Below are 123231 nucleotides of genomic sequence, written 5' to 3' on the forward strand. Positions count from 1 at the left end.
TTCTTCCTAGGATCCTGAGGCTGCATCTGGGATGGGGACGGAGAGTGGGGCCAGTTAGACGTCCCACGGGCCTCCTAGCTCTAGGGCCCCTTTTGGGCAGCAGTGGGCTGTGGAAGGAGGCAGCAGCTGGAGACCAGCCCCGGGGCATGGGGGGAGTGAGCCCTAAGAGGAGGACAAGCCAGCCCTTCCAGCCCCTGGGGGCCTGGTCTCCAGCAGGGAGGAGAGTTAATTCCCGTGTGGCCCCCTTGCTCAGGTTCTCACTTAGCTGTAGGGCGGAGGTCTCCGGTGGGGCCTGACTGAACCCAGATAGATTGCTTCTGCTGGCCCCTGTCGGGCTCAGGAAGCTCCATACCCGTCCACTCTCCAGCTCCAGTGGGGCAACCCCCCCCCTCCCCCGCCAGGCTCCCCTCGGGACAAGACCCCCGCCCCCCTCTCTGGGCTAGGGGAGTGGTTTCACCAGGACCCGTGCGCCCAAAAGGAGGCCTCTCCTCGGGGATATTTACTTGGAAATTTTATTCAAATGGAGGCTGGCGCCTGAACTCTCCTTGGGGAATCCGATGGGGTGGGGAGGCCCGGCCCAGGCCTCCCCCTTCCCCTCTGGGCCGCCCTGGCCGCGTGCCAGGCCCCCACCGCGCACCGGCCGCTTCCCCGGGCTCCCGGGCGCTGCCCAGGCCCCGAGGGCGCCGGCAGGCGGCTCTCCGCGGCCATTCTTCCCCGGCCCCCTCCTCCCTTCCGTTTCCGCGGCCGCAGTGGCGCGCTGGGCAGGGGGGCCGGCAGGCGTCGGGGGCGCCGGCCCTCCCGCCCGCCCCTTCCCCTCGCGGGCCCGCCCCGGCCGGCCGACTGAAACCGCGGCAGGAGGAAGCCGAATCAGGAACTGGCCAGGGTCGCCCGGGCCCGGAGTCGTCCCCCTGAGGCGTCCTCGGCAGCCCCGGAGCAGCTGCCCGCGCGGTAACTCCTGCCCTGAGGCTCGGGGGGGGGGGGGGGGGGGGTGCTGGGCGGGTGCCGGCGCGGGCGCGCGGTGGGGGGGGGGGGGGGGCAGGGCCCAGCCAGGGGTTCGGGGACGGGGGACGCTGGACCGGGTGGGACTTGGCGGAGGGGCAGGGGTACCGGCAGGGCTCAGACCGTGGCTGCCTGAAGCTCCTCCACCCCCACCCCTGATGCCCCCCTCCCCCAGCTCACCGAGCCCCTGGGAAGGGCGCTGGGTAGAAGGGCCTGGGGAGGGAGGGGACCCCTGGCGCCAGGCCTTGGCCCGAGACACAGGAAGCAATGAGGGCCGGTCTCAGGCCAAGTTGCCATTTTGTACCTATGGCTGCATTTCAGCCGGAGAGCACCCCACCTCCTGTGTGTCTGCAGCTCCTCTTCCCCCAGCAGCCCCCAGCCCCTCCGCCCCACCCCTCCATCTCCAGCCGCTGCCTTACCCCGTGGTGGGCCCTCTCCTCTCTCTGTCCCCAGGACGGCACTATGGGCTTCTCTTCCGAGCTGTGCAGCCCCCAGGGCCATGGGGCAGTACAGCAGATGCAGGAGGCTGAGCTGCGGTTGCTGGAGGGCATGAGGAAGTGGATGGCCCAGCGGGTCAAGAGTGACAGGGAATATGCAGGGCTGCTGCACCACATGTCGCTGCAGGACGGCGGAGGCCGGGGCACGGGCCCCTACAGCCCCATCAGCCAGGTGGGGTTCCGTGGGACCCTAGTTCTCCTCACCCCCTTCCTGCCTTCGACGGAGAAATCCCCACGCGTGTCCCTTACGTCTGCCCGCCCCCTTCCTTTCCCGGAGCCCACTGGGGAGGGTTGGAGAATCGGGCAGGCCCAGGCTTGGGAGCCACTGTCCCCTTGCTCCCTGTCTCGCCCATCCCGTGTCCTAGTCCTGGGCAGAGATCACCAGCCAGACGGAGGGCCTGAGCCGGTTGCTGAGGCAGCACGCGGAGGATCTGAACTCGGGGCCCCTGAGCAAGCTGGGCCTGCTGATCCGGGAGCGGCAGCAGCTGCGCAAGACCTACAGCGAGCAGTGGCAGCAGCTCCAGCAGGAGCTCACCAAGGTGCGTGCGTGGCCCTGAGCGTGCACCGCCCAGAGTTTGAGGCTACAGGGGCCGGTTTTGCACACAGGACGCCCTGGATTCACGGGGGAAGTGGAAGTCCCTGACCACAGGCCTACCCCAGCTTCCGTCCCTCCTCCGTGCATTTGGGCTGGCCTGCAACAAGGCCTCTCTGTGCATTTTCTGCTACCTGACCACATGCCCGAGCGAAGGGCCGGGAGTAAGGGTGGGCCATCCAGCCACCACCTCCCAGGCACACGGGATCTGTGACCCACCTCTTGCCCTGCGCCGGCTGGCTCTGGGGTCTGAGAGACAGCAAGGGGAATCAGGGCTAATCTGTCTGCCCTTGGCCTAGGTGGGCTCCTCCCAAGGCACCAGAGACACCACGGGGAGCAGGGTGGCCCCCTGACACAGCGGTTAAAGACCAGGGCCGCAGAGTCGGCCTGTCAGCATTTGAACCCTGCGCAGCTCCTGGTCTGGAGGCTGTGTGACTGCAGCTATTTGTGTGGGTGCTTCAGCCTCCTGATTCAGTGTGCTGGTCAGCACTGCGGTGCCACACCCCTTCCACCTGCGCCAAACTCAGCCTTACCATGGACCCACAGCGGCCCCTGGTGGCCAGTGTCCACCTCCCGTCTCCCCAGAAGCACACTGAATTCAGCAATTGTGTAGGTACTTTTACTGGAACACAGCCGTGCCCGATTGTTTGTTTTCACATTACCTGTGGCTGTTACAGGGCTATAGTGGCAGAGCTGAGTGATTTCAACAGAGACTGCTTAAAGACAAAGGTTCATCTGGTCTTGACCTTAAGCTGTTACAGGCCGGGAAACTAAGGTTTAGAGGAAAGGGATAGAACTTACCCAGAGGATCCCAGCGCGTACACAGGGGAGCTGGGGATAAGAACTTTGGTCTTGGCCATCCGTTGTTCCTGCCACCAGGAACGTGATTTATTGGACTCGGTGCAAAATGAAAATGAAACGCGGGGCTTCTTGTCGAAAAATCAGTAAGAATTTCGAGATAGCATCAACAGGGCATCAGACCCAGCACAGGGCCCTTCTGAGGGTGGAGTTCTGTGCCGTGACTCCTCAGGCCACACGTGCCCACAGCCGGGTCCTGCCTGCCCCCAGACACGCCTCCAGGTCAAGGAGGGACAGGTGGAATCTGCCAGGCCCACCTCTCTGCCTCCCCCGGGGGCCTGTCCTTAACCCAGCTGCTCTCATCCTAATGTCAGCGGCAGAGGCCGGGCTCCAGAAGCTTCCCGGCCCCTCCCAGAGGAAGGACTTGGATGTGCTGCAGGGCCCATGCGGGGCTTCACCTCCAGCAGGAATCTCCTGCGCCCTGGGGACCTGCCACCCCACACCGGCCTCTCCTCTCTCCCCAGACCCACAACCAGGACATCGAGAAGCTGAAGAGCCAGTACCGAGCCCTGGCACGGGACAGCGCCCAGGCCCGGCGCAAGTACCAGGAGGCCAGCAAAGGTGCGCGGCTTCCCCTCCCGGAAGAGAGGGATCCCCGAGCCAGCCCCGACCTATCCACAGGTGCCCAGGGAGTGGGGCGTCCCCAGGCCTCTGGGCCGTCACCCACAACCCCTCTCCTCACCCGGCAGACAAAGACCGCGACAAGGCCAAGGACAAGTATGTGCGCAGCCTGTGGAAGCTCTTTGCTCACCACAACCGCTACGTGCTGGGCGTGCGGGCCGCGCAGCTGCACCACCACCACCACCACCAGCTCATGCTCCCCGGCCTGCTGCAGTCGCTACAGGACCTGCACCAGGAGATGGCATGCATCCTGTAAGCCCACACCCCAGCCCGCCCGCCCCCTTCACAGCCCGAAAGCCCTGCCGCCAGGCCCGGAGGCAGGGTCCGGAAACGCGTCCGGTGACAGTGGCCGCGTCACCACGGGAGAGTGGGCCCTGGGCTGAGGTTTGGAGCCCGTCAGCTCGTATCCGGATGCCGTTATTCCAGGATCCCTTATTGCAAGGTTTGGTTAAATTTATGGAGCCCTGCTCTGGGCTCTGGGGTACAGCAGAGACCAACGGAGACCAAAAACGTCTGTCCTCTGGGATCATTCATGTTACCGGAGAGAGAAAAGAAAGTCACTACAACGGATGGTGTGTGGAGGCAACAAGTGCTGTGGAGAAAAATAAAACAAGGAGAGGAGTTTGGGGGGCTGGGAGGACGGACAGCTTTCAATAGAGTGCTTTGGAAAAGCCTCGGGTACTGGAGTGAACCAGGGGGTTGTTTGGAGAAAGACCGTTCCAGAAAGAGGGAAGAGCAGGTGCATAGGCCCTGAGGTGGGAGAGTGCCTGGAATCCAGGAACAGCAAGGAAGCCAGCGCATCCTAGGCAGAGTGAGGGGAGGGCAGAGCCGGACGCCAGCCCAGATGGGTCCAGGGGTTGGGGGGCTACTGGGTGACACGGGGTCCGGCAGGCCGTTTTGAGCACTTTGGCTCTGCTGTCTTAAGGATAGGCTTTGGGGCGCCTGAACGGGGCCAGGGCGATGAGACGGAGGCTGCTGTGGTCTTGCAGACCACAGACTGTGGCCGCTGGGCCAGGGCAGTAGTGATGGAAGGGAGAAGCCCTAAGTTCCCGGGTGCACCCTGAAGGTGGCCTGGAAGCGAGGCATAAGTCGAGGGTGACTGCAGGATGACCCTTGGAAGATGGAGTTTCCGCCACCTTACATGGACAGGGAGGGGAGAAACAGGTTCAGGAGATAAGAATAGGAGTTCGTGTTTCAACTCACGGAGTTTGGGTGTCTAAGAGATGTCCAACGAGACGTTCGAGCAGGTGGATGGCTGTGTGCGGCTAGAGCCCTGGGGAGGTCCCGGAACTAGACACGGAGATGTCGGGTCAGCCGCACATCAACGGCCTGTGCATGTACCGGAGCCCCAGAGCCGCAGCTGTTGGGCTGGCTGCCCAGGACAGACATGATTGTGCTCGCATTCACTGAGCGCTTCGGTATACCGCCCGCTGTGCACACGCGCTCTCTTTGGGTCACAACGCCCAGCGTCCCCAGTGTCCACATCGGGAGGCGAAGATAAGAGAGACGTTGAGTAATTTGTGTGGGGTCATTTGGCTGGTAAATGATGGAGGGAGGGGTCAACCCCAGGGCTGACTACTCTAAACCCAGTGTCGCAGGGGAGCTTTCTGGCCTCGCCCAGGCTGAGGCCGCACTGACCAGCGCTCCTGTTTGGGGACAGGAAGGAAATCCTGCAGGAGTACCTGGAGATCAGCAGCCTGGTGCAGGACGAGGTGGTGGCCATTCACCTGGAGATGGCTGCAGCTGTCGCCCGCATCCAGCCCGAGGCCGAGTACCAAGGCTTCCTGCGACAGTATGGGTAAGCCCCTCCTTCCTTCCGCCGGGCACCAGGGCCGCCGGCCCGTTCACTGACGGGGCACTGTCCCCCTGCAGGTCCACACCTGACGTCCCACCCTGCGTCACCTTTGATGAGTCACTTCTCGAGGAGGGAGAACCGCTGGAGCCCGGGGAGCTGCAGCTGAACGAGCTGACCGTGGAGAGCGTGCAGCACACGTGCGTGGTGGCCCGGCACCGGGCCGGGCTGGCCGGGGTGGCCAGGGGCGGACGCCGTCTCCGCGGAGCCGCAGCCAGGCTCGCTTGGCTCTGCGGGGACGCCTCCGCGGGGCACGGGGCACGGCTCTCACGCGGCCCTTCCTCCGGGCACAGGCTGACCTCGGTGACGGATGAGCTGGCCGTGGCCACCCAGACGGTGCTCAGCCGGCAGGAAGCGGTCGCTCAGCTGCAGCGCGAGCTCCAGAACGAGGAGCAGAACACCCACCCCCGGGAGCGGTGAGTGGGTTCGCCCACGCAGCCTCCCCACCCCCGCCTCCACCCCCCCTGTCCTTGGGCTACAGGCTGAGCCCCGCCCCCTCTCTCCCGCCTCCCACCCGGCCCCGCCCACAGGGTGCAGCTGCTGGCCAAGAAGCAGGTGTTGCAAGAGGCGCTGCAGGCGCTGCAGGTGGCGTTGTGCAGCCAGGCCAAGCTGCAGGCCCAGCGGGAGCTGCTGCAGGCCAAGCTGGAGCAGCTGGGCCCTGGCGAGCCCCCGCCCGTCCTGCTCCTGCAGGATGACCGCCACTCCACGTCGTCCTCGGTGAGCCGCCCGCCGCCATCCGCCGCCGCCAGCCACGCCGGCCCGCCCGGGGCGCGCTCCTCATGTTTGCCCTCCCCCTCCCCAAGCCCGGCCACCCGCTGACGTCTGTCCCTGGCCCCAGGAGCAGGAGCGAGAAGGGGGAAGGACACCCACCTTGGAGATCCTTAAGAGCCACATCTCAGGAATCTTCCGCCCCAAGTTCTCGGTGAGTGGAGCCTCTGCCCCTCCCCACGGGGCGGGGCGGGCCGGGCCGGGCCAGGGGGCTCAGGCATGTACTTCCTAAGTCCCTTCCACCAGGGTGTTTGGGGTTAGTCGCTGGGTTGCCCTAGAGAGGAGGCTCTGCCCAGAGGAGGCTGCTTTTTTTTTTTTTTTTTTTTTTTTTAACGTTATTTGTTTTTGAGAGAAAGAGAGCATGAGGGGGAGAGGGACAGAGAGAGAGGGAGACACAGAATCGGAAACAGCCCCAGGCTCGGAGCCGTCAGCACAGAGCCGGCCGCGGGGCTTGAACCCACAAACGGCGAGATCATGACCTGAACTAAAGTCGGACGCTCAACCGACTGAGCCATCCAGGCGCCCCAAGAGGAGGCTGCTTTTATCGGGGAGTCCCTGTCTTCCCCGAGAATCTGGGCTGCATACGTCCCCAGATCTTGCCGGCCTGCACCTCCTTCTCCTCCACCCCCCTGTGTGCTTCAGCCTTGTGTCCTGTCCCCCCCGCCCCCCTGGCTCTCCCTGCACTGGGACAAGTTCAGCAGCTGGGGCCCAGAGGAAAAGGCAGAAGCCTGCTTTGAGATCAGCCAGCGTGGGCATCCCCTCCCGGCTCTGCCTCCAAAGTCATTTGCTTGCTTCGGGGGCTCTAATGCCAACAGGTGGTTCATGAGGATGAGGGGCATATACGAGAGAGAGACCCCCCCAACCCCCGGCTGACCCCTGTCTGTCCTGGCGGCCTCCCCTGACACTCTGGCTGAGTGACCCTTCCTCGTTCCTCCCCTGCCTCTGCCAGCTCCCTCCACCCCTGCAGCTCGTACCAGAGGTGCAGAAGCCCCTGCACGAGCAGCTGTGGTACCACGGGGCCCTCCCACGGGCAGAGGTGGCTGAGCTGTTGACGCACTCTGGGGACTTTCTGGTGCGCGAGAGCCAGGGCAAGCAGGAATATGTGCTGTCGGTGCTGTGGGACGGCCAGCCCCGCCACTTCATCATCCAGTCCGCTGACGTGAGTGGGGCCTAGACTCCAGCCTTCCCCGCCTCGCTACCCCTCTCCGCCCCCCCCCCACCCCCGCCGACTGCACCCAGTCCCTGCGAGAAGCCAGACACATAAATCCTCTAAGGAGGGGCTGCGGGCCTGTGGCGCAGCATCAGAGAGCACCTTTTCTGGCGGCCCTGCCTCCCGTCCCTCCTCTCCCAGGGCTCAGGCCCCCTCAGCAGTGGGAGCTGTTGACCTTGCCGCCCCCCCCCCCCCCCCCCCGCCCCGCAGAACCTCTACCGACTGGAAGGAGACGGCTTTGCGAGCATCCCCTTGCTCGTCGACCACCTGCTGCGCTCCCAGCAGCCCCTCACCAAGAAGAGCGGTATCGTCCTCAACAGGGCTGTGCCCAAGGTGAGCCCGTGCCACCAGCGTCAGAGCACGAAGGGCTCCCTGGGGTCCTGTCTGCAGACACGGTGCCAAGTGATTCCGCACTCGCCAGGGGGCCAGCCGCCCTCTAGGCTTGGAATCTCAAGGTCCCTTCCTTTCCATGGGGGGACACACACAGCTGACGTTCCCCTAGTCAGAGCACCCGCTTCATCTCCCGAGTCATCTGAGTGTGGTCCTAATACCACCCAGCCCCCATTTTTCAGACCAACAAACCGAGGCGCCAAGAAACGAAAGACATTGTGTTGGTGGGGGATGATGTCCGGTCCCTTGCAGGGCCCAGCACGCATTCCCCTCACTGACTTCGGCCCCCCCCCCCAACTCCTCCCTCCCCCAGGACAAGTGGGTGCTAAACCACGAGGACCTGGTGTTGGGTGAGCAGATCGGGCGGGTGAGTTGAGTGTTCTACCAGCTTCCTGTTGTCTGGTGTCTCCCTCCTCTAGCATCGCTTTCTCCCGGACCTCGGGCCAGGTCAGCCCTAAACCCTGGCCTCAGAGAACCTTTCTGTCTTCCTGCCTCAGTCTGAGTGCCAGCTTGGACCCCTGATTCTCCACCTGGCCATCGCCACACACCATCCCACAGGAAACAGAGGGAAAAGTACCTACCCTGGAAACTTCCCTGGGGGGTGGGGGTGGGGGTCCTTCCACCAGAACCCTCCAACCCTCGACTCCTCCCACCACCCCCAGGCCCTTGTCTCTTCGGCTCGCTCTTATGTGCACGGGGAGACATACTTTGTTTACGTGGGCGGTAAAATACACGCTAAGGAAAAAAGTCACTTTCTTAAAACTCAGAATGTTTTTTCAACCCAAGCGGGAAGTGATTTTTGGGTTTTCTGGGTCACTGCTAGGTGAATGTGGCGAGTCAGAGGTAACCTTCTCTGCCTGTCCCCTGTGTGCCATCTGGGTTCCCCACCCAGGCAGAGAACTCCTAGAGAGCACGACTGAGCGGTCTTCAGCATGGGGACAGTGAGTGCAGGGTGGGTGGGGACGAGGTGAGGACAGGTCCCCGGGAGTGAGGAAAAGGAAGACTGATGGTCCAGGGAAGACTGATAGGAACTCGAGACCCTTTCAGGGGAACTTTGGAGAAGTGTTCAGTGGACGCCTGAGGGCCGACAACACTCTGGTGGCCGTGAAATCTTGTCGCGAGACGCTCCCACCTGACATCAAGGCCAAGTTTCTTCAGGAAGCAAAGTAGGTGGTAAAAGAATGATCCCATAATTCCGCACGCAGTGGGTTCGTCTGGGCATGGCACGGGGTAAACTTGGACTTCCATGGGAGTGTTTAATCCTCACACCCCCATGCAGATGGGACACCCCCCCTCCCCCCCCCCCCCCCACACACACACAGTGTCCGTGACCACCCGAGGTCACATCTCCAGGTCTGCTGGTCTCAGCGGCCAAGCTCTCCAATTCCGCTGCCCTCTCCCGCCCTGCCTCAGTCTCCCTGGGGCTCGGGGGCTCCCGCGGTCGGGGAAGTGAACGTGCCAGCCCCCGAGGCGGGCTCCTAAGCGGCAGTGCCCTCCAGGATCCTGAAGCAGTACAACCACCCCAACATCGTGCGTCTCATCGGCGTCTGCACCCAGAAGCAGCCCATCTACATCGTCATGGAGCTCGTGCAGGGTGAGCCGAGGAAGCCGGGGTGGAGGCGCAAGGAGGGGGGCTGCCCGAGGCTCACCCAGGCTTCCCCTGCCCACCGCCAGGGGGCGACTTCCTGACCTTCCTGAGGACGGAGGGAGCCCGCCTGCGGATGAAGACGCTGCTGCAGATGGTGGGCGACGCGGCCGCGGGCATGGAGTACCTGGAGAGCAAGTGCTGCATCCACCGGTGGGTGAGGGGCGCCCCCCGCAGCCCCCCGCCTGGCGCAGGCCGTGCTGTCCCCCTGCCGCTCCCCTCACGGCAGGCCCCTGCCCCAGGCGTGGAGTCGGCTCGTCCTCGTGGAGCAGGAGCCGCGGGGCGAGGAGCAGCTTTGTTCACGGCTGTGCCTAGCGCGGGGCCGGGCACGGGGGCAGGTGCCGCCGGGGCCCCGGCTCAGTGGCCCTGCCCTGCCTCGCCCAGGGACCTAGCTGCCCGGAACTGCCTGGTGACGGAGAAGAACGTCCTGAAGATCAGTGACTTCGGGATGTCCCGGGAGGAAGCCGATGGGGTCTACGCGGCCTCAGGGGGCCTCAGACAAGTTCCGGTGAAGTGGACGGCACCCGAGGCTCTTAACTACGGTATCTGGGCCTTACTCCCTCCGGCCGGGGGCAGGGGGCCAGGCTGGAGGGGGCCCCACTCTGGCGAGCAGACGTGGCCGGCCCACCCACGCCTCGCCTCCCCACAGGCCGCTACTCCTCTGAGAGCGACGTGTGGAGCTTCGGCATCTTGCTGTGGGAGACCTTCAGCCTGGGCGCCTCCCCCTACCCCAACCTCAGCAATCAGCAGACCCGCGAGTTTGTGGAAAAGGGTAAGACGTCCCTGCGGGATGGCAGCTCCGGAGCCACGCCCTCTTCTCCGGGCTGCGGCTGGGTTCCTCCAGGTCCCCGGGCCACCCACTGGGGCAGAGCGAGAATCACCCTGTGGCTGCCACCCAGCGAGCACCCGTGTGTGCGAGACCAGCACTGTCTAATTTACTCTTCATAACATGGGAGGGAGGGCTTAATGTGTCCCTCTTACAGACAAAAAAAACAGGCTTGCAGGGGCGCCTGGGTGGCTCAGTCAGTTAAGCACCTCTCAGTTTTGGCCCAGGTCATGATGTCATGGTTTCCTGGGTTCCAGCCCGGCGTCGGGCTCTGCACCGACAGTGCGGAGCCTGCTGGGGATACTGTCTCCCTCTCTCTCTCCCCCTTCCCCACTCGCACGGTCTGTCTCTCAAAATAAATGAATAAAACTTAAAAAATAAATAAGTAAAAAGAAAAAAAAAGAAAACTGGCTTGCAGAGGTCACACAACTGGCACACGGTGGGACTGAGGTTAGACCCTCTGTCCTTGGAGCCTTTGAAGAGTGGAAACTCGAGAACAGTGCATCTTTTTATTTTTTATTTTTTTAAATTTATTTTTGAGAGAGAGAGCATGAGTGGGGGAGGGACAGCGAGAGAGGGGGACAGAGGATCAGAACTGGGTTCTGCGCTCACAGCAGTGAGCTCCATGCGGGGCTCGAACTCACGAATCGTGAGATCATGATCCGAGCCAACTGAGCCTCCCAGGTGCCTCGAGAACCGTGGGTCTTAGGCCACTCCCATTGCTCAAGGTGTGTCCCCGGGGGGCTGCCGGGGTCCTCACGCCTGTTCCTCGCACCCCGTGTGCTGTGCCTGCCCCCACAGGTGGCCGCCTGCCCTGCCCCGAGCTGTGCCCCGATGCTGTGTTCAGGCTCATGGAGCAGTGCTGGGCCTACGAGCCCGGGCAGCGGCCCAGCTTCAGCGCCATCTACCAGGAGCTGCAGAGCATCCGAAAGCGGCATCGGTGAGGCCGGCCCTGCTTCTCAAGCCGGCGGCCTCGACAGGCAAGATCGTACCTCCTCCCCAGTCCAGCCCACACTGCCGGATGGCTCCTCGCAGCCCTGGACCGAGCCACTGGCGTCCATGCCGCGGGCATGCATGTAGTTCGCTGGGCTGTGCAGTCCCGCTCCTGCCCTGGGCTCCCTCTCCAGATGGAAATAATAAAACCACTTGTGCCCATTGAATGCTCTCGGCACGTGCGCTCCTCTGGAGGGCAGGTCTTAGGAGTAGCTGGCCTCTGCTGTGGCCGCGGGGAAGCCAGAGGACCGGCAGGGTTGACGGGGCAGAACTGACGTGGTCTGGTCGCCACTGGGTGTGAGACACAGGGAACGGGGAGAGAGATCAGGTGATGCACAGGCTTCTGGCACAGGGCAGCGTCTTGCCTGAAACAGAGTCACAGACAGAGGAGCAGAGCTGCGGAAAGAATGGGTAGTTTGGAGACGTTGCATTTGCGGGGCCTGTGGGGATGATGAAGTTTTGGGGTGATGGGGTTCATGGGGTCCGGAGCCGACGGCCAACAAGGAACTCCTGAAGATGTCTTTGGTGCAAAAAGGTGATTTTATTAAAGCACAGGGACAGGACCCGTGAGCAGGAGGAGCTGCACTGGTTGGGAGGGGGTCAGGGATAGAGTAAGTCCTAGGAATTTTGGAAGCAAGGTTTCCAGGGCCTTGAGGGGCTAGCTGTTGCTAGGGAAACGCCATTTATTATCATTTAATAAAACCTGAGTCCTGAGACCCTTCAGATGTATATTGGGGGCCTTAAGCTTGGAGTAGGATTGCCAGCGTATATCCTGGGGCGGTTGAGATAAAGGAAGTAGACTTAACAGGATCCTTGACTGAGGTTGAATGTTAAACTCACATTCTCTTTTGCCCCCAGCAAAGTGTCATCATCGAGACAGCTGAGCTTCTAGAGGGAGGTCACTCTGCCGGTTTCAAGGACTTGTCAATGGGCTGTAGGCAGTAAGGGAATTTCGTTTTTCATTTGCCTTAGTTTCCCACATCGCCATGGCAAGCACTTAAACCCCTTTCCTTTGGTCTTGGGTAGCTGGGAGTGTTTGAGGAATATCACATACTCCACCCTCCACCTGGCGGGGGACGAGTGCCAGCCCGTATTTTGCCCTCAGCTTGCCTCATGCTCCCTCCTCAGGGATGTGGGTGTGACATAGAAGTCTAGAAGCCCAGATGGCAGCAGAGGCTGGCAACTGACGTTTGAAAGTCATCAGCTGATGTTAGGAAGGAGCTGACACTGTGATGCGTGCAGGGGAGTCAGGCAAAGTGAATTTCCCTGAAAGGAGACTGGGGTGACTGAAGAGAAAGAAAATGCTTCCCAGGGAGTTCATCTACTAAGACGACTCTACTGAGCGACGAGGTAGCAGAGTGGGAGCCCTCACCTCCTCCTCTAATGCTAGAAAGTCCCCCGTGAAATCTATAAAATCATCTGAAACTTCCTGAGCCCCGTGTCGGGCTCTGTGCTGACAGCTCGGAGCCTGGAGCCTGCTTCACATTCTGTGTCTCCCTCTCTCTCTGCCCCTCACCTGCTCACACTCTGTCTCTGTCTCTCTCAAAAATAAACATTAAAAGAATTTTTTTAATAGTAATTAAAAAAAAAAAAAAAAAGACAAAAAAGTACAAACTGAAAACCAGTAACCAGGTCTCTAGCACCAAAGAACAAAGCAACAAGAACTTTGAGGTAAAACGGCCAACCCTCCAGAAAGTGAGAAAGGCGTTGACCTCGGTTTTCAAAGGTGAGAAAAGCACGGTAACTTGTGTAAACCAGAGGAAATCAAGGGAGGATGTGATTACGAAAAATACTAAGAAGTCAAACTCTATCCATTGGAAGCGGTAGAAAGCAGAACCGAGGCATTTCTGCTCCTGGGTAGGATGTGGTGGGTCTCCGCAGGCCGCTGTTCCCGTTGCAACAGCTAGGAGGAAGTGAGATGAGAATCATCACCCGTGGGAGACTGAGGCGTGGTGGAAGGAATAAGAACCACATGAGCAAAATATCAAGGACGAAAGAGCCCCTCCAGGGGGAAGTGATGATGGCGGTCGCTTTCTTCCCCGAGGGCCTCGTTGATGTGGGGCCTCTCTGAGGATCAGCATTGCCCTGAACAGGGAGACTCTACTGGGGAAAGAGGAACGAACCGTTTCTGGTACTTGTAAGGACTGTGCCCTGGGTTGGGCGCTGGAAGAGCCTGGAATGCAGAGTCAGTTTTCCCCCACGGAACGTTTGCTGAGGTCTGGAGCACTTCGGGCAGCTGAGAGGGGCCTGGGGGGCTGGAAAGGCAGGCCCCACAGTCTCGCGGTGCTTAGAGGGAGGGGGGGCTGAAATATTAACCGCCTCCCTGCTCAAGACTGGCCAGATTGTGAGCCTGGGTGGTTTGGAAGGCTGAAGAGCTAACCTCAAAATCTCTGAAGAGAATTCAAGGGACTAGAGAGATACGGGCTGGCCAGGCTTTCAACGCCAGATCCAAGAGGACAACTCCTAAGGGACAGGGACAGCCCAGAGGAGGATTGAGTTTTACCAGAACTGTAGCTGTGCCCTAACTCCGCTCAATGCTTGATTCCATCAAGGGGACTGACTCCCCTGGGGCGGGGGAGAGGAATAACATAGTCTGAAGTCCCTACTCTTTTTTTATTTTTTTAAGGTTATTATGTATTTTTTATTTTAATTCCAGTATAGGGACACCTGGGTGGCTCAGTTGCTTGGGTATCTGATTTTGGTATGCTTGGGTATCTGATCAGGTCATGATCTCACAGTTCGTGAGTTCGAGCCCCACATCGGGCTCTGTGCTGACAGCTTGGAGCCTGGAGCCTGCTTCGGATTCTATGTCTCCATCTCTCTCTGCCCCACCCCTGCTTGTGCTCACTCTGTCTCTCAAAAATGAATAAACATTAAAAAAAAATTAATTCCAGTATAGTTAACATGCAGCATTAGTTTCAGGTGTACAATATACTGATTCAACAATTCTATATATTACTCAGTGTTCATCAGTCTACCCTTCTTTTATACCCAACATGTAACGTACAATCAAAAAGTATGAAACATGCAAAAAAGGGGGTAGAAAATGGGACCAATAAACAGGAGAAAAAGTAAACAATAGAAGCAGACCCACAGATGATCCAGATACTGGATTTGGCAGATGAGAATTTAAAAACAATTATGATTAATATGTTAATTGGATAAAGAGGCAAATAGCCACAAATATAAAGAATTTTAGCAGGGTTGAATCTATTCAAGAGGGGCGCCTGGCTGGCTCAGTCGGTTAAGTGTCTGAATTCGGCTCAGGTCATGATCTCACGGTTTGTGAGTTTGAGCCCCATATCAGACTCTGTACTGACAGCTCAGAGCCTGGAGCCTGCTTCAGATTCTGTGTCTCCCTTTCTCTGCCCCTGCCCCACTCGTGCTCTGTCTCTATGTCTCTGTCTCTGTCTCTCTCTCTCTCTCTCAACATAAACTTTAAAAAAAAAAAAAGAATTGAAGGACGGGCGCCTTGGTGGCTCAGTCAGTTAAGCATGTGACTCTTGATCTCAGTTCAGGTCTGATCTCAGGGTCATGATTTCAAGCCCCAGCATTGGCCTCCATGCTTGGTGTGGAGGTGTGGAGCCTACTTTAAAAAAAAAAAAAAAAGAATTGGGGTGCCTGGGTGGCTCGGTCAGTTAAGCATCTGACTCTTGGTTTTGGCTCAGGTCATGATGTCACAGTTCAGATTCTCTCTGCTTGGGATTCTCTCTCTCCCTCTCTGCCCCTCCCCTGCTCGCTCTCTGCCTCTCTCTCTCTCTCTCTTTCTCTCTGTTTCTTTCAAAATAAATAAACTCTAAAAAAAATTTTTTTTAATTAAAAAAAAAAGAACCCAAGGACCAGGTAGAACCAAATACTGTCATCTCTGAGATCACATGCTCCTTGGATGGGTTTCATAGAGACTCAGGACTGCAGGATAAAATCACAACCATAGGGATTGGACACACCAGAAGACAGAATTCATGAACTCAAAGATCGATTAATAGAAGGTGTCTAAACTGAGATATATAGAGAAAAACAGAATGGAGAAAACAGGCTAAGAAACATGAGATTCCAGTATATGAGTGATGGAAGTTACAGAAGGAGAGACCGGTTAGGACCAGAATAAACTGGAAATGACCCAGATGTGTCTCTAGCAATAAAAGCAGACCACTGATGCATGTACCAACATTGATAAATCTCAAAGGCCTGTTGAGTAAAGAAGGCAGATGTGAAAGGGTGCATTCTTAGGATTCCATTTTATCAAGTCCAAGAAGAGGCAAAACTAAGCTAGAGAGCAGTCAGACTCAAGCTCATGTCTGAGGGGTACTGACAAGAAGGGGCGGGAGTGTAGGGGAACAGCCCCACCCTGGTAGCCCTTACAACTTTACACATCTCCATGTTAAGTTTTGTAGGTGAAACATGAGGAGTTTGACTCGAGTCAAACTTGAGCCCGATTCCTCCTGGAGCAGGGGGACAGAAGCAGCCGGGCGAGGAACCTCCCCAGCTCCCGTGTGGGGGGCTACCATGAGGCTATTCCCCTTCCCATCTTTCTAGTTTCAGTCGAGTACAGGGCTTGCCACCGGGCCCCCTCCTCCCGTAGAGTGTAGGCCGCACAACTGCTTGGCTGGAGAAGCACCTGGGTGGCTCGGTCGGTTAAGCAGTTAAGCGTCCGACTTAGGCTCAGGTCGTGATCTCACAGCTCGTGAGTTCGAGCCCCATGTCGGGCTCTGTGCTGACAGCTCGGAGGCTGGAGCCTGCTTTGGATTCTGTGTCTCCCACCGCCCCCCCCATCCCTCCCCCACTCACGCCCTGTCTTTCTCTCTCTCTCTTTCTCAAAAATAAATGAACATTTTTAAGAAGTATTTAAAAACAACTGTTTGGCTGTAGTTTAGAGTTGGCTCCTTAGCCCAGAGTGACCTACCACCATACTGCGTGTCCCGGTGCCGTTCTGTGGAACTAGGGATGTGAGAAGCTGGCACCATGCTGGTCTTTCCTTTATTGTGTGAGTAAAAAGCTGTCTGGATCCCTTGGAGCTTGTCATTTCCTTACTGTGTGAGTCTATGGAAGTGTGGTGGTCTTTGAGCCATGTGGCTGCAGTAGTGGCCCTTGTGGCCCTGCACTTACGGACTGCATGACCACTTGGCCAATTTGGCACTTAATGTGGGGCTGATAAGGTCACAGTCTCTCTTTAGAGAAGAGACAGGCCTCCGTGGACTGTCGGGTCAAGTATGGGAGAAGAATTATGGTGGACCTAGGGTCCACTTCGTGCTGAGGTGTTTGGTGACACCAGAGACAAGTGGTCTTTGACCATCATCCCTGATCCCAGATAAGCTCCATTGGTGTTTAGAGTTTGAAACCAAAGAGAAAGTTCTTTGCAGAGCTGAAGGAAGCACACGGTGGTTCTGGCTCCCCCTCTTACTGTGACTACAGATGGAACACTACCAGGAATCAAGGGCGGTCACTCAGAAATGCGCCGAGATCCACTCTGACAATGAGTGAGAAAGGAGGGAAATCAGAGATTTGGGCGAAGTCCAGGGAAACCATAGTAGCATGACTCATCTGACTAGCAAATGAGGGTGCTGTAAGTTCCACAGGCTTATAAGGAACGGAAGTCATTTGGGTGCTTAACAACTGACCCCACGCTCCAAGCCACCCTGGCCACAACCGTTGAGGCCAAAGCTATGGATGTGGAGAAGGAAAATATAAAGATAAGTCAGGGCTTGCTGCAATGGGCCTTTACAGCGACGACAAAATGGTGGCCTATCCAAAATGAATTCCTGTCACCGGATAAACACCCTCAGACAGTGTCGGGAGAGGCTATCCCTTCCTTTTAGTCCACCGTACCCTTGGCCTGGATTCATAATGGAGATTGTGAATGGTCAGATAACAAAAAAGTCACCCAAAGTCAGACTGAACACTTGCGTGACTCCCACCAGGCTACAGGAGAAATGGGGTCTTCTCTCTCTGGAGATGTCTCCAGGAAACTAGTCAGCTACTGTGCAACCATTTTTCTAGAATGGAAGCCTTGGCAAAAGCCAAGAGGATGCACCTTAGGCCAAGGTAGGAGAAGGAAAGACCAGGCCATTTGGACCTGGTTACTGTGCCAGGAGGTCCCTGAAGAGGAAGGTGATAATCTTCCTGTGACAAAAAATTCTCTCTCATGATTAGGCTCTGGGATGGCCATGGGACTTAAAGATTTGGGCCAGCTTTTTTCACTGAGCCAGCTTTGGTGTTTCCTGTAGGCAGACAGGAGGAATACCAAGAAAGCCTCGACCTCCCCACTGAGGTTTTGGCTATTTGGACTACAGTTTGACCCAACACTTTCAGCACTATCCCTGACCCCCATCACAGACAAACTGGACTAGGTTGGGGGGGCCAAGGTCCTTTCATCCGCAGGGGAGACCAGAGGCCCTATGCAGGTCAAGGTGAGTTGGAGAACTGACAGCAACTAAAATCCCCAAAGCTGCCCGGCCCTCCTGGACACTGTGGCCCGGCCATGGTGATATCAGGACATTCCTGCAGGCATGGCTGAAAAGCTTACCCTTACTAGGTTTGGAAACAGCTCTCCAGTTGGACAGGGGGTCGACATCGTTTTGGAGTCGGCCCTTTTGAGCCAACACACACCCAAGTGGTTGTAACTAACCCTGTTGAATGTATTGTGGGGGTAGAGGTTTCGGGTATGTGTGTGACTTCTCTTGATCGTAAGATATGGTCCAGGTGGGAAATGTCACACTTAGGATGGTGGTAATAGGGCAGGGACAAGTGGTCACCACTTCTAATGTGGCCAAGTGGTTACCATGAAGCAGAGCAGAGTAGGGGGATGAGGAGGGGCACTAGTAGATTTAAGGATGCTCAAGGAAATGATATCTCCTTCTAACAGCCCTACGTGGCCACTAAAAAGGGCCACTTGCTGTGGTGACTCACAGATTATTACATGTCACGGAGCTCACTGCACAGATTGAAGACCCCTGTCATGGGGGTGGTGGACGTTGCTTGCTAATGCCTTTTTAGCATTCCATTACATCCGGAGGATGAAAATCATCTTGCCTTCATTGGCTGGGGTTACAATACGCCCTAACAGCGATGCCACAGGACTACCTGAGTGGCCCTGTGATTCACCACCAGTCCCAACTCCTGTCGGGGGAGCGTTATGGCCACAGGCCCAGCCACGGTGCCCAAATACATGGTCAAACATTATTCTGGATGTTTCTATGAAGGCTTTTTTGTTTGCGGTTAACATTTAAATGGATGGACTCTGAGTAAAAGCAAATTTCCCATTTCCCTCCATAATGTGGGTAGACGTCATCCAATCAGCCGAAAGAGAACAAAAGACTGACCTCCCCCATGCAAGAGAGAATTCTGTAGCACATGGCCTTTGGACTTGAACCGCAACTTTGGCTCTTCCCTGGGTCTCCAGCCTGCTGGTCTACCTTCGAGATTTTTTTTTTTTTTTTTTTTTTTTTTTTTTTGGACCTGCCAGCTTCCATTATCACAGGAGCTCATTTCTTTAAATAAATAAATAAACAAACAAATACACACACATGCACACACACGTCCATACATCCTGTTGCTTCTTCTTTGGAGAATCTTGACTAACTCAGGCTATCTATGGGAAAGGACCCTTTGATCATGAACAGCAGTGGAACCAACAAGCTGTTTCGAACTGTACCACCCAGGTAAGAACTATAGTCAACTGGATCCATTATCGCACAGGACATGGCAGGCCATCTGTGACCCACGGCCTGGCTTATATGCCCGGACTAATATGCCTGGACTGCTAGCTACCCAGGAGAGTGAAAGAACTCTGGGGCATGTATTCTGGGGCACCAAACCTGCCTGGTCATGACAGATAGACTAGATGGGTCTCCTACTTTCTGCTCAGTGGTATTGTTGGGCATTGACTGCCATAGGCAGCTTTTCCCTGGTTGGGCACAGCAATTCCCGTCTGCCCGCTAGGTGTGGGCCATACTGTTTAAGGACTCCTAAATGGACTGTGTTGTGTATTTGGGTTCTCCAAACACATCCAATTAGACAGTGGTGCTGCCTTTATAGCCAAGAGCACTCAGCGGCGGGTAACTGCCCGAGGCGTTTGACAACATTTCATGCCCTGTATCGCCAACAGGTGGCAGGTGCCAGTGAAAGATGGAATGTACTCTTCAAGGAGAAACTAAAAAAGATAAGTGGACAACCAAAGCTCAGCTCCCTCTGGAGCACACCCTTGAGACAAGGCAGTGTGGAATCTAAATGTGACAATTCCAGGAAAGGGTTGTTCTCATTCAAATCGTGTTTATAAGCTTGAGAGGGAGAAGAGGAGGTCTCAACTGGTTATAAGAGACCATATTTAGTTCCGCCGTATTCTTTCTTTTTCCCTCTCATGCCTACCTCCAGGAAACCAGACTACTGGAATCTACACCTGCAAAAAGAGCTGGGGGTGGGAGATTGTAACCTGATGATGCTTCTCCTACTGCTGTGGTTATGCCTGTGGACATTAGGCCTATACTTACCTACCAAACACTAACCAGTAGTCTAAGTGGTGATGGACAATTCTATTACCCTGGGCTTTGTGCTGGCCAGTCAAGGCAACATATTCATGGTTGCCAACACCTCTTGCTGCACTTGGATTAAGGAATAAGGGAAGGTGACGTGGGGGCCCGTGGGTGGCTCAGTTGGTTTAACAATTCGGCTCTCGATTTCGGCCCAGGTCGTGATCTCATGGTTCATGGATTCAAGCCCTGCGTTAGGCTCTGGATCGATGGTGTGGAGTCTGCTTGGGATTCTCTCCCTCTCTCTCTGCCCCTCCACCCCTCAAAAATTAAATAAATTAATTTTTAAAAAAGTGCACTGATCTACTTCTCAACTTATAAACAGAGTGGTTCTAAGGTTGATCCCCAGGGGCATCTGGGACATGGTGGTTTGGCTCCGAGTAGGGAGCCTGGCTGTGGTCTATCCCCCAAGTGAGCCTGACCATCCTACTGGGAGGCAAAGCTGGGTCGTGCTCATCGAATGTTATCAAATAGAAAGGACTTGGTCCAAACTCCCGTCAGTACAGTTAGCTCTCTGATGGAGTGGCTATGCTCCTGAAAATAATTCTTAACTGGACACATGAAAGGCTGGGGTGGCAGGAAGCCTTGTTGTAGGGAACAGCTCTGACACAGTGTCCCAATGACTTGCATAGTTCCCTATAGGCCACGAAAGTCAGGCTTGACCACAGCCCCACCCAAGTCGTGGCAGAATGCATTAGGAGTCCTCCTGCAACATGCAGCCTTCGATTCCCCCTGTAGCACGAGGACATAAGCAGCCTGGTGAGGAGCCACCCTGCCTTGTGGGGACACTGCCACAAGGCCATCTCTCGTCCCTCCTCCTAGGTGCATCCTTCAGTTGGTCCCTCCCTCCATTAGGGGGCAGCTGCAGGCCACGAAAGTGTCTGCTTGGCTCCTTAGCCACAGAGAGTCCTACCACCACATCGCCTATCATCTGGTCCCTCCAGTTCCCTTTGTCCTCTGACCTGGGAAAGTGACACCATGTTGGTCTTGCTTTTGCTGCCTGTATGAGTAAAAAGCTGGGTTTGCATCCATTGGAGCTTGTGGTCTCCTTACTGGCTGAGTCTATGGAAATGTGGCAGGCCAACCTAGTGGCTTCAGTAGTAACTCTTGTGCCCCTGTTATAACGCCACCATGCTGTGCTTAGGGACTGCTTGACCTCTTGACAGAGGGGAACATTTTGAGGATGATGGGAATTTTTTTTCTTTAATGTTTATTTTTGAGAGAGAGACAGAGACAGAGGACGAGTGGGTGAAGGGGAGAGAGAGAGAGAGAGAGAGAGAGAGAGAGAGAGAGAGAAGGAGACCCAGAATCTGAAACAGGCTCCAGGCTCTGAGCTGTCAGTACGGAGCCCGACCTGGGGTTCAGACCCAGAACGGCAAGATCATGACCTAGGCCAAAGTCGGATGCTTAACCTGCTGAGCCACCTAGGCACCCCGGGGAATGTTTTGTTTTGATCTGGGTAGTGATTATACTAGTGTATACAATTATCAAAACTTATCCAGCTGTAGACTGAAGACTTGTGCCAGAAACTATAAATTATACATCAATTTTTAAAAAACTCAAAAAAAATCATTAGAGAACAAACGAACTCTTGAAAGTTATGATTGCCAAAATGAAAAATTCAGTAGTAAGGTTGGGAGAGAAATTTCCCAGAACACAGGGCAAATCACAGAAACACAGGGAATGATGAACCTAGCCTAAGTCTAACACCTGAGAACCAGGGATTCCGGTTCCTAAATAAATCTAGAAAAATGTCTGTGGTAATAAAAGAGACAGGAGTGAAAACAACAAGATGACAGTGTAAATCTGGCTAATCAAACAAAAAATTGTGTAAGCAATATTCACCAGTTTGTAATTGACAGCACAATCCTTTGGGGGAGCAAAAGAATGCCAAGTATCATCAGTCACATGGGTCTTTACCTTTTGCCCAGGAAACCTCACTGCTGGGACTCTGTCCTAAGACAGTTAACATAAAAAGAGAGCAAATGTGGAATTAATGGAGATATTCACTGCGGTAGGGGTTTTGATGCTGCAAAAGTATGACCCACCCAGATGCCAGGTAAAAGGAGAAACACCACGAAAATGATGTCTTTCTCAAGGGGTGGCAAGTACGCATAGGTATCGTGATCGCACCCACGGGCGGCAGCACCCCTTGGCCTGAGAAGCGTAACTGCATCGGATTAAGGGGACGTGGAGCAGAACAGGCGAGTCCGGAGACCGGGCTTCACTGCTCGGCGGATGAAATGGAGGAAGAATGTTTCTACTACTGCTTGGCAATGCGCTTACGCTAGTGAGATCCGGAAAAATGAAGTTACTCGCCCCTCGCGAAGCTGTCGCAGCGAGTCGAGGCCCGGCCCGGGCTGCGGCTGCGCACTGAGGCTCCGCTGCCGGCGCCCGGGGCCGGAGGCGGGGACCGCGCTGGAGGGGCCGGCCGGCGGGCGGGGCCGGCGCGGAGGAGGCGGGGCGGGGTCGGCGCAGCTGTCCCCGCCCCGCGCGCTAGTCGGCGGGAGGCGAGGGGGGCCGGCGCGGGGCGGGCGCAGCAGAGCTCGCGGGCGGCCCCGGCCCCGCGGGAGCGCGGCTACGGCGCGCGGAGCCGGCGGCGACGGCTGGGCGGACGCCCGCCTTCGCCTGCGTCGCTGCCTCCGCGCGGGCCGCCGCCCCCGGGGATGTGAGGGGCGCAGCTCGGCCGGCGGGGCTCGGAGGCCGGCTGCGGACGGTAACGCGCCGGGCGGACCCGTGGTGGAGGAGGGGTTTCCGTCTGACCCCGGGCCGCGGCCGGGGTGGGAGGCAGGAGCGCGAGCGGCGCTTGGGCTCGGAGGCGGCCCGGGGTCCCGCACCCGGCCGTCGTCGTTGCGGTCCCGGGGCTGGGAGGGTCGGAGAGGGCCTCGGCCGGGAGGGCCGGGAGGGGGCTGGGCCGGCGGGACCCGGCGGCAGGTGCCTACCCACCCTGTGACCCAACTCCCTCCCCGCAGCTCCACCCACTCTGGCCTAGACCCAGCCTCCAAGGGCTAAAAATATTGCCCGGAGGCTCCTGTGCGGAATCAGATCGCGCTAAGTAGGGCAGACGGCGCAGAGGCGACAGAGCTCCTCGGCCCCGGGGCCGGAGCAAGTCTCCGGGGCGGCGGTTCCGCCCACGCTCGGCCCAGCAGCTAGCGGCCTCCCTCCACCCAGCAGGCAAGTAGGCTTCCGCGGGCGTTGGTAGCGGGCACTGGTCTCCCGAAGTTGACCCACAGCGGGGCAGCTGTGCCCAGCCTCCCCATAGCCAGGGGACATTCGGCACCAATCACTGCTGGCTTCCCAGGGGGTGCCCCGAGTGCTGTATAAGCAAAGGCCGAAAGTTACCCACTGCAGGAATCCGAACTGGCCGGGAGAAGATGCAGGGCCCTCTTTATGTTAGAAAGACAAGCCACTGCTGCTGCCTTTTAAGCTCATTATGTTTTTCTTAATGAGAGAGGTGCTGTGCCAGGCACTCTTTCTGGTGAGTATCAGTCTGATCCAAGAGGGCAGGGAGAAAGGCTTCCCTGTCCGTTTCTTTAACTGGATGCCAGTTTCTTCCTCGGAAACTAGAAGCACGTGGCCAAGGAACCTGGACACTCACCTCCTTTGATTGGCTGTATCTTTCTTGTAGGCAAGCGATGCAGAAAGCCGGTTAGAATCAGGAGGTTGTGAGGTGAACTCTGGAGGCAGAGCTGGGAAGTTTGTTATCCGGTCGTGTTTTTTATGGCATTAGCCTGGGAGACAGCATCCTCTGTACCCTAGGGGCAGAGCTCCCACCAGGACCAGGCAGGACCAGCTTTACATACTCGTGCTTTCTGTGTCTCAGCTAAGAGAGTAGGATCCCGGTTGGGTCACGATCCGCAGCCGGTGTTGGGATTTGGGGCTTAGAAACTTGCTTTTCTTTGGAGTCAGGCAAATAGGTGTTCCTTGAGAGTAACACTCAGGCACTCACTGGGGCATTTGGTGGAAAGACCAACAAAGGGATTTTGTCTGCTGGAGCTGCATATGGTGTTCCTCCTGCCAGGTGTGTGTGGAGGCCAGTATGAAGCTGAAAAAGCAGGTGACAGTGTGTGGGGCTGCTATCTTCTGTGTGGCCGTCTTCTCGCTCTACCTCATGTTGGACCGAGTGCAGCATGATCCCACCCGTCACCAGAATGGTGGGAACTTCCCCCGGGTGAGTCACGCCTGGTTGCTAATCTCTTCGTGTACCAGTCCCTGAGCTCAGGCTGAGAGTCCGGGTCAGCCCAGGACAGGAGGGTTTCTTCCCAAAGGGCAGATTTTCCAGAAGCCCAGAGATCAAAAACAGTGATGGCAAAAAGAAAGAAGGAAGGGAAAAGACGAACTGCCGGCTTGTCCTCCTGAATTCTTGGCAGACATTGCTAATGGATTGCAGCATTCGTTCCCACTAAGCCCGGATGCAGTCCTTGTCAGCACAGCGCTCCTGACAGGCCACACTGGTTGTCGAGAAGAGGCACGCAAGATGAAATCTTTGCCGTCCACGAGCCAGGGAGTGGGGGCACTCCCAACCCAAGCGGATCGCAGTTCTCTGTAGTGATTTGCACATCTTTCCTCACCGGACCAGAGCCATCCAGCCCCATAGGCTCGTGGTTCCGCCTTCAGTTGGGGAGGGAAGGACCACAGGCCCTGGGTGGTGGGCCCCACGCAGAGATCCTTCCTGTGGCACAAGGGGCCGTGGGTGATTGCTTTCTGGTCTTTCGGCAGAGCCAGATTTCTGTGCTGCAGAACCGCATTGAGCAGCTGGAACAGCTGTTGGAGGAGAACCATGAGATCATCAGCCACATCAAGGACTCTGTGCTGGAGCTGACGGCCAATGCGGAGGGCCCGCCCGCCATGCTGCCCTACTACACGGCCAACGGCTCCTGGGTGGTGCCGCCAGAGCCCCGGCCCAGCTTCTTCTCTGTCTCCCCCCAAGACTGCCAGTTTGCTCTGGGGGGCCGGGGCCAGAAGCCAGAGCTGCAGGTAGGGGTCAGAGCCGGCAGGGACCTCTGGTGGCTGTGGATGGGCACTGAGCTACTCTCTGGCCTGGCAGATGCTGACTATATCGGAGGAGTTGCCGTTTGACAACGTGGATGGCGGCGTGTGGAAGCAAGGCTTCGACATCTCCTACAGCCCGCACGACTGGGACGCCGAAGACTTGCAGGTGTTCGTGGTGCCACACTCTCACAATGACCCAGGTGAGGACCCAGCAGGGCCCCGGGGGCCGGGCTGTGCGGAGAGCTTTGTGATGGCAGAGGTAAGGGAGGGGCAGAAGATGCCGGCATCCTCAGGGTATCCTGTGCTGGTGCCCTAGGCTGGATCAAGACCTTTGACAAGTACTACACTGAGCAGACCCAGCACATCCTCAACAGCATGGTGTCCAAGCTGCAGGAGGACCCCCGGCGGCGCTTCCTCTGGGCGGAAGTCTCCTTCTTTGCCAAGTGGTGGGACAACATCAACGCGCAAAAGAAAGCAGCCGTGCGAAGGCCAGTGCCCGCCGGGGAGGCATGGGAAGGCTGGCCTCTGGGCCCTGGACTGGGTGCCAGAGCAGCTGGGTGCCACACTGTGGGTGGCAGGGGGAGGCAAGGGGAAGCAGGGCCGAGGGGAAAGGGCATGGTGGAGGGGCCGAGAATGAGAAGGCAGGGACTGGTGTGATGGCCACTGGGTCACCGGTGTCGGGAGAAATCAGAGTTAGGTGCAGTCGTACGCACAAGCCAAGAGGGAGCGTGGGGCCTGGTCCGGAGAGAGGCAGGGCCGGGACAGCATGGAGGCTGTATGGAGGGAAAGGAGAGTGCCTGTTTGTTCTGTTGGTCCCGGGTGTGGGTGAGCGGGCTCAGTAAGGCCTGTGCGCACAGGTCCCCGCATCTTCTGGTTGGCGGGACTGGGCAGAGCATCCCTGCCCCACGCTGAGTGTGAGTCCTTCACTCCAGGCTGGTGGGAAACGGGCAGCTGGAGATTGTGACAGGAGGCTGGGTGATGCCGGACGAGGCCAACTCCCATTACTTTGCCCTGATTGACCAGCTCATTGAAGGACACCAATGGCTGGAGAAAAACCTCGGTGAGTCTGGGCTCAGGAAGGAGAGTCTGCCCCTGTAGCTGGACCAGGGAACAGCAGGGGCTGGGCACAGGGATTGGCAGGGGGGTGGTTCCTCTCTAGGCCGATTCCACCAGGCATGGGCTCAGTATGATGGCAGGAAAGGAGCTGGGTCCCCAGGACCTGAACCCCTCAGGACCTCTGGCTTCCGTGCCCTCTCAGGAGCAACCCCACGCTCTGGCTGGGCCGTGGACCCCTTTGGACACAGCCCCACCATTCCTTACCTGCTGCGCCGTGCCAACCTGACCAGCATGCTGATTCAGAGAGTGCACTACGCCATCAAGAAGCACTTTGCTTCCACCCACAGTCTGGAGTTCATGTGGAGACAGAACTGGGGTAAGACCAGGTAGGGTGGAGGGTCACAGGAGTAGTGCTCACTGCGGAAGGGAAGGGCAGGGTATGAGGGTAAGACCCACGTCTTTCAGAGCAGACCAGCAAGCACTTACACAGACCGCCAGAAGTACTGTCCTCCTTCCGGTTACACTGGGGATCGATCACATTGACCTCTGGCCTCTACAGAGCCCTCGTCTATACTGAGGGTCTGTCCCAGGAACTGTGGGCTCCAGATCCCTCCCTGTGCCCCTTGGCCTGCCCGTCTTCTGCAGCCTTAAGTCTGGTCCAGGCCTCACCTTCTGTCAGAGCTGCACGTGGCTGGAGCAGATCCCCAGTCTCCTGGCATCTCCGTGACCCGCTCCGGAGGCTGCCTGCTGGTGGCCGACTGCCCGGTGTGTCTTCTACAGACTCGGACTCCAGCACAGACCTCTTCTGCCACATGATGCCCTTCTACAGCTACGATGTGCCCCATACCTGTGGCCCGGATCCCAAGATCTGCTGCCAGTTTGATTTCAAACGCTTGCCTGGTGGGCGCATAAACTGCCCCTGGAAGGTGCCGCCCCGGGCGATCACAGAGGCAAACGTGGCTGAGAGGTATTTGCTCCCGGCCTAGGCTGGGCCATTTTCACTCCACAGGGGAGCCAGGAGACCTGGCCTTGGTGTGGGCTCTGCTGCACGGGGGTGCTTCTGGTTGTACGTCTGTAAAATGGCAGGCGGGGGCAGTGGGGCTCAGGTGGTGAGTTCAGGTCCACAGCCGCTAAGGTGGCGGCTCCTTCACTGAGCCTCCCTAGAAAGCTGGAGCAGCTCTAAGGAACCACCTTTTCCAGAATGGTTTTATTTCCCCAAATGAGTGTGTTTCCCAGCGTCCTAACAAACTGCCAGAGCCGGCTGACCGACTCAGAAGTGAATAATTCTCAAAAAAGGTAGTTTCTTGTACCATGTGGCCTAATATGCCTTTGGTTACTGCAGGCGTCTTGCCTTAGCTTGATGCAGGCCAGGACCCCCCAGTGCTTGTGGACCATTCACAAGCACGTTCAGTCCTGCCCAACAGCCCCCAGCATCAGAGAAAGCACACCTGTCCCCCTGGGGGGTTGTTAGGGACCCCTAAAGATGTCCCTGTGGCTGAAGTCTGCCCCCGCCTCCGCCCACTCTGGAAAGAACAGATTACCAGTGACCTGAACCGTGGGTTAGCTGGAACCCACTAGCCTTGACAATATAACAAGTTGAGCTGGTTTTCATGAGGCAATACTCTGATTTCCATGATGTCCACGAGGTGCAGCATGTGACCAAAAGGGAAAGAAAGTGGTCTTTTGTTTCTGAAAGCCAGAAATCTAAATGCAGATTCCAAGCAAGAATCCAGGACTATTAAGGGGTGATTTTTCTTAAAGCAGCAGCTGTGATCAGATGCCAGCCCAGCTTTGCAGAGAGCAAGTCATGAGAGTAACTTCGTTTTCTCCTTTGAAAGGCTTACAAGGCTGATAAATTAGAGGGAAGTGGTATTCTAGGAGTCCTCTCTTGAGAACAAAGTAGGAAAGTACAAGCTGGATCAGCACAGTTAAGTAGCTTAGTGGCAGGCTGACCTACAATACCTATAACACGCCGACGACTGGGTTGGTCTAAATGGAGAAAAAGCTTTAACGATACGCTACAAGGTTTTGGTTTCCTATTGATTTGACCAGTAACTTCGATGAAAAAGAAAGTGATAAACGTGTGTATATAGTTCCTACTGTGTACCAGGCGCTAGTCTGAATTTTATTTATTTATTTATGTTTTTGTTTGTTTTTTTTGAGAGCAAGAGAGAGCACAAGTCGGGGCGGTGCATAGAGAGAGGGAGACACAGAATCCAAAACAGACGTCAGGCTCTGAGCTGTCAGCACAGAACCCGACTTAGGGCTCAAACTCACGGACCGTGAGATCATGACCTGAGCCAAAGTTGGATGCTTACCCCACTGAGCCACTCAGGCGCCCCTACCAGGTGCTGTCCTAAGTATGTAGCAAATAGTAATTTATTTAGTTCATTTTAGCTTTCACAACATTATGATGGTAGGTATTGATGCTATTCTGATAAAAAACCGAGGCCTAGCAAGGTTAAGTAGCTCAACCAGGGTCACTCAGCCAGTACACGTAGAGCTGGTATAGTATGGTTCTGCTTTTAGGTCTTCAGAGCTGTGCTAACTTGTGGGCAAAGTGAAGCTGGGGTGTCAGAATGAGGACCCCCCCCCCCCCCAACCAAAAGATCTCAGTAGGTTGTGTGCGACGTGGGTCGAATCCAACCAGATAGGATTTATCGGATGTAAATGTAAAGTTCCATCCTTAGTCTCAGGAACGAGAACAGGAAAGGGTCGGGATGGGGAGAAAGGCCCTTGCTGAACCACACGTGTGGGAAACCCGCGTGGTGGCCGAGGTCGGCACTGGTGTGACCGTGGGGCTGCCGGAGACGCCCCCGTACACGCACGCGGCACACCGGGCTGGCCGAGGTGTGTGTCCTGCCTTCTGTTTGCCGGTCGGCCCACCCCGGAGTCCCGCATCAGCGCCAGGCCCCTCACCCTGAGGGACGTGGGCAGAAGGGCGGCTGGAGAACCGCTGGTGATGCAAGGGTGGGGGGGTGGGGTGCCGGGCCTGTAGAGCCTGAAGGGAGGCACAGGGGAATGCGGCACGTCTGTGGTGTGTGTGAAGGACCCCGGGGCAGGGGTGTGCTGTCGTGCATGGTGTCGGCCTGGAGTCCGGGAACTGCAGCCGAGCATAGGAAGACCTGGGCCCGCCCCGCTCCCTTCCTCTGCGCCGAGCCTCTGTGTCGGGCCCGCGCCCTTCCGCCCGCAGGGCAGCGCTGCTCCTGGACCAGTACCGGAAGAAGTCCCGCCTGTTCCGAAGCAACGTCCTCCTGGTGCCGCTGGGGGATGACTTCCGATACGACAAGCCCCAGGAGTGGGACGCCCAGTTCTTCAACTACCAGCGGCTCTTTGACTTTCTCAACAGCAAACCTGACCTCCACGTGCAGGTGTGGGGGGGCGGGAGGGGGGACGCTGAGCTGGGGAGGGGGGAGGCCCACGGTGCTGCAGCCTGGCCCTTCCCGAAGGCGCCGTGCTCCCCGTTCCCGACTCTTGGGCGGGGTCTCCCTTTGGTGTGAGAATTCCTTGCCGGCCCCCCGGGCTTGGCGTGCGGTGGGAAAGAGTGGGATATAGTGATCGCAGGTGGGGCGCGTAAGCAGAATCCTTGCCCCTGGCACTGGGCTGCAGCATGGTGGCGGGGGAGGGGGGGTTGACAGGTCCCAGAAGACTCCGGAACTGATGGAAGCGGGTTTTTGGGGTCCCTACAGGCCCAGTTTGGCACCCTCTCTGACTATTTTGACGCTCTGTACAAGAGGACAGGGGTAGAGCCAGGGGCACGGCCCCCAGGGTTTCCCGTGCTGAGCGGGGATTTCTTCTCCTATGCCGACCGAGAGGACCATTACTGGACAGGCTATTACACTTCCCGGCCTTTCTACAAGAGCTTGGACCGGGTCCTGGAAGCCCACCTGCGGTGAGACTCCCACCTTCCGCCTTCCTGGCTGGAAGGAGTAGAATCGGCTGTGGGATTTAAGGAAGGGCTGGATTGGCTCAGAAGGCCCTAGAAAGGCTTGGAGACCAAGGCAGGCAGAGATGTGGTGGAAAGGAGGGAATGGGGCTTGCTGAGCGAGGGCGGGCCTGGGAGTCGTGTGGGCAGGAGGCTGACCTCTGTCTCTGGGCAGGGGCGCGGAGATCCTGTACAGCCTGGCTGTAGCTCACGCGCGCCGCTCTGGACTGGCTAGCCAGTACCCGCTCTCCAACTTCGCCCTTCTGACGGAAGCTCGGCGCACCCTGGGCCTCTTCCAGCACCACGATGCCATCACCGGCACTGCGAAGGAGGCGGTCGTGGCAGACTATGGCGTCAGGTGGGGGCCCTCTCCTGCTCCCCGTCGGCTCCACACCCTTGCCCGCTGTCCCAAAGAAAGGCCGTGTTGGCGGTCAGGGGGCAGGCCTGCCGGTGAGGTGCACAGTCTGTGGCCATCTTCTCCATGGTCCCTCTCCCACCCCCTGTCCCTCGCAGGCTCCTGCGCTCCCTCGTCAGCCTGAAGCAGGTTATCATCAACGCGGCACACTATCTGGTGCTGGGGGACAAGGAGGCTTACCACTTTGACCCTGAGGCTCCCTTCCTCCAAATGGTGAGCCCCCTCCTCCATCTGCTCTGGGCGCCCTCGGGCGTGTGCGGTCCCATCCAAGAGCAGTGGTGTGAGGGTGTCGCTCTTCTTTTCCTTCCCTGCCCTGGGGTGAAGGATCTGTGCCCAGGGAAGCTGGTGGTCCACATCCGGGACAGGTAGGGGAGGAGGCAAGACTCCGAGCCAGGCCAAGGCCCGTGACGGTTCTTCCCTTCCCACCCCCTTAACTCCAGGATGACACCCGCTTAAATCACGATGCCCTGCCGGAGCGCACAGTAATCCAACTGGATTCCTCGCCCAGGTGAGCCAGACCGGGCCAGGCACAGAGGCGAAGCCACTCTGGCTCCCGACACCGTCTCGCCCCCTCGCCTGCCCAGATACTCTTGGCCTCTGTTTCTGCCTCCGTTGCCCAGGAAAAGCCTGCCTGGGTGAGCCTGCCTCTGCCTGCAGGTACGTGGTGCTGTTCAACCCGCTGGAACAGGAGCGGTTCAGTGTGGTGTCCCTGCTGGTCAGCTCACCCCGGGTGCGTGTCCTTTCTGAGGAGGGTCAGCCCCTGGCCGTGCAGATCAGCGCACACTGGAGCTCTGCCACTGACGTGGTCCCTGATGTCTACCAGGTAAGGTGGGGGCCCGGGAGGTGGGCCCCAGCCCTCCGTGCTCATCCTCGGCCTCTCCCCGGGGCCTCCCTCTGCCTTGTGACACCCGCCTCCCGCCCTCCTGCTTACGCCCCAGGTTGGGGACAGCCGTCTTGGGGAGAGGGGTTGCCCAGAGGACAAGCACTGTTGGCATTTGGGTCTGTCCTCGAAAGGCAGGTGAAGTTTGATAAACTATGATAATAGTGAGAATGGGGGCCAGGGTGTCGTGCTATTCCTTCGTTCATCAAGTGTGGAGAGTTAATGTGCGATTGCCATTTCCTAGTTTCTCAAATAGCATTTGAGACTCCTAAAAGTCTGACCCGAAGCAAGTAATGTCACTTCCACCTTCAGAGGAGGGGACAGAGGCCCCAGCAGGTACAGGGATCTGCTCAGACTTTATCAGTTAGTAAGAAAGCCCCAGGACTAGAATCCCGGGCCTGCATCCAGAACCGGTGCCCGTGCCGTGGGCCGCGCTTCCTCACCCTTCCTGTGCCAGCAGGTGTCTGTGCCCATCCGCCTGCCGGCCCTTGGCCTCGGCGTGCTGCAGCTGCAGCTGGGCCTGGACGGGCACCGCACCCTGCCCTCCTCTGTGCGCATCTACCTGCACGGCCGGCAGCTGTCCGTCAGCAGACAGGACGCCTTCCCTCTCCGTGTCATTGACTCTGGCACCGGTGACTTCGCCCTCAGCAACCGCTACATGCAGGTCTGGTTCTCAGGCCTTACCGGGCTCCTCAAGGTAAAGGGCCAGGGCGGGGAGCCGAGGAGGGTGTGCGTGGCGGTGGGGCGGTGCTGAGCCAACACCCGACTGACGGCGGGCCTCGGAGCGGGCCGTCTTGGCTCCGGGCTGACGGCACGGGGAAGCTGGGCTGGCTCCTTGGGGAAGTTCGTCCGTGCCCTCCCAGGGGGCAGGCCTGACATGCTGGTGTGGGGCCAGGGGTCAGGGCTGTGTTTCTTGGCAGAGCATCCGAAGGGTGGACGAGGAGCAGGAGCGGCGGGTGGACGTGGAGTTCCTCGTCTATGGCACCCGCACGTCCAAAGACAAGAGCGGAGCCTACCTCTTCCTGCCTGACGGGGAGGCCCAGGTACCCTAAAGACTCCTCAGAACCCCCGCAGGCCTCGGGAGGCCCCGCCAGCGGAGGGCACGAGGAGCCACGTGACCCGAGGCGGTGAGGCGGAGGGGCACGGGCCTTCCTCCAGGACGGTGCCTGCTGCCAGGGCCCTCGTGGGGGCCGCCTCCGGGAGGCGGGGTGGCCGAGGAACGGCCGCGGGGGCTTGGGCCGGCCCAGCCAGGGGTTTCGGGCGGAGGCCTGCTGGCAGAAGTACTTCCGCCGAGGCCGGGCCGGTGCCCCCAGGCTTTGCCTTCCGTGCTGCGGCTTCAGCTGCCGCCTGCTCTTTCCCCAGCCCTACGTCCCCAGGGACCCCCCCGTGCTGCGTGTCACCGAAGGCCCTTTCTTCTCAGAGGTGGTTGCGTACTACGAGCACGTTCGCCAGGTGGTCCGGCTCTATAACCTGCCAGGTGAGCCCTGCCGCTCGGAAGGTCCGAGGGGAGGCGGGGGCTGCAGGGGTGTGCGCTGCTCTTCCTTTTGCTCACGGCTCATGCGTCTGTTCCCAACAGAGGTATCGTTTGCAATGGGGTCACGGTAATTCTCTGAGAGAGAAGGTCCTCCAGAAATGCGGGGCGTCGCCGGGGGTCTGGGCACAGCCTCTCCCTGCCCAGTCTCTCCGGCCTCTCCATGCTCGCCCTTTGTCTTTGTGCCCAGGGGTGGAGGGGCTGTCTCTGGACATGTCGTCCCTGGTGGACATCCGGGACTACGTCAACAAGGAGCTGGCCCTGCGCATCCACACAGACATTGACAGCCAGGGTGCCTTCTTCACGGACCTCAATGGCTTTCAGGTGATTTTCGGGGCCCCGGAGAGCGCACGCAGCAGGCACTGGGAGCGGTCTGCCCTGAGGGGGGAGGAGGAATCAGAGACGAGAGTGATCAGGGACTCCTTCAGACTGGGGACCCGTTGGTCCCACATGGTGCCCGGATGTCCGTGACCTGCTGGCCTTCCCCTCCCAGGTGCAGCCCCGGCGCTATCTGAAGAAGCTACCCCTGCAGGCCAACTTCTACCCGATGCCGGTCATGGCCTACATCCAGGACGCCCAGAACCGCCTCACCCTGCACACTGCTCAGGCCCTGGGTGTCTCCAGCCTGCACGATGGTGAGCGGGGCAGGAGCTGGTGCACAGAGTGATGGGCGGGGTGGAAGCCCATCTGTGCCCCCCGCCTCTCCCCTCAGCGGTCCCCACCCCTCCCCGGTCCACATCACCTCCATGCCTGTAGAACCATCAACAGCAAGCCGTTAACTCCCGCCAGTCACACACGGGCATGGCAGGAGGGCAGGCCGCTGCCGTCACCCTCGCCCCTAGCGGAGGCAGCCTTGGAGGTGACGTGGGGTGGGGGGGTGGTGGGTGCCCTATTGGAACCCTTTAAGAAGCATCATGGTATTGAACAGTTACTCTCCTGGTCAGGGATGGGAGTAGGGACAGTTGAAAAAGTGCATATGATGTTATAACAGCAAAGAAGAAAAACATAGGCTGTTTTTAAAAGAGAGAATGGCATTTTTAAGAATTCAAACAAGGGCATGAGGAGTGCTGGCCTGGGGCTGGGCACGCCGGGCCAGCTGATGTGGCTCCTGCGTCCTCAGAGTAAAATGAACACTTTGCTCTTGGTGGCCTCTGAGGCCTTCAGATGGTTCGTGTTAGGGACAGAGCCTTTATGCAGGGCTGAGCCGAGAGGCTTCGCCCGGGGGTTGGTGGCTGGGGCAGTGGAGGCCTGACCCCCTGCTGCAGGAGTGTGGCTCTGATCGCCCCGCTATCAGGCTCTGCCACGGTTCTGTCTACGCTGTCAACTGCTAGCTGAACCCCACGGGATTCTCTCTGCTTTTCTGGAAAATAGCGTGCTGAGAGATTATTGTTATATACGCACGGGTCCGTTTTAGGACTTTCGGATATCTTTCCAAAAAAAGATTGCTCAAGATACAAATACGTAGGAACTACAGAAGTCAGAATGTCAGGCTGGGGAGATGGTTAGGGCCATCTGAGTGGACGCTCTCAAGAGATTCTTAGAAAAACAGGTGCTGGGAAAAATCCTCACCCCAACATATGTCTGCTTTGCGGCCAGCCCTTCCCCAAGCTTATTTTACGAAGAAAGCACAGGCGGTCATCCGCCATCCCTTTTCCCCAGGGTGACCACAAACGACACCTGATTGGAGCTTCTGTCTGATTTGCCATCTGCCTGTTCTCTCCGCACTCTCCTTGTGACGGATGAGGCGGCAGAGCTGGAGTCTTTCCCAGCCTAGGAGGAGGGTGGGAGGGCGCGGGTTCTAGTCCCAGCAAGCTCTGCCCCAGCTGCCTGGACCGGGGCCGCTGCAGCAAGCGCTGCTGGCTGGCGATGGCAGTTTTGTGTTCGCTGGTTTACTCTGTTCAAGTGGCCAGTGCAGCTAGCGATCGCCGCCCGAGCTCCCAGGTCTGTGCCCCCTCCTCAGGCACGGAGCGTGGGCGGTAAACTGCCAGGGCCTGCTTGCTCCCTCCGGCCTCTTTTGTTTCCTCTTCTGTGATACCGGCCCTTCGCTCGGTCCCCTTCCAGCTCCAGGCCCCCGCTCTTCCTCTCTTGAGTGACTCCGCGTGAGGCTGTAGCTCCCCGGGCTTTTCCCTCGGGGCCTGTGGTTGGGATTCTTCCAAAGCCCAGTATCTGCTTGGGGCTCACGGTGAACTTCCCCAGGCCAGCTGGAGGTGATCCTGGACCGTCGGCTGATGCAGGACGACAACCGGGGTCTGGGCCAAGGGCTCAAGGACAACAAAAGAACCTGCAACCATTTCCGCCTGCTGTTGGAACGGCGAACCCTGGGCAGTGAGGTAAATTCTGGACCTCCCTCCCGGGGAGCCAGGTCAGGCTGGTCCCTTGGGCGGCAGAGCTAGAGGCGGGCGAGGGGTAGCGAGAGTAGTGCTTCTCCTGGGGTGCGGGGGGTCAGTCTGACGCTCTGCTTCTCCATCTCCGGCAGCCTGGCGCCTCCCTTCTCCCACAGCGTCCTGTCGCCCATGCCCCCGAGCCATCTCCCGCCTTCCTCTGTGCCCCCTCCCCGCCGCCATGTTCTCTAACCCTCTCTGCTCCAGCCCCGTTCATCTCATGGCTTTCTTTGCCCCCACCAGCCTGGCTTTTTCTCCAAACTGGCAGCCATGTTTAGGGGCTTGATCTTTCACAGCAGCAGGAGCGATAACCGAGAGGTAAGGGCCAGCCACGGGGGGTCGAATTAGTACTAGCCACCGGTAGCTGGACTCGGAGCCTGCGGAGGATGGAGCCTGCCACCCAGCCTCCCTGTCTGTGGCTCGGTCCTCACCCACCAAGGAACTACTGATCACCCGCTGTGCTTTAGGGCCTGAGAGGGACACAGACTCTGACACTGACCCTGCTCTCCAGGACTTCCCTCGGGAGTAGGGGTGGGGGGTAGGCAGAAGTAGCTTGGCTGGTAGTAGTGGGAGAACGTTGTGAGCCAAGGGGATCGAGGACAGTTTCTGGGGGACATGTTGACCAGGTACAGCTGTGATGGATGGGGTCTGATGTAAACACAAGAACTGGGGCGCCTGGGTGGCTCAGTCGGTTAAGCGTCCGACTTCGGCTCAGGTCATGATCTCACAGTCTGTGAGTTTGAGCCCCGCGTCGGGCTCTGTGCTGACAGCTCGGAGCCCGGAGCCTGCTTCGGTTCTGTGTCTCCCTTTCTCTTTGTCCCTCCCCCACTCATGCTCTGTTTGTCTTTAAAAAATGAAGAAACCTTTAGAAATTTTTTTTTTAAAAGCACAAACTAAGGCAGAGGGAGACCACGTAAACAGGGAAGAGCAGTGAGTTCACTCAGCTAGGCCACAGCTGCTAGTCCAGCGTGGTAGCTTCTAGACACATGTGGTTATTTAAGTTAATTAAAATTAAATACAGGGGCACCTGGGTAGCTCAGTGGGTGAAGGATCCTACTTGATTTCAGCTCAGGTCATGATCTCAACGTTTTTAATTTATTTTTGGGACAGAGAGAGACAGAGCATGAACGGGGGAGGGTCAGAGAGAGAGGGAGACACAGAATCGGAAACAGGCTCCAGGCTCCGAGCCATCGGCCCAGAGCCCGACGCGGGGCTCGAACTCACGGACCGCGAGATCGTGACCTGGCTGAAGTTGGACGCTCAACCGACTGCGCCACCCAGGCGCCCCTCAGGTCATGATCTCAAAATTGTTGAGTCTGAGCCCTGTGTTGGGCCCCCCTGTGACAGCATGGAGCCTGCTTGGGATTCTCTCTCCCCCCCTCTCTGCTCCTTCACCGCTCACATTCTGTCTCCTTCTCAAAATAGACTTAAAAGAACTAAATAAGTTCAGTTCTTCAGTCATACCGGCCACATTTAAGTGCCCAGTGGCCACAAGTGGCTAGCAGCTACTCTGTTAGTGCAGGTATAGCTTATTTCTATCTCTGCAGAAAGTTCTAGTGGCCGTTGCTGGGCTAGCACGGGGTCAGGGTTCGGTTGGGGCAGACTAGTGGGCCCAGAACGGCTGGCTGTGGGGCCTGGACTTTATGTTGGAGGCCAGTGCAGGATCTGAGCACGGAGGGATGCTGTCGGACTCTGCCCTGAGCTTGTCCATCTAACAGTAGGAATAGGGCGGATCTCCAGGGAGCCTGGAGGCAGGTGAGACTTTGCAGGCTGTTCAAGCGGGAAGTGTTGGTGGCTTGAACTGAGCCGCGGGAGGGAAAGGTTGGGGGTGGGTGTGAGGACACTGCCGAGATGGGGAGAGATTCTGGGTGATTGGAAGGAAGGTGGCACTAGGGACAGAAGTCCAGAGTACAGAAAAGTGGCCGCCTTGGGGGAAGTGCAGCTTAGGCCTGTGAGTGTGGCATACAGGGCAGTCAGCCAAGCGGCCGCCCCCGGTCGGAACAGCTTGGGGAGCACTGGGCCCGAGGATCGGGGCCGGCGCTATGGGTGTGGGGCTGGACCCGGAACCGCAGGATCACTCAGGGTACTTGCTCCGTCCGTTACGGGCACACATCTGTCTGTCACCCGTTCTCCCGCACTGAGGATCTGCGATGGGAGATGGATGGCGCTCACAGGGCGTGTGCTCACATTAGTGTGAAAGCAGAAACCCCCAAGGTAGAGGAGACGTGTCCCTTACAGGTTGTGGGAGATGGGGAGTGACCACACATGGAGGGTGCTGGAGCCTTCCAGACGCTTCGGGGAAAGCTCTCTTCCCCTTCGCCCACATCTCGGCCGACCTTGCAGGTCCAGGATGGCCACACTACCAGCTACCCATCCCTCCTCAGCCACCTGACCTCCACGTACCTGAATACCCCAGTGCTTGCCCTGCCTGTAGCCAAGAGGCAGCTCCCGGGCCCCGGTCTGCGCTCGTTTCATCCCCTGGCCTCCTCCCTGCCCTGCGATTTCCACCTGCTTAACCTGCGGACGCTGCAGGCTGAGGTGAGTACCCCGCCCCGCTCTGTACCTCCAGGACTGGATTCTGGCCTTTCCTCACCCACACTCCTCCTGGTCCTGGTCCTGGTGCTGGTGCTGCCTCGAGGGCAGTGCTGTTGCACCCACGAGCGCTGAGCAGCACCCGCCCCCACCACCCCTTATGTGTCTGTCACCCAGGACGATGCCCTGCCCTCGGCAGAAACCGCACTCATCTTACACCGCAAGGGTTTTGACTGCGGCCTTGAGGCCAAGAACTTGGGCTTCAACTGCACCACGAGCCAAGGCAAGGTGAGAGGGGCCTGGTACAAGCAGGAACACGGTGCACCGGGGCATAGCAGGCATGGGGCTTGGGAGACTGCGGTGAGGTGAGCAGCGGAGAGAAAAGGGAGAAGCCGTTGATGAGTGATTTCAAAGCAACTGAGGCCTGGCCAGGGCACATTCTGTACAAGGCATGTGCTCCGTGAGTAGGGGCCACAGCCAGATGCAGTGGAAAACATCAGATATAAAAATCCAGGGGCGCCTGGGTGGCTCAGTCGGTTGAGCGACCGTCTTCGGCTCAGGTCATGATCTCGCGGTCCGTGAGTTCGAGCCCCACGTTGGGCTCTGTGCTGACAGCTCAGAGCTTGGAGCCTGTTTCGGATTCTGTGTCTCCCTTTCTCTCTGAACCTCCCCCGTTCGTGCTCTCTCTCTCTGTCTCAAAAATCAATAAAGGTTAAAAAAGTAAAAAAAAAAAATCCAAAGCCGTCATGCTGCGACTCTGAAAGCTCTGGTCATGGTTCAGGCAGGTGCTGACAGGTGCCCCCACGTGCCACAGCCCATGCTGGGCACTGGCGATTCCGGAGTGGACCTAACACAGTCCCTGTCTTCAAGGAGTTCGCTGCTCAGTGCAGTGGTTCCTACACTGAGGTCTGTGGATGGGCTTTGGGGTTGAGCAGAGTGAGCCCCTGGCCCGAACACAAGCTCTCGTGCACAGCTGGGCACCATGTTGCCCAGAGGGGCCAGAGCCTCTGTGAGGTTCTTAAAGAGGCAGCAAGTCATACAGAGAAAAGAGCTGTGTCACATAACGTGTGAACACCCAGCACAGCCTGTGCCATGTTTTCTCTCCACAGGTGGCCCTGGGGAGCCTTTTCCACGGCCTGGATGTGGGTTTCCTGCAGCCAACCTCCTTGACATTACTGTACCCTCTGGCCTCCCCCTCCAACAGCACTGACATCTATTTGGAGCCCATGGAGATTGCCACCTTCCGCCTCCGCTTGAGCTAGCGCTTCCTGTGGCCTGAAGAGAAAGTTCATCCACAGAGACTGCCTCTTACATAAGGTCGGGTTGGACAAACCAGATGGGTATCCTGTCCCGATCTACCTCTCAGAACTGTGACAGACTGGGCTCTGCCCTCATTTTCTGTTTCTCGTTGCTTCTGTGTTCGGTGGCAACCCCAAACCCGGTGTCGGGTAGACAGGGCAGATGCTAGTGAGATCTTGGCCAGAGGGTCCTTGGTCAGAGTGGGCGGTGCCAGCCTCTGCTTTGGGTAGTGAGCGGCACCCATTGGGCACAGGCTCAAGCACCCACCTTTCTCCCAAAATGGGATGGAGGAGAAGCAGGGTCAGGAAAGATAGGGGAGGCTGAGTGGGTAGGAGCCCAGCGCCAGGGTCACTGGAGGTGGGAGCTGGTTCTGGGTGGGGGGCGTCCTCTGGTTACGTAGGGACTGGATGTCCCGATGTGAGCGGGAACTGAGTGATGGCTGGGAGGAGGGGGTGGGGACCCAGAGTTAGCAGAGTGGAGGAAGAGGAATCTCCACTTTCTGTGATGACTCCACTGGGAGGACTCCACGCGTCGGCTAGCGGCTGTGGTGCGGCAGGAAGAGACCATGCGTCCCTAGAGACCATGTCATGGCTAGAGGTCATAGCACGCTTCAGGTACCAAAACCCCCATCTGGCCCCGGGCGCCTGGTCCGTGTGTTGATGTATGAGATGGTGGCAGGGACGTGGGGGCGTCTTCCGTCCTCGCTGACGCCTCTTCTGTTCCTGTACTCTGTACACCACTGTCCTCGAGCTCCTTCCCACCCTGGGGGCATCTGGTCTGGCATACTTCCTTTCCCTGGAAGGAAAATGAAGCCTCCAGTCCACCTCCCCTCCCCATGAGCGTGAGCAATTTGAGAAGGCTTTCTGCTCCGTCCCTACGGTCAGGCCATGGAGCTTCAGCTGTGGTACATGCTTCTACAGAGGGATTTGGATCCTGGCACAGGGACTAGGGTTATGTAGAGTGAATTAGGAGGCAGTATGTCTGTTCAGCAGCCTTCATTCCACTTCGATTAATAGAGCAAAGGTTTTGACGGTCTCTATAGCTGCCGAAGCAATATTTGGTAAAGTTTAAAATCTATCCCTTGTTAAAAATCTTAGTAAGTTAAGACTACAAAGAAACTCCTAATCTAGATTAAAAATCTCTATCAGAAACCAGCAGTTAATGACATTCGAAAGAGTCAGACACCACAGGCATTCCTATAAAAGAAATTAGCCAAGGACATACTATTATTTAGCAGGGTCCTGGCACCATAATCCCCACAGTAGAGCAGGCGAAGGAGAGGAAGTTACTACTGTCGTTATTTGGAGACAACAGAATGGCAACCTATAAAATCTACGAGAATCAGCTGGAGACCTAAGACCATTCTGTAAGTGGACATAAATGATAGACATCATGCTCCTGTAAGGATTTCGGTTCTCTCCAAATCAGCCCATAAATTCAGTGTGTTCCAGTGTGATTGAATACTTTTGGAATTTTGATGAGTTCTAAACTTCATTTGGAAGAGTAAATACATGAGAATACTAACAAATTCTGAATGGTGGTGAGTTGGGGGTGGGGGGGCGCCGAGGGGAGGAAAGGGCACATGTCCCGTGGCATTGCCCCAGGGACTCTCAGGCAACCACACATGGTCCGTGTGACCTGGTGTGGGATCGGAAAGACAGACTGATGGAACCAAAGTCAGAGTCCAGAAGCAGACCCAGGTAGATGGGAATTTAGTGGGATAAAAGGATTATTTGAAGTGGGAAAAAGATGGATTGCTTTAAATAGTACTTTAAGTCACTGGGTATCAAAGTAAGAGATCTGTAGCTCACAGTTTCCACAAAAATTAGTCCCAGAGAAAGGAACAAAAAAATTAAACTACAAAATTACTGAAGAAAATACAGGGTATTATTATACCTCTGGTGTGGAGAGCTGTTCTAAACATAACACAAAACCTGAAAGATGTAATAAGGGAAAAGATTAAACAGATTTTATTACCAAAAAATATTGAAAAGTTTTATGTATGGCGGAAAACATCAAGGTTTAAATACAAATGACAACCTGGGAGAAGATGTTTGCAACACCTCAAAAACCGGTGAGTTAATCATTTTGGGTGAAAGCTTGCTTTGGGGTCCTCAGAGAAGGTCCCCTGGGCCTGCTGGGCCCCTACCTGAATATCAAGAGTCCTTCCAGATCATCCAGGGCTGTTGGCAGCTTCAGGCCAGGGCACACAGAATCCTTTCTGTATCACTGTGGAAGAAATAAGATTATTGATGTGAGGTGCTCAGCAGAGTGTCTGATGCATAGAGGAGCTCAATAAATAGGAGCTATGATCTTACTAGTAAAGGATGCTAAACAGTTATATTATAGCAGGTGTCAATTACTCGTATAAGATGGCTTATAATCACATGATAAGGGAGACTGTGCCTCCTAGGAAATGAGCAAAATAAAGGCTGTTTATCTTTGGATATCTTAGATGTACCATGAAATCATTTATCTGCCAGGAACAACGTTTAATGCTACACACTGGCCTTTTAAAACGACCTAGCGTTGTTCAAGGTGTGGTCCGGGATCACCAGAAATACTTGTTTCAAGTCCGGCTTTTTGGCCTCTCCTCACTAGGGCTGCTCCTTCAGCCTGGACGTAGGACTGAGGGCCTGTGGAGCAGAGACTAAGACTCGCTAAGACAGATCTGTAACAGGAACAAGAAACAAACGTTCCTGTAGAACGTCGAAGAAAGTAGAAGGAAAAAGCCGATTCCTGGGCACAATCTACCGAACCAATTTCTGGGATGGCAGTCAAAGGATCTTTTTTAACAAGCTTCCAGGTGATTCTTTTGCACACATAATTTAGAAATGGGCCTGTGATTTTAAGGCATGCAGCCATCCTTTACCACCACGTGCTGGCACTGAGGCCTCAGTTCTGAGGGTTGTAATCATCGTTAGAATCCGGATGTGACACAGAAGCAACTCAACCACCGGAAATAGCATTCTGTTCCTCCCGGGAACCCTCCATGCACTTAGAACTTAAAATACAAAGTTCTAGCCCATTTCCACGAAGAGAGGACTATATGGCCAGTTGGAACCATGGAAGGGAGACTGAAACTAAGAACCCAGTCCTCCCATGCAGGTTGAGGCAGGTGCAGGTGGTGCTCTGATTCAGCTTGCCTAGGAGGTGGGCACAGAGAAACCTGTAGAAAGAGCGACCTCTCTAACCTCCGAGTTCACCTGCCTACCCCACGGTCACCGAGGTCAGCTAACTGCACTCATGTGCTCACAGAGGGGGGAAATCCCAGTCTGGGTAGCAGGACTGAAGCTTACCATCCAAAATGGAGCACCCTGAAAAACATGTTTGTTTTTCACTGACAAAAATATGTACAAATGACAAATACCTCAAGGGCGAGAACAGGCAATGGAGGAGGAGACCAGATCCTTCAGAGCAAACCAATTTTACATAAAGTCCGCGGGAAATAATTCAGATCTTAACAGTTACCTGGCCCAAGTGGGTCTGCGAAGAGTCTCTGTCCATTATGGGGCCTGACCTTGCACCTTCCTAACCGAGAATAAACCTGATCTGAAAGTCCACTCTGGGCACAGGAAACCCTAGGGGTTGGAGATGAAGGCTTCCCAGCGTTTGGAATGTGACAGAGTTGAAGATTGAAAACACAGCACCGAGTATGGAAGCCTCGAGAAGCTCTCTCAGTGGAGGAGGAAAGATGGGTCTCCCTGTCAGCCTGCCTGGGGACTTGCACTCAAACCAGAGCAGTGAGTGCACCTACATCTGCCTCCTCAACTCCTAATGCCTATGAATGGCAAGTGAGATATTTACAATGCCAAAGCATAGAGTAAAACAAGAGGAACTCTCCTTTGACCAAGAATGGAGAGAACAGCTACAGGCCTGAGCAGATGGGAAGCTCGCAGCTCGAGACAAAGCCCAGCAAAGGGCAGCAGCACTGGCACAGACAGGGCACCAAGACTGACCCAGGAAGGCCAGAACCAGGCTGAGCAAAGAGCAGAGGAAAGCAAAGCAGAGGCTGCCAGCAAAACATGACAAAATAGAAGCAACCCCAAACAATGCTTTATTGAAATACAGTCTACGTATGGGATAAACACTGGATTCTGTGCAAATGGTATGGAGACTTTGTGGATTTGGAAAACAGAACTAAGGAATCTACTTGACCACACCACAGAGATAAAAGGAAAACCTAAAAGAGAGGTTAAGAAAGATGGCAGATAGGGGCGCCTGGGTGGCTCAGTTGCTTAAGCGTCCGACTTCAGCTCAGGTCATGATCTCACGGTTCGTGAGTTTGAGCCCCGCATCAGGCTCTGTGCTGTCAGCTCAGAGCCTGGAGCCTGCTTCAGATCCTCTGTCTCCCTCTCTGCCTCCCCCATTCTCTCTCTCTCTCAAAAACAAATTAAAAAAAAGAAACATGGCAGATAGATTTAGAAGCATTACCATAATGTTTAGTAGCTCTTTTAGGAGAGACTAGTGAATAGGGAAGAGGAAGCCTTCAAAAGGAAAGTGGAGGCACTCTTCAGACACGAAGACAGGTGTGCGTCCTTGTGAAAGTACTCACCCAAGTTCCAAGAAAGGTACATTAAAAAAAACAATCCTCACCTACATATATTGCAAATAAATCCCTAAAAATCAACCAGATTTTTAGGAAAGAAACTCCATAAGGAAAGACTATCAGATGACAGCAGACAGTTAGCAACAGTGAACAGGGTACCTGAAGACCAGGGAATAGTACATTCACACTTAGAGAACATAACCACTAACTCTGGATTTGGTATTAGCTACACTGTCATTCAGAGTGAGGGGGAAATGACATTTCAAACATCCAAAGGCTGAGAGTTTGCAGTGTGCAAAACTTCAGTGGAAGAAAAAAGGTGTACTTGGGAAAAAAATCCAGGGTGCATCAACCAAGGGGGGGGGTATACCTAATAAGCACTGGCTATAAATTATAATATAGCTTAAAAAGAACCAGAATGAGAATTCTAGATAGCAATAATGTTAAGTGTTATTCCAGGGGTCCTTGTTCGGAAGAAATATAAGCACACCTCAAGATTCACACGCACAAGGGAATTTTTGAGGATGAGGATGTTCACTGGAGCATTACATGGTGTAGTGAAAAGCTGAAAACAAAACTTAATTGTCTATCAGAAAGGGGAATGCATAAAAATAAAATACTGTCCATTCATATGGCGAAATACTATAAAGTAGTTCAAAGGAGTGAGCTAAACACTTATGAGCATCAACATGATACATCTCATGAGCATTGCTAAAGGAAAAGAAAGTTACAGGGGTGCCTGGCTGGCTTAGTTGGTAGAGCATGTGACTCTGGGTCTCGGGGTTGTGAGTTCGAGCCTAGCGCTGGGTACAGAGATTGCTTTAAAAAAAAAAAAAAAAAAAGGTTTACAGAGTGATATATACTTAAGATAAAATACTCCAAGTACTCTAAGGACAGTCTTTTCAACAAATGGTGTTGGAAAAATTGGATAGCCACATACCAAAGAATGAAGTTGGAAGCTTATCTTACACCATATACAAAAATTAAAATGGATCAAAGGCCCAAATGTAACAGCTAAAACTATAAAACTCTTAGAAGAAAATAGGAGGAAATCTTAATGAGGAATCTGGCAGTGATTTCTTAGGACACCAAAAGCACAGGCAATAATCCTTCTGGAAAAGATTCACACCACTCTCGATGCCATTAAGAACATGCAAGGTTCATGGGAAGAAACCAAAATATCAACATTAACAGGATTCCAATTGGGAAATACTGATGCCAAACTCTCGGATGACTTTGAGAGGGTCAAGACTTCCGTGGAGGAAGTCACTGCAGACGCGGTGGAAACAACGGCAAAAGAACTAGGATCAGAAGTGGAGCCTGAAGATGGGCCTGAGTCGTCACTGCAATCTCAGGATCAAACGTGACTGGGCGAGGAGGAGTTGTTTCCTGTGGATAAGCAAAGAAAGTGGTTTCTTGAGATGGAATTTACTAGTGCGATGCCGTGACGACTGTTGAAATGACAACAAAGGATTTGCAATATTACTTATTTTTTTTTTTTTAATTTTTTTTTTTTTTAACGTTTATTTTTTATTTTTGAGACAGAGAGAGAGAGCATGAACGGGGGAGGGTCAGAGAGAGAGGGAGACACAGAATCTGAAACAGGCTCCAGGCTCTGAGCTGTCAGCACAGAGCCCGACACGGGGCTCGAACTCACAGACTGCGAGATCATGACCTGAGCCAAAGTCGGCCGCTTAACTGACTGAGCCACCCAGGCGCCCCTGCAATATTACTTAAATCTGGGTTGACTCCCATTTTAAAAGTACTACTGTGGGTAAAATGCTATCACACAGCATTGTCCACTACAGAGAAATCATTAGCAGGGTCAGTCAGTGCGGCAAACTTCACTGTCTTATTTTAAGAAACTGCCGCAGCCACCCCACCTTCAGCAACCAACACCCTGGTCAGCAGCCATCAAGACAGATACTTCACCAGCAAAAAGATTATGACTCACTGAGGGCTCAGATGATGGTTAGCATTTTTTTTGGCAATAAAGTATTTTAAAATTAAGGTACATATACTATTTTCTTAGAGACCTGATGCTGTTGCACACTTAATATGCTGCAGTATAATGTAAACCTAACTTTTATAGGCACTGGGAAACCAGAAAGTACATTTGACTCGCTTTATTGTGATATTCTCTTTATTGTCGTGGTCTGCAACAGAACCCACGATGTCTTCAAGGTATGCCCGTAATCTCAAATGGCTCAGGGGAAAAAGTTCCTTATTCTGTACTTCGAACTTTGAAGTTTCTGGTTGTTTAAAAATACATATTTAACAGATTAAAAAAACAGATACCTACTACATCGGCTCAAATCAAACATCTAGGGAGGCCTTGGACTCATCATCCATCCAGCCCCACTAGCCACTTCAGACCTGATCTTTACCATGTCCAGTAGTTGGAGCTGATCTCAGTGTGGTCACTTTTGTCTGGTTAAAAAGGCCCGGGGTGGGGGTGGGGGGGCGCCTGGGTGGCTTGGTCGGTTAATCGTCCGACTTCGGCTCAGGTCATGATCTCACGGTCCCTGAGTTCGAGCCCCGTGTCGGGCTCTGTGCTGACAGCTCAGAACCTGGAGCCTGTTTCGGATTCTGTGTCTCCCTCTCTCTCTGCTCCTCCCCTGTTCATGCTCTGTCTCTCTCTGTCTCAAAAATAAATAAACGTTAAAAAAAAATTAAAAAAAAGGGGGGGGAGGGGCGTCTGGCTGGCTCAGTCAGCAGAGCAAGACTCTCGATTTTGGCATGGTGAGTTCCAGCCCCATGTTGGGTGTAGGGATTACTTAAAAGTAAATAAGTAAACTTAAAAAAATTTTTTTAAAGGCCCAGTAGTGTGGCAAAAAGAGAGGGGATTGTGGTCTTCTGTTACTGTCTCTTTATTTGATCGTTAACAAGTCTTCTCACCTCCCTGAGCCTTGCATTTTGTCTCTGTGAAAGGAGAACAGTATCCCTACCCTTCACTGTCTCATGTAGTTATTATAAAGAACAGATGAAGTAACACAAGTTAAAAGGTGTTTTTGTAAAACAGCAAGCACCTTGTGACAATTTACCCCTGCATTCAGTAGGGTGATTTTTATTGTCCTGAAGGCTTAATTTTAGGTCACTTAAAAACTGTAGATTTATTACATATGTGTGTGTATGTATGTGTGTGTGTGTGTATATATATATAAAGTTTAAGGGAATAAAATTTTTAAAAATCCTGTAAACCTACCCCCCCAAACTAATTTATTAAAAAAACTAAAACCAAAATTCTCCAAAACATACCACACCCCAGTCTGCCTTAAGAGGATTACATTGAACTCTGCTGATCTGTTTACTTGGGATGGTCCTGAAACTCGATTCCTTTATACTTTTTAAAAAAAATGTTTATTAAAATTTTTTTTTTATTTTTGAGAGAGACAGAGTGCGAGCAGGGGAGGGGCAGAGAGAGGGAGACACAGAATCCGAGTCAGGCTCCAGGCTCTGAGCTGTCGAATTCGGGGCTCGAACTCAAAAACCGTGAGATCATGACCTGAGCGGAAGTGGGAAGCTCGACTGACTGCGCCACCAGGCGCCCCAATAAACTCCTTCCTTTTATAATTTTTTTTTTTTAACATTTATTTTCGAGAAACAGAGTCAGACAAAGTGTGAATGGGGGAGGGGCACAGAGAGTAGGAGACACAGAATCTGAAGCAGGCTCCAGGCTCTGAGCAAGCGGTCAGCACAGAGCCTGATGCGGGGCTCGAACCCACGAACTGTGAGATCATGACCTGAGCCCGACACTCAACCGACTGAGCCACCCAGATGCCCCACTCCTTTCCTTTTAAAGGCCACCTTGTTGCCTTTCACCAATGTCCCCCCGACAGACACCGCGATGGGCGTTCGTTGGGTACGTAACCATCGTGGTCTAGCACGAAATGGCCTTTGACCTAACAACGATTTCCTCACCTCCCAGGCGTACCCTTTCCGAGGGGCCAATAAGCCCCAGCTGCTCAGCAGTGACTAAACACCCTTCACCGGAAGACCTCTGCCCGCGGCGCCACGAAGCGGCCCGCCCCCTACCCTAAACTCCGCCCACCCCAGGGCTCGCGGGCTGGGCCGCCCCGACCACTTCCGGAGGTGCCCGGAAGTCCATGTCACTTAGCAACCCAAGGCACTGGCAGAAGGCTAGCGCTGAGACCTGGGATGGGCTGCGGTCTGGGACCCGCAGTCCCCCACCGGCCCTGTCATATTGCTCCTGGGGTCTCTCCAGGGCTCAGCAAGAGCAGCCAGTAAGCAGGTGGCATTCCTTTCCAAAACGTCAGTCATCCCGTCCCGTTTTCTTAAGGAGGACGACGACTACCATTTTTTGAGCGCCTATGTGTCAGGCTCCATCTGAGACGTCACATAATCTAAGCCTAATAATTACACAGCCTGTCTCACTGTTAAGGAAACCAGGCTCAGAGGGGTTGAGGCGCTCAACCTGAGGAACCTTTCCCCGGGGGACACACAATTGGAACCCTGCCATGCTGAATCCTGCATCCCAGTTCCCCATTCAGGAGGTTGGGGAAGGAGCAGCAAGAACTTAAACCTTTACCCAAAATGTTTTATTTTCCATAATGACTTATGAACGAGTGTTTATATAAGCCCAAGTCCCTGGGGGGGCGGGGAGGGGGGCAGGGTTTTGGCCCGTGCAAAATAGCAAAGAGACCCAAGGAGAAGGGGCAGTAAATGCGTTAGAAATGGATGAGCTGCATCTGATTTCCTCAATCCAGGGCTCAGCTTAGTTGGCAGGAAACCTTGAGAGATATCTGGGCTGAATAAATCAGGGAGTGAGATCCAGAGGCACCAAAAGGTTGGAATATGATTCCTTTCTGGCCGGAGGAGGCTGAAGTCTGGGCCACCTGGTGGCTGCAAGCACTGCTCAGAGTGTCAGCCCCCGCTCCTTAAACAGCTGCTTTAGAGCCTCTTCCAGCTGTCGGTTTGTTCCCTGAAGCCCCTTCACCACTTGCGCTGCCCACTCGAAGTATTCCTGGACTCGATGTTCAGACCATCCTGCATGAGAACGGACAGAAAACTGCTCATAGGACATCCAGGACAGTATTGGATTTTGCCCACTTCCTGGAGGGCGTGGTGCACAGCCATGAGATGAGTGCCTGATGGGATCTGTCCAGAACACTTGCCCTGGGCCCAGTTACTGTTATTTCTACGGTGTGAGAGGAGACCAGAGTGGTCTAGTATTAGCTTGGGGAGTCAACAAGAAAGCCCAGGCTCTTTTCTTTCCAGGGGAACTGACCAACCTGTGCCTGGGGAAGGTGGGCGTCCCTCCCCTTCCCCTCAGGGCAGGTGGGGGGAGCGTACCCTCTGGGGTGCAGCGATTCAGGTCCCTCAGATTGTACAGCTTGTCTGCCAGCTTCACCAGTTTAGCCCCGGGACTGCTGTGGGGAGCCTGCTCCACCTGCAGCCGCTTTCTCTCCAGCTTGGGCAGAGTCTTGTCATCTGTTACCTCCTCCACCAGGCGTCGCACTTGTGCCCCGAAGTGCAGCTCCACCTCATCCAGGGTGGTGTCTGTGTCCTCCACCGTGTCATGGAGCAGCGCTGCCTGGGGACAGGCTTCCACTTAGCCCTGCGGCTCCAGCCAAGGGGTGCTCAGGGCTGAATGGGGCCCCCGATCCCCACCCTAGCTCCTAGTGGAGGAACGACGAGAGTTACCTGTAACACCACAATGTCAGTGACTCCCGCCTCATGGGTCAGGATCCGAGCCACACCTGACGGGGCAAAGCAGGAAGTCAGAACTGAAGGAGTCCCAGGCTGCGTGTTGTGGATTCTGTAGAGCCAGATGTGGCTTCTCACTAGCCAGATGATCTTGGGCAAGTCCTTTACTCTCTTTGGGTGTCAACTGTGCAGAGGAACAGTGATGCCTACCGCCCCGGGTTGTTGTGAGGCTTAAACACGAAAGGTGCCTGGCACAGAGCAGGTGCTCAATGAGGTGTAGGCCCTCCGCGTTCCCGTCCCGGTCCCCACCCCCTAGACGCCGCTGCGGCTGCTCCCGAGGCGGTGCGCCCACCGATAGGGTGGTTGATGTAGGGTGTCCCTTCGGGGTCCTTCCGCCGCTGCAGTCGGTGCTTGCGAGCTGCGAAGTCGGCAGCCTCCACTAGCTGCGTGGCCTCGGAGCCCATCGCCGGGGTGGGGCAGGCGACTGAGGTCCCCAGAGCCCCTGGAGCCCGGGACGGAGCGTTCACAGCGCCCCCTGGCGCCTCGGAGGCCGGGGGGGGGGGGCGGGTTCTGGCTCAGACTGGTTCTCTGCAGCTGATATCCTGGCGGAGAGAGTAAGGGAGTTTGGGAGCTGCTCTCAGCATCGCAGCCCCTGGCGCGGGCGCTCTCCGGAAGGTGCAGGAAGAACATGGCGGGGCTCCCTGGGAGGCCACAGTCTCGGGGAAGGAGGAAGACAAACAAGAAATAAGACAGTGTCCTCACAGTGTGCCACATCCAGGGCTGGAAGATATAGGGGGCTATGGTACCTTGGAGGAAGGGCGGTTCACCTAGCCTCTGGGGTCAAAGACAGCCTCTCCCAGGAGGATCCTCTCCTCCCATGAAAAGACAACCTTCAATCTGTCAATGCTCTGAAAATTCTCAAAGTGGTCCAAAAGTGGTTTTCCCTGCAGGGATGGGACTGGTTGCTATGGGCATGGGAGCCTCACCTTTGGGCCTGATCTTCTGGAAATTAGAGCCTACACTAGAAGCCTGCCCAGTAGACTCACAGGCGGCAGTGATGTTTCTGCAAGAACTGTCTTCTTTGTTCTCAGGTGCCTGGACAAAATGTTTGCATTTCTTTCTTGTGCCATAAGTGTTCCTGCTTCAGTCCCCAGGCACCTGCTGTGGGCCCCTCGGGTGCTAACTGTTGTCTTGTTGTTCTGGGAGCGTGGCATTGTCAGGCCTCAGTAGGCCCTAGGATAACAACACTGCTGGCTGGTGGCCATCAGCCTCCGAGAGAAATCCCCTGACACAGCAGATGGTATCTATGAGGTTTAAGGGGCAAGAGAGACCCGGAGACCCTGGAAGAGCTTCTCCTGTGCACTGGGACTGGCTAGTTGTGAGGTACAGCTCTCCAATCAGACTGGTAGCTTTTGTGCTTTTGGCTGGTAGCTGGGGCAGATGAGGGCTCAAGGGAAAAGTTAATGGAAGGACTTGCCCTTGTTTTTCAGCTAGTCTTGGTGGTTGTCATGATGCAGAAGTTAGGGAGGAAAGCTCCAGAGCTGTCACTGAGGTCCCTGGGGCCTGAAATGGAACGATCAGAATTCCCAAGGCTTCCACAACAGCCTGGAAGGTGAGAGTGCGTAGACAGAAACGCTTGTCTGTTCGTCAGGCTCATGGCTCAGCTTCTCTCTCATGCTTGCTTCTGCCCTCTGGTCTTCTGAGGCTTTCCCCCTTCAGCTCAGAAAACCTTAGGCAGCTTGGAGACACAGTCCCCATGTTTTCCATCAGAAGATAGAAACTCAGTCCCTTTCATCTCTCTCTAGAGGTTGGTGACAGAGAAGCTTCAGGTTTGTATTAATGGTGCCCAGGGGCCTTGTGGTTTTGATTTTTATTTCCTTACTGTCTGCAGCCATGGCTTAGAAAGAGAGATGTCGGGGTTCCCACGGCTAGGACCGAGGTGGAGGTGACCGCGCATGGACTTTCAGAGGAGGCTGGGCCTTTTGCTCACAGCCCTCAGCGCGGGGCTACTGCTGCTTTTCAGCTGGGTGACGCTTGCTCAGCCCATCTCTCTTTCAGGTACAGCGCTCTCCTCTCCACTCTGCGCGGTCCCCTCTTCGGATCCCCTGTCATTTCAGCAGGGGATGATGGGCTGCTCTGGGGAGCTTGTGGGGAGAAAGGAGTCTGCCCTTTTGAGAACGGTCCTTTTCACTCTCCAGAGCGGTCGAAGTGGGGTGTGGGCAGACCATGCTTGCCCGTCTCCATCCCCCTTGCTCCTCCTCCCTTCAGCACTGGCCCACCACCCCCACTTGTGCCAGACTAGCTGGGATGCTGATGGCCGCCACTACCCCGGTTTTTTCTGTCCTCGGCTGTCGGATACCCCGGAGGAAGCTTACTGCTGTCACCTGCAGGCTGCAGGGGGCTCCTGCTGCACCCGGGCTGAATTTGAGGCCTTGTACCAGGTCAACCTGTCCGCCCTTCCGCCCCCACCCCTCCTCAGGTGAGAACACCAGCCCCAGAGCCACTGGGATCCTGACAGGTGTTCCAGCATCCGGGGCTCTGTTTTTAAATTCTGGGGCGAAAGGCTTAGTACAGACTAGTGGAGGGGCCGACTTCGAACAGAAAATCGCGTGAATGCATGATTACAAACAGTTTTGTGGAGGAAGTTCAGGAGGCTGTGTAAGCGGATAACAGGGAGCCACTGCATGCATCGTGGGGCTGGGGCGGGGTGGGACGGGTGTCTAGACTAAGAGGATTTTGTAGTCCGCGGATTACACCCGTTATGGGTGGGGTTTCCAATCCTGAATCCGTCCATGAATGGTTTCACCGCACCTGCGAGCCCCCTGAATTTCTAGTTAGGAATTCTACATTTATCTGGGGAGAGGGGTGTCCCGAGCTTTCTCCGGACTCTAAGGGGCTCAGTAACCCAAAGGCTGCAGCAGTGAGCGCGCGGCTGGGGCCAGCACCTTGATACTCTCGCCTCTCCCACAGGGGCCGGGGTCCGCTCCTAGCGCTGGGCCTCTATACCCTGCTGCTCGTGGCCCTGATGACCGCCGACCTCGTGCACTTCTGCCGCAGTCGGGCAGGGGGTCGGCGCCCAGGCAGCCTCGGGCCTCCCTCTGGGTCCTCTGCCGCGCGCCCCCTGCGGATCTCTGCTGGAACACACTAGGCGCGCCCACGGCTACTCTGCGCCGCGGACCCGAGCCCCGCCCCCTCGCCCGGCGCGCTCTCGCGTTGGCCCCGCCCCTTCCCTGACACGCGCTCTGACGCAGGACCGGGGCGGGGCCGCCGACGCCAGATTCCGGAGCCTGATCCCACCCCGCCCCAGAGACTGCGCTTGCGCGCGCCTCGGACTCTGGCTCCGCGATGACTGTGAGTGGTCCAGGCACCCCCGAGCCCCGGCCGGCTGCCCCCGGGGTGCGTACCCGTCCCGCCCGCGCCATGGCTACTTCCCACCTGTTCTGACCGTTCCCGACCCTCCTTCTCCCCAAGTCTTGGCCCTCCATGGGATTTGCCCCTGACCCCCAGTCTCCTCTCTCCCAGCTCCCCGGCCCTGGCTGGAGCCCACCCCCAGTGTTTCCACCCATTCCCTCCACAGGCCAGCTCAGTGGAGCAGCTGCGGAAGGAGGGCAACGAGTTGTTCAAATGCGGGGACTACGAGGGCGCCCTGACGGCCTACACTCAGGCCCTGGGTCTGGGTGCGACGCCTCAGGACCAGGCGATCCTGCATCGAAACCGGGCCGCCTGCCACCTGAAGCTGGTGAGGGAGCCCACTGCTCTTCCTCTGCCCTGCCACGGCCCGGTTTCCCCGTCTCGCTGCTGCTTGGGCCCCGGTTGGGCATTCACCTTCCCAGGCCACCTACACTGGTCTGATGTCTCTTGGGCCTCCGGGTGGTGGTGAATCGAGTGGCTCTAGGGAACTACCCTGCTGCCCTGCTAGTGCTGGGAAAGGGAGATGACCAGCCTCTCAAGCCCCTGAACCTCTTCTTGCAGGAAGATTACGACAAAGCCGAAACCGAAGCATCCAAAGGTGGGGGACTGTGGGCGGTGGTGTGGAGCTGTGGGGCTTCTCCTGGGGGGCAGGGATTCTGGGACCACCGCATGTTCACATTCTCCTTTTCCTTTGGCCCCTGAAACACCTCTGCTTTCTTTCTTTCCCACTTCCTTGGGCATTTCCTTTTCTGCAGCTACCCTCACCTTTTCTGAGGCTGGATTACTGAGTCCCACATCTGTCCCCCCACCTTCCTCTGGCCCTCGAGATCTTTCCCCTACTGCTCTTGCCTGGAGATTGGTGGCCTCATGGGTGCTGACGGAGCTCCCGTTTGTACTCAGCCATTGAAAAGGACGGAGGGGATGTCAAAGCACTTTACCGGCGCAGCCAAGCCCTAGAGAAGTTGGGCCGTCTTGACCAGGCTGTCCTTGACCTGCAGAGATGTGTGAGCCTGGAGCCGAAGAACAAAGTTTTCCAGGAGGCCCTGAGAAACATCGGGGGCCAGATTCAGGAGAAGGTATGTAAATGACATGGGGTGGAGGAGAGAGAGGTGGTAGAGGGACATTGGCCAATGGATCTGGGCAAAGGGTGTAAACACAGAGAGGAGATACTGATGGCAAATGAGCTTATGGAATGAGGCTCAGTCTTGCTAGTATTTAGGGAAAAGCAAACAGAAATAACAGCAACGTGCCGTTTTTTGGTTGTCTCTTTGGCAAGCTTTTTCTTCCTAATGTTTATATATTTTTGAGAGAGAGCGCGCGAGTGAGCGGAGGAGGGGCAGAGAGCGAGCGAGACCCAGAATCTGAAGCAGGCTCTAGGCTCTGAGCTGTCAGCACAGAGCCCGAGGCAGGGCTCGAACTCATGAACCGCGAGATTATGACCTGAGCTGGAGTCAGATGCTTAACCAACTGAACCACCCAGGCACTCATTTGGCAAACTTTTTAAGCTTTTACACTCTGCTAGAATTAGGGAGGCAGACACTTAAGTGGTGGGCTTGCTCACCCACTGCTGGAGTTGGTATAAATTGGTACATCTCCTTAGCATATGTCTTAAAATTTTAAATGAGCATTCTCTGTGATCCAGTATGTTTACTTCTTGTTGCCTTCCCTAGAGAAGCCTTGCCCATGTACGCAAGCAGGCGTGTGTATGTTTATTTCAGACTTGTTTGTAGTAATGAAAAATTAAATTGGAGCTTTGTCTTACCGCCGGCAGTAGGGGAATGGCTAAATAAACTGGGTGCTGCCCTTACTATAGACTCCTATGCCGTCGTCACCAAGAATAGGTAGATCCACGTGTGTAGAGGTGAAAAGAGGCTACTTGTTAAATGAAAAAGCAAAGTGGGCTGTAACACACACTGTATGATACCGTTTATGTTAAAACACTACCCCACATACACTCTCAAAATGATACCATGTTTTTGCTGTGGGTCCGTTTGGGTGTGTAAATATGAAGAAAAATCTTTTTAAAAATATACGTCAGAATGATAACAGCATGACTCCTTGGTAAAGGAGTCGATTGATGTTTTGTTTGAGAGAGTGCGCTCATGCGAGTGGGGGAGGGGCAGAGGGAGTCGGAGTGAGAATCTTAAGCAGGCTCTGTCCACGCTGAGTGTGGAGCCCAAGGTGGGGCTCGATCTCACAACTGTGAGATCATGATCTGGGTCGAAATCAAGAGTCGGACCCTGAAGCGACCGAGCCAGTCAGTTCCCCCCTCCCTCCCGACGGGGTTTTTCAAAGGAGATTTTGCTTCATCCATTACTTTTATGATCTAGGAACAGAATTGTTTGTATAGTACATATGTTTAAAAGTTACCTTAGGAGAAAAAATATCTGAAGACCATCTTGAACAATGTCCAAGCTTGAATTAATCAGATAACGTGATGTTACAACGCTGGCACAGTGAAAGCAGGAAATACCATGGCAGACACCTTACTGAAAGCTTGAGACCTGGGAAGGCACATCGTTTCGTCTCCATGCCAGCTCTGTGTGGTCAGCAGGAGCTGCCTAGGGCCCTGTGTTGAGAAGGATTAGGAAGCAGATGGCCCGGGGCTAGCAGAATGTGCCATGACAGATTTGTCCGTCTGCCCTGAATGCAAAGGGGGAAGCCGGGAGTGGTGCATGGGCTAGGTATGTGCCCCTGTCCGTAACCCTGGGTGGAGGGAGGGCCTAGGATGGTCTTAATCAGATTATTTTATTATTTCATTTATTATTTTTGAGACAGTGAGCAGGGAAGGAGCAGAAAGAGAGAGGGAGACAGAGGATCTGAAGCGGGCTCTGCACTGACAGCAGAGAGCCCGATGCGGGGCTTGAACTCACGAACCTTGAGATCATGACCTGGGCTGAAGCCCGATGCTTAACTGCCTGAGCCATTCAGGTGCCCCAATTTCTGACAAGTTTTTTTAAATAATCTGATTGAGGGGCACCTGGGTGGCTCAGTCGATTAAACATCGGGCTTCAGCCCAGGTCATGATCTCAAGGTTCGTGAGTTCGAGCCCCGCATCGGGCTCTCTGCTGTCAGTGCAGAGCCCGCTTCAGATCCTCTGTCTCCCTCTGTCTCTGTCCCTCACCTGCACCCTCTTTCTCTCAAAAATAAATAAACATTAAAAAAAAAAAGAAAGAAGTTGTCAGAGGAGAGTTCTGGAGCCACAGGGAGCATTAGCAACTACCTCCTGATCTCCTGGCTCCCTTGCAGCAGGCGTCAGTGCCGAGTTCTGTGTCGTGGGCAGAGTACCCATGCTGCCACAGCATAGAGGGTAGCAGTGGGAATGGGTTGCCTCATGGCCAACAGGATGCCCGCCCTTCTGAATGGCACTGCCTTCAGCATTGGCGCCACCTGTCCTGCCCAAGCGGGAAGCCGCTCAGAAAGGAAAACAGCCTCGGGAAGTTTGGGTGAAGCTGCCAGGCGAGTCTCTTCCTGCCCAAGGTAGCTTGGTGCCCGCCCTAAACCCAAATGTCCTAGCTGTGCCTCCCGGAGACCGGAGCCAGGCCGTGGGAGGAGCCGAAGAGAACAAATAGGGAATGTGATGTCTCTGGCTAAGAGAGTGATTTCTTCCATGCCTCGTTGGTTTGTCGTAGGTGCGGTACATGTCCTCGACGGACGCCAAAGTGGAACAGATGTTTCAGATACTCTTGGACCCCCAAGAGAAAGGCACCGAGAAAAAGCAGAAGGTATATCCATGTCTGGACTGAGTGAGTGGGGGCTGAACTCCCACTGGAGCTGCCCCTCCCTGTGTGCTGATGTTGGCCGAGAAGCTGCTGCTGTGCCTCTGGCAGCCGAGCTCCCAGAGCCTGAGCGACAGCTTCAGGGCCTGGGGCCTGGGGCCTGGGTGTGAGGCACGGAGAGGGAACCTGTGTTCATTGAGCGCCTCGTTGCCAGGGGCTAGGGCCATGGAGGTGACTGAGGCGGGCTCTGCCAGGGACTCAGGATTCCGTTTACTGTAACCATCAATCCCGAGAGCAAGCTCTTCCTTCTACTTACAGAGGAGGAAACTGCAGTTCAGAGAGGTTCAGTTTATGGCCAAGGTCACTCAGGTGCTGAGTGGAAGCAGTGAGGCCCAGAGCTCAGGGTCTCTGCTTGCCCTGGCCTGTGCTGCCTGTAGTGTCCGCAGTGTGGCGCACTTCCTTTGACACAGGCTTCCCAGAACCTGGTGGTGCTGGCCCGGGAGGATGCCGGGGCGGAGAAGATCTTCCGGAGCAATGGGGTTCAGCTCTTACAACGCCTGCTGGACACGGGTGAGGCCGACCTCATGCTGGCGGCTCTGCGCACGCTGGTCGGCATTTGCTCCGAGCACCAGTCTCGGGTAGGTGGGGCGGAGGGGCGGGGTTGCTACCTCAGTCAATCTGTCTGTCCCTCCCTCCACCCACCCAGCCACCCACCCCTCATCTTGTTCCCAGAAGAACTGAAGGCAGAGTTCAAGGAGACCTGTAACAAGAGAGGAAAAATTAAAATAGCTTGAAAAAGCCCAATGTGATTTGGGATGAGCTGGGGCCTGAAAAGAGCAAAAGCAGCCCACCGGTACCCCAAGCCCTTGCTGTTGGTGGGCTTAAAGTGTGCGGCGGGCTCAGAGATGCCTGGCCCCAGACTCACGCACCGTCCACACGGTGAGAGAAGCTTGGTACCAGGAGAAGGGTCCCTGTCCTTCCCTAACCATCAAACTGGCATTTCCCCTGCGGGGCATCCTCCAGCGAATGATGTGGTCAGTGATGTTACCCACAGCATCTGGACCATCGAGACAGTGACCACGTATGCGGGGCTTGACCCTGAACGGATTCTCAGCATAGACGGGGCACATCCAGTACAGACAGTTCCACAAGAACGGTCCTACCCCGATGAAGTCTGCGCCCTCGCTCTTGCCTGAGCAGGCTGGACCCAGGGGACAGGGACTGGAGCCTTGGTTCCTTCCAGAGGCACCCGTGATTCCTAGACCAGGGATGGAGCTGTGGGACATTCTGTGAAAGATGTTTGGGCCAAGCTCAGGCTGTATTTCTGGGTCTCCCAAGACTAAGAGTGGTGAAACCATGCGAATTGCATCTACCTCCTTCTGCCTTCCTGCCTGTGCCAGTGTGAATATCCAGCCTAGAAATGGGGTAGAGAGACCTTGCAGTCTGTTCCATGCATGTCCACATGCCCAGACTGTAGACAGAGCCTCACACTTGGCATTGGAAAGGAACTAGGTGTCCCTGGAGCTGAGTCCCGGAGCTTGTCTGGACTTATGTGACTCCTTGCTAGGGAAACACGAACCAAAGCAGCTGTTCTTGGGGCCACAGTGTTCCTTGTCTCCTCTCACTGGAGCCGAGGAGAGGAGAGGTAGTGGTGGATGCCTCTGGAATGCTTTCTTTAGGAAGCCTTTCCAGCAGAATAATCCTGGCATTACCCCTGGTCACACCCTCAGGCCCACTTTGATTCCACTTGGAGCTGGTCCTTCCACCCAGATGTCTTCTCCCCCTCTGGCCACACTCACAACTCACACTTAGGGGTCTCTGTAGCTGCCCTTCACCAACTGGAGGCTCTGTCCCTCTCTGTCCCACACAGACAGTGGCAACCCTGAGCGTGCTGGGAACTCGGCGGGTAGTCTCCATCCTGGGCGTGGAAAACCAGGCCGTGTCCCTGGCTGCCTGCCACCTGCTGCAGGTTATATTTGATGCCCTCAAGGAAGGTGTCAAGAAAGGCTTCAGAGGCAAAGAAGGCGCCATCATTGTGGGTGAGTAGAATCAGGTCCACTGTCCTTTGGGTGTTGCGATCGTGGAGGGGAAGGGGCTCAGCCAAACAAGCCAGCTCTTTGCAGCTGCAGGTTGTTGAGGAATGTGGCTTGGGGACAGTATTTGACTCTAGGTTCTAAGCCAGGGTACCTACAGGGAAGGCTGGAGCCCAGGCCAGAGCCCAGGATGCAGGTCTCCCTTTTCTGTGTCTCCCTGGCCTACTGGGGAAGTTCAGGGGCCGGACAGGGCTGGGCCACTGTGGAGCCCACTAATGTCTTTTCATTGCCAGATCCTGCCCGGGAGCTGAAGATCCTTATCAGTAACCTCTTGGAACTACTGACTGAGGTGGGGGTCTCTGGTCAAGGTCGGGACAACGCTCTGACCCTCCTGATTAAAACAGTGCCCCGGAAGTCTCTTAAGGACCCCAACAACAGCCTCACCCTCTGGGTCATTGACCAAGGTTGGTGATCAGTTTTAAAGAAGGACAAGGACACTGAGCGTATGTGTTACATCTTGCTTGGGTGACTGGGCCGAGTTATCCCCAGTGGGGACTGTTCCCTGCCATATGTCTGCACTGAAGTGTACCCTGTGGCTGCGTCGTATCCTTAGAGAACTCAGAGTTAGACTCTTCAGCCGAGAGCATGTGCACATGCTTGTACATCGAGCAGACGTTGCATGCAGGTTAAGGGGGAGGCTGGACCAGCTTTCTGCGTTTGAAGTTTTTTCAGTGAGTGTAAATTACTTCTATACTCAGAGAAAAAATGCTTAGAAGTTTACTATATAAATTCATACTTCTCAGGGCGCCTGGCTGTCTCAGTTGGTGGAACACACCAACTCTTGATCTTGGGGTCATGAGTTCGAGCCTTGCATTGGGCAGAGAGAGTACTTTAAAAGAGTATTACATACGTACGTACATACACGCATATACTCATTAACTAATTCGTACTTCTCTTTTCCCTTAAAACGTAAGTGAGGAAGGTTTGGCAAAGTCCCTGCATGAATACATTTATCGGGGGCTCATCCTTCAGTGTCCCAGTCATGGTGTGAACCATGGGTGTTATTTTCCCCTTCAGTTTTACAGACCAGGAGCCTCAGAGTCCCCAGAACATTTGGCCCCATGGGTAGGGCCACCATGCAGTCCTCACTTCTTTAGTTTTATTTATTTATTTTTTAATGTTTCTTTTTGAGAGAGGGAAAGGAGAGACAGGGCATGAGTGGGGGAGGGCAGAGAGAAAGGGAGACACAGAATCCAAAGCAGGCTCCAGGTTCTGAGCTGTCAGCACAGAGCCTGACGCGGGACTCGAACTCACGAACCTGAGAGATCATGACCTGAGCCGAAGTCAGATGTGTAACTGACTGAGCCACCCAGGTGCCCCCATGCAGTCCTCACTTCTGAGTTCCTTCCCCGACCCCAGAGCCGCCTCCATAGGCAGTGGTGGTTAGCTGGCCATGCTCTCTGAGCCTGCTTTGCGTGTGGCTGTCCACGCCCTATGCCCTTGTCCCTGAGAGGTCCCTCTTCTCCGTGCCTCTCCCAGGGAGCATCCTCCCTTTGCCGCTAGGGGTTGGAACTAGCATTCTGCTGCCTAAATAGTGTGTCTTTTCAGGCCTGAAAAAGATTCTGGAGGTGGGGGGCTCTGTGCAGGACCCTCCTGGGGAACTCATGGTGACGGCGAACAGCCGCATGAGCGCCTCCGTCCTCCTCAGCAAGCTTTTCGATGACCTGAAGTGTGATGCTGAGAGGGAGAATTTCCACCGACTCTGCGAAAACTACATCAAGTAAGGGAATTGGCCCCTTGTCTCATTGCCGGGGGCTCCGACAGGAGTCCTGACCCCTCAGGGAAGGGTGGCAGGGAAAGGTTTTCGGCAGGGAGAGCAGCCTGGGGGAGGCCTAGCCGGGGACAGGGACACTTCTTTTCCCAAAGTGGCCTCCCCGGGGACGTTCTGTGATCCGTTCTACGATGCAGCAATGTCCTCGAGCACTCCCTGTGCTTCCTGAGCACTTGCTGTGTATCCGTTCCCACACGGTGGTGCAGCGTGATAGTCCTCCTACCCTTAAGGAGGCGACAGGTGGGGCTGAAGACACATCGTAAACTACGTAGAACAATTTCAGGTCTTGATGAGTACAGGGAAGGCAATGGACGGTGGTGTGAGCGAGAGTAACCTATGTCAGGCATATAATCAGGGGAGGCCTGGAAGCCCAGAGAGAGAAAATGGGCAGCTGGCCTCCTGGGGAACATCCTAGTCTGCCCATTGGTGGCTTTTCTTGCTGTTCCCGCCCAAGTAGTGCAGATGCCTGGCCGGTGGACGGGAAGGAGGGGGGAAGGAGGGTCCTGTTACGTCAGCTTTGGTGTGACAGCTGTCACCCTGTGCCCCTCAGGAGCTGGTTTGAGGGCCAAGGGCTGGCCGGGAAGCTGCGGGCCATCCAGACGGTGTCCTGCCTCCTGCAGGGCCCATGCGAAGCCGGCAACCGGGCCCTGGAGCTGAGTGGCGTCATGGAGAGCGTGATCGCTCTGTGTGCCTCTGAGCAGGAGGAAGAGCAGCTGGTAGCCGTGGAGGCCCTCATCCACGCGGCCGGCAAGGCCAAGCGGGCCTCGTTCATCACCGCCAACGGCGTCTCGCTGCTGAAGGACCTGTATAAGCGCAGCGAGAAGGACAGCATCCGGATCCGGGCGCTGGTGGTGAGACGTGCCGGCCGGGGCTGGGCACACGGGTGGGTGGGCAGGCGGGGGTATCGGGTGGCCCGGATCTCAGGGTGCGGCTCCGGCACATGCTGGTGAAAATATGGGATGTGCGGGGCCTCGTCGAGGCCGGAGGCATGAGCCCTGGCTCCTTCTACCACGCGGCTCATGGTCCAGTCCGGGAGATGAGCCTCGTCCTGAGAGGACTCATGCCGCCCCCTGGAGGTGGTAGGAGAAGCTCCAGGAGGAGATGGTGGAGGAGGAAGAGGACCGCGGGGCCAGGCTAGTCAAAGGGGCCATGCGGAAAGGCGGGGCCTGCAGGCGGCCCCAGGTGCTGGTGGCTTGAGCACTGGATGGCCTCCATGCAGCTTGGGAGAGCCAGTCCTCCTCCTTGGGGAGGCCTGAAAACCCAGAGAGAGAAAATGAGATTAGTCTCGGACTTCTCCATCCCGGGAGGATGTTGCCTTGGCCGAGGCACCTGTCTTCTCGCCACACGTGTCACAGCTCCACCTGTAAAGAGCTCTTTGTCTGACACGGAAATGAACAGAGCAAGTCCAGGTGTAGATCTGGAGGGGCTGGGATCCAGGCCTGCGCAGGGGACGATACGCCAGTCTCTCCAGATGTGTGTCACGTGGCCACCCCAGTAGCTGATTTGCTGCCGGTGCTGCAGGTGGTAGCCTGGGGTGGATGTGCGTGGCCTCCAGAGGGCCGGGCCGAATGTCAGGGAGAGAGCCGGGCTCAGAGGAGCCCAGCTCTGCCTCCACCCGCGGAGACCGACAGCTGGTTCTCGCCGCCTCCTCCAGGGGCTGTGCAAGCTCGGCTCGGCTGGAGGGACGGACTTCAGCATGAAGCAGTTTGCCGAAGGCTCTACTCTCAAACTCGCCAAGCAGTGTCGAAAGTGAGTTATTTGGTGTTGCCATGGCTTCCCACCTTCGAGAGAAAGGTCTGGGTGGAGGGTGGGACCTCCTCATGACCCTGCTGTCCTCCAGGCAGACCCTCCTGGATCCTGCCACGTGAACTGCTTCGTGCGCGGAGGGGGTGCACAAGCCTGTGGCTTTGCCCGCTCGGTCTTGGCGGCCCCTTCCCCCAGCCCTTCTGATGGTCATCCGCCACCCCACGTGTCCCCAGGTGGCTGTGCAATGACCAGATCGATGCAGGCACCCGGCGCTGGGCAGTGGAGGGCCTGGCCTACCTCACCTTCGACGCCGATGTGAAGGAAGAGTTTGTGGAAGATGAGGCCGCCCTGAAGGCTCTGTTCCAGCTCAGCAGGGTAGCTCGTGGCTTCCCGTAGTCCTCTGGGAACAGCGTCTAGGATTAGAACTTACCGAGCTCTTTTGGCAGGTCTTGGCCAGAGGCTCTTGTGGCCTCAGATGGGTGGGGAGGGCTGGCAGCCCGCGTGGGTGCTCCTTGGCGTAGACCTGCTGGGCTGCACCCGCGGCATCAGACAGGATGGATGGTCTGTTTGGAGGAGTTCGGGGGGTCGGGTGTGTGAGCTCCCAGAGTCTGGGGCCAGCTTGGGCCTGGGAGGTTCCCACGTTCATCCCGGAGCCCGAGCGGTCCTGCTGGGGGTAGAGTCGGTGACCTGGGCAGCATTTGTCCCGTGCTCCTTTGCCCCGGGATGGCCGGCTGACCGCCCCTCTGCTGCCGGCAGTCCGAGGAGAGGTCGGTGCTCTTCGCGGTGGCCTCGGCACTGGTGAACTGCACCAATAGCTACGACTATGAGGAGCCGGACCCCAAGATGGTGGAGCTGGCCAAGTACGCCAAGCAGCATGTTCCGGAGCAGCACCCCAAGGTGAGGGAGCCTGAGAGGCTTTGGGGGCCTCTGTGCCTTTGGGACCAGTTGACCTGGGGCATCCACAGCAGCTTAAACGTCCGTGTGAGCAAGTTTCTTTCCCTTTGTACTCCTGTTCATCGGTTTGTGCTGTACGGAGGGTCCCCCTTTTCCTGTCCAGTCAGCCAAGGCTCTTCTGCTAATAAGCTGCCTCCCCACCCAGGACAAAGCAGGTTTCGTGCGGGCTCGGGTGAAGAAGCTGCTGGCGGCGGGCGTGGTGTCGGCCATGACGTGCATGGTGAAGACCGAGAGCCCCGTGCTGACCAATTCCTGCCGAGAGCTGCTCTCCAGGTGAGGCCGCCTCGGCGCAGCCAGAAGCCTCGAGACGGTCCGTGTAACTGCAGAGGAGCAGGTCCCCGGGCCTCTGGGAGTGAGGGGCCACCGCGTAGCTTCCTGCCTTCGCTGAGCCCAGACGGTGCGGTGTGAGCCAGAGCCCCCGCCCACCTTCACCCTCTCCCTGCAGGGTCTTCCTGGCTTTGGTGGACGACGTAGAAGACCGCGGCACTGTGGTTGCTCAGGGAGGGGGCAAGGTAAGCTTGCACGCTCCTTCCTGGTGGTCTGTAAAACGTGACTCAGCGGCCGCCACACTGGAGACGAGGCCGGAAGGCATTACGAATGACCGGCAGGAACATCTTCCTGCCGAGTGAGTGATGCCGACGAGGGCAGGTTTGTGCCCATTCGGGTCCCAAGTTCTCCTCCTCTCCCTCGTGTCACTGACCTGCATGGTCTGGGGCCCAGCACAAGCCGTGGCTGGCCCTTAATAGGTGTTTCCCGAAGTGTTTGGGCAGCTTAAGGGGATGCCTGGGAGACATGAAGAGATCTGAGCAATGTGGTCAAGCCTGGGGGAGGAGAGAGGCGAGCACCCGGTCAGGGCTCAGGGCCTGGTGGTTTGGGCCTGATCTGCTAGGACACATCTCGGACACTCATGGGCTTGTCCCCACAGGCTCTGCTCCCACTGGCCCTGGAAGGCACTGATGTGGGGCAGACAAAGGCTGCCCAGGCTCTTGCCAAGCTCACCATCACCTCCAACCCAGAGATGACTTTTCCTGGAGAGCGGGTATGTGTCCTGCTGCCCCAGCCCTGGCCTCTCCTCCACCTCTCACTGGGTCCTGGTGGCCTCTGACCTGGGCTATGGCTCCTCCTTGGGACTGACAGGACGTGGCAGCTTTGCTGAGCCCTGGTGTGGGGAGGGTGGCCTTCTCTCTGAGGGCGGGCTCTGCCCCTCAGGGCAGTGGGGGCGGGGCGAGTGGCCCTGACAGGTGGATGTATCACAGATCTACGAGGTGGTCCGGCCCCTCGTCTCCCTGTTGCACCTCAACTGCTCAGGCTTGCAGAACTTCGAGGCACTCATGGCTCTGACCAACCTGGCGGGGATCAGTGAGAGGCTCCGGTAAGGTCCCTCGGGACAGGGGGCCTGGGCAGGGAGGGCATTTACCCCAGGACTGCACTTGACAGCGTGAAGGGCACTCTTGGGTCATTGCTTTATTTGAGCCTGGCGGTGACCTCTGTGTATTATGTAGCTGGGGAGACAGGCCAGTTTTTTTTTTTTTTTTTTTTTTAAGATTTTTTTTTTTTTTTTTTCAACGGTTTTTATTTATTTTTGGGACAGAGAGAGACAGAGCATGAACGGGGGAGGGGCAGAGAGAGAGGGAGACACAGAATCGGAATCAGGCTCCAGGCTCTGAGCCATCAGCCCAGAGCCTGACGCGGGGCTCGAACTCATGGACCGCGAGATCGTGACCTGGCTGAAGTCGGACGCTTAACCGACTGCGCCACCCAGGCGCCCCTGGGCCAGTTTTGACTAGGCCAGCGTTCCACGAGTGGGCAAGGCATTGGGCAGTGACAGTGCGAGCTCTAGAGTCAGACTGCCCGGGTTTATTAAATCCTGACTTCACTGGTTACTGGTGTGCAACCTCAACCTCAAAGAAGTGCTGCTCTATGCCTCCGTTTTCCTTCTGGGAAATGGGATGGTTGTAGTACCCATAGGTACTACAGGGGTAGTAGCAAGGAGAGGTAAATGAGAAAACGCAGGCAAAAGCACTTAGTACACAGAACGTGGCTCCCAGCAACGTGCACAGTCAACCTGTGTCAGCTGTTACTACTAATTGTGATATTGGCCCCGTTATCCACTACTCACCCTTGGTCTCTTCTTGTGCAAAACAGTTGTAATCATACCTGCACCTACACCATAGGGCCGTGGTGAGGACTAGGAAAGATAGTCCAAGTTCGGGGTCAGGGTAGGTGCTTAAATGTTAGCTGTTAGCATCACCATCACCAGCCCCCTGGTCTCTTAACTCCCACTGTAGAGCATTTTCCACGGTCCCATGCTGTCCCCCAGGCCTGCTTAAGAAGCTGGAAGGCAGTGCCATTCATACCTGGTGCAGGAGGGTCTTTGGATACCCCCTGGGAAATCCTTGGCCTGGGGCTCGATTGTGTGGGGACGCTGGGGTGGGGGAGGTGGATGCGGAGGCTCACCTTTCCACCCTCGGCCCTACAGGCAGAAGATCCTGAAGGAGAAGGCCGTGCCCATGATCGAGGGCTATATGTTCGAGGAGCACGAGATGATCCGCCGGGCAGCCACAGAGTGCATGTGTAATTTGGCTATGAGCAAGGAGGTGAGGGCTGGTCCGGGTAGTCCAGACGGGCAGGCATGCAGAAGTACCTGTGTCCCGCCAGGCTTTGCCCCAGCCGACTCCGTCCCCTCCCCTCTTCTGGCTGCAGGTGCAGGACCTGTTTGAAGCCAAGGACAACGACCGGCTGAAGCTGCTGGTGCTGTATAGCGGGGAGGACGACGAGCTGCTGCGGCGGGCAGCTGCTGGGGGCCTGGCCATGCTCACCTCCATGCGGCCCTCCCTCTGCAGCCGCATCCCCCAAGTGGTCAGTGCCTCGGTGCGGGAGGGAAGGTGGGCCAGGAACTCCCTGCATGCTGGCGGTTGGTGGGGTGCAGGGGGGATCCCAGGGCACGCAGATGTGCTTCTGCCAGGGTTGAGCCTGTTGCTCGGTGGTGGCACTGCCCTGTTTCCCGCAGACCACGCACTGGCTGGAGATCCTGCAGGCCTTGCTTCTAAGCTCCAACCAGGAGCTGCAGCACCGGGGTGCCGTGGTGGCACTGAACATGGTGGAGGCCTCGAAAGACATAGCCAGCAGCCTAATGGAGAGCGAAGTGCTGGAGATCCTGTCGGTGCTGGCTAAGGCCAAGGAAAGCCCTGTCACAAGGGCTGCCGCAGCTTGCCTGGCAAAAGCGGTGGAATATGGGCTTATCAAACCCAACCAGGATGGAGAATGAGGGGCTGCCTCACGCACACGTCACCTGTTGCAGCAGAGGAGTGAGGACATAACGCAGCTTGGGCTGGTGGGGGCTGGGATGCTGCACACTGGCTTCTCTGTAGCTGCCCTTTGACGTCCTCTGCTAAGTCAGGGATCACCTTCAGTCACACTGCCTCCGGCCTCACGCAGCAGAGCCCTTTTCCTGTACTACTGTAGAGAGCGGGGAATGGGGAAGGTACATCCTAACCCAGCCTGTGGGTTCCCGGCATTGGGAAAGGGCGCATCAAGCAGCCTCACCAGCTGGGAGCAACTCCTGAGCCTGCTAGCGGGACTGCCTCGACCCTCTAAGTATAGGAAGTGAAATGTGTGCCCTGTCCCGAGGCAGGGAGGGCTGGCTGTGAGCCAGGCCTGGTTGAGTCTACAGCAGAGCTACACAGCACAGCCCCCGGGACGGAGGGAATCCAATGGCTTCTCCACCCTGGAGCCTGCTGAGTTGCTTTTTAATTCTGCTCGAGGGTCAAGGGGTAAACCTAGGAAGCTAATAAAAATCTGTTCCGTCGCTTGGGAATAAATGGGTTTGGACTCCCAGATGCTGCCCCTTCAATATTTTTGTCTTTGTATTGAAACTTCCCAGTGGCCTCCACTCGGGCCTTGCTCCGGATTTGGGGTGGGTGTGTCCTCGGGGCATGCTTTTCCCTCCTGGAAAAAACCCTCAGCTGAAACAGGTGAGGGCAAGAGCTCCCCGACCTGCCGCCGGGGCGGGGAGTCCGCGAGAAGCCTGCTTCTGTTCTGGGAGCCCAGATTGAGGCTCATTGGTTCACATAGATGAGTGACAGGCCCCGAGCCAATGGAAGGTTAAGCTCGCCGAGGCTCCCGCCTAGTAGGCTGCTTCCTGTCGGGCATCGGTCCCGCGCGTGTGGGTGAGCTGCCGCCGTCCCGGAGTGAGGGGAATGACGGGGAGCACGTGTCTGCGCAGTGGCTCCTCGCCAGCCCTTCGACTTGGATTCTGACCCGAGTTCCGCGGCCCCGCGCGTGGCTGCGTAGGGCGGGGCCGTCCGACCCGACCTCTGCCTCGGGCCCGCGCCCACCGGAAGTTACCTCGTTCACACCGAGGGCGCGGCGGCCCAGCGCAAGCCCCGGGGCCGGCTTGACGGAACTCGAGCTGGACAGACCGCAGCGCTGACCGCGGCCGGCGAGGTGAGCGCCGCCCCGAACGCGACGTCACCTTCATCTCCGGCGATTGGCCGGGGGAGGCTGCGGCAGCCAATGGGCGCCTCGCTCGGGGCGCGGCTCTTCAAAGCTTTCCTCCGCGGCGGCTGTCAGCCGGGTCCTTCCAGGGCCTGGCACGCCGTTCCTGGACGGCTGCCCTGCTCCCCAGCTTTTCCTCCCTCTAGAGTGCTGGTCGGAAGGAGCTGCCCGAGAGGATGGAGGGCACAGGGTCAGGAACGAGGTCAGAGACTCCCTTGGGTTGGGACTACACGGAAGGGATTAGGAGCCCGGGTCCGGGTCAAGGAGGTTTGGTCGCAGGAGGGACCCAGTAGCTGACGTACAACGCTTGAAAATGTGAAATTCTGATCAGGCCGAGCATGCTGTACGGAAGAAGCGGCGTTGCTTTTGTAACCACTGAACTGTGGATTTGTCTCCCCTTTATGTGTGAGCTCCTCGGGGACAGACAGCTGTCTTTCTCATCGGCCCCGAGCAAGGAATCAATAAATGCCTGTAGAACGAATACATGACTAGGTGAGGTCCAGTTGAAATTATTTTTATATAGGTCCCTGGAAAACCAGTACCACTCGTCTTTTTTAAATCCACTCTAAGTACTGGATTTAATAAACCAATACTTCCCTTGTGCCTATCGTGATATGTGCCAGTACTGAAGCCCGTTTTTCCACCTGTTCCACGCAGACGGGGTAGGTACAGACAGCGCCCTTTCCTACCCCTTGCTTTTGTAAAACTGAAGAAACGGAATCGGACTCAGAGACCTTAACTGGCCAAGGACACAGACACGGCCACCTGCAGAGGCAAACGTGGGAACCCTGGAGCTGGTTGTAACCTGCACGGGGCACTGTCTCCCAAGCGCTCCGCTTTGCGCTGGTGGGAGGAGCACAGTGTGGTTGTAAAGGCTACTTTCTCTGGGAGTCTCCTCTGTCAAATGGGGGGAATTCTGCTTCCCAAGGTTACACGGGATAACGTGCCTGACACTGGGAATTTGGAGCTGGAGGGGCTCAGATCCTAGGCCAACGTCTAAGGGAGAGGCCACTTAAATACCTGGTGCCCACTCTGGGCGACGCCGAGCTTGCTTGAGTCCAAGGGAGGACAGGGAAAGTGCCTCCATTCTAGGCAGCCCCTGAATCTGGTAGGATTCCTAACCCTGTCCCGCCGCCCACCCCATTCAGGTGGCGGCCAGCAGAGGGCGCCGCCCGAGCATGGCCGAGGAGCGCCGAGGATCCTGGTTCGGCTTCGGTTTCTGCGGCTTCGGGCAGGCGCTGGGCTCGGGGCGCGGGCGCCAGGTGCACAGCCCCGAGCCGCTGCAGACCCCGGGCGAGGACGTCTGCCGCGTGAGCGCGAGCTGGAGCTACACCGCCTTCGTGACCCGTGAGCGTCCCGCGCCCCCCCATCCGGCCACGACCCCGGGTGAGTGGCCTACCCGCTCCCCAGCCCCCTCTCCGTCCCCACAGGTGGAGGCCGGCTGGAGCTGTCGGGCTCCGCGGGCTGCGCGGCGGGCGGCTGCAGGGACGCGTGGGCCTCGGAGGCGCTCCTCGTGGTGCTGCGCGCCGGGCCGGGACGCGGGGCCGGGACGGAGCTGCAGGCCTGGGCGCCGGGTTCGGCGCTGAGCGGAGAGCCCCTGTGGGCCCACACCGTGGGGCCGGAGGTCGAGGGGGAAGACGCACCGGGCGGTGAGCCCCGGGCCGGGGCCCTGCCCCTGTTGCCCGGCGCGCGGGCCTACGTGAGTCCGCGGCCGCCCTTCTACAGCCCTCTGGCCCCCGAGCTGCGGGCGCGCCGGCTGGAGCTGGGCGCCGAGCACGCGTTGCTGCTGGACGAGGCGGGCCAGGTGTTCTCCTGGGGCCAGGGCCGGTGAGTGGGGGGCGTGGCCGGGTGTGGCCCGTGGGCCTCTTGCGGGGGCGGGCGGGGGCAGATGAACGTGGCTCCGCGAGGGAGGTGACCGTGTGGGGGCAAGCCGAGTGGGATTGCGGTAAGGAAGGGGAGACCTGACCGGGGTCTCCCTTGCTCAGGCATGGACAGCTGGGCCACGGGACTCTGGAGGCCGAGCTGGAGCCGAGGCCGCTGGAGGCGCTGCAGGGCGTACCCATGGCTGAGGTGGCTGCAGGGGGCTGGCACTCCGTGTGTGTGAGTGGTAAGTGACCTAGCGCCTCTCCAGACAAACTCGGGGGCTCCAAGGCTCCAAACCTTTCTTCTTTTCCGGTGTGGGTGGGTGGCCTAGCCGGGCCTCCTTCCAAGTTCATCCTGCGTTAATCAGCTCAGTCATTCGGGACTCCTACATGCCTTTCAAGTTCAGCCCCTCTCGGGCACCTGGGTGGCTCGGTCCGTTAAGCATCTGACTCTTGATATCGGCTCACGTCATGATCTCAGGGTTTGTGAGATGGTGCCCGGCGTCTAGCTCTGTACTGACTGCGTGGAACCTGCTTGGGATTCTCTCTCTCACTCTCTCCCCCTCTGCCCCCCCCCCCCCCAGGAGTGCATGCTCAAGCACTCTCTCCCAGAAATAAATAAAACACTAAAAAAAAATTCAACCCCTCTGTCACAGCCATTACCCACTCACACCTGTACTGTTGTAGTTGTTTTCTACCTTCTGTTGTTGGCCTCCCACCTCTCCCATCCCTCCGCCTCCAGGCAGGGCTGCCTTCCTAAAACACTGCAAGGGTGCATGAAGGGGTGAGGGGTCAGCTGAGCCAAGGAGAATGGAGAAGAAAGGCTGCAGTGAGTCAGGTGGCCGTGACGCGTGGCCCACAGGGGACGCTCAGATGCCCACAGGGAGGATGAGGGAGGATGAGGGTGGGGAGGGTGAGCCTAGAGTGAGGACCCTCGCTTCGGATTGTAAGTTCGCCGCCCTGGCAGGGCCCTGGCTGCAGCTGATTCCTGGGGTGTTGGGTGGGGCTGGGAGCAGATCTAGTCAAGGGTCTGCATCTGGGGCTCTGGCTGCCACTTACATCTCCGGGGGTCAGGGCAGCTGTAACAACTTATGCCTGCACCTCCGCCCCCATAGTCTCATGTAATGGCCCTGGGTTGGCAGCCAGACCTGAACACTGCTGGGCCAGAGGGAAGAGAAGAGAGGAGCTGGATGGGAAGTCTCACACTTATGGGTCGGAAGGAGCTGGGAGCCTTGTTTCCTAGAGTGTTTGGAGCACAGGTGCTTCGGAGCAGACATCCTTTTGCCCCCTGTGACCTTGGCAGGGCACTTAACCCGTCCATGCCGCGTGTCTTCTCGTAAATCAAACAGGATGTGGTCATGCGACCCTCTGTAGGGCTGTCACGAGGAGTGGGTGATTATATTTGAAAAGTGCTTGAAACACTGGCATAGATCGAACGCTTGATAAAAACGAGCTACAGTCGTTAGTGGGTTTTTACAGGAGAGTCATTGCCCCAGCCAACAAACTGTAGTGTTGTGGGAGACGGGGAGGTGAGAGCTTCCAGAAAACGCCTTCAACGGTACCTGGGTGGGGGGAGGGCGGATTAACAAAGGGATGTGGGCTCAGTGGGTTTGAAAGGGAAACGTTGGGAACTTCCAAGGGCACATTTCTGAAGTGTGTGTTGTGGGACGTTCCGTGAAAGGGAAGTTTGTGCAAAATGACCTCCAAAGAAGTTGTGGACCAAAGAAAAGGCCTAGTCCAGCTTGACGAGAAACAGTTTACTTCCGGACGTGTGTGGTGGGCAGCTGCAAGTCGGCTGCGACGCCACCTCCCACCCCAGCCCTCGAGGCTGGGGAGTCCACGCTGGGAGACCACCTGGAGGAGACTGAGAATAGTTAAGTGTCAGACTCCTTTCCAGAGCAGATCCAAAGACCTTGCGCCCCAAGGCTGTTCTTAAGGGCTTTTGTGTGCACGATCTAAAAAAGAATGTGTCAGGGGGCTGTGCTCAAGAAGGCTTCAGGCCACAGGGCTGTTGTCATGGCAGGTTTGTCCAAGATGGTGTTAGTCCAGGGCGCCTAGGGGGCTCAGTCAGTCAAGAGTTTGGCTCAGGTCATGATCTTATGGTTCGTGAGAGGGAGCCCCGCGTTGGGCTCTGCACTGACAATGCAGAGCCTGTTTGGGATTCTCTCTCCCCCTCTCCTTGCCCCTCCCCCACTCGTCTCACTCTAAATAGATAAAAAGAAATAAAAGACCAGGAAACTGCTGGGGGCTGAGGGAGGCTCTGCCCCGTGCTAACTTGGGCAGGGCAGGCATTTGTTGTCCCCAGGGAGCTAGAGGGTACAAGGGAGTTTGGATGGATTCAGGGGTCCTTGGAGGTTGTGGGGGTTTACAGTCTATTTGATGGGTCCCCTTTATCTCTTTTTCAGAGACTGGCGATATTTATATCTGGGGCTGGAACGAATCCGGGCAGCTGGCCCTGCCCAGCAGGAGCCTGGCAGAGGTTGGCAAGACCGCTGCAGGGGAAGGTGAGAGTCAGTTCTATGCGTGTTTCTGTCAGTCCGGACTCCTGGCCACGTGCTGGCCTGAGACCCCACGGTGTTCAGAAGGGACACATGACAACGTGGGACCCCAGGCCCCGCTGCAGGACCCTTGGCCCCTAGGGATGGGAGAGCGGTGAGGCTGGTGCGTCAACACCACACTCCCTGCGGACCTGTCGAGCCCAGCACGTCCTGGGGGTGCGGGGGGTGGACAGAAGGTGCTCCGTGGCGCTTTTGTGCCAGAGGAGCTAATGTGTGGGTAAGGGGTAGGTCCGTGCTCCCTGTGAACCGCCATTATCCTCATCACGCTCCCTGCTTCCCTGAAGCCAGTGGACCGAAGGAAGACGGTTCTGACGTGAGGACAGCCGAGGGTGAGAGTGGAGGCCTGGCCCCCTTCATAGCCATCCAGCCCTTCCCCGCTTTACTGGATCTCCCCCCGGGCACAGATGCAGTCAAGGCCAGCTGTGGATCCCGGCACACAGCAGTGGTGACCAGTGAGTGGGGCTGGGCGGGCTGGGTCACAATGGAGCAGGAAGTCCCTCTTCCCGGTCCCACACCCGCTCCGGGAAAGAGTGTGATCACCTTAAACACTGCTATTTTCAGGGTCTTCGACGAGTGCTGAGTAGCTGCCTCACTTCAGTGACTGCGGCCCCGGCCCCCGCGGGGTGTCAGCAGTAGGTCCCCAGCCGGCAGTCCCCGAAGGTCCCCCCTCCTGGAGGGAGGCTAGTGTTGGCCTCCTTTGTCTGAGAGCAGGGCCTGCCCGGTCCAGCCTCTAAGACTCCTGAACTCGGTGGCTGTGAGATGTAGCCCCTCAGCTGGCAGAAAGGAGGGTAGACTGGTTCAGCCTGCGTCCTTTACCACCCTGAGTGCCGTCACACAGTCGTTAGAGAGTATGTTTTGTTGTGCCCAGCAGAGCTCGTGACACGTACAAGGTGCTGGCTGGGGGTTGTGGCGGGCCGTGTAGACAAGTGCCTTGTGACAGCCCCTTCCTGTCTTTCTGGTTGTAGGAACGGGGGAGCTCTACACCTGGGGCTGGGGTAAGTAAGGGCTTGCTCGGGTGACGCTTGAGCCAGTGGGAGGGGAAGGGACTGGGAAGGAGAGGGCAGGAGACGACAGCCATGCAGCCGTGAGGAAGCAGGGGCCTCGGCCTGACCACTGGGGCCACAGGGTCTGAACTGTGTGTCCCCTTGTCCAGAACCGGTCCAAGCACACCAAAGCTCAGAGACCAGACAGGAGAAAAAGAGACGCTGTTAGTACTTCCCATTTATCTTTCTGAAAAGTTGTCTTAAGGGAATAGTTCGGCAGCGTTGATGACCCGTCTGTTGGTCTGCACCGGGCAGAAAAAAAGGTTCCAACAGAAATCTCTGCTCCGAGTATCTGGGGCGAGGAGCAGCCTGCCCAGAAGAGCATCTTGCCCGGAATGGCTGGTTGCAGCTGCCCCCTTGGGGGCCTGGGGGTTCGCCTGGCCCTGAGGACTCTGTGGCCCGGTCTCCTGATCTCCCAGAGCAGACCCCAGCGGAGTGGAGGATTAGACCCAGCACTGTGGTGCATGGACTGAATTTCCTTCCTGGAGGGGGGCAGCCCCAAGGTCGAGCGGCGAGGATGGCCAAGGGGCTCGTTTCACTTTAGGTAAATACGGACAGCTTGGCCACGAGGACACGAGCAGCTTGGATCGGCCCCGCCGAGTGGAGTATTTTGTAGACAAGCGGCTCCAGGTAAGGGCTGTGAGCTGTGGGCCCTGGAACACCTACGTGTATGCTGTGGAGAAAGCGGAGGGCTGACGGCTCCAGATGAGGGCATAAGAGAAACGTATGGTAAATTCTACAGTTAACGTCTGTGAGACTCCCACCCCCGGCAAGGAAGCCAGCAGCCCAGATGCCCGCACCCGCCCCTCCCGCCTCACCTCAGGGCCGCGCCTTCCACTTTGTCCTCATGTTAGAAACACCTGGGAGCTTTGGAAGCGAAGCCCAAGGCCAGCACTGCAGACGCTGTGGGATCAGACCCTCCACGTGGGGAGCCTAGGCTGGGGTAGATTTTGAAGCTCCCCCACCTGGCCCGAGGTGACTGAAGTTAGGGTGGAGATTGGGTACCACTGGGGGTCATCTTTTGTTACTCCCTCCCCTATTCTCTCTTAGAATTGTGTCACCCTTGCGCGTGTCCTTATAGTTTGTCTGCCTTTGAACTTTATGTAAATGGAACCATTCTGCGTATGTTCCTTTGTGTTTTGTTTTTTTCATTGAACGCGGTATGATCCATCCATGTGGTGTCCTGTGTGCGGTTTGTTAATTTGTATTGTTATGCGGGCTTCCATCATGTGAAGCCAACACAGGGCTTGAACAAACCTTGAGATCGTGACCTGAGCCAAAATCAAGAGTCAGACACTTAACTGAGCCACCCAGGTGCCCCAAAACTTTTTACCCTATTGAACAATGAGTCCCTACTCTCCCCTGGAAACTACCATTATACCTTCTGTCTTTCTGATTCCGACTAGTCTAAGTACCTCATATAAATGGGATCTTATATATTTTTTTGTCACTAGCTTCTATTACTTAGTATAATGTCCTCAAGGTTCATCCATGTTATAGCATATTGCAGGATTTCCTTTTTAGGCCAGAAGAGTATTCTATCTCATGTACATACCACATTTTGTTTATCCACTCCTCAGTTGATGGTCGCAGGGTTGCTTCTGTGTTTCAGCTGTTCTGGATAATGCTGCTATGAACATAGGTGTACAAATAGTTCTTTGGGGCTCTGTTTCCGATTCTTTTGGGTGAATACTCAGAAGTGGAATTTCTGGGTCATACGGTAATTCTCTTTTTAATTTTTTGATGAGCCTACATACTGCTTCCCACAGAGGCTATACCATTTCTTTAACTTTTTTTTAAGATTTTATAGATTTTAATATTTATTATTTTGAAAGAGAACAAGCTGGGGAGGGGCAGAGAGAGAGAGAGAGAGAGGGAGAGAGAGAATCCCAAGTAGGCTCTATGCTGTCAGTGCAGAGCCAGACCCGGGGCTTGAACGCAGGAACTGTGAGATCATGACTTGAGCTGAAACCAAGAGTCGGATGCTTAGCCACCCAGGTGCCCTTAAGATTTTATATATTAAAAAAAAATTTTAATGTTTATTTTTGAGAGAGAGCATGAATGGGGGAGGGGCAAGGATAGGGGGACAGAGGATTGAAGCAGGCTCTGTGCTGACAGTAGCAAGCCCCAAGTGGGACTCGAACTCATGAACCATGAGATCATGACCTGAGCCGAAGTCAGACCCTCAACTGACTGAGCCGCCCAGGTGCCCCAAGATTTTATATATTTTTTAGGGTAATCTCCACTCCCAACGTGGGGCTTGAGCTCACAATCTTGAGATCAAGAGTCGTGCCCTCCGCTGAGTGAGTGAGCCAGGAGCCCCGTATCATTTTTAGTTCCTGCAGCAGTGCACGAGCTTCCATTTTTCCACCTCCTTGCCCGACACTTGTTTTCTGTTGTCCTTGATGATCACCATCCTAATAATGGTGTAAGGTGCGATCTCCTTGTGATACTGATTTGCATTTCCCTAATGATTAGCGATGCAGAGCATCTCATGTGCTTATTGGCCATTCATGTATCTTTGGAAAAAGGTCTATTCAAGTCCTTTGGACATTTTGAATTGCACTATTTGATTTTTGTTGAGTTTTAGGAGTTCCCTATGTATTGTGGATATTAATTCCCCATCAGATATGTGATTTGGAAATATTTTCTCCTGAGGGTTGTTGTTTTACTCTTGTGCATAGGGTCTGGTGATGTGAAAAAAAAAAAAAAAGTTTTAATTTTCATGAAGTCCGACTTGTTTTCCTTTTGTTGCCTGTGCCTTTGGTGTCCTATTAAAGAAATCATTGCCAAATCCAATGTCCTGAAGCTTTTTTCCTGTGTTTTCTTCCAAGAGTTTTATTGTTTTAGGAGCTGCATTTAGGTCCTTTCTTCATGTTGAGTTAATTTACAGGCCTGGTATTAGGTAAGGATCCAACTTCGTTCTTTTGCATGTGATTGTCCAGTTTTCCCGGCACCATTTGTTGAAAAGACTGTTCTTTTCCTATGGGCTGGTCTTGGCACCCTTGTCAAAAATCACTTGCAAGGGTTCACTTCTGGGCTCTCTGTTCTGTTCCATCGATCTCTATATCTGTCTTTATGCCAGGGCCACACCGTTGTGATGGCTGTAGCTTTGTGTAGTAGCTTTTGAAATCAGGAAGTATGTCCTCCACTTTTGTTTTTCTATTTCAAGAATGTTTTGGGGGTGGGGTGCCTGGGTGGCTCAGTCGGGTAAGCATCTGAGGATTCTTGATTTCAGCTCAGGTCATGACCTCGTGGTTTGTGGGTTTGAGTCCTGCGTTGGGCTCTGCACTGACGGCATGGAGCCTATTTGGGATTCATATTTTCTCTCTCGCTCGCTCTCAAAATAAATTTTTAAAAAGGCGGGGAGAGTGCCTGGGTGGCTCAGTCAGTTAAGCATCTGACACTTGGTTTCAGCTCAGATCGTGATCTCATGGGCTATTTGCTGACAGTGCGGAGCCTGTGTGGGATTTTGTCTCTCCTCTCTCTCTGTCCCTCCCTTGCTTGTGCCCCCCTCTCCCAAAATAAACTTTGAAATGTTTGGGGAGCACCTGGGTGGCTCAGTTGGTTGAGCATCCAACTCTTGATTTTGGCTCAGGTTATGGTCCCAGGGTCATGGGATGGAGCTCTGGGTCAGGCTCTTAAAAAAAAAAAAAAAAAAAAAAAAAAAAAAAGGCGGGGGGGGGGGAGGAAAAAAGAATTTTTTGACTATTCAGGGTCCCTTCAGGAATGCATGTGAATATTAGGATGGTTTTTTTTTTGTTTTTTGTTTTTTTGTCTTTTAAAGTTTATTGGGGCCCCTGGGTGGCTCAGTCAGTTAAGCATCTGACTTCGGCCCAGGTCATGATCTCATGGTCTGTGAGTTCGAGCCCCGCGTCAGGCTCTGTGCTGACAGCTCAGAGCCTGGAGCCTGCTTCGGATTCTGTGTCTCCCTCTCTCTCTACCCCTCCCCTGTTCATGCTCTGTCTCTGTCTCAAAAGTAAATAAATGTTAAAAAATAAAATAAAGCTTATGTATTTATTTTGAGAGACAGAGTGCACGTGTATGCACAAGCAGGGGAGGGACTGAGAGAAGGAGGGAGAATCCCAAGCAGGCTCCACACTGTCAGCACAGAGCCAGATGCAGGGCTTGAACTCATGAACTGTCAGATCATGATCAGAGCTGCAATGCAGAGTCAGTTGCTCAACTGAGCCACCCAGGCACCTTGGGTTTTCCTATTTCTGCAAAAATGTCACTGGGATTTTGATAGGGATTGTATTGAATCTGTAGATCACTTTTGGTAGTATTGACATGTTTGCGATATTAAGTCTTTCCATGAACATGGGCTGTATCTCCGTGTATATATGTCTTTTTAAATTATTTTCAGCAGTGTTTTGTAGTTTTCGTCGTACAGGTCTTTCACCTCCTACGTATTTTATTCTTTCTGATTTTATTGTAAACGGAATTGTTTTTATAATTTCCTTTTAAGATTGTTCGTTGTTTGGGTATAGAAATGCACTTGATTTTTGTGTACAGCTTTGGTATCCTGTTACTCTGCTAAATTCATTTACTCTGATAGTTTCCTTGTGGATTCTAGGGTTTTTTTTTTTTGGTTTTTTTTTTTTTAAATTTTTTTTTAACGTTTTATTTATTTTTGAGACAGGGAGAGACAGAGCATGAACAGGGGAGGGTCAGAGAGAGGGAGACACAGAATCTGAAACAGGCTCCAGGCTCTGAGCTGTCAGCACAGAGCCCGACGCGGGGCTTGAACTCACGGACCGCGAGATCATGACCTGAGCTGAAGTCAGACGCTTAACCGACTGAGCCACCCAGGCGCCCCTAGGGTTTTCTATATAAGATCATATTATCTGCAAACAGATAGTTTTGCTTCTTTTTTTCCAATTTGGATGCCTTTTATTTCTTTTATTGCCTAATGACTCTGACTAGAACCTCCAGTACTGTGTTAAATAGAAGTGGTGAGAGTGGGCATCCTTGCCTTTTTCCTGATCTTAAAGGAAAAACTTGGTCTTTGACCATTTATTCTGTTTGCTGTGGGTTTCTCATATGCAGCTTTTATTACGTGGAGATAGTTTCCTTCTTTTCCCTATTTTATTGAGTGCTTTTATCATGAAAGGGTGTCGGATTTTGTCAAATGCTCTTCATTGATTGAGATGATCATGTGTTTTTTTCCTTCATTTTGTTCATGTGGTGTAATCATCCATCGTCCTTGCATTCCAGGAATAAATCCTACTTGGTCTTGGTGTGTAATCCTTTTTAAATGCTTCTGAATTCTGTTTGCTTGTGTTTTGCTGAGGATTTTTGTGTCAATGTTTAAAAGGGATATTGGTGTGTAGTTTTCTTGTAATGCCTTTCGCTTTGGTGTCACAGTTATGCTGGCTTCACAGAATGAGTTGGGTAGTGTTCTCCCCGCCCCCACTTCATTTTTTTTTTTGAAAAAGTTTGAGAAGCATTGGTATTAGTTCATCAAATGTTTGGTGGAATTTACGAGTGAAGCCTTCAGGTCCTGGGCTTCTCTTTGTTGGGTGAGATTTGATTACTGATGTAATGTCCTTACTAGTTATATGTCTATTCAGATTGTCTATTGCTTTGTAATTTAGTCTCAGTACGTTTTGTGTTTGTAGGAATTTGTCCATTTCATGGAGGTTATCCAACTCGTTAGCATACAATTTTTCATAGTATACTCTTCAAATCTTGTTCATTTCTGTAGAATCAGTAGTAATGTCCCCACTTTCATTTCTGATTTTAATAATTTGAGTCTTCTCTCTTTTTTTCCTTAGTCCATCTAGCTCAAAGTTTGTCAATATTATTTATGTTTTCAGAGAGCCAACTTTTGGTTTTGTTTCTCCCTATTGGTTTCCTTTATGTGTGCTGTAGTCTTTACTGTTTTCTTCCCTCTGTGAGCTTTTGCTTTAGTTATTTTTTTTTTATCCTAGTTTAAAGTTAGGTTGTTGACTTCAGATCTTTCTTGTTTTTATTTTTTTAATTTTATTTATTTATGTATTTATTTTTAACGTTTATTTATTTTTGAGACAGAGAAAGAGCATGAACGGGGGAGGGTCAGAGAGAGGGAGACACAGAATCCGAAACAGGCTCCAGGCTCTGAGCTGTCAGCCCAGAGCCTGACGCAGGGCTCGAACTCACGGACCGTGAGATCATGACCTGAGCTGAAGTCGGACGCTTAACCGACCAAGCCACCCAGGTGCCCCTATTTTTAAGTTTTTAATTTAACTCGAGGATAGTTAGCATACAGCGGTATATTAGTTGCAGGTGTACAATATAGTGATTGGGCACTTCCATACGGCACCTGGTGCCCCTCGTGATAAGCTCACTCCTTAATGCCTGCTACCTATTTCGCCCCTTCCCCCAATCCACGTCGCCTCTGTTAACCATCAGTTCTCTATAGTTTAAAGTCTGTTTTTGGTTTCTTTTTTTTTTTTTCCTTCCTTAGCTTGTTTTGTTTCTTAAATTCCACATGAGTGAAATCATATGGTATTTGTCTTTCTCTGCCTGACTTCACGTCCCATCATATCCTCTAGCTCCATCCATGTTGTTGCAAATGGCAAGAGCTCATTCTTTTTCATGGCAGAATAATATTCCATTGTGTATGTACACCACATCTTCTGTATCCATTCATCTGGGTTTTTTTTTAATTAAAAAAAAATTTAATGCTTATTTCTGAGAGAGAGACAGAGATAGAGGGCAAGTGGGGGAGCGGGGAGAGAGGGAGACAGACACAGAATCGGAAGCAGGCTCCAGGCTCCGAGCTGTCAGCACAGAGCCTGACACCGGGCTCGAACCCACAAACCGTGAGGTCATGACCTGGGCTGAAGTCGGACGCTCAACCGACTGAGCCACCCGGGCATCCCATCTGTTTGTTGATGGACATGTGGGCTGTTTCCATAATTTGGCTATTGTACATAATGCTGCAGTCAACTTAGGGGTGCATGTATCCCTTTGAATCAATTAGTGTTTTTGTATTTGGGGGGTAAATACCCAGTAGTGTGATTTCTGGATCGTAGGGTAATGATTTTTTTTAACTTTTTGGGGACCCCCATACTGTTTTCCAGAGTGGCTGCCCCAGTTTGCGTTCCCACCCACCGTGCACAAGGGTTGGTTCCTTTTTCTCCATATCCTCGCCAACACCTGTTGTTTCTTGTGTTGTTGATTTTAGCCGTTCTGAACAGGTGTGAGGTGACCTCTCCCTTGTGGTTTTGATTTGCATTTCCCTGACGATGAATCGTGTTGAGCGTCTTTTCATGTGTCTGCTGGCCACATGCATGTCTTCTTTGGAGGTAGGCTGCCTTCTAGTTTTGTTGATTGTTTCCTTCACTGCGCAGAAGGTTTTTTATTTTGATGTAGTCCCGATAGCTTATTTTTACTTCTGCTTTTATTTCCCTTGCCTCAGGAGACCTATCTAGAAAAATGCTGCTACAGCTGATGTCAGAGAAGTTATTGCCTGTGCGCTCTTCTCCGGTTTTTTAAGGGTTTAGGTCTCACATTTAATCCATTAATCCAATCTTTAATCCATTTTTTAAGTTTTTATTTATTTACTAAGAATTCTTTTTTTTTTTAATGTCTATTTTTGAGAGGGAGAGACACAGCACGAGCAGGGGAGGGGCAGAGAGAGGGAGACACAGAATCTGAAACAGGCTCCAGGCTGAGCTGTCATCACAGAGCCTGACGCGGGGCTCGAACCCACAAACCACAAGATCATGACCTGTGCCAAAGTCGGATGCTTAACCGACTGAGCCATCCAGGTGTCCTGAGTTTATTTTTGTGTATGGTGTAAGAAAGTGGTCCAGTTTCATTCTTTTGCATGTGGTTTCCAGTTTTCCCAACGCCATTTGTTGATGAGACTTTTTCTTGTTGCGCATTCTTACCTGCTTTGTCAAGGATTAACAGAGCATGTAATTATAGGTTTATTTCTGGGTTTTCTATTCCGTTCCACTGATCTATGTGTCTATTTTTTTGTGCCAGTACCATACTGCTTTGATTACTACAGATTTGTGATATAACTTGAAGTCTGTAATTGTGATGCCTCCTGTTGTGATGGCTTTGGCTATTCTGGGTCTTCCATGGTTCCATGCCAATTTTAGGATTATGTTCCGGTTCTGTGAAAAATGCTGTTGGTATTTTGATAGGGATTGCTCCGTATGAGGTCTTTGAGACTTAATTTGTGGCCTAATGTATGGTCTGTTGTGGAAAATGTCCCATGTGTACCTGAGAAGAATGTGCGTGTTGCTCTCGGGCGGAGTGTTGTGCACGTGTCTGTTAGGTCTATTGGTTTACTATGTTGTGTGAATCCTGTTTCCTTCCTTTGGTCTGGTCTGTCCATTATTGTGAGTGGGGTACTGAACTTTCCACCTGTTACTGTACAACTATTTCTCCCTTCAGTTCTGTCAGTTTTTGCCTCCTATATTTTGATGGTCTGTCATTAAGTGCATTTTTTACATATTTTCTTGTTGTATGGAGCCTTTTATTAATAATGTCCTTTGTTGACTCCTGTAACGTTTTTTTAATGTTTAGTCTGGAAAGACCGTGAGCGGGGGAGGGGCAGAGAGAAAAGGAGACAGAGGATCCAAAGCAGGCTCCGCACTGCCAGCAGACAGCCGGACGCAGGGATCGAACTCACAAACCGTGAGCTCATGACCTGATCTAAAGTCGGATGCTTAACAGACTGAGTCACCCAGGCTTCCCCTTTTTTATTTAAAGTGTATTTTGTCGGGGCCCCTGGTGGCTCAGTTGGTTAAGCGTCCAGCTTCAGCTCAGGTCGCGATCTCATGGTTTGTGAGTTTGAGCCCGCGTCGGGCTCTGTGCTGGCAGCTCGGAGCCTGGAGCCTGCTTCCGATTCTGTGTCTCCCTTTCTCTCTGCCCCTCCCCGCTCACGTTCTGTCTCTCGCTCTCTCAAAAATAATTAAACATTTTTTAAAAAGTAAAATAAGTGCATTAGTCTCCCAGATCATGTAGAAAACAAGATTGGGAGTTATAAACCAAAGGTACAGGAATACTAGCTTTTATGTTAGTTTTCCTTTTTCAATTTTTTCAATGTTTATTTTTTGAGACAGAGACAGAGCACAAGCAGGGGAGGGACAGAGAGAGAGGGAGACACAGAATCTGAAACAGGCTCCAGGCTCTAAGCTGTCAGCACAGAGCCAGACATGGGGCTCGAACTCACAGACTACGAGATCATGACCTGGGCTGAAGTCGGACGCTTAACCGACTGAGCCACCCAGGTGCCCCTAATTTTCTTTAAATGAATTAGTCTCTTAAATTACACAGACAACAAAAAGTACAATTGCAAGCCAGACGCTACAGTAATACGAATTTTTGTCATTGCCTATGTTTACCTTTACTGAGATCTTCGTTTCTTTATATGGCTTCAAGTGACCTAATCTTAAAGACGATGCCTTGTAGGTGATGATTCACTTCTTTCTCTCTTGCTGCTTTTAAGTTTTGCTCTTTGTCTTTTGAAAATGTGACTGTGATGTGTCTTAGCGTGGGTCTTTGAATTCATCTTACTTGGAGTTCATTGAGCTTTCTGGATGTTGAGGTTTTTCTTCAAATTTGGGAAGTTTTCGGGCATTATTTCTTCAAATGTTCTTTTTGCCCCTTCCTCTCTTCTCTTTCCGGGACGCCTGTGACCTGCGCCTCAGTCCCTGTGTTGACGTCCCGTAGGTCTCTGAGGCTCTGGTCACCGTTGCCTAGTCGTTTCGTTTTCTCCCCCTTCCTCAGCCTCGGTCATTTCCATTGTCGTGTCTTCAATACCTGACTCTTGGCCCTGCCTGCTCAGGTCTGCCTTTGAATCCCTCCAGTAAAGTTTTCATTCGAGTTACTGTGCCTCTGAGCTCCAGAGATTCTTCTTGGTTTCTTTTCAGGTTTTCTGTTTCCTTAATATTTCCATTTCTCTTCACACTTTGACTTTCTCCACATCTTCCTTTAGCTCTTTAAGCACATTTAGATCATTGTTTAATTTATCTATTTGTTTTTAAATGTTTATTTTTGAGAGCCACAGCCCAAGCTGAGGAGGGGCAGAGCGAGAGAGGGAGAGGATCTGAAGCGGGCTGTGTGCTGACAGCAGAGAGCTCGATGCAGGGCTCAAACTCAAGAACCAGGAGATGGTGACGTGAGCGGAAGTCGGACATTCAACCGACTGAGCCACCCAGGTGTCCCTTTTTCCTTTGAATGATGGGCCATATTTACCTATTTCTTGGTATACCTGGTGACTTTTTGCTGAACACTGGACATGTGAATCCAGCCGTGTGGTAACTTTGGGAATTGGATTCTCCCACTTCCCCAGGGTTTGCTGTTTTTTGTTACTGCTTTTGCTTTACTGTAAGCTGTCTCCGTAGCGAGGATCAGCGTGAGGTGTAGACTTTGTCTTCTTATGTCTTTTCTAAGCCTTTCCTTGAGCATGCGCAGCGACTTGCTAATTTTTCCCATATATGCGGATATTTGTGAATGTGCTAGTCTTTTCTCCTGAAAGGGGAAAAGTGAAAAACGAAGAGGGAACAAAAGGGCACCGGCCCTTTGAATCACCTGGAAGTCACTTGAACCGGAGTGGGGACAGGCTTGCGACTCTGAGGGGAGGTACCACAATAACAGCTGCCTGCCTCTCTGCGATCAGAAGCGACGACCAGAACACGAACCCCTGGTGTTCCGAGGACGGGTGCCTCTCGCCCACCCGGACCGCCGGACGTCGCGTGCGGCCGCATCAGGGGGTGGGGGGTAGGGAGCCGCTACTGCGCAAAGCGCCGAAACCGCCCAGAACCGGTCAGTTTTGACCCTCCAAGCCTTCCCCTGGAAGTTGCAAGCCTCCGGCAAACCCGCCTTCCGAAACTGGCGCCTCGGTGCGGAGCCGGGCGCTTTCCTGCCTCTTCCGGAATCCTCCCTGATGGGTCATGTACGTTTCTGATTTGGGGTCAGAAACCTCGCGTGCGCGGGCACAAGTTCACCTGCGCAATACTCGGGAGCCCTGGGCGGCCGAGGCGTCTCTGCCAGCGGGTCCGGTTCGTCGCGGCCCAGACACCAGGTGGACACGTGGCCCAGGCCGCGTTTCCCCACGTGCTGGCGACGTCGGGCAGCGTCCGTTTCATCCGCCGTTTGGAGTTGTTCTGTCTTCGAGTGGCTGTTGAAGTTTTCCTGCCCTTCTGAAGTTTTCTGTATTTTTCGTAGTGACTTGGTTTCCTCATAAATGTTAGCCGCAAGTCCCTTAATAGTTACGGGTTCAAAATGTCTTCCGCCGCCGTTTTCTCAGCCTCCGGTATCTTTTGATGTTAGCCTTTTGTTTTAAACATTTATGTGGTGCTACTCTGTGCCAGGCAATGCTCAGAGTGCTTTACAAATACCTTATTTTGGGGCGCCTGGGTGGCTCAGTCGGTTGGACGTCCGACTCGGCTCAGGTCATGATCTTGCGGTCCGTGAGTTCGAGCCCCGCGTTGGGCTCTGTGCTGACAGCTCGGAGCCTGGAGCCTGTTTCGGATTCTGTGTCTCCCTCTCTCTCTGACCTTCCCCCATTCATGCTGGCTGTCTCTGTCTCAAAAATGAATAAATGTTAAAAAAAAAAATTAAAAAAAACAAATACCTTATTTTGACGAACATGAGTTCTTAATGTGCTCAACTTCATCAGCATTTCCTTTGTTGTTAATTTGTGTGTATGTAGGTGATTTAAGAAAATTTTCTGACCGTGGGGGAGGACTTTAAGATACTTTTTTTCTTCTTGTGGTAAAATATACTTACAAATGGTTAAGTGGTAAATTTTATATTAAGTGTATAATTCAGTGGTATTAAATACGTTCACATTGTTGTCCAGCGAGCACCGTCCTCCTCCAGGGCTTTTTTAAACTCTCTACACAAATTCTATCCCCATTAAACACTAACTCCTGGTACTTGCCCCCCACTCCCACCCCCGCAACCATCATTCTACCTTCTGCCTCCTTTGTATCCTCTTTCCGATGGCTGGCCCTTATCCCCACATCCAGGGGCGTGTGATGCCAGCATTGTCCTCTACCTAAGTTCTGTATGTGTTTGGGTCTATTTCTAGACCTTCTGATCTGTACCCCATTGCACCACAGAAGCTTTGTGGAGGATATTTTGTTCTGATAGGGCTTGTACCCTTCCCCCTCCTGTAGTCCAGCTGTTTCTTAAGTTTTGGAAGTTCTTTATATATTCTGGATACACGTCCTTTATCAGATACGTGATTTGCAAATACTTGCTCCTAGTTGGCGGTTTGTCTCTTTGGTCTGTAAGTATCTCATGCAAAGCAAGTCTAAAAGTTCAAGTCCAACTTACCAATTTTGCTTCTTTTATGGATCATGTTTTTGATGTCATAACTAAGAACTTTGCCTGGCAAATACCATGAGTGTTTTTTCTTCTTCTAAAAGTAGATTTTGTGTTTTGATCTTTGAGGGTTAATTTTTGCCTCAAGAGGAATGAGGCATAGCTATAGCTCTCTTTTATTGCCTAAGAATATCCAATTATTCAACACCCTCTGTTAAAAACACTATCCTGTCTTTATGCCCTTTTCAAAAACCATTTGACCATGTTTGTGTGTCATTTTAGACTCGCTGTTCTGTTCACTGACCTATGTTTCTGTCTTTTCACTCATCAGTGGCACAGGCTAGTCTCAGATGAGATAGGGTGATAGAACCAGCCTCCAAGTTGGTTCTTTTAAAAATCCTTTGGCTGTTCTCGTTGGTGTTTCCATATAAAGTTTAGTGTTAGCTTATCTGCTGGAATTACATGAGCTCTACAGACCATTGGGGAGGACTGCTGTCTCACTTTGCTGAGGATTCCGACCCAAGAACACAGTATGTCTATTGAAACAGGTCTTGTCTCTTTCATCAGTAGTTTGCAGTTTTCAGCATACAGATAACATGTTTTGATTTGTACCTAGGTATTTGTTTTGGAGTTCTTTTAAATGCTCTTTTGCAAATTTTAGTTTTAATTGTTGATTACATAGTATGTAGAAATGAGGTTGATTCTGTAGGTGAACCTTGTATCCTACAGCCTTGTGGAACTAATTGGAGCTTTTTGTAGGTAGGTTCCTTGGGATCTACACAACCATGATCCCTGTGAATGAAGATGGTTTCGTTTCTTTTTTCCAATCTGTGTGTCACTTATTTCTTCTTGCCTTATCGCACTGGTTAGGAATTCCAGTATACTGTTCAATAGGAGGAGTACAAGTAGACAGCTTTGCCTTATTTGTAATCTTACGAGGAAAACATCCAGTGGTTAGTTTTATATGTTACCTGTAAGTTGACTCTGGTAGATGCAATTTATCAGGTTAAGGAACTCTCCTATTATTCCTCATTTTCTGGAAAATTTTATAAATTTTGTCAAATGCTTTTCCTACATCAATTGATAGGATCACGTGGGTTTTTTTTGGTTAATATGGTAGGTTACGCTGGTTTTTAAAAATGATACATAATTCACATACTGTAGAATTCACCCTTTTACTTATTTTAAAAAGTTTATTTTGAGAGAGAGCACGCATGTGCAGGAGGGAGGGGCAGAGACAGAGAGAACCTCAAGTAGGCTCCGCGCTGTCAGCCCCGAGCCCAACACGGGGCTTGATCTCCTGAACCACGAGTCAAGAGTTGGACGCTGAACCGACAGAGCCACGACACGGTTCAGTGGCTTTTAGTCCATTCACAATGTTGTGCAACAACCATCACCACAATTGAATTTCAGAACATTTTCATCACCCCCAAAAGAAACCTCTTACCAATTAGTAGTCACTGCCCATTTACCTCCTGTCCCTGGCACCACTAATCGACTTTCTTTTCGTAAGGATTTGCCTCCTCTAGGGGTTTCATATAAATGGAATCCTACAACGTATGGCCTTTTGTGTCAGGCTTCTTTGACTTAGCAGTGTTTTCAAGGTTCATCCATGTTGTAGCATGTATTCCTTTTTTTTTTTTTTTAAATTTGAATGTGTGGGAGCGGGAGAGAGAGAATCCCAAGCAGGCTCCACAGTGTCAGTGCAGAGCCCAACGTGGGGCTTGGACTCAGAAACCTGAGATCATGACCTGAGCTGAAACCAAGAGACACTTAACCGACTGAGCCAGCCACGTGCCCCACATGGATCCCTTTTTATGCTGCATAATATTCTGGGTGGAGATACTTCATTTTGTTCATCTTTCTGTCAACTGATGAACAGTTGAGTGGTTTCCACTTTTTTGCTATGAGGAATAATGTAAACATTTGTGTACGTGTTTTTGTAGGAACATTTAAAAAAAATATATCCTGCCACCTTTTTGTAAAGTTTATTTATTTTGAGAGAGCAGGAGTGGGGAGGGGCAGAGGGACAGAGAGAATTCCAATCAGGCTGTCCGTGCAGAGCCCAATGCAAGGCTCCATCCCACAAACTGTGAGATGGTGACCTGAGGCTGAGTCGGATGTTCAACTGACTGAGCCACCCAGACGCCCCAAATATGTTTTCAATTGGGTATTAATACCTAGGAGTGAAACTTCTGGGTCCTATCTTACATTCCCAAGCCGGCCTTGTCTTGCTGGGGTAAACCCTACTTTGTCATGATGTATTCTTTTATGTTTTGGGATTCAATTTGCTAATACTAAGGATTTTTGTATCTGTTCACAAAGGATATTAGTCTGTGGTTTGTTTCGTGTTTCTGTGGTTTTGGTACCAGAGTCATTCTCATAAAAGGAGTGAAAAGTGGTAGGTCTACTGTTTTCTGGAAGAAATTGCATAGAATTGTGGTGTTCCATCTAATTTAAATGTTTAGTAGAATCCACCAATAATGATGTCTAGGCCTAGAGTTTTCATTTTCAGGTTTTTAATGATGGGTTAAATTTCTTTGATTGCTATAGGACTATTCCGATTCTTCCTTTTGGGGTGAGTTTGGTAATTTGTGTCTTTCAAGGAATTTATCTGCTTAAGTTGTCAACATTTCTATGCAGAGAGTTTGTAACTGTCACTCATGATCCCTTTCAGGTTTGTGGAGACTATAGTGATAGCCCTTGGGGTGCCTGGGTGGCTCAGTCGGTCAAGCATCTGACCTCGGCTCGGGTCATGATCTCATGGTTCATGAGTTCAAGCCCCACATCCGGCTCCGTGCTGACAGGTCAGAGCCTGGAGCCTGCTTTGGATTCTGTGTCTCCCTCTCTCCCTGCTCCTCCCTGCTCATGTTCTGTCTTTCGCTCAAAAATAAACATTTAAAAATTTACAGTGATAGCCCTACTTTCATTCCTGATACTAATCTGTTATTTCCTTTCTTTCCTTATCACTAAAAGTTTACTTTTTTTTTTTTTTTTTAAGAATCCGATTTTTTATTTATTTCCTCTATATTGCTTTGGTCTTTTCAATTTCATTGCTTCCTGCTCTTACGTTTATTTACTTCCTTTCTCCTTTTCAGGCTATTTTGTTGTTTTTAGTTTCTTAACATAAAACTCATTGCACTGAGACTTTTCTTCTAAGATAAGCATTTAGTACTGTAACATTTCCTCTAGTGCTTTAGCTGCATCTCAAACGTTGATATGTAGTTTTTTTTTGAGTTTACAATGTCTGCAAATTTCCTTTGAAAATTCCTTTCCTTTCTGTATCATTTAGATGTGTTATCTAATTGCCAAGCATTGGGGCATTATCTGAGAGTTTGTTATAGTTAAGTTTAATGGAATTAAATTTTTCTTAAGATTTTTTTAATTCATTTTGAAAGAGGGAGCGTAATGGAATTAAATTTTTCTTAAGATTTTTTTAATTCATTTTGAAAGAGGGAGCGTGGAGGGGGGGGGCAAGAGGGAGAGAGAGAATCCCAAACAGGTTCCACACTGTCGAACAGTGAGATCATGACCTGAGCCAAAACGAATAGTTGGATGCTTAACCGACTGAGCCACCCAGGTGCCCCCATCATTTAAAGTTTTTAAAAACTTAAGGTTTATGCCCCAGACTGTGGTCTATTTTCATGACTGTTCCATATGCACTTTGCAAAAGAACGTTTCTGCTGTTGCTGGATGTTGTTCTACAACTGGGTCCAACTGGTTATTGGTGGGAGTTGTTTTCTCTATAGCCTTGACTTTTTTTTTTTTTAACATTTATTTATTTTTGAGACAGAGAGAGACAGAGCATGAACGGGGGAGGGTCAGAGAGAGGGAGACACAGAATCTGAAACAGGCTCCAGGCTCCGAGCTGTCAGCACAGAGCCCGACGCGGGGCTCGAACTCACGGACCGCAAGATCGTGACCTGAGCCGAAGTCGGCCGCCCAACCGACTGAGCCACCCAGGCGCCCCTAGCCTTGACTATTTTTTATCTAGTTCTATCATTACTGAGAAAAGTGAAGTCTAATGGCAGATTTGTCCATTTTTTCCTTTCAGTTCTATCAGTTTTGCTTTGTTATATTTCAAAGCCATTTTAGGTGTATAAACATTTAGAATTGGGATGTCACTGAAAATGGTGTAGGGAACTCCAAGGCTCTGCCTTTCCACAAAAGCAGCTAATGAACTGGTGGTGGAAACCGTCAGAATCTACTTTTGCAGAACTCTAGAAAGCTAGTCGAAAACTTCCCACGACCCAGGGAAGAAAGAAGCGGATGCTTTGCAGTGAGTGTGCTAGGACATTTCCAGTTGCCTGCCTGCTACACCGCACGTGGGGGGCCGTAAGGAGGACAAGAGCTCACGGTTTTGGTGCGTGCTGTTAGCACCAGCGGGAGGAATATAGTCCTTCTCAAAGCTTCGGGACTGTGGGCTTCAACACATCTGGCACTTGCCTGAAAGACCAACCTAAGAGCTGGCCTTTGTTTCGCCAGACTCTGTGTTCCCAAGGCTGGGTGGCTCTGGCCAAAAGTGTTCCATGGCCCTGGAATTGGCTGCAGCAACTTGGACAAGGGACGATCGTTGGGACAAGCAACAGACCTATAAGAAGACTGGAAAGAAACAAGTTGGGAAAGGAGATACTTAGGGAAAGGCCTTTCCGAGCTCCCACAGGCATAATGACGAACTGGGGAAACGTGGCCCATGCCCAGTGCTGGTGTACTCCAGGAAAGGCCTGATAAATCACTCAGCTCTCACTCTGGCTCGTCTTCAGGCTCCACACAAGCAGAAGTGGAGGCTGAGGGGCGCCCTGGGTGCTTCAGTCGGTTGAGCGTCCGACTGTTGATTTGGTTCAGGTCATGAACCCAGGATTGTGGGATGGGGCCCCGTGTTGGGCTCTATGCTGAGAGTGGAGCCTGCTTAGGATTCTCCTTCCCCAAACTCTGCCCCTTTCTTTCACTCTCTCTTAAAAAAAAAAAAAAAAAAAAAAGAGGCTGAAACAGAGTGTGAATAGCCTGGCTGAGCCGTGAAGCAATGGTCCACAAAGCAGAGCCAATTGATTAAGAGGGTATTTTTTCCCTCCTTTTTTTTTTTCTTTTAAATTAAGTTTATTTCTAGTAATCTCTACACCCAACAAGGGGCTCGAACTCAGGACCCAAGATCAAGTGTTGCATACATCAACTGAGCCAGCCAGGTGCCCCTTATTTTTCTTTTAATAAGTGAGTTTAGCAAGGTTTCAGAATATAAGAGCAATATACAGAAATCAACTGTGTTCCTACAGGCAGGCAATAACCAGAAATTGTAAGTTAAAAATCTCACAGTGGCATCAAGAAATATGAACTACTTAGGGATAAATCTGACAAAGATGTGAAAGATCTGGATATATGACCTATAAAATACTGCTGAGAGAAGACCTAAATAAATGGATAGGTCACTTCTCCCTAAATTGATCAATAGATTCAATAATGCTAGATTCTTTTGTAGAAACTGACAAGCTAATTCTGAAATTCATCTGAAAAAGCAAAGGACCTGGAGCCTCCAAAGTAACTTTTACAGGTATAAAACTGGAAAGCTAACACTACCTAATTTCAAGAATTAGTATGAATCTACAGTAATCGAGACCATGTCGTATGGCCATTAAGACAAATGGATCAATGGAACAGAAACTCGAGGCAACTGATTTTTGACAAAGGTACAAAAGCAATACGGTGGAGAAAGGGACAGCCTTTTCAACTAATGTTGCTAGAAACTGGATATCTATATGCGAAGAAAAGGAACTGAAAGTCCTAGCTGGAGCCATATACATGGATACAGAGCCAAAATGGATCACAGACATAAACACAAAACCTGAGATTTTAAACTCCTAGAAAACCTTTACCTTTTGGGTTAGGTAATGGTTTCTTAGAACAACAAAAACACAATCCGAAGAAAAATGGAATTCATCAAACTTAAGCCTCTGCTCTTCAAAGACACTGTTAAAAGACTGGAAAGAGAAGCCACAGACTGAGAGAGAATCTTTGCAAAACGGGACCAACAGACTTGTATCCAAAGCATACACGCATGCCTCATTTTATCACACTTCGCAGATACTGTGTTTTTTACAGCTTGAAGGTTTGTGGCAACCTGCATCCATCAAGTCTCTCAGCGCCATTTTTCCAACACAGTTTGCTCACTTCTGGTCTCTGTGTCCTATTTTGGTAATTCCCTCAATATTTCATACTTGGTGATCTGTGATGAGTGATGAGGACTTACAGCTCATGATGGCTATTAGCTATTTTAGCAATAAAGTATTTTTTAATTAAGGTAAGTACTTTTTTTTTTCCCCTTAGAACTAATGCTATCGCACACGTAAGGTTTCACTATCCTGTAGTAGTTTATTAACTTCTGCATGCTCTGGGAAACGAAAAAATTCATTTGACTTGGTTTATTGTGGTGGCCTAGAACCAAACCTGCATTGTCTGAGGCATGCTTGGATAGAGAACTCTCCAAACTCAACCCAGTTTTTAAAATGGGCAAAAACCGCGAATAGGTACTTGCCCAAACAAGGTAAGGATGGCCAAATAAGCACGTGAGAAGATGCTCGACATCATTAGGGTAGCGCAAATTAAAACTACGATGAGATACTGCCTCCTACCTCCTAAAATGGCTAAAATTATAAAAACAATACCAAGTAGTGGAGAAGAGGTACAGGAACCGAAACCTTCATCTGTTACTGGTGAGAACACAGAATAGTTCAACCACTTTGGAAAACAAACGTAGAGCTACCATTCATCTGACCTAGCTGTTCCACTCCTTGGTATTTACCCCCCAAAAAGTACAGCTCCATACAAAGACTTGTACGTGAACGTTCACAGCAGCTTTATTTTTAATAGTCCTAAACTGGAAACAAGCCAAATGTGAATCAACATAAAAAGTGAATAAACTGTGGTCTCCCCATACCACGGAATAGGACTCAACCATAAAAAGGAAAGAAATATGGACACAACAATACGGATGAAATTCAAAATCAAAGTCAAAAGAGCCAGCCCCATGCATAGGGGCACTTGTACCCCAACGTTTCTAGCAGCACTCTCAACAATAGCCAAATTATGGAAAGAGCCTAAATGTCCATCAACTGATGAATGGATAAAGAAATTGTGGTTTATATACACAATGGAGTACTACGTGGCAATGAGAAAGAATGAAATATGGCCCTTTGTAGCAACATGGATGGAACTGGAGAGTGTGATGCTAAGTGAAATAAGCCATACAGGGAAAGACAGACACCATATGGTTTCACGCTTATGTGGATCCTGAGAAACTTAACAGGAACCCATGGGGGAGGGGAAGGAAAAAGAAAAAAAAAAAAAAAAGGTTAGAGTGGAAGAGAGCCAAAGCATAAGAGACTCTTAAAAACTGAGAACTGAGGGTTGATTGGGTGGGAGGGAGGGGAGGGTGGGTGATGGGTATTGAGGAGGGCACCTTTTGGGATGAGCACTGGGTGTTGTATGGAAACCAATTTGCCAATAAACTTCATATATTGAAGGAAAAAAAAAAAAAAAAACCACACACACACAAAAAAAGAGCCAGCCCCCAAAAAGAATATATACTGCAGGATTCTACTTAGCTAAAACTCTAGAAAATGCAAACTCCTCCACAGTGACACAAAGCAGATAAATGGTTGGTAGGGGTGGGGAGGGGAAAACTGTAAAGGGGCAGGAGGAAATTTTGGGGGTAATGGTTATGTTCAGAAAGTGGATTGTGGTGATGGTTTCACAAGTGTGTGAAACTGTGTCAAAATTGATCCAAGTGTATACTGTAAATGGGCATCTATTTTCTAATAAAAATAAAGGCTGTTAAAAAACCAAAAAGCCAGGCCTATAAAAGATGTCCTGTTAGGGACAGAGAGCAGTGCAAATGGAAATTTACATAAATATTTAGAAATAAATGCACAGAAGAACATAAAACCATACTCCCAACAAAAAAATCTTATATTTTCTTTTTAGTCTTTTCTGTTTTCCACAGACCAAAGCAACCAAAAAGTGATTTGGCCGGGGAGAAAAAAAAACCAATATATCTTTTTGAAAGGTAAGTATACACATTTTAATTTATTTTTAAGAATATATTTATATTTTAAAAACAGGACATGTATACGTCTAAGCAGCATGGCGGACACAGACCAAATCCACGCTGGTGAGTTTTGAGAACCATTGAACGTGCTGACAGAGGCAGACAAGGTAAGAATAAATAGTGCTTTGGGGAGAGCAGTAGTGATCAGTAGGGTAGGTAAAGACGTGGACGCCGGAGCAGAAACAACTCCCCGATACTGATTTGTGCAAAGTTCCAGATCTCCACAACAGAAATGGCCCAACCCATCCAAACAGCCTCCCAGCCCGGCAACTGCCGGGGTAGATGAACTCGGACCTAGCGGGCAGAGGGATGGGGGGACTCAACCCAGAGGAAAACTGCAGAAACAGAGTTCAGACAGGCACGTGTTCGCACACACGTCCCCACAAAGGGCATTGCACGATAACAGGACTGTACACAGTTTAACAAAGGAGCTCCCAGCCTCCCTGTCACCTCTTTGGCAGTAGGTCAGGCCATCTCCACTTCTGACACACACACATCCTCAGCAGGAGGAAGGCTGTCCTGTGTGGTGGAGACAGATCTTTAGGTGAGAGCAAAGCTACTGTAGCCAGAGCGTTAACTCCGCGTCCCTCCACAAAAAAGATGTTAATTACTAGTGACAGCCCTCGAGCCAATATTGCTTCAGGTCCCTACCCCAAGGACCGGCACACTCCTTTTCCCACACCGTGGTGAAATACGACACGCCCTTGCTCGTGCTTCAGCAAGCAGAATTACGGGGTAGAGAAAAATTAGGTTCCATATGCTAAAATTTGCACTTACTGCTATGAACTAAGTTTTAATGTATTTCTTGGGTCAAAACAAAATCAAGTCTTTGAAGACCCACTAAGCCTATGATGGACTTTGCTCTGTGACACTCATTCACTTCTGTAAGTTAGGCCCGTGGTAGTGGAACCTGTCCAGATTCTCAAGCACACCTAAACTCAAGAAAAATGAAAGCCACATAGATAATTAGATCTAGTCTAGGCACAGGAAGCCACAGCTGGCTGACCGCTCAGGGCCTCTCAGGACTGGATGTTGGTCGAATTGAGGATTCGAGAAGTAGCATCAGATTTGGAAGCCTTTGAAAGTTCTCGCTGTTGAAAAATAAATAATGTCAGTGGCAGTACTGTCCCTCCTCTGCATGCCCCGCCCTTGTAAGCATGGGTAAATGTCAGCACAAGGTCCCCTGAGGGCTGTTTCTCTGAGACAGAGGTCCCTCTCCAGCACAGGTTGTTAGGAACACAAGATGAGAGGCTCTGAGCCCCGTTCTATTAGTCAGAGATTAAGCATGTGCACACATATGCCCGGGACCTTGTCCTTAGTTCGTTCTGTTACAACCGCACAGAATAGCAGTCCCTCAAGTTTCACCAAGTACTCTATCGAGTTGTCAAGCTAGGCAGGCAACAACCTTTGGTCTGTTGAGCCCTTAATAAAGCAAGGGGCCAGACCTTTATCTACCAATCCCTGGGGCTGAGGGCCTTGTAACCTGCTGGTGATATGATCTCATGCTGGAGCACATGGAAAAGAAGATAAAGCACGAATACCACTGAGAAAGAGGTTAGTAAAGGTTAGTCTACCGGCTTTGGTGCCGCCTGGTGGAGTCAATTACCAGCCAAAGCAGCCAAAACCAGATTAGAGATAAGCAGGGTACATTTAAGCCCCACGGGGATGATACGGGGCTTGGCTAAACAAGCAAGGAAGAGAAAGTTGGACCCTCTGTCCAGCAATCAGCTAGCCAGAGCAACGTACACTTCTGTATATAAAACCATACCAATCATTTAATTTGAAACAAGTGCCATAATATGAAACTGTTTCAATCCTCAAAACAAGCTCCTGCCTTGGGCAACTGCCCCGTTCTGTCACTGCAGTAGTAAGAGCGGGCACCATGGCTTTAACGCAGTATCCCCTCACCCACGGTGAGGAACAGCCTCGCTTCCCAGCAGGAAGATACGGAGGGCAGAGAGAACGCACACTGGTAAGTAAAGGGCACTGCAGTTAAGTGTTAGTAAACACGGAGTAGGTTACTAGGAACTAAAGAGCATCTGGAAAAATCTCCCAATGCCACATATACGCGCTAAAGCAGCTTAATGAGGTAGAAACAGGCAGAGGCGAGGAAATGAACACTGGCTAGCTCACAGAAGACAGAAAGTTGGCAGTTCAGCCCTCAGGGGTTAGTAAGTCATATACTCCAGGAAACAATCAGCACACAGGCCAAGAACCTCATGATGGGCAGCACACAGCTGGGGCTCCCCTCCCCACGTGATGGGGCCTCTATTCTTTCCGGCACATTGGAGGCCTCTGATGTCACAACTGGGGAGGGTGAAGGTCTTCTGTTGTGAAAGACAGGATTAAAAAAAAAAAAAAAAACAACTTTGCCTGACTTTAGGTAGGGCTGAGAATCCAATTCAAGTCTGAACAAGTTTTCTTGTTAATCAGCAGATTAGTCTGTTGGGACTGAAGTCAGATATCCTTGAGGTCCGCATTAGGACTTCTGCTCCTTTGTCAAAAAAAGGTTCTGTGGTAGTACAGCTGAGATTATTGGTTAGTGTAGCCCCGTGCCCAGACGGGAATTAAGCCAGCAGATGTGACAGGTGAGTTTGGAAAGCGGACATGGGACATGCAGGGGTTGCCATACAGACCTGAAGCCCGACAGTGGAGCTGTCAGAGAGGGACGGATCCTTCTAAGAACAAAGAATTAAGACAATTACCAAGAACTCCACCAAGAGAGCACCAGGGCCGTGATCAGAGGGTCACCTCCTGCAGCCAGGGAATGGTATTTCTGAAGCAGAAGGATCCAGGCTAAACATCTAGTTGCTGCTGCCAACTTCCTTCTTGTATGCTCCTTAAACCAGCCCGCCCCATGCCATGATCAAGGCAGGAAAGGGATTCTCAGCCTCCAAAGAACTGTCCTCACGGCCTGGGTGCCCTTGGGAAGATACCCACTCTGCCCCAACTGTGTGCTCCCCAGAGACTGGCAGATATTAGAAAAGGTGAATTACCGCAAACTCAGAATAGGTGCTGGCAACAGAATTAATGCTGAAGTTGCGCTGGAGGGGGGCCGAGGCAGGGTACCCACCACTCAGGATGCTGCCGTTGAGCTCCAGGTTCTCCTTGTTGGCTCCATGCCTGCCAGCACGGGGCGTTTTTTTCCCCGAACAAGTGGAAGTGACGACCGGCTGCAGAGAAGGGAAAGAGAGCGATCCGCGCACCATCCTCAGAGTGACCACACACACACACACACACACACACGCAAATGGCTAAAGGCTGATACCGTCTTTGTTATTCATGGGCCTATAACCCTCTACTTGTGGGTTCAAAAAATACATGAATTCTTAATGGCTTGCAAAATACCTACCTTGAGCATAGTCTGTAAAATACTTGAAAGACACACTTAGCACAGATTCCCTACCTCTCCTGGTGTGAGAGTACCCGATTCTGTCTAGTGATCCAGTGTCGCTGGGCTTGAACCCACACACAGGGACCTCACTCAGCAGCAGCTGAAGACCAGGCTTTGCACTGAACCTAGTTACATCCCAGTGATTCCCATGATACTACCGGGGTTCAGAATGACCGCTGGGTGTATTTGGTTGTTGTTGGTTTCTTTTTTTGGCAGATAAGCTGGCTTACTCGCAGCATCTCACTGAAAACCGAATCCAGGGCTCTCAGAAACTCGAACGACGAGGTGGGGCCCCTGGGTAAATGGGCTGGAGGTGTGCTGGGGATGTCCCTTGTACACGGAGCATACATACTAACCTTGCTGCCAGAAGGTGGAAGTCGAGACACAGGGGAGCGGTAGATTGTCCCCCCAAAGACAGGCCGAATGCTGCTGTTGGCCGTAGCGTTGGACATGATGGTAGTGTTCAGCTAAGGGGAAGAACAGAGATTATGGAGATGGGGTAACATGCCTGGCAGCCCATCCCTACACTATAGAGAAAGGAGTATGGGAAATAGTCTAAGAAAGATGGGTTTACATGGTTAAGAGCTTTGAGGAAAATTGTGACAAGTGTTGAAAGTATTTCTATCCGGACTGCACTATAAAATGGTAGCCATTTTGTTTGTAATTCTATCATATTTAGGTATTTACCCAAGAGAAATGAAAGCAGATATCCCTACAAAGACCTATACATATATAGAGAGCAGCTTTATCTGTAATAGCCAAAACACTGCCTACAAGCCAAGTGTCCATCCGCAGGCAAATGGATAAGCAAACTGTGCAATGGAATACTGCTCAGTAGTAAAAAGGAGTGGCCTATTATACATGTAACAACATAGATGAATCTCAAAAAACCTATGCTAAACGAGAGAAGCCAAACCAAAAGAAGAATACATACTGTATAATTGTATTTGTATAAAATGTTAAGAGGGGCGCCTGGGTGGCTCATTTGGTTAAGCGTCCGACTTCAGCTCAGGTCATGATCCCACAGTTTGTGAGTTTAAGCCCGCATCGGGCTCTGTGCTGATGACTCAGAGCCTGGAACCTGCTTCAGATTCTGTGTCTCATTCTCTCTCTGCCCCTCCCCCACTTGTGTCTCTCTTTGTCTCTCAAAAATAAATAAATGTAAAGAAAACATTTTTTAAACGTTAGAAATGCAAACTGGGGGCGCCTGGGTGGCTCAGTTGGTTGAACATCTGACTCTTGATTTCAGCTCAGGTCATGATCTCATGGTTTGTGGGTTCGGGCCCCATGTCCAGCTCTGCACTGACAGTGTGGAGCCTGCTTGGAATTCTCTCTCCCTCTCTCTCTGCCCCTACCCCACTTGTGCTTTCTCTCTTAAAAAAAATTTTTTTTAAATAAAAAAGTGAACAAACAAAACACCATAAAGAGTAAAAACACAAACTACACAAGACACAAATGCTGCCAGTAGACATGGCAAGAGGTTCAATTTCCATTAGTAAGGAGGGAGATACAAACTAAAATCATGAGACATAACTTCATACCCTCAGATGGACAAAGACTTAAAGTATGAAAGTATCACCTGTTAACAAGGATCAGAGTCTGACACTTAGGCACTGGCAGCACAGATCATTAATCAGTGCAACCAGGGCTTCAGAAATGTCTGATCAGAGGAAACTTTCCGATTTTATTTTTAAGCAATCTTTATGCCCAGTATGGGCCTGAAACTCACAACCTGGAGATCCAGAGCTGCTCTACCAGCCGGGCGCCCCTGACTTCACTCTCGAGAGCAAGGGCCTCTCGCTTCTCTTTTATGCTCAGCGTGTAGCACAGAGGTCTGCAAACTTTTAATTAAAACAGATCTTTCCATAATTGATTTTTAGCGTTCTAGGTTTTTAAAAGCTTACCACATTTTTTTTAAGTTTATTTTGAGAGAGAGCGCTCTCGTGCACATGCATGCCAGGGAGGAGTAGAGAGAGACAATCCTAAGCAGGCTCTGCCCTGTCAGCGTGGAGCCCCATGCGGGGCTTAGACTCCTGAACTATGAGATCATGACCTGAGCCGAAAGTGAGAGTCGAATGCTTAACCAACTGAGCCACCCAGGTGCCCCATCACATGATTTTCATAATAAAAAAACTACCTATTATGGGGTGCCTGACTGGCTTAGTAGAGTGTGTGACTTATCTCAGGGTTAGGAGTTTGAGCCCCACGTTGGATGTAGAGATTACTTAAAAATAAAATCTTCATAATATCTAATATTGGGGCACCTAGGTGGCTCAGTCAGTTAAGCATCCCACTCTTGGTTTCAGCTCAGGTTATGGTCTCATGCTTCTGTGAGTCAGAGCTCGTCAGACTTGGGATTTTCTGTCTCCTCTCTCTGCTCCCCCAACCCCGTGTCACTTGCACCGTCTCCGTCTCTCTAAAAACATAAAGTGGGGCGTCTGGGTGGCTCAGTCGGTCAAGCATTGGAATTTGGCTTGGGTCTTGATCTCACGGTTACTGAGTTTGAGCACTGCATCAGGCTCTGTGCTGACAGCTCAGAGCCTGGAGCATATTTTGGATTCTGTGTCTCCCTCTCTCTCTCTGCCCCTCCCCCACTCATGCTGTCTCTCTCTCAAAAATAAACATTAAAAAAATTTTTTTTAATCAAAAATAAAGTAAAATCTATCAACAATAGGGAACTAGTTTAATAAGTGATGGTATGTCAAGAGAATAGAATATACAGCTAATAACGAGCATGTATTTGAAGAAAGTTTGATACTATGAAAAAAGAACCACAACCAATACCAACTAGGGGAAAGGCAGAAATCCAAATCATATGTGACCTCTGTTTTGTAAAAATACATTATTTAAAAACGAGGAAAAACAGGGGCACCTGGGTAGCTCAGTTAAGCGTCTGACTTCAGCTCAGGTCATGATATCATGGTATGTGAGTTGGAGCTCTGAGTCGGGCTCTGATCTTAACCGCTCAGAGCCTGGAGCCTGTTTCAGATTCTGTGTCTCCCTCTCTCTCTGCCCCTCCCCTGCTCGTGCTCTCTCTTAAAAATAAGTAAACATTTAAAAAAATTAAAAAGCAGGAAAAACAAATACTCTCAATAGTTCTCTTGGAGTTACACTACAGGTGATTTTTTTTTTTTTTTTTTTTTTTTTAAACTCCCTGCAACGCAGGGCTCACATTCACGGCCCTGAGATCAAGAGTTGTACATTCTAACTGAGCCAGCCAGGTGCCCCTGCAGGTGCTTTTTAAAAGATCTATTGGTTATAAATATGAGCTGAGGAAAGAGAAAGGAAATACTGCTCTATTTCATTTATCAAAGGAAAAGTTAAACTATCCCATTTACTAAACATGAAAGGCTCTCACAGAATATCATTGTCACTTGTTGGAATTCTAGGATGAACCTCTGAAGGTCTTCATCATTACGGAATGGTGACAGCTATGGTCTCCCAAGATTAATCCAAGACCTCAACCACAGGCACACATCAAAGCCAGGTTCTTGACTGTCATTATCAAGTTATTACTTGGGATTAAGTACTGCCTTCTGGTCACACTTTCAGATGGACTCAACCTGGAAGGTCCCCAAAACCCTTTCCCATCTGCAGGGCAGAAGGCGAAAGGTGGCCAAGAGCCCCAGCCTCGACAACCCCTCACAAACGGTGGTTCACAAAGCCTCACGTTCACCTTGCGCACTTTGCCCGGTGTGTTGGGTACCAGTCCTCGCCGCTTGCTGGGGGTTCGGGGAGCACTGCCATAGAGCATCTCTGTCTCTGTCTGCTTCTTGTTCTTTAGTTGCTGTATGAAAGTCAGAAGGAACAGTGAAAACTCCCAGGAAAGGAACAGGTCTGGGATGGGGCAGAAGCTGGGCCAGATATCTAGAGCCAAGTGCCTGAACCCAGAGCTAAAAGAGGTGCGGTGGGCTAGCCCTTCAGCCAACCCAGATCCCTGGAAGAGACCCTGGGCTGCTCACATTACCATCGTCCTCTTGCCCACGCTGTGCTCACTTACTCTCTCTTGCTTGGCTCGCTCCTTCTCCATTCGATGCATCTCCCATTGTTCTGTCACATACTCCATGAATTTCTGCCCATTCACCACAAATGCCTGCGAATGCTCCTGTTCCCACATTTCAATCCGTGCCTTCAGCTCCTCTTCCAGCTGAGACCATAAAGAAAGAAATGTTAATCACTTCAAATCCTTGGTATGAAGCCCGAATGAAAGTATCCTCCCAAAGGAAGACTCCCGCCCCAGAGCACGTAAGCCTAATTTCAGGGAGCTGGACTCACGTGGGCCCAGGTCAGAGTGACCAGGAAGCAAATCCTAGGGACGATTTATTCGTAACACACATGAAGGTGGGAAACAGCAAGAACCCAGAGTCTAACTGGGTTTTGGTGCCTAAAGCTGGAGGCACTGGGGAGGACGAGCAACATGAAATGAACAATGTACATTATGGGGCGCCTGGGTGGCTCAGTCGGTTGAGCATCTGACTTAGGCTCAGGTCATGATCTCGCAGTTTATGAGTTCAAGCCCCGCGTCTGGCTCTGTGCTGACAGCTCGGAGCCTAGAGCCTGCTTCAGATTCTGTCTCTCTTCCTCTCTCTGCCCCTTCCCTGCTCATGCTCTGTCTCTCTCTCTCAAAAATGAATAAATGTTAAAAATATATATATATTAAAAAAAAAAAAAACACGATGTATATATTAAGAGCACCCCAATCTGGGTCCCGATCTAGAATCTACCTCTTATAGGCTATGAAAAGTTACCTAAGTTCTCAGGACCTCAGTCTCCTGATGTATAAAAATGGAAATGAATAAAATAGAACTACCCTACGACCCAGCAATTACACTACTAGGTATATATCCAAGGGATACAGGGGTGCTGTTTCAAAGGGGCACGTGCACCCCCATGTTTATAGCAGTACTATCAACAATAGCCAAAGTATGGAAAGAGCCCAAATGTCCATCAATGGATGAATGGATAAAGAAGATGTGGTATATATATACAACGGAGTATTACTCGGCAATTAAAAAGAAGGAAATCTTGCCATATGCAACAATGTGGATGGAACTAGAAAGTATTATGCTAAGTGAACTTAGAGAAAGACAAATAAATGACTTCACGCATGTGGAATTTAAGATACAAAACAGATGAACAGATGAAGCAAAAATAATATAAAAACAGGGAGGGGGCAAAACATAAGACACTCTTAAATACAGAGAACTGAGGGTTGCTGGAGGGGCCGTGGGTGAGAGGATGGGCTAAATGGGGAAGGGGCATTAAGGAAGACACTTGTTGGGATGAGCACTGGGTGTTATACACATAGAGGATGGATCACTGGAATCAACTCCTGACATCATTACTGCACTACATGCTAACTTAGATGTAAATTTAAAATGAATTAATTAAGGGGCACCTGGGTGGCTCAGTCCGTTAAGTGTCCCACTTCAGCTCAGGTCATGATCTCATGGTTTGTGAGTTCAAGCCCCACATTGGGCTCTGTGCTGACAGCTCAGAGCCTGGAGCCTGTTTCGGATTCTGTGTCTCCCTCTCTCTCTGCCCCTCCCCTGCTCTGTCTCTCTCTCTCTCTCTCTCTCTCTCTCTCTCTCTCTCTCAAAAATAAATAAATGTTAAAAAATATTTTTAATAAATTAATAAAAATTTTAAAAAAAATTTTAATGGAAATGACTAAATGGAAAATACTTTGGAATAGTATCTGGCACTTAATTCAATAAACACTATTACTATTAAAATAGAGAACAGTAACAAAGCCCACAGCACTTTCTCAAAAGTTTGTCTTTTGTTATAGGCTGAATTGTATCCTCCCAAAATTCCTATTTAAGTCCTAACCCCCACCCCCCAATACCTCAGAATGTGACTTTTTTTTTTTTTCCCACAAACAGGTAACGAAGTTAAATGACAAATGAGGTCATTAGGGTCAACGTGACTGGTAGCTTTGTAAGAGAAAAATCGGGACAGAGATACATACAGAAGGAAGACCATGGAAAGATGTAGGGAGGAAGAAAGTCATCCTCAAGTCAAGGATAGAGGCCTCCGAAGAAACCTACCCTACTGATACTTTGATCTCACACTTACAGCCTCCAGAATTGTGAAAAAATAAATGTGTTGTTTAAGCCAGCCAGTCTGTGGTACTTTGCTACACCGGCCCTAGAAAGCTATTAAGCCTTGATATTCAGTCAGGAGGAAGGCTCAGTATGTACTTATCCTGGCCCAAGCTTTAGAAGAGAAGACGGTTCTGGGGCAAGATGTTTCAAAGCCAAGGATACACAAAAAGTAAGGTGTTTTGTAGCCAAGCAACAAAAACTCAGTGGCAATATTACCTTAGGGAGTAGTTTTTGAAGTTTGGCTCGTTGCTTTTCTTCTTTTAGAAGATTTCCTCCGCGGTTTGTAAATCGACTTGGATCTGAAGCTTTTCTCTGTGAAAAACGGATTTTAATTAGAGTAAGCCCTGAGATGGTCAGACCAGTTAGTTCTGCTGAGATTCCTTGCTTTCGTAAACTGATCCATACTAAGGAGAGTTCTGCATTCCATCCGCTGCAGCAGAGAGAAGTGATGCTGTTCCAAGGCAAGGGGAGTGGGGGGTGAGCTCCGTGGGCATATGCGAGGTCATCCACTGGGGTGCAGGAAGACTATGGTTCGGTTCCTTTCTAATCTAAGAGTGAGGTAAGCTTTAATATGGAGTGCACAATGTCACTGGCTCCCTTACTTGGTCCAGATGTCAGACATGACTTGTCACCTACAGGGAATGAGGTATTTGGAGGGACAAGGGAGAGATCTACACTCGGAGGGCTTGGTGGTGACAACCCTGTGTACCCACTCAGCTCTGGCGTACTAATGATGCAGGTTAAATGTGCCCAGTTAAGAGGTTCATAATCTGGTTTTTATGAAATTAACACTCACAAAATGGGCAAGTTAAAATGTAAAGTGTTAGGCTTCTTACTCTTTTTAACAATTTTTTTTAAATGTTTATTCTTGAGAAAGAGAGAGAGGAGAGAGATTGTGAACAGGGGAGGGGCAGAGAGAGAGAGAGGGAGACAGAGAATCCCAAGCTGGCTCTGCACTGTCAGCACAGAGCCAGATGCAGGGCTCGAGCTCACCAAGTATGAGATCATGACCTGAGCTGAAACCAAGAGTCAGACACTTAACTAAGCCACCCACCCAGGCGCCCCCATTTCTGGTTTTTGTTCCTCTATCATGCATATATTATATCAGAACAGTAATCTAAATGTGTAATTTGTAAGTGTAAATTAGGTTTATACACTCAACAGTAGGAGCAGATCATCAGAAAAGTTTAGAAACAATCTTGACAATCTGGGGGCTGAGCTTGTAAAGAAATCCTATCTCCCTTCCAGACCCCTTGATTGATGACGGTCTATTAAACACTAACTAAAGGGACAGTAATCAGTTTCTCATCTCCTTAAATACCAGCATATCAACAAGACTTGCTTAATACTCTTCTTTCTTGCTTTCAACCAGAAGTTAAGGAGTAACCGAGAACTAGGACGTCTGTTCTGAAACAGCTGTAAGACCTCACGTATCTCTCTCTCCACGTGTGAGTCCTACTTTCCCACCTATAAAGCTGAAGGAGTTGAACTCGGGATTCTCTTAGGACCCCTTTGAGCTCTGAGAAGGACTCTCCTTGTGCCCTACATGTCTTGTGTGGCTCACCCGGTCCCAGTCCCGAGCTCTGAAATGCTTTGAGTGCCCAGTCTACCGGAAGAAAAGGAATTCAGACTAAACAAATGTGCCCTGATACCCAGGCAAACTTTCTAAGAAGACAGCAAAAGTTGGAGTGGTAGTGAATATTAACTGCCTGCCCCAACATCCACTCTCTCCCTCCTACTAGTACTGAGAACCTGAATGTATCTGTGGCAGCAGGTGCCCCAGGCACGCCAGTGCTGGTGTGGGGAGCTTAATACTGGAAAGAGCCCTTAGAGGGGCTGAAGGGGCAATGCTTGAAGTGCAACGGTGGGGGCTCTAGAGCCACTTCGGACCACCCCTTAGTGGTCGGGGAGCCGTGGGCTGGAGAAGCCTGGGACACCACTGAGTGTGGAACAGCCATACCTGCTCTGGATGCTCTACCTCTAGACTTCCTTCAGGTAAGAAATTCCTACCTTACTTAAGGCATTAATTTTGTTCTTCCACGTTCCTGCATATAAGCTTCCCAAGTACAGATAGGTCAGCAGTAACTCAGACTTACTGATAAAGACAGGGTTTTAGAAGCCTGGTAAAGGGCAGAGGAGAGTGGACTCTGACTGTCCAGGGCAGGCCTTCTTAACACTTGATCGCACTCTAGGGAAACAGAAGCTAGGGCGGTACCTCAAACTCCAAAAAAAGCCTCCAGCTTTCTTCCCACTTCTGGACACCTTCGAAGAGTTCTTTGTGAACCTCATAGTAGTTTCTTAACCGCACGATCTCGGCATCATGGAGCTGAAGCAGATTTTCTGTGTAGTCCTCTGCAAGATACAAGCCCAGGAGATGAAAAACTTCTAGTGTTTAGTAACCCTCATCCTCCTCCTCCTAGAATGGAAATCAATTTTTCTTCCGTAGAGTAAAGGTGATACGTGAATGAGCATATATCGTGGATAATAAAAGCCAGCTTCGTCACATGATCAGTCTGGGAGGAGAGGAGGGGCTAAGGGATTAGGATGCAGGCCACAGCGATGAAGATTCTCAAAGCTCTAGGTCATCTCTTGCCTTGTCCTTGGTTTCCTTCATATTCTTCCTTTGCATCCTGCCCACAATTTCTAAAACCACTGCTGAATTTAGTGCAGTCTCGTCTGTCCGACTAGAATTCTGCTGAGCTCCTGGGGACAGGCTCTGTGGGCTCGAATGTGGGCTCTGCTGCCTATGTGCTGCCTCTGGGTTAAGTTGCTGAGCATTTACGTGCTTCTGTGTGCTCATCTCTTGACATGAGGACTAAGTGAGATAATATCATTAAGGGTCTGACACTGCACCTGGCCCAGAGTGAGCACCTGACAGACTTGAGCCTCAGCACCACAGGCTACAGTGATTTACTGCTTCAGAAATCGAGAGACCCCTCACTTCCTAGTAGCATTTGCAAATGTCTGTTTATTCAGGAATGGCAACTGACGCTAAATGGCTTGAAAGGGGAGCCCTATCTGTTGGGTGGAGGAGACACTTCCCAGCAGACGTCTGCCCTCATAAAGACCAGTGAGCAGGCCACACGAAGACCACCACTTTTGTACGGACCAGCACAGTAAGGGGCAAAAGCCTGTCTCTGCTCCTGGCTGTAGAAACACTGGTCCCAGTACTGAGCCAGCTCCACTCGAATCGCCTCAATCACTTTCTTCATGTTCTGCATCTTCAGTTCCTCCAACCGATCCACTTCCAATTGCAGCTGAAACAAGGAGCTTTGGTAAAGGCGCTTGCCACACATTCATTTTCCCCCAGGAATGCAAAAGCTCCCATGCCCCTCCCGCCTTTAAACAAAATTATAACACAAAGCCACAGAGGTAAATCAATACTCTTTACAACAATGAGCTCATGGGAGCCAGAAACCTAAGAAAGGCACACAAAAGGACAGAAGATGAGCAGCTATCACCACCCTCGTCTGATGCTTGTCTTTTTTTTTTTAAGTCATTTTTTTTTAATGTTTATTTATTTTTGACAAAGAGAGAGAGACAGAGCATGAGCGGGGGAGGGGCGGAGAGAGAGGGAGACACAGAATCCAAGGCAGGCTCTAGGCTCTGAGCTGTCAGCACAGAGCCCGACGTGGGGCTAGAACTCACGGACCGCGAGATCATGACCCGAGCCGAAGTCGGACGCTTAACCGACTGAACCACCCAGGCGTCCCTTGTCTTTTTAAAAAAAAAAAAATTTTTTTTAAATGTTTATTTATTTTTGAGAGAGAGAGAGCGCGCGCACGCAAATGGTGGAGGGGCAAAGAGTGAGGGAGACACAGAATCCGAAGCAGGCTCCAGGCTCTGAGCTGTCCGCACAGAGCCCGACGAGGGGCTCGAGCCCACGAACCGTGAGATCGTGACCAGGGCTGAAGCTGGACGCTTAATCAACTGAGCCACCCAGACACCCCTGATGCTTGTCTTTAAAAACAGGCTCGCTTGAGGCAGGAAGCTGGTAAGGACGACAGACTTGTAGAGACTGCTGACCTAGCACCCACTGGATTTCTTACCGCTTTCCTGACCTTGGCCTTTGACCCAGTCATAACCGTGGCCACAGCTTCTCTCTCTTCTGCAGGTATTTGTAACCTGTCCCAGAGCTCTCGGATTTGAGCCCGCAGACCCTCACACACTGCTTCATTTTGTGACTTTCGCATTTCCAGCTGTGGGGAGGAGAGCTGACAGTTAGGGCAAAGACAGAACAAAGAAGCCCAGCCCGCTGCCTTCCCGCAAAGAAATGTCTGGACTCACAAGAAGTACTCTGACTGGATTGAGAAGAAGTGTATTTTTGTGATTCTGAACACAAACTGTATGGCTGTCATTATGGTAGGATCTCAAACACCAAGAACCAAGAATCAAATTTTTAACTTAAAAAATTAAACACTAAGCTAATTCACAGACGGATAGTGTCTCCTTCAAAATTTCAATTTCACATTCTTTGAGCTATATATAAATTTTTTGCTTAAAAAATGCAAATCAAGGATGTTCATATCATTTGCTATCTTTATCCTTCCCCTTTTTACTTATATGGGCTTCTTATTTAAGACTGAAGGAAGAAACCGTCGGCTTTTTCAAACTGCTGGACACGATGGAGTAGGGAGTGGCCATTACCTGCCGTAGCAACTTTTGTAGTGTTGCGATATTCTCCAGAGACAAACAAAAGGCATCTTCATCTTCACACACCACATCTCTTTCAAAGCTTGTGTCTGGGGTGTGATCTAATTCTTCCATACACAGTATGATCTGTCTCTTTATGTTGACAAACTCGTCACGTCTAGAGGCCTATAAAATAAAATGATTACGAGCCCCTCCAGGAAAGTCCAACCGACCTTTAGGAAGTATGAGTGCAAACAGTGTACCTTTGTCTCCCTCAAAGTGGCCACGTGCTGTCTGAACTGGCTCAGCTCCTCTAGGCTGGGAACGGACGAGCTGTCCACGTCATAGTGGGGCAGGCAAAGAATTTCACACAGTTCTTGATCTTGTTCCTGAAGTAGTTTCAGTTCCTGTTTTCTCTCCTTTTTCTGCTTTCGCATCAGTTCTACCTGAGTGCGCAGATCCTTTTCTAGTTGCAAGATGGTCGTCTCTCCTTCCTCCTGCAAGAGACAATGTGCCATTGTTACAAGGCTTCAAGTGGATTTATTCACATGAAGAGAAGGACAATGGAAGAAGGTTAGAGTGACAAACTTTTTTTTTTAATGTTTATTTATTTTCGAGAGAGAGAGCACGTGAGCAGGGGAGGGGCACAGAGACAGGGAGAAAGAGGATCCGAAGCAGGCTCCACACTGATGTCAGTAAGCCCTGATGTCAGGGCTTAAACTCATGAACTGTGAGATCATGACCTGAGCTGAAGCCGGATGCTTAACCTACTAAGCCTTCCAGGCACCCCTAGGGTGACAGACTTTTAGTTAAACTTAACAGTACATCAACTCACGGCCAACAAAATATGGCACAAGGAGGGTCCCCTAAGGAAGGTCTCTGGTAAAGGAAACGTACCAGGGCACTTTGGCAAGAGGTGAAAAGTGGTTGGAAAGCTTATTTTGAGTTAGCTATGGGGTAGTCTATTTAGCTCATGACTTGATGCTCATCCTAAAAAGCCTACAAACATCACCTAACCAATACAAATCAATAGTCCTTGCTTTACTCCAACAGATAAACAGGTGGCGGGGGGTAGGGGAGAGTGGCAGTTACGGGTCTTAAAAATTTATAGAATTTTATTCCACACCGGTGAACTAATAAAAACTGTCATGTAATTTAAGGGAGATGTATATTTATCACCGTATATCTAACTTCTCACCCGATTTCACATTGAAAGTTAAAAAAAAAAAAGACTAAAGAAACTATTTGTTCAAAATCAATGATATATATGCCATTTCTGTAGATTCCACAAAACTACACTGATGTCATGATCTGACTGCTCTTGGCTGCCAGGTATGAATTATCATTAACCCCTTAAAGGCGGTCTCCCCCCTAGCCTGATTCCAACTAGATACCCACGTAGTTCTTCCTGTAGCAGAGAGAGGGACCCAAGAATCTTACTGGCACCACATTATAGCCATCCTGTGCTGGCCCTGCACTCACATCTATTCTAATTACCTTGCCAAGCTCCACAGTGGTTTTCACTTCTATGATCCCAACACTACTTATACGGGATCTAACCAGGGACATGTTTTGGAGTCCTGTTATTCATTCCATCCTTGCTGGTGTCCTCATTCAAGCTCTCCCTTGTGCTGGACCACAAAACAGCAACCTGTCAGCGCGGTACAGAGATAATCATGCTCTGAATTTGACTATGCTCTCCTGACACTCCAGCTTTTGAGACATTTCTTCCCAAGTAGCCATTTTGGCTGGTTCACTGGTGTGCAGCTACTGGGTATAAAAAACCACAAAGGCAGGTCTTTTGGTAACTTTCCCTTGTATCACTAGTCCCTTTTGCTTCCAAGGTAGTGCTTTGAATTTTTTTTCAAAGAAAGAATAGCATGGTACCATCTGTACTTAGCTCTTCCTTAGAATTAAAAAAGAAAAAGTACATTATATATTATTTATATATATTAATATATTATATATTAATAATATAATAATATAATAATATGTATATATATTATACACACACCCCACAAATATAGGGCTTGTTTTTGATCAAAGCATTGCACCACTTATTAGCTAGTATCTCTCAACAGGGCAACTCTTCACATAAGTGAAAGGTGCTTTGGTGAAACTAAATAACTAGGTGACAAATTCTCCCTGCTTTCATGGCCAGGATTTCACAAGGACACCTTCCACCTGTAGCCCCAAGTCAGAGTTCCTTCCTAATCTCAGACCCCAGCAGGATCCCCTGAGACTCTGCCATGTACCTGAAATGGCTCGACATGTAACTCGCTGCACAGGGTATTCAGCTCTTTTTGACAGACGGATATGCTTTTGATGAGCCTTTCCTTCAGGCTCTCCTCTTCAGCAATCATCATATCCAGGAGGTCCTACAAAAGAGAATACAGTCCCATAAAAGTCTGAGGCCAATGGGGGAAAAAACCCCAAACCAACAAACGACACCCAAACCTTCATAATTTCAAATTCTTAAGAAAGGACTTAAATACAAAGAAAACCAGGAAGAGCCTGTGACATCTTCGTGTCACTTCTGTAGCTGTGTCAGATGAGACACCAGTATCCTTACCCCTGAACCACCGTAAAGAGATCAGTACTACCCCACTCACCTTGATATGCTTCTTTACAACCTCCGTTCTTTGTAACCGCTGGTCCTCTGGAATCCCAATTAATTCCCATATTTCCCGAAGGTGATTCAGAGCTTTCTGGAGACATACTATTGACTCCTCCGCCAGCACCTCACTGAAAAGCAAAAGAGAAGCCAGTAACATGAGCCACTGCCTCCAGACTAAAATAAAAACTTACTGAAACTAAATATACTAGTTTCTCAGTGGCCTGAAGGCTAAAAGAAATTGAAAACAAGCATTCAGCTTAACCACTCTTCTCTCCAAAACACAACACTGGCAAAGCAAAATTCAGTATTGCCTTACTCTGGAAGTTCAATCTTCTGAATAATACTCAGAATATGGACTTTCATCAACAATTCTACCCACGGCAGTACAATACAGAATTATAAAAGAAAAACCAGAGAGGAGCGCCTGGCTGGCTTAGTAGAGCATGTGATTCTCGATACCAGGATTGTGAATTCGAGCCCCACGTTGGGTGTAGAGATTACTTAAAAAAAAAAAAAAAAAAAAGTAGGGGTGCCTGGTGGCTCAGTCGGTTGGATGACCGACCAGCTCAGGTCATGATCTCACAGCCCATGAGTTCGAGCCCCGTGTCGGGCTCTGTGCTGACAGCTCAGAGCCCGGAGCCTGCTCCAGATTCTGTGTCTCCCTCTCTCTCTGCCCCTCCCCAACTCACACTCTGTCTCTCTCTCTCCTCAAAACTAAATAAACATTAAAAAAAAAAAAAAAAAGTAAAGATAAACCAGACAAAATAAAATCCCACCAACACAAGAGCTTGCTTGGTGAGAAGATCCTATAAAACAGGTGGCAATTTATCACACTCATTTCTTGTTCTTAAATTACAACTACTGACTTATAGAATGGCTAAAATTACAAAAGATAAACATCATGTTTTGGAGAGGAGGCACCTGGGTGGCTCAGCTGGTTAAGCGCCTGACTCTTGATTTCAGCTCAGGTCATGATCTCGTGGTTCCTGGGATCGAGCCCAGGGTCGGGCTCTGCACTCACGGTGTGGAGCCTGTGTGGGATTCTCTCTCCCTCTCTCTCTGCCCCTCTCCAGCTCATGCGTGCACACACGCTCTCTCTCAAAATAAACAAACGTCAAACACGAAAGTGATGGTGAGGATATAGAAAAGCCAGAACTTTCATAAAGTTGGAGCATAAACCGGTACAACCACTTTAAAACTGTGGGCAGCACCTATTAAACCTGAACAGAGCAGTTCCACTTTTGCATGCAGGTCCAGCAGAAACGCACACATGTGCACTAAAGGCAAGAACAGGAATGATCAGAGCAGCACTCCTCATAATAGCCTGAGAGTAGAAACACCCCAGACGTCCATCAACACAATAAACAGTACATTCCTATCATGGAATATTACAACAATGAATACACAACATGGATAAATCTCAGAAACATTATGAGAAACTATGCTAAACGAAAGAGGCCAGATGCAAAAAGACTACGTACTATATGATTCCATTTTATGAAGTTCTAGAAAAGCAAAACTATGGTGAAAGAAAGCACATTAATTGCCTGGGATCAGGGCAAGGGATCAATTGCAAAAGAGCACGAGGAAATTTTTTCAGGGTGATGGAGTGGTCCTAGATCTCAACGGTGATGACCTAACTGTATACAATGACCAAAATTCGAACTGTACATGTAAAATGAGTCAGTTTTACTGTATGTAAATTATACCTCAAACCTAAAAGAAAAAAAAGGAAGTAAAACAAACTACTGTGGAAAAACAAACAAAAGTTGGAGAAGAAAAGGAAAAACAGTCTCGAGTGAAAAAAGCCAGACAAGAAAGCATATATCACTATGTGATTCCATTTATATAAACTTCAAAAAACAGGCAACACTAAGGTGTACTTTCAGAAGGCAGGACGGTGGTCCATTATCCTGGGAGGTGGTGACTGGGACGGGGTACAAGGAACACTGGTTACCTACGTGTGTGCTGACTTTGTGAAAATCCATTGAGTCTGCATTTGATTTCTGTATGTTATTCTTCAATTACACAAAGCTCATTTAAACATTTCATTGTTTATCTGAAATACGAATTTAACTGGGTACCCTGCATTTTATCTTTAAAAAAAAAGTTTACTTTAAAAATGATAACCAGGGGTGCTTGAGTGGCTCAGTCGGTTGGGCATCCGGACTTTGGTTCAGGTCATGATCTCGTGGCTTATGGGTTGGGGCCCCACACTGGGCTCTGTGCTGACACCACAGAGCCTGCTTGGGATTCTCTCTCTCCCTCTCTCTCTGCCCCTCCAGTGCATGCACCCTCTCTCAAAAATAACATTCAAAGAACAGAGAAATTTTCTCTTCTTTCTTAGATACAAATGGATAACAAAGACATTGCTCTGGCACCAGGCAAACTAGAACCTGGATGTGCTTTGCCACCAGTCAGCAGTGAGGCCCAGAACAAGTCACTTAAACTGAGGGTGTGCCATCTACAAATGATGGGGCCAGGGGCTCTCACTGGCCCCCTTTGTGCCTCAGGGTATTCAGTGGCTCTTATGAATCACCAGGCTAGATCTCCAAGAATAGCAGTTTCTCCATAGGCTTCAATATTTTCTAGGGTTCTACTCGGACAGTTCAGAGCCTGGAGCCTGCTTCCAGCAGAGAGAGCCCGTCTCCCCTTCTCTCTGGCCCTCCCTGGCTCATGCTCTGTCTGCCTCTCTCTCTCTCTCTCTCTCTCTCTCTCTCTCTCTCTCTAAATAAACATTAAAAAAGATTTTTTTTTAATACATAAATAAAATAAAGGTTGCCTGTCCTAGGTGAAGAGAAGTTTTGGCACAAACACCAGTTGCCTATACCAGATGGCCAGTATCAATACCCAGATAATGAATAGCATTTCCGAGAATTTATTGTGGGGCGCCCGGGTGGCTTAGTAGGTTAATGTCCAACTCCTGATTTCGGCTCAGGTCATGATCTCAGTTTGTGAGACTGAGACCTGCACTGGGCTCTGCTCTGACAGCACAGAGTCTGCTTGGGATTTCTCTCTCCCTCTCTCTGTCCCTCCCCTGCACATGCTCTCTCTCTCTCTCAAAATAAATAAAGATTAAAAAATATTATTCATATCCATTCATTTTAGAAACGCTAACATGTAGGGACCCCTGGGTGATTGAGTCAGTTAAGTTTCTGACTCTTGATTTCAGTTCAGGTCTTGATCTCAGGGTTGTGAGTTCAAGCCCATGCTGGGCATGGAGTCTACAAGGAAGGAAGGGAAGGAAGGAAGGAAGGAAGGAAGGAAGGAAGGAAGGAAGGAAGGAAGGAAAGAAGGAAGGAAAGGGAAGAAAGAAAAAAAGAAAGAAAGGTTAATATGTAATTAAGGCATTTATTTCATCTCAATTAACTAAAGTTAATTATTTTAATCTCAATTAACTAAAGTTCAACTACAGAGTTTTCCCAAATAATCCCTTTGCACTCCAATCTTAAGATAAAAGAATGCATAAACCAAAAACCTAATTTTCACATTTTATTAAAAATAACCTACATGGGAATGCAAGCTGGTGCAGCCACTCTGGAAAACAGTATGGAGGTTCCTCAAAAAACTAAAAATGGAACTACCCTACGACCCAGCAATTGCACTACTAGGCATTTATCCACGGGATACAGGTGTGCTGTTTTGAAGGGACAGACACATCCCCATGTTTTTAGCAGCACTATCGACAATAGCCAAAGTATGGAAAGAGCCCAAATGTCCATCGATGGCTGAATGGATAAAGAAGATGTGGCATATATATACAATGGAGTATTACTCGGCAATCAAAAAGAAGGAAATCTTGCCATTTTCAACTACGTGGATGGAACTGGAGGGTATTATGCTAAGTGAAATTAGTCAAAGACAAAAATCATACGACTTCACTCATATGATGACTTTGAGACAAAACAGATGAACATAAGGAAGGGAAACAAAAAAAATATAAAAACAGGGAGAGGAACAAAACAGAAGAGACTCATAAATATGGGGAACAAACTGAGGGTTACTGGAGGGGTGGTGGGAAGGGGGATGGGCTAAATGGGGAAGGGGCACTAAGGAATCTACTCCTGAAATCATTGTTGCACTATATGCTAATTTGGATGTAAATTTTAAAAAATAAAAAGTAAAATTAAACTAAATAAATAAATAGGAGTGTAAAATATAAAAAAAAATAATAATAACCTACAAGATCTGGGGTACCTGGGTGGCTCAGTCAGTTGAGCGCTGACTCTTGATTTCAGCTCAGGTCATGATCCCAGGGTTGTGGGATCAAGCCCCATGTCGGGCTCCACACTGAGCGTGAAGCTTGCTTAAGATTCTCTCTCTGGGGCGCCTGGGTGGCTCAGTCGGTTGGACGTCCGACTTCGGCTCAGGTCATGATCTTCCGGTTTGTGGGCTTGAGCCCCGCGTGGGGCTCTGCGCTGACAGCTCAGAGCCTGGCGCCAGTTTCGGATTCTGTGTCTCCCTCTCTCTCTGTCCCTCCCCTGATCTCTCTCTCTCAAAAACAAAGCATTTAAAAAAAGAAAAAGATTCTCTCTCTGTCCCTCTCCCTCACTCACACTCGCTCTCTCAAATTAAAAAAAAAAAAAAAAAAAAAAATGATCTACAAGATCCAATCTGTGGTCAATATTCAATTTGAACGTAAAACCCTGGTGTTGAGCCAGACCAGCATGGGGCACTGCTCTGAGTGAGGGTTACTACTTCAGAGAACGCTCTCCAGTCTCTTCCAGGCTGCCTGGCCCACTCCACTCTAGCCAATCTCCACAGGACAGCTAGGTTCTTGTGAAAACAAAATCCAGTCAGGCCTCTGCTTAACTGCTCCCTTCAAATTTTCCCATTGCCCTCAGGAAACAGTTCAACCACTTTCAAAGGAAAGGCTTTCTAAAACCTTTTTCCAGGTTTGTCTCTTAATCTCTCCTACCCCTCATTCCCTAAGACTCCAGCCAAGGGGACTTCCGGAACATTCCATAGATGTGTTGCTCCTCACTCAACCATGTGTAGCTTTCAGTTGTTGATGCTGCCATGCTTCTGCCCATTACCTTCCACCTGCCATCACCTTCTTCGGACAGCTGTGGATTCCTCACGGTCATTTCTACCAACCCCCCCGCCCCCCACCCTGTAGACCATAGACTCAAGGACAAGGACTGCCACATCTTATCATCTTCATTTTACCAGGCCCGAATGCACAGCAATTATTCAATAAATGTAATATGAATGGCCTTCAGTTCCTGCCAAAGGTTCATTACGCCTCTAACGTCTAGTTACAATTCAGAGGAGATTTATAAGCAGGGCTGCCTAGCTCCGTAAAACATCCAGAAGGTAAAGCGATCATTTTTCTAAACAATAAAAGTCTAGCACAACAGGAAAGGAATCTGAATAGACATTTCTCCAAAGAAAGATACACAGGCCAATGAGCACGTGAAAGCAGACTCGACAGCACCAGCCACTAGTGCAATGCAAACCAAAACCACAAAGAGATACCTTCACAGGCACCAAGATGTCTGTAGTAAAAGACAACAGTAAGTGTTGACAGGCAAGTGGAGAAATCAGAAGCCTCGTACGCTGCTGGTGGGAATGTAAAATGGTGCCGCCTCCTTGGAAAACAGTCTCACAGTTTCTCAGTTAAACACAGTTACCGTATAACGCAGCAATTCCATTCCTGGGTATTTACCCAAGAGAAATGAAAATATGTCCACACAAAACTCGCGTGCAAGTGTTTACAGCAGCATTTTTATAACAGCCAAAAAGTACAGACAACTCAAAATGGCCATCAACTATTGAATAGGTAAATGTGATTTACCCATCCAGTGGAATATTATTTGACAATAAACCTTGAAAACATTATGCCAAGGAAAGAAGCCAGTCACAAATGACAAAGTATCCTATGATTCCAAATAGGCCAGTCTACAGAGATAGAAGTAGATTGGTAGTTCTGTGGGGCTGGGGAGTAGGCAGGGAGGGTGGGAAAAGGGAGTGACTGCTAATGGGTATGGGCTTTCCGAAAGGAGGCTGAATATGTTCTAAAACTGACTGTAGTGGTAAGTACAGCACTCTGAATATACTAACACCTGTCAAACTGTATGCTACACAAAGGTAAGAAATCGTTTAAAAGACCATTTGAGATCTTTTCCAGGCCAGTGACTTAGGTTCAAGAGACTGGAAAAACCAGACCTTTTTACAACCTTTTGCGTCCTTGGGATGTATTCTTGTACGTGTCCTCAGCTTTTCAGTGATGTGCTAGAAGAAAAAAATCTCAAATTTCCACCTTCTAGGAAGTTACCTGAATCTATTTACAGGCAGTATATAATTGCACCAAGAGAATTATATTCACAGTGAATGTGCTAAGGCATCTTATGGTCATACTTTTTTGAAACGTCCAGTTATTCATTCAAATATACTACTTGAATGTTTATTATATACATGGTGCATCCTAAGTATTGAGGATTCAGCACTGAACAAAACTGACATCCCTGCCATTTTGAAGTTTACATTCTAACAACAACAACAACAACAACAAAAAGTGATAAGCGAATCTCACATTAAATGGTAGTAAGTGGTGTGGAGAGAAATCAAGCAGAGAAAGGGCACAAGGAGTACTGAAGGTGCAGGAAAGGGGAAGTGCGGTTTTAAAGAGATTGGCCGGGAAAGACCTCCCTGAGAAGGTGATCTCAGCAAAGACCTAAAGGTGGTAAGGAGTCAAGCCACAGGACATGTGAGGGAACAGAGACCTGGGTGGGGGAACAACAGATGCCCATGTCTGAGGTAGGACAGTGCCTGGGGTTCCAAAACAATCAAGGACTCTGGTGTGACTAGAGTAGAGTACAACAGGACTCCAGAGGCTTTTACTCTAAAATACAGAATATTGGAGGATTCTGAATGGAAGACAGGGCATCCAGCCTTGTGGCTCCTTGTCTTGTGTTGACAATAAGCTTCAGGAGGCCAAGGCAGAAGCCGGGAGACCAGGCAAAAGATAATGGTGGTGACTTGGACCCGGGTGGTGACAGCCGAGGTGGGGAGGAGTGAGATTATGGCTGGTTGTTTTTTTTTTGTTTTTTTTTTTTTTTTTTCAACGTTTTTTATTTATTTTTGGGACAGAGAGAGCCAGAGCATGAACGGGGGAGGGGCAGAGAGAGGGAGACACAGAATCGGAAACAGGCTCCAGGCTCCGAGCCATCAGCCCAGAGCCTGACGCGGGGCTCGAACTCACGGACCGCGAGATCGTGACCTGGCTGAAGTCGGACGCTTAACCGACTGCGCCACCCAGGCGCCCCAATTATGGCTGGTTTTTGAAAGTAAAGCTAATCTTAGGAATGAAAGAAAGGGTTGTCAGAGTGACAGAACAATCAGCATGAGTGCTCTGAAGAGTGGAACACTTTTTTTTTTTTTTTTTTTTAAAGTTTATTTAGTTTGAGAGAGACAGAGACAGCGTGAGACAGGGGCAGAGAAAGAGGGAGACAGAGAATCCCAAGCAGGCTCTGCACTGTCAGTGCTCGAACGTGGGCTCGAACCCATGAAACCATGAGATCATGACCGGAGCCAAAACCAAGAGTGGAACACTTAACTATCTGAGCCACCCAGGCTCCCCAAGAGTGGAACATTTTTTAATTCCTTGAAACTTACACTCGTGTGAGAACAGTTCTCCAAGTAGAAGATTTGTAATTCCAAACACGCATTTTCCAACAGGCCCAATATTGTTAAAGTAATCAACCCCGAGGGATGGTTAACAATTACAGTTGTGTCCATACTGCTTTTAGTTGGAGGCCCTAACCTCGCCAGAGGTTAGCAGTCCATGTAGTGTAGATATTGGTTTTGGTTTAAATTGGATTTGCGATCTACAAAGCTCAGGTCACTTAATTTTGTGAAAGTAAGGTGGCTAAATTAATTAGTAAACAGCTAAGTTTTTCAGTTAAGTCACAACCCCTCCCACCCCCCAAAAAAGCCTTCAGATGATTGCCAAAATTTTTAAAATACCAGCTTTATTGAGATTATTTTTATTCTTTTTAAGTTTATTATTTATTTATTGGAGAGAGAAAGAATCCCCAACAGGCTCGGCGCTGACAGCACAGAGCCGGACGCGGGGATCCATGTCACTAACAGTGAGATCAAGACCTGAGTGTAAATCAAGAGTCTCACATTGAACAGAGCCACAAAGACGCCCCTATTGAGGTTACTTTTAAAGCCCCGCCTGTTTTTCCAGTGGTACCATTCTTTGTACTAAATTCCCATTCTGTGGAAGGCAAGCATTTGAAAAAGAACGATGGGATTAGTAATTATGGAAGGAAAAGCCTCCTACAGCCACAAAGCAGCCAGTCTGACCAATAACTGCAGACTAGCCATGAATCATCACTGCCTCACCCACTGCTTACAGAAAAGTAAGGTCAACGTTTTTATTACTCTTAACACAAAACCTGTGCCCTGGTTTTATTCTTATTTTAGAACAAATTTGGCATCTCTGCCCTTTTGGAGGTTACAGTCTAATAGCAAAAGAAAGGTGATAAACCAGCACAGCACACATTAAGTGGCAGTAAGTGCTATGGAGAGAAATCAGGCGGAGAAAAGGGGATAAGAGAATAAGAGAACACGGACATTCACCGTCCTGTCGCAAGTCACAAGGCTGGTGAGCAGCAGTGTGGTGAGTCTGGTCCCAGCACTGCATGAGGAGTTGTTAAAACCACCGGAAAAGAATTCCTTAATGGAGTTCGTTCGTTCGTTCCTTCCTTCCTTCCTTTCTCTCTCTCTCTCTCTTTCTTTCTCTCCTTAGCGTTTATTTATTTTGGGGAGAGAGAGAGACAGCACGAGCAGGGGAGGGGCAGAGAGAGGGGGAGACACAGAATCCGAGGCAGGATCCAGGTTCCAAGCTGTCAACACAGGGCCGGACGCGGGGTTCGAAACCGTGAACCGTGGATGACCTGAGCCCAAGTCCAACGCTTAACCGACTGAGCCACCCAGGCGCCCCCTTAAAGGAGTTTAAGTTGCAAGGAGACCCGGCTACTTTCCTATTCAAGTAAAATGTTAGCACTAGAGCCCCGACGCCGCGGAAGCCAAGGAGAAATGAGAACGGGCCGGCCTTATTTAAAGAGAACCGAGAAACCGGCGCACAGAAGAGCCGGGACTTGGAACGAGCCGCCGGGCCGAGCGGCAGCACCTGAGACGCGGCGGGCGGGGCTCGCGGACACCCGGCGCGTCGGGGCCTCGGGAGCGCGCGGCCCCGGCCGGTGAGCTCCGGGCCCGGCCTCCGCCCCGCCGGCGCCCTCGGGCCGGGCGCCGGCTCTGCGCTCCGCGGCCCTGCCGGCCGCGCCGGGGCCTCCCCCGGCGCGGGCTAACATGACACCCGCGCCCGGGCCGAGGGTCGTCTCGGGGACCCCGCACCGGCCCGCACCCGCGACGGGTGTCGCTCCCTCCCGCGTCCCCCGGACTCCCCCGCAGCCCGCACCTTCTCCTCATGGCGGACGCTCCAAGCAGCCGGGCGTCGAGGCCCCAGACCTCCACGCAGGGCCGAGCGCAGCAACCTCCCGCAAGCACCGGCCGGCTTGCTCCGGGTCGCGGCTCCGCGAGCCGTTAGGCCCCCGCGGAATTTCAAACCGAGCCCGGAGGCGGAGCGGCTCCACGATTGGCGCCCTGACCTGACGCTCCTCGCGAAGCCCCGCCCCTGGCGGCGCGCCGCGACGGCGCACTGGGTCCCCCGCGCCCCGGGGCTGACGCCGGGGGTTCCAGGGCTGGGCGGGGGAGGCGCTCGCCCGCCGGCTTGGGTTGGGGTCTGTGTCTGCGCGTGCGCCGGGTCTCGCAGGTGCGCGGCTCCCTCTCTCAGCTTCGCGGTGGCCGGGAGTCCGGTCCCCCCCACGCAGCCCCGCCCCGGCCAGCCGCCGAGTCCCGGCCCCACCCCGTCCGGGCGCAGTTTGGATTCGAAGTGCGCGCCGCCGCCCGGAGGCCGCCGGGAAGGGGCGAGAACCGCCGGGGGACGGGGAGCGCGTTCCGCGTTTTAACTCGTTTCCCAGCGCGTCCAGAAGGCGAGCCTGGAGGTGATCTTTGGTGGCGGCCTTCCCCACGTCTGGGAGCCGTGGCCTGCAGCGGAAGGGGAGGAACGCTGCACCCGTCTCACAGGCCGGCACCTTTCTAGACGGTGGTCCCATTTAATCTCCACGACCGCCCCGTTTGGTATTATCGCATCACCATTTCACGCAGGAGAGAACGGTCTCAGAAAGCTTGAGGGGCTTGTCCAGGTCACGTAATTGGCACACAAATGGAGATCGCCTGGGCGTGGTTCTTTCAAATAACAGGGGTTATATGGTTGTATGAAAATTTTTAAACTCAAAAGTCGGGGGTGCCTGGGTGGTTCAATGGGTTAAGCATTGGACTCTTGATTTTGGCTCAGGTTGTGATCTCAGTTGAGAGTTCGAGCCCCACCTTGGGCTCTGTGCTGGCAGGGCAGGGCCTGCTTGGGATTCTCTCTCCCTCTCTCTCACCCTCCCTTGCTCTGTGTGTGTGTGTCTCTCTCTCAAAATAAATAACAACAAAAAAAAACCACCTGAAAATGGACAGTAAAGCACTTTTGTAACCCTTTTTTCGCTGAACATATGATACATCTGTAAATGCTAATATATAGCTTGGTTTTCAGTGATTCACAGTTGCGTGATATTATGGCTGGAAAGTTCTCATAATTCAACTGTTTTGCTAACAACTGTTATTTAGATTGTAATTTTTACAAATAAATGTCTTCATACATAAATCTTTGCATCTTGCTTTATTTTCTTACAGTTGATTCATAGCAGAGGAGCTACTGAATACTCCCCTTCCCATGATGGCAGCCTCCCCAGAAGCATACCTTCCTCTCACCCTCCACAGCTCCTAGTGTCCTTTTAAACCTCTGCTAATTTCACGGGCAGAGAGTGTCATTTCCTCGTTTGATCCACACTTGCTGGATTACAGATGAAAGTGCACATTGTGCCTGTGTCTATTGGCCATCCATAACTTTGATGACTCCTTTTCATTTGCTTTTCCATTAAGAAAAAAGTAATGGTGGGGCGCCTGGGTGGCTCGGTCGGTTAAGCGTCCGACTTCGGCTCAGGTCACGATCTCGCAGTCTGTGAGTTTGAGCCCCGCGTCGGGCTCTGTGCTGACAGCTCAGAGCCTGGAGCCTGTTTCAGATTCTGTGTCCCCCTCTCTCTGACCCTCCCCTGTTCATGCTCTGTCTCTCTCTGTCTCAAAAATAAATAAACGTTAAAAAAAAATTAAAAAAAAAAAAAAGTAATGGATGCTTGTTTGCTTCGTGTGCAGGATCATGTATCTCTCACTTTCAGAATTTAATTGGTGCTTTCAACATCCTTTAACTTGTCAGCAGCACACCAGACATTGACATGGTTCATGGAGTGAACCGCAGACACATTTAAAATTTTTTTTAATGTTTATTTTTGAGAGAGAGCGACAAAGCGTGAGCGGGAAAGGGGCAGAGAGAGAGGGAAACACAGAATCTGAAGCAGGCTCCAGGCTCTGAGCTGTCGGCAAAGAGCCTGATGTGGGGCTCAAACCCATGAACTGTGAGATCATGACCTGAGCTGAAATCAGCCGCTTAACTGACTGAGCCAGCCAGGCACCCTGACACCACATTTTTAAAAAAGTGTATTTATTTATTTTTGAGAGAGTGTGCATGAGTGGGGGAGAGGCAGAGAGAGGGCAACAGGAGACAGAGAATCCCAAGTAGGCTCCTGGCTGCCAGCACCGAACCCAATGCTGGGCTTGATTTCACCAACAGTGAGATCATGACCTAAGCCAAAATCAAGGGTCGGACGCTTAACCCACTGAGCAAACCCAGGTGTCCCTAGATACCACTTTTTAAACTTACTTGCACTCTCTGTTGATTAACTTGAAACTTATTCAGAAAGCTTCAAAAATTTGTGATCTTCAGACACGCTCCCGGGGCCAGCATTGTAAGTACCCAGAGATAAGGAAATGTTGCCATCATGTCCTTTACTCTGTAATTCTGAAGCCAACAAAGTCATAGGACCATTGGAAGATAACCAGAGTATATACCCACGTGTAAAACACCATGTAATTTGTGTTTAAATAGGACCCTTTTACAGGATCATGTATTTCTGTTGGACAGCACTGTTCTAGAACAATTATGTTCCAGAACGTAAGTGTGGTGCCGCCGTCTTTTCCCTTGGCCATACAATCATTGTCCTACCACCACATATTCTTTATACAAACAGCCCTGTCAGCGGTGTCTTTGATCTTGTACACTAGCTTGACATGGCCCTGTAAGAATTCTAGCTGGATACCTGAGGTATGCATTTTCCTTGGAATATGCACTGACACAGCATTCTGTGTCTTGAATAGTCTTGATGATCCAACAACACAGATTTGGATCTTTCTTCCAAGATCTTTCTTCCACAGTGGCAGCACTGTGAATTGGGGGACAAATAGGAAGCAGAGCCACTGGAATGGACAGTCTTGCAAAAACCCAGGCAAAAAATATTAAGTATCTCTGCCATGGGGACAGTTAGGAAAAGATGAGTCACAAGCATTTAGAAATAATGGAGGGGCACCTGGTGGCTCAATCCATTAAGTGTCTGACTTCGGCTCAGGTCATGATCTCATGGTTTGTGAATTCCAGCCTCACGTCAGGCTCTATGTTGACAGCTCAGCACCTGGAGCCTGCTTCTGATTCTATGTCTCCCTCTCTCTGTGTCCCTCCCCTGCTCACACACTCTCTCAAAAATAAATGTTAAAACAATTTTTTTTTTCAAGAAATAATGGGTAGTGGGGCCAGCTGAATGTGGGGGATAAAAGAAAGCATCTGGGGTCTAGGATAAAATTTGTTGCTTGAACAAAACTTGGGTAGACAATGAGGATGTCAATTACAGGATTACAGGAAAAGGAGCAGATGTAGGGATTCAAAGTGAGGACAGGTTCACACTCATAAAGTGCCTATGGAAGCAGTGAGTTGGAAATACTAATGTCAAGTTCAGCAGCAAGATGAAAGCTTGAGATCTGGAAGTGGATGACAACAAAGGATGGAGAGGGGATAGGCAGAGAGATGTAATCCAAGAAGACAGAAGGACAATCTAGGAGACCACAGGAGGACAACAAAAGAGCATCATGGAAGCTGAACGGGAGAAAGGAAAGGCAGTTATCAGTGAGGTTAAGTTAGAGGAGGACCGAAAAGAGGCTCACAGATGTGGTTACAGCTCACAATTTTTAAATGCTGAGCCTGGCTGGCTCAGTCGGTTAAGTGTCTGACTCTTGATTTCGGTTCAGGTCATGATCTCAACACGAGATCAAGCCCCACATCGGGCTCTGCACTAACAGCAGGGAGCCTGCTTGAGATTCTCTCTCTCTCCCCTTCTCTCTCCCCTGCTCACAAGTGTGTGCTCTCTCTCTCTCTCTCTCTCAAAATAAATAAATAAACCTTAAAAAAAAAAAAGGTCAAGGGAGAGAAAGGCCACTAAAATCATTA

General features: G+C 51.7%; 7 protein-coding genes and 1 long non-coding RNA gene across 26 annotated transcripts in view; 5 read left to right on the forward strand and 3 right to left on the reverse strand.

Annotated features, from left to right (window-relative positions):
- LOC144616740 (uncharacterized) overlaps window positions 1-1557 on the reverse strand; it is a 1733-nt gene extending 176 nt beyond the window's left edge. Inside the window, exons 1-2 of the long non-coding RNA XR_013556452.2 lie at window positions 1419-1557; window positions 1-26 (exon numbers count right to left, since the gene is read on the reverse strand). The exon at window positions 1-26 is cut by the window's left edge and continues 176 nt beyond it. This is a non-coding gene — a long non-coding RNA (uncharacterized LOC144616740). The remainder of the gene's footprint in view (window positions 27-1418) is intronic.
- FES (FES proto-oncogene, tyrosine kinase) lies at window positions 673-11418 on the forward strand. Of its 2 annotated transcripts, XM_078449044.2 has the most exons (19): window positions 675-948; window positions 1453-1668; window positions 1862-2035; window positions 3411-3507; window positions 3636-3819; window positions 5228-5365; window positions 5440-5559; window positions 5713-5835; window positions 5950-6136; window positions 6258-6341; window positions 7137-7346; window positions 7608-7730; window positions 8101-8154; window positions 8835-8953; window positions 9287-9381; window positions 9462-9585; window positions 9817-9974; window positions 10082-10204; window positions 11060-11418. In XM_078449044.2, exons 2-19 carry the CDS (start codon window positions 1462-1464, stop codon window positions 11200-11202), a joined length of 2463 nt encoding a protein of 820 aa, XP_078305170.1. In that variant the 5' UTR covers window positions 675-948; window positions 1453-1461; the 3' UTR covers window positions 11203-11418. The 2 variants fall into 2 exon arrangements, with proteins under 2 accessions (XP_078305171.1, XP_078305170.1); XM_078449045.2 differs by lacking the exon at window positions 5228-5365 and having other exon boundaries at window positions 673-948.
- Window positions 11419-22272: 10854 nt separating this feature from the next.
- On the forward strand, window positions 22273-41234 carry MAN2A2 (mannosidase alpha class 2A member 2). 3 transcript variants are annotated; one of them, XM_060617604.3, is made up of 25 exons: window positions 22273-22492; window positions 22749-22950; window positions 23798-23947; window positions 24496-24753; window positions 24824-24968; window positions 25085-25256; window positions 25701-25828; window positions 26027-26200; window positions 26605-26791; window positions 29018-29195; window positions 29514-29716; window positions 29925-30107; window positions 30263-30377; window positions 30605-30672; window positions 30822-30987; window positions 31505-31741; window positions 31965-32087; window positions 32407-32521; window positions 32766-32899; window positions 33069-33210; window positions 34772-34905; window positions 35200-35274; window positions 37300-37494; window positions 37666-37776; window positions 38598-41234. In XM_060617604.3, exons 3-25 carry the CDS (start codon window positions 23816-23818, stop codon window positions 38748-38750), a joined length of 3528 nt encoding a protein of 1175 aa, XP_060473587.2. In that variant the 5' UTR covers window positions 22273-22492; window positions 22749-22950; window positions 23798-23815; the 3' UTR covers window positions 38751-41234. The 3 variants fall into 3 exon arrangements, with proteins under 3 accessions (XP_060473587.2, XP_060473588.2, XP_060473589.2); XM_060617605.3 differs by lacking the exon at window positions 22749-22950; XM_060617606.3 differs by lacking the exon at window positions 35200-35274 and having other exon boundaries at window positions 22274-22492.
- Window positions 41235-47873: 6639 nt separating this feature from the next.
- HDDC3 (HD domain containing 3) lies at window positions 47874-49515 on the reverse strand. Its single transcript, XM_060617609.3, has 4 exons — window positions 49356-49515; window positions 49001-49056; window positions 48650-48890; window positions 47874-48343 (listed from the first exon to the last, which is right to left on the reverse strand). The coding sequence occupies exons 1-4, from the start codon at window positions 49465-49467 to the stop codon at window positions 48213-48215; spliced, it is 540 nt and encodes a 179-aa protein (XP_060473592.1). The 5' UTR covers window positions 49468-49515; the 3' UTR covers window positions 47874-48212.
- Window positions 49462-52151, forward strand: LOC132668657 (protein shisa-like-1). The gene is made up of 5 exons (XM_060617610.3): window positions 49462-50386; window positions 50494-50615; window positions 50895-51061; window positions 51272-51482; window positions 51974-52151. Exons 3-5 carry the CDS (start codon window positions 50959-50961, stop codon window positions 52149-52151), a joined length of 492 nt encoding a protein of 163 aa, XP_060473593.1. The 5' UTR covers window positions 49462-50386; window positions 50494-50615; window positions 50895-50958.
- A 117-nt stretch (window positions 52152-52268) lies between these two features.
- On the forward strand, window positions 52269-66532 carry UNC45A (unc-45 myosin chaperone A). Of its 2 annotated transcripts, none has more exons than XM_078449036.2 (20): window positions 52269-52354; window positions 52581-52742; window positions 52976-53012; window positions 53315-53490; window positions 56047-56139; window positions 56604-56771; window positions 58004-58172; window positions 58460-58630; window positions 59775-59946; window positions 60548-60848; window positions 61652-61746; window positions 61977-62118; window positions 62500-62640; window positions 62843-62970; window positions 63143-63209; window positions 63623-63736; window positions 63954-64069; window positions 65177-65294; window positions 65401-65556; window positions 65708-66532. In XM_078449036.2, the coding sequence occupies exons 1-20, from the start codon at window positions 52349-52351 to the stop codon at window positions 65963-65965; spliced, it is 2790 nt and encodes a 929-aa protein (XP_078305162.2). In that variant the 5' UTR covers window positions 52269-52348; the 3' UTR covers window positions 65966-66532. The 2 variants fall into 2 exon arrangements, with proteins under 2 accessions (XP_078305162.2, XP_078305161.2); XM_078449035.2 differs by having other exon boundaries at window positions 52306-52399.
- A 107-nt stretch (window positions 66533-66639) lies between these two features.
- On the forward strand, window positions 66640-99926 carry RCCD1 (RCC1 domain containing 1). 8 transcript variants are annotated; one of them, XM_078449039.2, is made up of 10 exons: window positions 66640-67143; window positions 68343-68541; window positions 68625-69021; window positions 69180-69301; window positions 71462-71560; window positions 71899-72066; window positions 72580-72609; window positions 73202-73287; window positions 92908-92989; window positions 99815-99926. In XM_078449039.2, exons 2-10 carry the CDS (start codon window positions 68373-68375, stop codon window positions 99817-99819), a joined length of 1158 nt encoding a protein of 385 aa, XP_078305165.2. In that variant the 5' UTR covers window positions 66640-67143; window positions 68343-68372; the 3' UTR covers window positions 99820-99926. The 8 variants fall into 8 exon arrangements, with proteins under 8 accessions (XP_078305165.2, XP_078305167.2, XP_078305164.2 ...); XM_078449041.2 differs by having other exon boundaries at window positions 92927-92989; window positions 99815-99912; XM_078449038.2 differs by lacking the exon at window positions 99815-99926 and adding an exon at window positions 96642-99034 and having other exon boundaries at window positions 92908-93138.
- Window positions 92980-119839, reverse strand: PRC1 (protein regulator of cytokinesis 1). Of its 8 annotated transcripts, none has more exons than XM_060617613.3 (15): window positions 119212-119839; window positions 109777-109909; window positions 109420-109542; window positions 107428-107661; window positions 107180-107350; window positions 106582-106731; window positions 105642-105789; window positions 104748-104884; window positions 102749-102844; window positions 100426-100572; window positions 100102-100212; window positions 96782-96892; window positions 96028-96204; window positions 95668-95709; window positions 92980-93550 (listed from the first exon to the last, which is right to left on the reverse strand). In XM_060617613.3, exons 1-15 carry the CDS (start codon window positions 119220-119222, stop codon window positions 93497-93499), a joined length of 1845 nt encoding a protein of 614 aa, XP_060473596.3. In that variant the 5' UTR covers window positions 119223-119839; the 3' UTR covers window positions 92980-93496. The 8 variants fall into 8 exon arrangements, with proteins under 8 accessions (XP_060473596.3, XP_060473594.3, XP_060473602.3 ...); XM_060617611.3 differs by having other exon boundaries at window positions 92980-94122; XM_060617619.3 differs by having other exon boundaries at window positions 96105-96204; window positions 119212-119837.
- Between the last annotated feature and the right edge of the window lie 3392 nt (window positions 119840-123231).

This window comes from Panthera onca, chromosome B3, assembly GCF_046562875.1.
Source record: "Panthera onca isolate mPanOnc1 chromosome B3, mPanOnc1 haplotype 2, whole genome shotgun sequence".
Lineage (NCBI taxonomy): Eukaryota > Metazoa > Chordata > Mammalia > Carnivora > Felidae > Panthera > Panthera onca.

Excerpts from the sequence above, each read along its gene's own strand:
- LOC132668657 (XM_060617610.3), top strand. The coding sequence starts at position 50,959 with ATGGACTTTCAGAGGAGGCTGGGCCTTTTGCTCACAGCCCTCAGCGCG. Across the intron at positions 51,062-51,271 it reads TCAGCCCATCTCTCTTTCAG|CACTGGCCCACCACCCCCAC; the intron begins GTACAGCGCTCT and ends TCCTCCCTTCAG. Across the intron at positions 51,483-51,973 it reads CCGCCCCCACCCCTCCTCAG|GGGCCGGGGTCCGCTCCTAG; the intron begins GTGAGAACACCA and ends CCTCTCCCACAG.
- RCCD1 (XM_078449038.2), top strand. The coding sequence starts at position 68,373 with ATGGCCGAGGAGCGCCGAGGATCCTGGTTCGGCTTCGGTTTCTGCGGC. Across the intron at positions 71,561-71,898 it reads CAAGACCGCTGCAGGGGAAG|CCAGTGGACCGAAGGAAGAC; the intron begins GTGAGAGTCAGT and ends GCTTCCCTGAAG. Across the intron at positions 72,067-72,579 it reads GCACACAGCAGTGGTGACCA|GAACGGGGGAGCTCTACACC; the intron begins GTGAGTGGGGCT and ends TTCTGGTTGTAG.
- FES (XM_078449044.2), top strand. The coding sequence starts at position 1,462 with ATGGGCTTCTCTTCCGAGCTGTGCAGCCCCCAGGGCCATGGGGCAGTA. Across the intron at positions 5,836-5,949 it reads AACACCCACCCCCGGGAGCG|GGTGCAGCTGCTGGCCAAGA; the intron begins GTGAGTGGGTTC and ends CCCCGCCCACAG. Across the intron at positions 9,586-9,816 it reads AGCAAGTGCTGCATCCACCG|GGACCTAGCTGCCCGGAACT; the intron begins GTGGGTGAGGGG and ends TGCCTCGCCCAG.
- MAN2A2 (XM_060617604.3), top strand. The coding sequence starts at position 23,816 with ATGAAGCTGAAAAAGCAGGTGACAGTGTGTGGGGCTGCTATCTTCTGT. Across the intron at positions 32,088-32,406 it reads TGCCTGACGGGGAGGCCCAG|CCCTACGTCCCCAGGGACCC; the intron begins GTACCCTAAAGA and ends CTCTTTCCCCAG. Across the intron at positions 34,906-35,199 it reads GGCGAACCCTGGGCAGTGAG|CCTGGCTTTTTCTCCAAACT; the intron begins GTAAATTCTGGA and ends TGCCCCCACCAG.
- UNC45A (XM_078449035.2), top strand. The coding sequence starts at position 52,349 with ATGACTGTGAGTGGTCCAGGCACCCCCGAGCCCCGGCCGGCTGCCCCC. Across the intron at positions 58,631-59,774 it reads CCTCTGGGTCATTGACCAAG|GCCTGAAAAAGATTCTGGAG; the intron begins GTTGGTGATCAG and ends GTGTCTTTTCAG. Across the intron at positions 63,210-63,622 it reads TTGCTCAGGGAGGGGGCAAG|GCTCTGCTCCCACTGGCCCT; the intron begins GTAAGCTTGCAC and ends TTGTCCCCACAG.
- HDDC3 (XM_060617609.3), bottom strand. The coding sequence starts at position 49,467 with ATGGGCTCCGAGGCCACGCAGCTAGTGGAGGCTGCCGACTTCGCAGCT. Across the intron at positions 48,891-49,000 it reads CTGACATTGTGGTGTTACAG|GCAGCGCTGCTCCATGACAC; the intron begins GTAACTCTCGTC and ends GCCTGTCCCCAG. Across the intron at positions 48,344-48,649 it reads GAATCGCTGCACCCCAGAGG|GATGGTCTGAACATCGAGTC; the intron begins GTACGCTCCCCC and ends GTTCTCATGCAG.
- PRC1 (XM_060617611.3), bottom strand. Across the intron at positions 109,543-109,776 it reads TTGTAAAGAAGCATATCAAG|GACCTCCTGGATATGATGAT; the intron begins GTGAGTGGGGTA and ends TCTCTTTTGTAG. Across the intron at positions 95,710-96,027 it reads GCACCTATTCTGAGTTTGCG|AAGGATCCGTCCCTCTCTGA; the intron begins GTAATTCACCTT and ends CTTTGTTCTTAG.